The sequence below is a fragment of the Cryptomeria japonica genome, chromosome 10 (assembly GCF_030272615.1).
Source record: "Cryptomeria japonica chromosome 10, Sugi_1.0, whole genome shotgun sequence".
NCBI classification, from domain to species: domain Eukaryota; kingdom Viridiplantae; phylum Streptophyta; class Pinopsida; order Cupressales; family Cupressaceae; genus Cryptomeria; species Cryptomeria japonica.
In genome coordinates, this window is record NC_081414.1 from 735,397,397 (window position 1) to 735,541,575 (window position 144,179).

The following is a 144,179-nucleotide window of genomic DNA, read 5'->3' on the forward strand; positions in this document are numbered from 1 at the left end:
GTGTGCCAAACTCTTTGAGAATCTAGTATTTTATATTACATCCAAGCACATAGAGACCATAGATCAATTCATTAAAGATAAGGTTCAATAGGGAGCAATGAAGCTTTAATACATGTTCACCAATTAACAAGTTGCTAGCATTTTGACCAAGCTCTTAGCAAAAGGGAAGTTTGAAGTCTTCAAAGATAAATTTGGATTAGTGTAAAATTCTAATTATTGCTAAGAGGGACTGGAATTTTTAGCTCAAACGTGGACTTCCACCCAAATTCCATGTAGACATGTGATAAATTTTAATGGTTTCAATTAGTCTATTTGCATTTCAGTTTAGTGATTAAAGTGAAAATCTTTTATTTGGTTGTCTTAACAAAATGTAGATAAACATTTCAAGTTAACTTACATCTTGTCCTTGAAAGTAATAAGGATGCTTTTGTAATTAAAGTTATTTTTGGAAAATTAAACTTTTACCTAAATTAGTATAAAATTAGGAGCAAGATAGAAGATTGTAAGCAATCCATTTAAATTGTCTTTTGAAGGAATAAAAGACTAGGTTTTCCAAAGGACTATAATACTAAATGTAAGACATTTGATTTCCATGAAACTGAGTTATATAAATTATGGAGGTTTCCTAGTATATTTGATAAGGTGTAATTACCTATGTGTGTTTTCATTTATCATTTCTATAGTTTGAATTTCAATTATTTGTATGATAAACTTAATGTTCTTTAGGCATTAGATAACTAGTCATTGTGATTAGAATTTCAACACCTCATATCCCAAATACAAGTTGTTGAACATTCTACAAGTTTAAGGGCATGTTCTTCAACTTTACCTCACACCCTTAACTCTTGTGTGTGACTAGAAGATAAGTCTCAGAAGAGCTTTCTTTTGCCTTTAAACAAATGCCCAAGAAATGTTGCCTTCTCATTCCTCAAACCTAGGAGAGATGGGGGGACACCCCCTTAAAGGATCCATTCATGGGCACAACACAAACAAAGGAATGCCTAATAGAAGATGCCAACTAACAATCGATTAACTCAAGAGTTGATAGATGTCACATTGAAGCTGAGAGAGTAATGGGAACAATGAAAATAAGAATTTAGGCAATAGGATCAAAAGCTATGTAGGAGTCACCAATAGGAGTTGAGGGATCTGTAGGAGAAATACTCGCTAAAGTCAAGCCAACCACATGAGAAATCCCCTTGGGAGCATGACACACTACAAGAGGAATGGGAAGAGAAAACCCAACACCCTAAGAAGACATGTCATCCTAAAAGGAATTGTCAACCAAAGAGTCAAACACATTAATAGTCAAGTGAATGTTGTGGGCATTCCCCCACCATAGTTGTGCCCTTACACCTACAAGTTGGACAATATGAAACCAAGTGATTGATGGCAAAGCATTGTCTACATCTAAGGAGATACCCTCATAGTCTAATAGTTGAATCCAAGGCCTATCCCCCCCCGACAAAACAATATCCATAAGAAGAGCCTTAGAGATATCTACATCCACTAGAATATAGCAAACATAAAATAATCCACAAAGGAATTAGTAGAGTCAACCTTCAAAAAGCATCCAATTGCATATTTTAATCGTTTATTTACTATATGTTTGTATTTCATGTGGTCTTCTTGATTTTGTTGTACAATAATTTACTCTACAACATGGAATATTCTAGACATGTAATTATAAAGGGCACAATTACAACTTAGCGATTACTAAAACATTTGTAATAGTGACCTAATTTAATTTTTTCTTAATCTAAAATGTCAAACTTTAAACCAAATACACATATTTTGACCTCCCAAATTATTAAGCATCTCTTAATTTAGTAAATTAGTTTGTGTACCCTATCAATATAACAAGTTAAATTAGCTTGTTTTTTGAGTTAATAATAATATTGTCTAAATGAACATAATGTTATCTTAGATGAAATACATTTAGATAAGACAACACACATTGCTTATTATTATAGGCTTATCTTACGCATACAATACATGTTATACATACATTACATGTTACACATACATATAAATGCACGGCAACATCTACCACATCCTATGCATACAATACATGTTACCCATACATTACATGTTACATATATATATAACTGCATGCCGGCATGCCGGTGCATCGTAAGGGCTGGGTAGACATTGCCGTTTCCGTTGTTCCCTTGTTTCCTACGTTAGTGAATCGGTAGAAAATCAGGATGATTCCAAGTACAAAACAACCTAAAATTGAATTTTGAAATAATGTACTCGAGGGTTCAAGCAGAGTTCACAAATTTCCCTACGGAGTCAGTTCAAAACGACAACTAACAAATCTAAGGTCTTCAATCTCTGACATGGTGATACCATTACGTTTGTGTCGTGTTTGCAGAGGTTGCCATGAATTTAAATGGGATTTTTTACCACCACAAAACCCTAAACCACACCATTTCATTCATTTTGGAAGTTTTAATTCACAACCAACAGCAAACAACAAGAATGAATAGGATTCAAAACGGTGGTCAATTAACATTTTCGACAAATTTCCTTTAATTCACAACCAACAGCAAACAACAAAGGAGTAACCTACAAGTAGCAAAGGAGTCGCAGCAAACAAAGATTTGCTGCTCAAACCAAACTTATACATATCTGCTGGTCAAATCACCCACCGTTTGAATTATCAGCTACTTACCTTATAAATTGTTTGTCTTAGGGTTGCATTATACACTTGTTCAAATTCTACGAAATATATTTGTATTCCTTTTTGCTTAATATGAATATTACAATGCCCTCTATAACATTCATTATTTTGTAGCTTACAAAAAACATGGGTGTCCTCACGAGGCATTAAATCTGTTTCACCAAATGCAGTGAATAGGTGTCCAACCTAATCAGTTCACCTTTGCCAACAAATTAAGACCTTTGGAAGAGGGTATGGACATCCATGAAAGCATAACGAAAAGGTGTCTTCTGTAAGATGTCGTGGTTGTAAATGCTCTGATAGATACCTATGCAAAATGTGGAAAAATAGACAACGCATGTGAATTGTTTAACAAAATGCAAAAAAATGTGATCTCATGGATTGCAACGGTTGCAGGATATGCACAAAATGGTGTTCTTGGGGAGGCTTTAAATCTTTTCAAAGAAATGTCTCAAATAAATGTTGTGTCTTGGATTGCAATGATTGCAGGGTGTACACAAAATGGTTTTCTTGACAAGGCTTTACGATTTTTCAATGAAATGCCTGAAAGAAACATGGCCTCATGGAATGCCATGATACTGGGATCTGTGCAAACGAGATTTGCTAAGGAGGCCTTGAAACTTTACAACAAATAAAATTGGCAAGTACAAAGCCAGACTCCGCCACCTTTGCTAGCATCCTTCCAGCCTGTGCCAAAATGGGCATATTAAAATAGGGTATGGCTATCCATCAGAGTGTAATTGAATGTGGATATCAATCATATGTATTAGTTATAAATGCCCTAATAGACATGCATGCAAAATGTAGATGCATACACAAGGCACGTGCATCGTTTGACAAAATGCCTAAAAGAGATATTTATATCATGCAATGGAATAATTGCAGGATACGCACAAAATGGTTGTGTTGAAAAGTCCTTCCAAAATTTTGAGCGAATGCAATTGGCAGGTGTAAGACCAGTCTCCCCAACCTTCTCCAGTATCCTTCCATCCCGTGCAAAATGGATGCCTTAGAACTAGGAATGGATATCCATAAACCATAATCCAATGTGGACTTTCATCAGATGTCATCCTTGCAAATACCCTAGTAGACATACGTAAAATGTGGAAGCATGCAAAAGGTGCTTAAATTGTTTGACAAAATGCCTCAAAAAGAAGCAATCCCATGGAATGCAGTGATTTCAAGATGTTTACAAAATGGATTCTTTGGAAACACCTTAGAATTTTGTAAGCAATTGGCAGGTGTAAAGATAGACACTTCAACTTTTGTCACTGTGCTCCCATCCCGTGCCAAAAATGGGAGCTTTAGAACAAGGTATAGACATCCATCAAAGCATAAATGGAAGTCGATTTTTCTTGGAAGTTATTGTGGCAAATTGCAAGTCCCTTGGTGGACATGTATGCAAAATGCGAAAACATAGAAAAGGCATGTGAACTGTTAACCAAATTCCTCAAAAAGATTAGGTCTGATGGACTACAATGATTGCAGGCTATGCACTGAATGGTTTCGTTGAAAAGGCCCTAGGAACTTTTAAGCAAATGCAATTGGCAGGCATAAAGCTAAACTCCTCCCAACCTGTGCCAAAATGGGAGCTTTAGAACAAAGCATGAACATCCATCAAAGCATAATAGAAAATGGAATTTCATCAGATGCAGGGCCCTGGTATTTTTAATATACATATAATAATTTATCTATATCAAATATATAATTAAATGTCCTCATATTTAATTAAATCAATTTGTACATTTATTACTGGTAGATGAGGATTGTAAGTGCTTCAATGACATGAAATAAATGATGGTATAAACTACAATATCATTTGACCTCAAAATTACCCTATCTTTCATGTACAGTTTCTTTAAAGAATGTTGTTTAGAATTAACAATTTTCTTCCAAAGTATGAATGTGTTTTAATCAAACAAGATATAGAAAAAATATTTAATAAGTTTGAATTCCTTGAAAAAATATGGTCCTACTATTGGTTAGATAGGATATATTAATATGGGACACCAATTCTATATTCAATCAAAAATCAATGTTCAACATGTCAACAGGCATGACATCCAAGATTGCTACAATGACACACTTTTAATGTTGTAATAATTATGCCCTTTTGACAAAAAGGAGTGTGCAAGATTAGTGCAATTGAATCATAGATGAACCTCAAAGAAGAATTTGAGATATATTTTATACTCAAACAAAATAGATTCCAATGACCTGCAATGCACACGGTCCAAGTAATCATATCTTCAATCATATGGAAGGAATTTTAATAAATGCCCACTTACATAATTGTTTCCTTATATTGTAAAAAAGCTACAGTATACAATGAAGAATCCTAGGGGACTTATTAAGAGGATCTCAACTACTGATTTATGTTTCCTATGCCATATTATAAATTATTATCTCTCTTTCTTGAATTTATACCTTCCAATAAATTAATTGATGTATAGCTTGCTATTGGCGTACCCATTACACCTCCTTTTTGGTGCAAGTACTAGTTATGGTATGCTTATCTACCAAGTTTATTAATGTGCTAGCTAGTTTCTTACCCATCTTTAGTGGTTAAGCTCATATATTTGTTATCACTTCAGTACAAACTTTGTGGGCCATTCGTTCGGCAGTGCCATCCTCTGGAACTTCAAGTCAACGACCTCCGCATCAACTGCTAAGCCACTACAATTTGAAGCCATTAAATAGATAAAACTACTGTACGACAAATACAACCAAAACGTTTTTGAAAAACACCATTTAACAAAAGCTAGCGAAAATCCCATAAAATCAAAAGAATAAACCAAAAACATCAAGACTGAACCAAGCTTAGCTTCACTGCCAGAGAAGTCCTATTATTAAACTTTTTCACGGCCAAACATGGCAAGTCTTTTTTTTTTCTTATTTTGAAGGGTTTTTGATTTTCCGCTAAGGCAGTCTTGGTTTCACCAAATAAAGTGCATGTCAGAATTACATTAAAAACGTTAAAATTTAGGAATATGAACAAGTTCCACATACATTGTAAGATAAATCCCCGAGGGTCGTGAAGAATATAATGTGAGAAATCTTGGATCATGTTCAATTTAAAATTCTGTTCGAATATCTGAGCTTTGAAATACCTGGCTGGATACTTCACTGATCCTTCTCAAAAGGCAATTTAGTTCCCACGTTCTATAATTGGTTTATCCCAAATTGCATGCCATTTCTAAATGCATCTCATTGAACACTGCCAATAAAAATCTCATGTCACTTGTCAGTTTTCTTTACGTTCTGCTTCATCGAGGATCAAACCCAGCCCTTACTGTGCCTTATGACTCTATAGGGTTGTAGAGCAATTGATGAGAAAGCTGTTGCTTTCTCATCAATTGCTCTTCAACCCATAGTAGCTTTCTCATCAATTGCTCTTCAACCCTATAGAGTCATAAGCATATGTCACAGTTTTGATACTCCGTAAGTCTTGGGAAACCTTGAAACGTCCAAAGCCTACTGGGCCCTGCATATCAGAGTGACTTAAAAAATCTGCACTCAAAGATGCTCATTAAAAAAAAGGAGCACAAAATTCAGAAAAATGCACATCCCTCACTCTGACCATATATCTTCTTTTCAGCATTTATGCGAGTAGAACATGATTTAGAACATGAACTGAGTTTTTGTGCCGCCAAGTGATCATAGTCATCTTATGGGTTATTTTGACTAAATAAAATTTTCCACTTGTTTTGGCTTAAGCCTTGCCAGGTTTTTACCCTTTTTTCACTCTGTCAAATCCCAAGCCCAAAATGTACCTCCAACAGTGTTTATCAACACCAAAGTTTGCACAAATCAAACTAGTATAACAAAAAACTCGGTAGCTTCAAATTGGACTATTATTTACCTTCTTTTCAAGTCTATATATTTTCTTAATCTCTAAGCTACATCATGCCTCTACAACTATCTGCCCGCTTATATCATAGAAGATGTATCAGAAAACAACAATTTGGATAATCTTCACAATTGAAAATTTGATGCTCCAACTAAACAGTAAAAATCTCATTGTGTCCAGTAATGTCCACATTACAAGATGAAACTCAAATATTTTTTATCACACATTTCATGTGCTGTAGCCTCCCATAATTAAGGCTGACTTAAAAGCCAGAGAGGATCTGTCTTGCTCCTGGATAGTGTTTCCTGCAATGAACTATCCACTGTTCCTAAATTTTCATTTGGGACCCTTTTCTACATATTAATTATCAACTAGCACTCCTCATAAGGAAAATAAAATTTGCTCATAGTCGGAAACTCTTAAATTTAACAAATTTGAGATGGAGAAGGTTCAATTAAAAATTGTATTTTCCAGGGACACAACCCCAATCAGCAAGAGAGAGATTCTCAGTAACATCTTGCAAGATAGCTTATGCTATCAAATAGCTGTAGAGGTGTCTTGCATAAAAATTATCCTTTAATAAGGATTTAAGAATTGAATGTTTAGTAAAAATCTTTTGTATGATGTCTCCTACAAAATAATCATCCAGAGACAAACTGATTCTGGGAATATAAACACAGCTGATGCAACAAGCGGTTTGTTATATACATGGTTGACCCTTGAAGTTGAATTCCATACCTATCAAGCATAATAAGACATTTATATTGAAGGAGTGCTTTACTAATAGGAATTAAAAAATTTACAGCATTTCCAAAAATTTATCTTACAACCTCCATCTTCTCAGTTATGTACATTTATGGAAGATGTTATGTACTGTTATCACCGCCAACCAGAGTAGAAAATGGCAGATACTACCATGGTTCAGAACTTGAACCCCATTGATGCTTGCCAATAGAAGGCCTGCTCCAACCTTCCTCCATCAGAATAAGCTTTAGACGTGCCATGAACTTCTCTACTGCAGTGTTCTCTTGATCTTCAAATGGATTAGAAGATGAAACTGTTGTTTGGGAAGTGTTCTGCATTTGCCAGTAATCACACGTATGAATGTCAAGTTTAATTTAATGTGAAGAAATATCAGAATATGTACAATAAGTGCAGAATTTTTGGGAAAGCCTTATTTTGGATGTGATGAAGAGAAATCCTACACTGTTGATTTATTTTTAATCGTTGCTTCTCTCACCATTCCTTAACCTTTTAAATTTCATTTAAATTATTAAGATAATAAATTGAAGGCAACCAACAGTTTGACCAGCCCAGAATTCTCTAAAGAATGAATTCATTATGAATAAAAGTACCTTAGACCTGCAGTACAGCTTTAGGTATTCAAATGATTGCTCATACAGACCACAATGGTAGAGGAGGATACTGTAGTCCCTTAATTCTTTGGCATCTACTCCCAATAGAACAAGTCGTTCACAAGCTGCCCATAAAGAAATTTCATTCAAATTTCCTTTTCCAGTGAAGATTTAGCATATTATAGGCAAAATCCAAAATGTATAAAAACCGCAAGTTTATTTTCACCTACATGCTACAAATTACACACTTTACTGTCATCAAAATAAGTATTAAATCATCGCTGAACCAACAGTGAAAATACAAACCCATTAAGAAGATCCCCACGGACCAACCATCAGTGCAGAATCAGAAAATTAAATTGGCCGATCTTGATCAGAAGCTCAACACTTCGCAAATCAAATGAGGAAAAATAACAAGCTTCTCATGGGATAAAAAGGATGTATTTTTTTACTCAATATATTACTTGAATATCAAGAGCCAATAAAAATAGCAGTATCACATTTTTAACACTAATACTCTAGTCCCATTGATTTCAAAAAAGAGTTTGGTTTCATTTGTTCCCAATCTATTAGGCAATATGTGCTAAATGAACACTCATTAATCAAAGATTCAGAAGGTAGCATTCATTAGCAACCCATCTATGGTGTCAACTGTCAAACAACAACTCTGCTCAAATTCATTCATAGCCTACAGGAAAGAATATGTTTCACTGAGTGGCATCTCTCTTCTCAATGTTGACTTTAAATGAGCACTTTAATTTAGTGGTAACAGAAACAGAACATGCACAATAAACGAATAAACCAGATACATGACTCCTCATTCCTGATCGGGACAGAAATGGCCCAAATGCTCCCTTAGCCAGCTAGTATTGAAATATCTTGTCAAAATACAATCAACAATTGCAGTCCTGATATGGTTTAGGCCACTTTTGTACACAGGACAGAACACTACTTGCAAGTTACATCATTTCTATAGGCATAAGGAAATCCCTGGTATATAAAGATTAGAGAGAATAGAAAGTATCTAGATAGATTAAACCAAATGAGTATTCATCAGTAGTAAATCTTTTCACATGTAAGAGATGCTGTCAATGAATCCTATACCAATGAATGTCGATTGATTCAATATCCAGCTATAATTCTACTGCACTGGAATATCATGCATTGACTATTTACGAGTATTAAAGTTTGTACAAATGGCTATAGTCATAATTGTTAGTGATGCACAATACTAGAGGTGCTAAAATGACACTAATAGGCAGAGGTAGATCTTCAACCTCAAGCTCTAATCAGGTGAGAACAATGTAATCCAGAGATGCTATAAAAGAGAAACCATTGAAGACAATCACGTTGAGCTTCAAACCCCACATGATAACTTTCCAAAATGTACTTAGAACACTTATGTTGATATAAATTTGAATGTGTTGGTCTAGATGTGAGTATCTATGACTTGCTTATGTGCATTATCAACATTGACAAGCATCAAACTTGACAAAATAGTAGATATTATTCCAATAAGGTTGATCCTAGAAAAAAAATGGCTAAACCTAGATGCTAACATCAACTCCTATAAGTCATTATATTCTTGTTCAAGTTCTAACATGTTCCACTTTTTGTTATGAAACTGTGTGTTGAAATGTGATAGCTAGATCGGATTATGTTGATTAAATTTTAATGTTGCCTAAGTGGCAATTAAAATTTAATGTATATTGTAATAACAACAATATCATGAGCAATTACTTGTAAAGTATTGGGCTGGGCCCAATTAGAGAAAATAATGTAACTTGTAGTTCAATTATAATCCCAAATTTGGGTGCCAATGTAAAGGAATAAAATATGAAATCAAGTCGGCCAAATAGGTTAGCCAACTTGGGAAAGAAGATGATTGAATCATGTATATAACAAGACTCAATCTACACATTCAAATATAAGCATTCCATCATTAGCGAATATTTGCTCTGCTATCCGTGGTCTTCTACTAGCAAATTTGTCATCCTAATTAATGCGAATCTGTTCTTGTGGCTGGGCGAATTAGTGTGGAATCTGAGCTGTGAATCTACCTTATATTTGGGCGAACTATTGATCATTCTGAGCTCCATTCCAGACCCAAATCTGATCACCCTTGTGGAGCAGATTTGTGCAAATTATGGGCGACTATGCTAGGTGATATTGAGTTGTCTAACTCACTAATTTAGAGTAGCAATCATCCTCTTCTGTGTTGCTGAAACCCTACTTGTGGGATCAGCGAATTAGGGCCTGCACATCAGTGATTTAGATTGGGCAAACCTCTGCCCTAGGTTGGTGACTTAATCAGATAAGTGATCTGATCTTCATTGTACTTGTAATTTGCTCATGATTAAAGGATTTTGATCTGGATTTGATGCAGGGTTTTTCCTCCAAGAGGGAGGTTTTCCTAGGGTATTCTTGGTGTCTTGTCTCTTTTATGTGATTGCTTTGTGTTATTTCTAAGTTATATCTAAATCTGATCACTAAAATTAACATGGTATCAGAGCTTGGTTCATAAATAGTTGTGATCAGATTTATCATTTTTCAGTCTAACCTATTGTTCAAAGTTCAGTTTTTATGGCTTCTTATCTTAGGACTGAAGATAGGTTGGAAGGTTCTGTCAACTACACTTCTTGGAAGGTCAGAATAATGGTGGCCTTGAATGACCTTGCTGAATATGTCAGTAAGGATGTTGCTGAACCTAGTGGCGAAGAAGAAAAGGAAGCTTGGAAGAAGGACTACCAAGCATGAAGGATAATAATAGACTCCGTCAAAGATCATATTGTGTCAAGCATCTCCAAAATGAAGACTACAAAAGAATTGTTTAGCACTTTGGAAAAGATGTATGTGATCAACAACACCAGTCATATACTATCATTAAGGCAGCAGCTTAATCACATCAAATTAGAGAAGGAAGAACCTGTAGCTGCTTACTTCATGAGGATCTCTGAGCTAAAGCATCAACTCTCTATAGTTGGAAAGACTGTTGAAGATAGTGACCTAACTATGATGGCTCTAAATGGTCTTCCTCCATCATGGGAACCTTTTGTTCAAGGAATCAGTGCAAGAGTTGAGCTTCCTCAATTTGATCGATTGAGGGGAGATTGAATTCAAGAAGAATCACGCTTGGCTGCTAAAGGAAAAATCAGAAGCCCTCGTGACAATGTTCATCATGTCCTCTCAACTAAGGAGGAAGGTGGCCATTGGAAGAAGAATATCTTCAAGAGAAATAGAGATTTCAGACCCTCTACTCCTGATTCAAGGAAGAAGTCAAGGGACTTGTCTCACATCCGATTTTTCCAATGTAACAAGTTTGGTCACTTTGCAAAGGACTGTCAATCTCAGCTCAAGAAAGGAGAAGCAAACCTAAATGAAGTCTCAGAACAACAATATAATGAAGATTTCCTCTTTGTCTCAGCCTTGTCAAGCAATATTCAGTCAGATAGTAACACGCGGTTGATTGACGGTGGTGCATCTAGACACATCACAGGCTATCGAGAACATCTCTTAGATTTGGTGGAGAACGAGTCCAACCTTCATATCACTATTGGTGACAATGCTCGTTATGCAGTAGAAGGTTTTGGCTCTACTTCATTAAAATTAGATTCTGGTATTTCCCTTCATCTCGGTAATGTTTTGTTTGTACCTGGAATAAAAAGGAATCTAATCTCTATATCTGCTCTAGAAGATAAAGGTTATCAAGTTGTATTTTCTAAAGGAAGAGTTCTTGCATGGCCTAAAGAGTCCAACCTCAAATCAACTCATGCCATCGGGATTAGATGTGAAAGCCTATACAAGCTTTCAACTCTCACTTTCAATTAAGGATATAGTTGATAGATTTTTTAAACTATGCTATGGGTCCATTTCGTAAGTAAGAGTAAATCAACAAGTTTTGTGAATTTATCACTTAGATAGGGATTAAGAGGGAGTTACATATTCCCCATAATCCTTAGTGAATGCATTATATTTAGTAAAGCTTAAACATATTGTTGTTTTCTAACCATTGATATTGAAATCTGATTTACATCTCTAGTGTTGGATTTGAGAGAGTATGGCTAAACATTTGAATTCAAATTAGTTCTGAATTTATAATTGCTATATGATTATTACAAGGATGTTCTTGATCATGATTCTATGTTTTATGATAGAACTAATATGTGTTCCTTGTTTCTTTGGAATATACTTTGGCTAAGAGGGAGTTTTCAGCTCCTATGATACATTGTGTATATCATCCACCATCTACAGAGTGCAAGGTGGTAGTTTCTTTGAGGTATAATACCTCTTCCACCCTCTACGGAGTGCAAGGTGGGACCACCCTCTGTGGAGTGCAAGGTGGTAGTTTCTTTGAGGTATAATACCTCTTCCACCCTCTGCGGAGTGTAAGGTGGGTCCATCCTTTGTAGGTGTGCATGATGGATATCATGGAAGGAATCCATGACCGTATTCTTTGAATCCATCCTCTGTGGATGTGTATGATGGATATCTATGGTTGTATCTCAGATCCATCCTTTGTGGATGTGCATGATGGATATCATGAAAGAAGTTCATGATGTGTATTTATATATATATTTGTGTATTCATTTCTTGCAGGTGTGCATAATGAAAGTTTTTGGATCCATCCTCCGTAGAAGTGCATGATGGAGCATGGTCATGATGTGACTCAATTTTTTATAGAATCCTCTCTAGCTAAGAGGGAGTGTTGAAATGTGATAGCTAGATCGGATTATGTTGATTAAATTTTTATGTTGCGTAAGTGGCAATTAAAATTTAATGTATATTGTAATAACAACAATATCATGAGCAATTACTTGTAAAGTATTGGGCTGGGCCCAATTAGAGAAAATAATGTAACTTGTAGTTCAATTATAATCCCAAATTTGGGTGCCAATGTAAAGGAACAAAATATGAAATCAAGTCGGCCAAATAGGTCAGCCGACTTGGGAAAGAAGATGATTGAATCTTGTATATAACAAGACTCAATCTACACATTCAAATATAAGCATTCCATCATCAGCGAATATTTTCTCTGCTATCCGTGGTCTTCTAGTAGCAAATTTGTCATCCTAATTAATGCGAATCTGTTCTTGTGGCTGGGCGAATTAGTGTGGAGTCCGAGCTGTGAATCTACCTTATATCTGGGCGAACTATTGATCATTCTGAGCTCCATTCCAGACCCAAATCTGATCACCCGTGTGGAGCAGACTTGTGCAAATTATGGGCGACTATGCTGGGCGATATTGAGTTGTCTAACTCACTAATTTAGAGCAGCAATCATCCTCTTCTGTGGTGCCGAAACCCTACTTGTGGGATCAGCGAATTAGAGCCTGCACATCAGTGATTTAGATTGGGCAAACCTCTGCCCAAGGTTGGTGACTTAATCAGATAAGTGATCCGATCTTCATTGTACTTGTAATTTGCTCATGATTAAAGGATTTTGAGCTGGACTTGAAGCTGGGTTTTTCCTCCAAGAGGGAGGTTTTCCCAGGGTATTCTTGGTGTCTTGTCCGTTTTGTGTGATTGCTTTGTGTTATTTCTAAGTTATATCTAAATCTGATCACTAAAATTAACACTGTGGAGGAAACAAAGCCTCTTAGGGGATGCACAAATAATCGTACATCTTTTGGCTTGGAGTCTAATGTCTGAGGGGAACTATCCCTAAATCTGTTGGGGACTCACACTTATTCCCATCCCTTAACACATATTGTGGGGCCTTTCTGGCAAAACACATAATAAGTATCCATGTTTTTTGTAGTAAATAAGAAGTTTTAGTGTCAACATTTTAGATCAGACTTTGTGTTGAAATTGGGAGCTTTGAATAGATTTGTTTATGATTCATTTGGGGATCCAAAGATCCTTTAAATAGGTAAAATATATAGACAGTTGGGTCTCTATGTTATCTCTACATGACAGATGCTTAGGGATTGTGATGAATAGAGTTTACAATTTCCAACACTCCCCAATAAACTTTATCACAAAAACAAATAACTTATCAGCTACCCATCTACAAGTGAAGAACATTTAACTCTAATGCCTTCTCAAAAATATACAAACTTATCTCTACTCAAAGGCTTGGTGAAGTGCAAAGACCCTTATTGATTTCTCTGTGTGCATGTAATGTTTGCTTGCTTGATTTGCAAATTTTCTCAGGAAGGATGCATAAGCATTTGACAAAATACCACATATATTGAAATACATATGACAATGCTAACTATTGCAAATTGAAATATAGCTGTTCACATATACAATTTCTGCATAAACTTCTGATTTTCAATGCTTACAAATAACAGATATTTTAATACAAAAAATCAGAGTTCAGTAACAATCTCTGACCTCATATAATTTTCCTGTTACAAAGAGGCTATGATCAGGTGGCTAAAACAAAATTTCCCAAAAGCTGTTCTAAGATTCTTCAAGTCCACCTCAAAATGGTTTTCAGCACCCCATAAAATAAATACTGAGATATTTATGAATGACCGTGTCCTCCTTGACCAAGCACAGAAAGAGAAGTAAGGTGGTGATGGCAACTTAGAAACATCAGCAATAGGTCCTGTTGAAGTGTATTTTGTACACAATCATACACAGAATAAAATACCCAAAGGCATCTTATCCTCTCTTGAATAAAGTCGCTAACTGCTGAAGATTCGTAAGAAGGATCAGTTAGGATGACTCCAATGTTCTTTTTGGTAGGGTCTCTACGTGTGGATAAGCACCAGTGGTCGTTGTGATTGCTGTGTCATCAAGGGGCCTTACGTTGCCAAAGATTTTGCTAAACGAAACAAGCTTTTTCAAAAAATAACAAAAGGATAGGGTTTGCAAGAGGTCTAATCTAGTCTAACCCTAAGAATGACTTAATGTGGACAAGGCTTGGTGAGATTCTACCAACTTCAATTTCGCCATAAATTAACAACTCAATTGAAATTGATGCGATCTTCTAAGGTAACAAATGATTTTCAATACATCAAAGATCAAAGACACTACCACGAAGGTACATATCCAAGATACAACAACGATTGAAGGTTTAAGTGATTCAAGTATATCCAGTCGACCACGCAAGGCATTCCTACAATCAGCAAGAAGCTAGTGGTTTGGAAAGCGAATCCTACCAAAGATCAAGTCCAACACTTTATCATTCGAATTAACACACTACTTTGATTGAGAATGATTCGAGAAAATCGAACAACCATGAAGATAACCAAGAGAATTGTAACAAAACACCATAACTTCAATATTTCATTGATCTCAAAGCCATCATATACAACAATTGTTTGAATTCTTTCTTCAAAGCTCAATCTTGCTACAAAAATAACTTATTTCTAAACTCTAATTTCTCTAATACATCAATAATTTCTAGCTCTCTGATATCTAATTCCTAATCTTCTAATTTCTAATCTTCTAATGACAAAATGAAATGAAATGAGGGTATAAATAGCATCCTCAATTACAATGAATGGTCCAGATCAAAAGCAGATCAACGGTCAAGATCATGACACCTAAACCCTAATTAGGGTTTGTTACAAATAGCCTCCTTTTTACTGAACAATATTAAATGCATAGCCAAATATTAAATTTGGCACAAAAATCTAGGAGACATAGACCAATGACAATTAAGATGCCATGTCATCTATAACAACCTTTCATCTAGAATCTTATTCCCTTTCCAATGCTCCTTTTTAGCATATGCAATGAATCTTGATACAATTCCTTCGATCTCAGCAATTGGAATCTCGGGAAGATTCTTCATTCTTTCTTCTAAGTGGATGCCCTGATCAAATGCCTCGAGAAGAGCAGCGTCCCATTCAGGTTCGAGTTCCTTAGTCTTTTCAATCAGGAGCATGGTAGCAAACATCTGGTCATGGTAGCAAACATCTGGTCCTGTTGCTCATCTGTGATATTAGCGTCCTTGCAAAAGATGACCTTGATTCTATCCTCCAATTCCTGCAAATCCACATCTGTCTCAACTTCGATCCTCCTGCCAAGAATGGTACGAAGTACCTCAAATACTCTGTCCTGGATCGGGTTGATCACCTCCTCAACATGGCCACATCTAGTACTAATGTCCTCAAAGAGCACCTCCTTCATCTGGAGTAAGGTTGACCACTGAAGTAAACTGTGAGGTCCTCCATCCATGATCTTTTCCTGCGCTAAGACCTTCCTAGATGTCTGTCTGATTACTCGCAAGACAGGAATGATAACATCTTTGGTATGAGCAAAAGCAGCTACTATTATCATCAAGTTGTGGATGATCTCAAGAACCTGGATAGCCCTATGAATAGTCTTCATCATCCTTGTTGCAAATTCTACGACAACTGTATGAGATTTGTCCATCCAAGTACTCATACGCTGGACCATACTCCTGAATCTCTCTGCCTCATTAATTGATTGAAGGGGAAGTGCCTGCACAGGTGATCTTGCTGGATCCTGACATCCCAAAGGCTCATTGAGATGGCTAAAATATGTTCTCCATGCACCGACCTCTCTCTCAAGCTTTCTATTCTTCTCCATTTCTTCTCTAAGCTTGTCTTTCAAGGCCTCAAATGAATCGGTGGCATCGTCCATCGTCTGTTCGGCTGTGGATGGACCTAGCTCAAATGTCTCTATATCATATTCCTCTGCTAGGATCTCCCCTTCATACTTGTCCACTGCCGGTGTAGCTATCTGTAATTTTCTGGATCCAGTCTCATCTCTAATCATCTTGGACATCTTGGTAGCCTTCCTCTTCTCTGTCACTTCCTGAGAACATCCAACAAGGCTCTCCAAATCAATTATATTGTCTTCGTCTTCGATCACAATCACCTTCGTTAATCTTTCCTTCAACCAATCTGGGATGGCAGATCTTGTCTCTTTAACTTGTATCTCCTTATGCAATGTTTCTTCTTCTCTGGGAGGAGATGTTACCTCGTCATTGTTCTTGTCTTCATGTAACTCATAATCTTGGAGAGATCCACTTGGTGACCCTTGAGGTCCCTGTCCTTCTTTATCATTCTGTACCATTGACTCCATGGACTCTTCCACTTCAAGTGTCCTCTTCTCTAGTCGAGAAGATGTGCCGGATGAACGATCTCAGTTGGCCCCTTGCTTCTTCTTGGAAGATTCTCTCTTTTCAGGTCTTTCTTTCCTCTTCGAACCTCTTGGATGGAGATTGCCTTCACTTGCACTTCGAAGGTTGCCTTCACTTGTATTACTGGGATTGGGATTGCCTTCGCTTACACTAGCTCCACCTTCGACTGGTTTCTCTTCCAAAGTGAAAGTCATAGCTATGCCTTGCTCTCTCAACTTCTGATGCTGCACATCGACCCATCTGCGAGTACAAGACAAGATTGGAGCCATCAAAGCATCTAGATCCACAACTTCGGGCTCATTCCAATCTAACCTTACTGATTTGCTTTCTCGATCATAGGATGACTGGAGATGTCTGCCACTGTCCTGAGCTTGGTCGGCCACTCTATAAATCTTGCATTTCCTGATGAAATCCAAAGGCAATCTAGAATGCATCTTTCTTTTCACTTCAAGATCATCTAAGAGATTCATCATAAAATCTTCTATCTGAAACTCATGCTTAAACTTCCTACCAACTGTCTCTTCTATATATCCATGTGGATCAAAGCTTTCTCTCAAAGCAAAGAATGAAAAAGAATACAAAGCTAACTCCTTCTCTGCGTCATCCATGGCTAAAGCATTAGGACATACCTAAACTGAATTGCCCAATATGATAGGTACAGGAACTCCATTTCCATGTCTGTGTCTGAATGCCTTCGCATATGCTGCCAACTGTCTTGTTACTTCAAGTAACACAATTCTGTCTGTCGGATATCTCGGCAACATGTATGGAGGTGAAGGACATCCATGAACTCTGATATAAGTAAAATTCGGAAATTGGATAAACCAAGCACCGTACCTCTTTACTAGTTCCTACGCATCCTGAGATAATCTGTTGTGAATCCCGCCTTGCAATGTCCTTGTGATGTTCATCGTGAAGGTATCATTAACTAACTTGTAGTTGCTTCCTGGCGGATGATGCAAGTGGACATAAGAATCACAAACTCTGACCTCGTCGGGTCCTCTTCCAATCACTCCTCTGTGAGGTAGTCCTGCGTACTCAAAGCTCCTGATCAAGGCATATATGACGTATGAACTCATGTGGAAGGACTTGGTAGCCTTGAGTCTCCTCAACTGTACGTCCAAGCAATGGCTAATCATCCTAGCCCAATGAATTGTTCCTTTTCCCTGAACTATCACCTGGATAAAGTAGAACATCCACTTCTCAAAGTAGAAGGCCTGAGGGGCTCCTGTGACTCGGTTGAGCATTGTAATCAAATCTCTGTACTCCTCCTAGAAATCGATCCTATGTGGTGTGTTCGGGATCTTGCTCAGGCGAGGACGACTCTTGAGTAACCAGTTCTTGTTAATGATGCTTAGGCAAGCATCTGGATCATCTTCGTACATGGACCTGGCTCCTTCTATGCTCTTATAGACCATATCTCTGTGCTCTGGAAGATGGAAAGCCTCGCTTATAGCCTCTTCTGAAAGATAAGCTAAAGTGTTTCCCTCATTGGACACGATCGTTCTGGACTGAGGATCATAATGACGAGCACACTCGATCATCAACTCATGGCACTGTACTGCTGGAGGGAAGCCGGCTGCCTTAATGATGCCACTTTCAATTATCCTCCGGGCGACAGGTGATGGCTTGCCAATGTAAGGGACCTCTCGAAACTTCTTCGTACTGAAGTTGCCCAAGTTGGTATCTCCAATGTTGCTCCACTTCGACACGATCTTGGTCTCCACTTCTTCAATCTTTTGATCTTCCTTCATGAGAGCTGGACGACTGGTGGATGCTCCCGCCTTCGGGGTCGCCATACCTACATAACATTTCATAATAAGTAACAGATTTCGCAATGTATAACTAGATTAGATTAATTTTAGGAAACTTCATGATAAGTCCTTGAGTTATCATTTCCTAAAAACGATTGAGCTATTGAAATTCAAAATTTCAAAATTCACAATTCAAGGCCATGACGATCAAAATTCAAAATTAAAACAAGGGATCTTGCCATACCTTATTTGAGAGCTAACTCTAAAATGCAAAATAAAGAGAATCGCCGAGGCAAAAATCGATGCTTGAAGCTTTTCCACGCGATCTTCTTCAAACAAACGTCCACCTTAGCAATTTTGCCACCTTTGGAGGGGGGTCTTCAACGTAGTCCTTGGCAAGTTCGCTCAACTCAAACTCGCACTCCTTTGGATGATGTTCGCACCTAGCTTGAAATGGAAATTCGCTCCACTTGAACACAAATCGCACTTCTCCTTTAATGATAATTTCGCACCACTTCCTTTGCTAAATTCGCACCTTGATTCGCACTTCTCCAAAATCGCATATGAATGAAGGTTTAAATGATAATTTGAAAATGAAATAAACCACCCTCCCTTTATAGGCACTTACCCCCTCCATTACCTTAGGCCGACTTGGTAAAAATGAGATAATTAAAAGCAATTTTAATAAAAACCAATGGCCGACTTTGCAAATAAAAGAATTTAAATCAAGCGCTCAATTTGATTTTATTCAAAATAATAATTTAATTAATTAAATGCCTTCGTTTTTTATTAGTTCGATTTTTTAAATAGGCAAAATTAATTAATAAATATCCATGCGCAATTTTTAAATGCTATTAGTTGAATATTCAAATTTATCGATTTTTTTAGCATTTAATAAAAATTCAAAAAATGTTTTAGCGCCAAAATTTGAAGTTGAGAAATACGAACCATATCGCTTTGGTCCCTGGGAGAGGGACAGGAGCGAATTGTCATTTTAGCCTTGATTCTCGCCTTTGACGTTCAAAATCTCCATCTCCACATTGAAACTGGCATTTTTGCTAGGGATCTCGAGCTTGAGTGACTTGATTTCGTAGACGAATGCCTCCTAAGGTTGATATCGCCCTGGTCCCTTGGTGAGGGACAGGAGCGAACTTCTATTTTTAGCTCAAATTTGTGACCTTTTGACGTTCACTTTTTGCTTGTCACCTTCCAAATGACGTTTTTAACCTTATGCAACTTTGTTTTGATGTGATCTTTGGAAGAAAATGAGTGATGTAGTTAATATCGCCCTGGTCCCTGGCTGAGGGACAGGAGCGATTTTTGGTATCCTGGGCTCATCTTTGTTTCCATCAATTTGCAATTGCCTTCACAATGTAAAACGATGTCCTTTGATCCCTTTTGAACATACGAAATGTGATAATCATTCAAAACTTAAGCCTCCATAAAAATTTCGCTCTGGTCCCTGACTGAGGGACAGGAGCGATCTTGGACATATAGTGTAAATCTTTCATCATATTAACTTGTAATTATCTTCAAGGCTCAAAATGATGTTTTTTACTCCTTTTCGAACATTTGAAATGTGAGTGGCAACTTGAATTTGGACACATTTGAACATTTCGCTCTGGTCCCTTGGAGAGGGACAAGAGCGAACTTGGGCATTTAGTGCACACCCTTCATCTTTGGCAGTCTTTGATACTTCATCCTTCGTCGAGACACCTCAAAACGTCCTTGCCACCTTACACCCTGACTTGGAGTGACTTGAACTTGAGTGGAAGGCAATATAAACAATATTTCGCCCTGGTCCCAAGCTGAGGGACAAGGGCGAACTTGCATTTTCAAGCTCAATCACACTTTGCTAACCTCCAAAATTATCTTCAATGGACTCGTAGTGCCCCATTTCATTCATCCTTGGCCTGGAGTTCGTTCTAACTTGGTGGGAAATTCGTCTACGGCAAAAATCGCTCTGGTCCCTGACTGAGGGACAGGAGCGCCTAGGCCAACATGGAGTTCATCAGGCGTCTTGCAATCTTCAATTTGTCTTCAACCGGTTCATTACACCTCCTTTACTTGCTTCAAACTCAAAACTTGCTTGCTTTTTGCCCAAAACATGCCTCATGAGGAATTTCGCTCTGAACCCTGGCTGAGGGACGGGAGCTATCATAAATTTCGCCCTGGTCCCTGACTGAGGGACAGGAGTGATTTAGCTTCTAGGTCCAATTTTCTTCACGAAGGCACTTCCAAATTATATTCAACTGATGAAACATATCTCCTTTGATCTCCTCAAATCATCAAATTGTTCAAATCCTGCAAGGACAAGGCAATGTTTGATTTTGAGCTCTGGTCCTTGACTGAGGGACAGGAGCGATTTTTGCTCCTGGCACATTTCCGTGTTTGTGAAATTCTTCAAATTATATTCAACGGAAAGAACATGCCTCCCTTTATCACTTTCAATCCGAAATTCGTCTTGATCCTGCAGAGACAGTAAAATTTTGAAAAACAAGCTCCGGTCCTTCACTGAGGGATAGGAGCGATTCTGCTTCTACAAGCCAAAATATCAAGATTTCAAAGGTCCAATCACTTCACAAGGCAAAAACAAGTCATTTCCAATGCCCGGGATCAATTATCAAAATTCTCAAAATTTGGTCAAAATTACTCAATCGGACAAAAATCAAAAATCTCATCATCAACACTTAGACAAATTTGGACTTTCATTCAAAATTCTGACTGAAACTAGACCAACTCACTTAGCCTCTGGCGAATTCACTTTATTCAAAAATTGCATCCTACGAGAGGAAGCTCAAAAAACTCTCAAGATTGACTGGACTTTGGCCTGAAAAACGTCAAAATGAAAACCCTAAGGCTTGACCCTAATCCAGACAACTGACATACTAAACCAAAACCCTAAAAAGCGGAGAGAAAGGCGAGCAAAAATGAGCAAAAAGAGGGGGTCCCCATTTTAATGGGGCGATGTGTGAAATGGTCACAACAGGTCCATGTCACCATAAACACTTGCGCCTCCCCTGTTCCTTTATCTTCACAGCTCCTCATAGTCTGGTGGCAAGACTTTGATTTCCCATGACTCTCTTCAGGCTACACATCACTTAAAAAGGACCCATGAATCCTCATAGTGGAGCTGTGATACCCCTTTTACCCAGCAGCTACAGCTTGGCGGAAATAAAGAGAAGCCTCCTCCCCATGCTAGGACTCCACCAGATCACTTGTTCAGCAGTCTCCATTCAACAGCAATCTTCTTCAAATCTATTATTTGTCAACAATCTCAATAAGTTTGACTTGTAGCACAATTATGACTTTGCATTGAATATTGCAATCCAGCCCAAACACTAAATCTTTGATTTTACACAAATGTAAATTCTGAACAAATCCACCTTCAATTTGGCTAGGGAGAAATCACTTCCACGAAACGAAATACCCTTATGGTTTTCGTCCTAGGGTTTAAGTTGAAAACGCAATCCAAACTTAACAAAGAAAATATGAAAGTGACCAAAGGAAATCTAATTTCCTTTCTGCACTCCCTCTTATACTCCACATGTAAAAATTAGAGAACTTTTATTTTTAAATTGTATGAAGTGACCCTTTTTAATATTTAATTCAATTTCTCCCTGAAACAGTGAAAAGTCACTTTAATGCACATGGTCATCTTTTATGTAAAATAATTAATTAAACTAAAGTTGTCCCAAAAAAATAGTAATATAAGACGACTTAAATTTAATTAATTAGAAATATTCCCTCCCCAAGCCCCGAAATTCACCTACAGGAATGAAATAAGCAAGGGGTCCTTCCCGAACAGCTATGTTGAAGAAGGGGACATTGCATAAAGACATCTGCAAGCTGTTCATTGGTTGGTGTATAAACTGACTCAATTTCTTTGTTGACGACATCCTCACGAATGAAGTAATGGCATACTTCAATATGCTTTGTGCAAGTATGGAACAATGGATTCTTGGACATCTTCAACACACTTTGATTATCAAAATCCATAATCATGGGATTAAATTGTGGATGTTGAAAATCCTAAAAAAGTTGTCTTCATATTGCTGCAACAACTGCCTTGTAACCGGCTTCAATGGATGAGAATGCAACATTAGGTTGCTTCTTCACAAAACAATGGCAGATCCAAGATTGAAGTAGTAACCAGAGGTTAATTTCCTAGAGTCTGTGCAACCTGCCCAATCTAAATCTAGAAAAGCACCAAGTTTGAAACCTTCGTTCATGAATAATCCAATCTGAAGATCTGTGTACTGCTCCTTGAACATATCCCAAAATTTGTGAATCGACAGTTGATTCCAACGGCATAAGATATGTCTAAATGAGTAATGGTCAAGTAAATCATATTTCCTTCCAAACTCCTATACAGTGTTCCATTGACTAGTTTACCATCTAGGTCTTCGGCCCACTTATTTCCTATGTCCACTAGTGTTAGTGATGAACCAAGTGAGAATTTCTTTGGTGTACTTCATTTAGAGGAATATTTTTTGCCACACTTCAACTCTAAGAAAGCAATGAAGTAGTCCAAGATCAAACATTTCGAAGTTGGCCTTAATATTTTCTTCACTTCAGATCAAGTTGTCAACATGCAACACCACGAGTAGTTTCTGATTAAAAATCTTAATATACAAATTTGGATCAGCATCAAATTTCTGAAACATGAAATCCCCTTTGACAAAAGTACTTGTCAATTTTTGAATATCAAATTTGTGGAGCTTTTTTCAAACCATATAGTGCCTTTTTTAGGAAACATACCATATGTTCCTCTCTTTTTTAACAAATCTAAGAGGTTGTCACATATACCTCATCTGTCAAATCTTCATTCAAGAATGCACTTTTCGCATCCATTTGTTGGATTTTTCAACTACGCTAGGAAGCAAGTGCTATCAGCATTTTGATTATGATCGTCTTTGTGGCTGGAGCAAAGGTTTCCTCACATCAACACCTTCAATTTGTTTGTAGCCTTTAGCTACCAGTCTTGCTTTGTGCTTGTAAATTGAACAATCAAATTTGAACTTGGTTTTGAACACCCATTTACAATCAGTGGCCACTTTACCTATAGGTAAAGGTACCAACTCCCATTTCTAGTTCCAACAAATTGAATCCATCTCTTGATTTATAGCACTTTGCCATTTTCTTTCTTTTATTGCATCCTCAAAAATACTTGGTTCATGTGTACTTGGAAAAAAATTGTCAACAATGCATAACTGATATATGTTGAGAAACAAGGTGAAGAAAGCATGCAAAGATTACTTGAACTTAGTGTTTGCAAATCTGAAACTTAGAGATTAACCCTGTAAACGTGTGATTCCACAATCAAAATAAGAACGAAAGAACTATAACACCAAAATAACATGGAGAAACCCCTAAGGGAAAAACCTCCACCAGAGAAAGGGAGGCAAATATATTATTAATCCAAGAAGATTATGCAACAATACACTTCTCTTGAAACCTCTGTAGAATCTGACGTCACCTAGATACCTGCACTTCAAAAGGCTGAACAAAACTTGATGAAGACCCTTTCCGAACCACTTGTTATATACACAAAATGAGTCTTTAATGTGATATGAAGCTCATAAGAAAAACCCAATGCTCCCACCTAAAAACCATCATCATGCAGCCCAAAATAGCCACCTATAGATGCTCTTACAGCTGTCATAAAGCATCTCTCATGCATGAGTGCCTACGGACCAAAATAGTAATACTTTGTCATAGATGCTGTCATAGAATCTTATGGCATCTGTCATAATTGTCATAAATGCTCTTACAGCATCTTACATGTGTCCAAACAACCCAAAATGGAAGATTCCAAAGGGGAAGCCCAAGTATTTTGTCCTTTCTCTAAGGTCCAAATATTGAAAGGAACTCTGTATTTACATGAGCTCTTTTACCATTGTTGATAAATCAATATAATCCCTTACGAGTAAATTACAATAACATTAGAGGAATAAATGATACAAGGATTTAAAAGGTTGATGGCACCTAACTCCTAACAATATCATAGTCCTCCAAACTAACAAGCATTCTCCTACCTCTTTCTGATCTCCTTAGAGGAACACTAGATTGTGGAGAGGAAATGAGCTTGAATTTGGCTTATCAATACATTCTCTTTCTTCTATTGATCCAATAATGCTTTTCGATTTGGGCTAAACCTTTGTTGGTGAATATGATGATGTATCATTATCACCTTTCTCTTTTGACAAATCAGCATGGTGAATACTCAGAAGGTGACACTCTTCCTCAAGACTAATGTTTCTAGAGATGTGAATTTTGTTCGCCTTGGGATCATACAATCTAAAGGCTTTACTAGAGTCATCATTTCCAACAAGGATACATTTTGTATCCTTGTCATCAAACTTTCTTCTCCACTTTTGGAATATGTCTATAGGGAATGCTACAAAAGATTCTCAAATGCCTAGATGATTTCCTATCTAGCCATGCTTCTTTCAAAGAGTTGCTTTCCAAGCGTTTAGTCAAACTTCAATCGATCAAATAAGCCAATGTATGAATTGCTTCTCCCCGTTATTTATCTTCAAGGTGACAAACCATGAGAATTGATTTAGCTTTTCCTTTATGTGTCATTTTCATTCTTTCAACTACTAAATTTTGTTGTGCTGTATAAGGAGCTGAGAGTTTCCTCGATTCCCCTTTGTTTGCAAAAGTTGACAAATTTGTCTTAGCTATACTCCCCCCCATCATTTATCTTAGCATTTTTATATCAAACTTAACAATTATAAAAACAAACATATTCTAAGAGCATTTAATCAAGCCAAGTTGCAATCTAAATCCATGTCCAAGGATTCTAACTACTTCTCTTTGCCCATTACCACCCTCTCGTATCAAAGGTCTTTCATAAAAAATCTCCAATATTTTAGTTAACAAAGGCATCAAATGTGCATTCAAACCGGTTGCCCCCCTCCACAACCATATCTTGTCCATCAAAGACCCCATAGACCCCTTCCTAAACTCGAGTCTATAAGATTAGGTGCTTCTATGGCCTTCCTTATATCATAGAAACTACTTCTTCTTTCATTACTAGACTCAAGGAACATGGTGTTGACATCAAACATGATAGTGACACCAAGACAACTCCTATAGAGCACTCCTAATTGAAACATCGTTTTTGTTTAGAATATTCTTAGATCCAGGCTAAGGAGGCTAACCTTTTCAAAAGAAAACTCCTAGAAGCCATCAAAATCAATAACCACCACTTAATCTCAATTGTGATGATGGCTGGAATCTAAGTCTCTCTTGGAAACCTTTGCTTGCTAATCTCAAAACTTAGCCTCCTCCCCCTCCTGATGGTTCTCTGAAAGATCCCCAACCAATTTTGATATATTTTTTTCTGAATTTTAATGCTGCCGGTTTGAGGTTTTAGTAGTTTTCAAGTGGTTTTGATGCATTTTAGGATGCCAATGATGGAACAACCCTTGGAATTGAGTTATACACCAGATATATAATACTTTGAAACTCAATTTGTGGAAATATAAAATTCTGATTTTTATTTTCTGAATTCTGATTTCTAAAACAGCAAGGTAGCAACTTGCTAGAATTAATTTGAAACAAGACAAGATCGCATACCAGGAGTCTGTTGTGACCTTTTTCACACATCACCCCATTGCAAATGGGGACCCTCCCTTTTTCCTACTTTCTAGGGTTTTTGTTAGTGTCCCGTGGCCTTCCGCTTCAGTTTTGCCAAATGTGTCAGCTTTGAACGGTTTGAGTCTTAAGGATTGAAAGTCAATTTTTGCAAACCAATTGATAATAGAGTCTAGATGTCGTCAAAGTGCCCAGAAATGCCAAAGGACGAAGAATGCAATTGATTTGAGCAAATTCGGACAACTTTCTATTTTTGTAAAGTTCTATTTTTTTGCTTTTTCCTATTTTTTAGGAAGTTTCGTTTTTGGCATTTTTGGCTCGATCCCCGGGATGGCTATTTTTAGAAAGTTTTCCCTATTTTTTAGGGATGTCTACTTTTTGCTTTTTCAGAGTGGGGACCTAGGGTTTGTACAAATTTTCAAGTTTTGACCCAAAAAGCTAAGTTCCTACATTTTAGGGGTCATGGCGCTTCGGATGGTTTACTTGAGTATGGATTTCAAATATTATGTTAATCTGGCTAAAATTGAAGAAGTTATCAAATTTTGAAGTTTTCCAAGTATTTCTCTAAGTCTAGCTAATCATGATTGGTGGTGAATGTTATGTTAGGAACTCCAAAAGTCTGCCCTCATGGAAGGGAAGCATGGTCATGACCTTCTCAAAGTCCGCCCTAGGAAGGGTTGCAAAGTTAACATAGAAGTCCGCCCAATCTGCAAGGTGAAGTAAAGTATCATGTTCCTCTTAAAGTCCGCCCATGATGAAAAGGAGATTCTTAAAGTCTGCCATATTCAAGAAGGAGACTCTCAAAGTCCGCCCAAGGTGAGGTATAGATGTTATGAACTCCAAAAAGTCTGCCCAAGGTGCGAGTGCAATGGTACCTCAAGCTTCAAAAAGTCCGCCCTACTCTTGATTGTATTGGAGCATGTTTCAAAAAGTCCGCCCTACTCTTGATTGCACTGGAGCATGTTTCAAAAAGTCCGCCCTCCAAAGTGCACATGTTTGAAAAAGTCCGCCCAAGCAAAGTGGTGTGTGAACATGAAAAAGTCCACCCAAGCAACTCCGCCCATGAAGAAGGTCCAAGGAGGCAAGGAAGTTCGCCCAAGATGATAAGAAGATGGTGCCTAACTCCAAAAAAGTCCGCCTTCCTAAGATCATGGATCAAAGGTCCGCTTTGCAATGAGGTTTATGGTTCCTAAGTACTATGAAGTCCGCCTTATGCTCCTAAGTGTGAAAAATGTTGCCGGGAATAATCATTATGTTATGTTGTCATATTATGTTTATGCTGTCGTCAGTAATAATGAGTTACGACAGTCAGTTAGTTAGTCGTCCCAAAGGGCAGTTGGACGCAACTGTTGGTCGCACCCCTTCGGGTATTATATATTGCATACCGTTCCTTCTTAGTATCATCATGATAGTCGTGTCTGATGTAATGTTATAAGCACTTGATGTACATGGACTGCTGAAATAATACAGAAACTGGTTATTTAATATATTTCCATTATGTTCTGTGCATTTACTTTATGCATTTAATCGTTTAACGTATGAGGCAAACAAAGAACTCCGCCCAAGGTGATTAATGATGGATCACAACCTAAGTAAGGTCCGCTCAAGAAGATAGCATTTGGTGACTAAGTATCTTAAAACTCCACCCAAGAAGTGAGGGAAATAACAAGGTTAAAAGATTCTCAAGTCAAACAAAGTCCGCCTAGGCTGCAAGAAACAAGCTTCCTAAAGTCCGCCCTGCTGCAAATGGTTCTCAAACATCACAAAGTCCGCCATGTGCAAGGAGAAGAGGGAGAGAAACGATGAGGTCCGCCCTTGATTAAGTGAATGGTGCACAACCTTGGTGAAGTCAGCCCAAGAGAATAATCAAGGTGCACATCCCTCACCAAGTCCGCCTAGAGCACATTAAATGGTGCATCAAATCAGTGAAGTCTGCCCAATCTGCAAGGTAATGTGGTGCATGAAATCTGTAAAGTCCGCCCTGCTGCAAGTAAAGCTCACAGAGATAAACAAAGTCTGCCATATGGTTAAGACCTCAAGCATAAGAAGATGGTGCCTAACTCTCAAAAAGTCTGCCCTCCATCAACATTTGATGGTTCCCAACTCTCAAAAAGTCCGCCCTCAAAAGGATCATACATCAAACAAAGTCCACCTAACTATCAAGTATTGAAGTTCGAACAAAGAATCAATTTTAGAAAGTTTTGAGATTTTGAAAAGTTTTCAAAATTCGAAACAGGAAAGGAATGAGTTAGATTCATAGAAACTTTCTTATTGAACTAAACTCAAACTCGATTCAAAATCAGAACTTTCCTAAGGGCTAAACTCAACTGAAAATCAAAAATAGAAACTTTCTCAATGAACTGAAATTGACAAGGAAACAAGATCATTTATCGAATGTCTAAGTTCGATGTATGGGATGAAAATAGAAACAAGATAAGTTCGATCTAGGATGGATGAACTGTGTTTCTAAATGCAGAATTTGAAATTACTTTGGAGTTTATACTTATAATGAATTGGTCATTCATTTCATTCATCTCAAAGGTTCTAACTTGGAGAACAAAATACTTTTGGAGAGAAAGATTTCAAGAGTTTTCAAAAGATTTCAAGGGTCTTAGAGAGTGACTCAAGGCTTTTCAAAGACATTTCAAGAGCAGATTCGAAATTTTCTGAGACAAGATTTCCAGACAAAGCAGCATCCTTTCTCCTCATTTCTTGTCTAGATTTTGAAAGTGACAAGGGTATTCAAGGCAAATTCATAGAGTTTTCAGAGACTTGGTCTGATTTTCACACATTTTCTAGGATTCATATCTGATTTCAACATTCATTTCACAGATTTTGGGACTAAGTTGTTCGTTTTCAGAGTAATCAAAGACAAATTTAACTCCCAAACTTTCAAATCAGAATGAGTTTTCAAGGATTTCTAAGTGTTTGCAGCTTGTTGAAAGATAAAATTGTTGAGGAAGTGGAGAATCAAAGCACACTCTGCCGTCAAACCTTCAAAATTTACACTAAAGTATGGAACCTTAACTTAATTTTCTTTTGGTTTTTGCAGGTTTTGGATGATGGCTGAACGAGATGAATGTCTGAAAAGCTGAACTTTAGATCGCATCAATTCATATTTGTGAGGAGTTATCCAGAGATTTTTACCCTCCTCTCGCACAACATAAATTGGCAGTTGAAGGCGGTGTTGACATGTTTTTATGACTGCGTCTAACACAGAATAAAGTCACCAACGGTCACCTTATTCTCTCTTGATCAAGATTAGTCCATATGCTAGGATTGCTTAAAGTTCAAACAGCTAATTCCAAGGTTCTTTCAGTGCATGGATGTGACTCAGTTGTTTGATGGGTTTGCTGATAACCCAAGGGGGCCTTACATATGTTGAAGAAACTGATGCAAGCTCAAGGATTTTTTGTACGGATGATTTGCAATGAAAGCTCTAGTTTTGGATCTTTTGGATTTTGAATTATGCGGAAAGTAAATAGGAATAGGGTAGAGAAAAACTAGACTAAAAGTAATCTAATCCTATGAACAAGGAAACGGGATAACTTGCGCAAAATCCAACCACGCTTCGCTTTGCCAGCAACACACAACTACGTGAAGGCGGTGCAATCTTCAGAGCGTGTGTTAAAGATTTTCAAATCATCAAGAGAAACCATCAAATCGAACAATCTCTTCTAATAATCAAAGTTAAACATACACATATAATGGAGGCTCAAGCTAACTTTGCACGGTATGCAACAATCAACTACACACCAAAAGTATGAGCACGAATTTTGCAACAAGCAATCCTATCAAATCCAATTCGTCTAACGGCATGAAAGCAAATCTAATCTATGAAGAGAATGAGACCATGCAAGCTCCGAAACAACACAAGAACACACCAACAATTGAACAATGTATTAAGTGTTTGCTTCAAAAACTCTTAGCAACAATCTCTGACAATAGTCTCTCCTCCTTACAAATGAGGGGGTCACCCCCTTATATAGGCCTCAAGCCATTATTACATACAAAACCCTAATTAGGGTTTGCCCTAAAGATTCCTCACTCAAGGTGCAACAAGGTGGGAATCTCAAATCAATAACCCATCATGTCCATATACAATTAATTCAAAAGTACTAAAATAGCGCCCACTAGCACATTAAATGTGCCCCATGATGTTGATTATGCTCAGAATATAACCGACACCATCATAAATGCCCATCATTCTCCTAGTGACGGCGACATGCACGGAGAATCTGTCATAATGCCATAAATGTGACGGCTGCATGCAAAGAGATGCTTCATTAATTTAGCGTTTGTTGACTCGGCTGCCACTTGGTGGAAAAAACCCTGGAGAGAGAAAACTCGAAGAGGGAGAATCTCTGACTCTGGAAGTATTTTCTTGAAGTTTTTGAACTTGCCTTGCTCTGGAAAAGATTTTCAATGAGTTTTCAACATCTCCTATTTTTTAGGAATTTTGCACAAATTAAAGTTTCAAGTCCAGGAGGAAGAGAATTCTCCTACGAATCCAAATCTGTAAAACTTTTGAAATTTGGATGTGATTTGATGCCCGAGAATGGATTTTTCAAATTTTTCCCTAGGGGGAAATTTCTTGTTATGGAGGAATTCTCCTTTGGAAAGAAATTTTTTCCTTAACCTGAGGAAGGAAATTCTTCATACCTTAGCCAATTTTCATGATTTCCAAGAACTATGTCCTTAAGGAAGAAATTTCAAACACTTAGTCAATTTTTCACCTTTCCTGGAATTTCTTCTTCTTGGGTGCAATTCTTCCCCGATGAAAGAATTCATCTCTTTGTGCACTGTTCATTCTGGCGCCCTCCACAAGGTCGGGGCGGAAATTCCTCCTAAGGAAGGAATTCATTATTTTGTGAATTGTCCATGTGTTCTTTTCAACATCCCTATTTTTTAGGGATCCTCCTCAAATTTAGGAGCCAGGGTCATTGGATGGAGAATTTCATCCCAGTTCCGGATCTATAAAATTTTCCATACTCCGTCGAGATTTGGTGTCTAAAAAATAGCAAATTCAAAAATTTGCCCGAGGGGAATTTTGCTTTTTATTCCTCCTTGACTCCTTGGATTCCATGCCTCAGGCAAAATTTCAACTTTTAGCTTGGGTGGAATTTTGCTAATGCCAGGGATTCATGGATTTTTCCCTCTGTCCTTGCCTTCTTCATTTTGGCCCCTAACTGCAGACTTGGGCGGAATTTTGCTAATGCCAGGGATTCATGGATTTTTCCCTTTGTCCTTGCCTTCTTCATTTTGGTGCATGACTGCAGACTTTGGCGGAATTTTGCTAATGCCAGGGATTCATGGATTTTTCCCTCTGTCCTTGCCTTCTTCATTTTGGCGCCTAACCGCAGACTTGGGCGGAATTTTGCTAATGCCAGGGATTCATGGATTTTTCCCTCTGTCCTTGCCTTCTTCATTTTGCTGCCTGACTGCAAACTTGGGCGGAATTTTGCTAATGCCAGGGATTCGTGGATTTTTCCCTCTGTCCTTGCCTTCTTCATTTTGGGCCTGGCTGCAGACTTGGGCGCAATTTTGCTCTGGCCAAGGATTCACAGATTTTCCTTCTATCCATGGGAATCCCATTTTGGCGCCTGACTCCACATTTGGGCGGATTTTTGCTTTGGCCATGGATTCACGGATTTTTCATCATTTAATCTCCCAGACTTGGAATATTTTGACCTCCTGTGACTTTGAAGTGTCTTCCCGAGCTTTCCATTTTAGGAATGGATTTCCAGCACTTGACCCATTTCTGGCTCTCTTTGTCTACTGTTTGACTTTCCGGAATTAGAAATGTCTGCGAACGTCTAATCCTCGTCGCCTTGTCTGACTGACCCTGCCAGTAATGACTTTCAAAAAATAGAAACCTTCAAGGTGTCAACATTAGATCCCTAGACAGGGTGCAGGAATGACTTACTATAAATAGAAACTTACTAAAAATAGTAAGTTTGATTTTTGGCAAAATGACGTCATTCCAGGACTCGGAAAAATCCCTAAAAAATAGGGACTTTCTAAAAATAGAAAGTTGCTCCGTTTGGGCTCAAATTTTACTGGGAGGTCCCTTGAAGGGTCCTGATTCCAGTCGTATGCTCAATTTTCTCAAAACCCTAACAGGAACCCCTAAAATCTAGGACAAAAGGCAGAAACCCTAAAAAAGGACAAAACAGGCCCTAGACTTCACAAAATTCGCTCGACAAAGAAGCAGATTAACTCTAACTAACCCCTGAACATCCGCAAAGCAAAGAGATTGAAGAGATTGCTACCAACACACAAAAAAAAACCAAGACCAAACAACCAAAAGGGCCTAAAAGCTAGGGGTCCCTATCTCGGATGGGGTGATGTATGATTAGGTCACAATAGGCGGGATCATCGCAGAAAACACATATGGTGTTTCAAGCCAAATTCAGACAAGTCTACAAGCAAGGTTCGTCCAAGCATCACGATGGCCAAAATTTGGCTAAGTATGGGAAGAGCTATTATGACGAAAGCCTAGAGGAATTCTTCTCCGAATTCAAGGCACTTGAAAGAATCTCAAGGCATCAAGAAAGAAAAGTTCTCAGACTTGGTGAAGATATGGAAAAGTTGAATAAATTTGCAACTTCTTGAAGGGTTTCATCTCCTGAAGAAATTTAAAAAACAAGCTCCCAATCAAAATCAGATGGTGACAAGAATTATCGAATTTCCATACTTAGACAATTTCTTCACACAAATTGGAGAATTCAGAGAAGACATCCAACACGCTGAGGTGGCACCTCGTCATCTTCCAGCCAATCAGATTGTTCCAAGTCAGCATGTCCAAGTTCAATGAACCTGACTTATCCAAAAGCTTTTAGAAGGGCACACTTCACAATGCAACAACCTTCTATTTTCATTGTTGGTTCATATTTAGCAAGAAGGACAAGTGTCCCCAAATGTATTGTTCTCATTGGTCAAGGGGTAGTTAGTTTTGGGAAACCCTAATTAGGGTTTTATCTTTCAATCTGGGCCCTTGATCACTGTTTGATCTCGGTCATTCATTGTTTTTTGGAAAACTATATAAGGCTACCTCCTCTCATTTGGAGAGTGTGTGAGGTTTTTGATATATTGTTGCATGAAGGTCATTTTTTTGAATAATACATTGCATGTGCGCTTTCTCTTAAGGCTTTGTAATCTATGTTATTTGAGTGATTAGCATGGTTTCAATTTCCTCAACACATTAATTAGAAGTTAATTTAGATTTGCTTTCAAAGTTGTTAGAGTTGAATGAAGGATTTGATAAGTATTAATTAACAGTGCATCTCCGCTCATACTTTTGGTGAATGGATGATTTCCATTTCACTGTGCAAAGTTAGTCTGAGCCTATCCCATGTGTATGCCAAAACTTCGATCATAAACACAACCCATTGAAGATTGCACCCGCTTTGTGTAGTTGTCCTTAGTGTGGCGAAGCAAAGTGCGGTTTCTCGAGAACACCCAGTTAATACCATCTCCAGAATTTGTAGGTTTAGATCAGTTTTCTTAACCCTATCCCCTTTTCCCCTTTTTGAAAGTCTAAATCCCGAAAAATCCAAAAAAAGAGAGAGCCTGAAATTGACAAATTTATCTAAGTCCAAAAGCTTGAAAGACATTTGTAAACGTAAGTACTCCTTGAGATTTTCAGCATACACTACCCAAGTAGCTATCCCACTAAAGTCGCTTGTTCGCACATATAGACCTTGGAATTAGCAGTGATTTTTCAGGAGAGGATAGAATACCTTTGGGTATCTTATTCTAATGTTTGGTAGATGATAAAACGTACACCAACAGAGTCCAACGCTCACCGAGGGTAGTGCTATTAAAATTCTCAAATAGATCACAGTACATGAACATCCAAGGAAGTTCAACGACTCCAAACAAGTTTATTGACATCAACCATAATTAAATAAAACAAATATACTAAAACTGCTAAGAATTGTGCCTGGCCTGCAGGAAAGATTATTGAATTAACCAAGTTTTCCTCAATGAATCACTAATCTGATCCACATATGCCTCTTGTAGCCTATGTAATTATCAGATCTTTGCTGATAGGTGTGGACAATGGAGATTGGAGTAAATTCAAACCCTTTCCTCAAAGCTGCTATGCTGTTGAAATGTGTTGGAGAGCACAATTGCCAAAAAGCTGATTGTAAAAATGATTGAAAGATGGTCAAAACGAATCCACCTTTGTTCTTTTAATGGCCTCCAACCCTAGTCGTACCAAATAGGGTTTCTTTTATTAAATTTCATTGAGTTTATTAAAATAAACTCTCCTTTAGAGAGTTCAACCCTTTGAGGGTCTTATTCCTCATAACAATCATAGCCACTTTTTAAAAAACAACTTAAAGTGACTAGGTGGGCGCCAAGGGGGTGCTTTATGACTTATTAAGTTTATAACTCTTTATTATAAAGTCACTTTATTAGTGTGTCTAATTTTAGCATAAAAGTGACTTTATGAAAATATAACATAAAGTACTTATAAAATAAGCCATCCAAACCTCGAAAATGGCTAAGTGTGAACCCCTTGCTATCACTGACATCTCCTGTTCACTGAATTCGCCTACAGAGATGAGTAACAGACAAATCTCTGCTACTAAGTGATCAACTAAGAAAGAGGGGACATTACATTTTCTGACCTCTTGTCCACTTTTCTTCCTCCTTTATACCTCCTTAACTCGTTGTCCATGCACCCTTTGTGTGCTAATTCCTCTTCTTACATTGCCCTTTCATTGTTTCATCTATTTCCAATCTTAGTATTGGTTCTCTCTCTCTCTCTCTCTCTCTCTCTCTCTCTCTCTCTCTCTCTCTCTCTCTCTCTCTCTCTCTCTCTCTCACACACACACACACACATAGAGCTCATATTCTAAGTTACACGTTTGCTCCGGGTTCAATGTTTGGGTTTGGGTTCAAGAGTTCAATTTGTGGGTTCGGGTTTGATAGTTCAGTTTGCAAGATCGGGTTCGAGAGTTCAATTCTCAAGTTCGGGTTCAAGTGATCAGATCATGGGCTATTTTTTTTTTTTATCAGTACACACTTTTGAACTAGAGTTATGAATCAGTGAGGCCACAATTGGGGGACCTCATCCCTAGCATGAACACATAACAACCCAAGCCCGCGAGCACACCAACTCAACAAGGACCTAGGCATAGGACCTAGACCCACAAGCATGGTAGCCTAGTAGGGCCACAAAGCCCACAAGCACCCCAACCCAGCAAAGGCCTGGTACAACCATGATTGCCTATGAAATCACTAGATGAACACCTCAACGATTCACAATCTGTGAATACTTGATCAGTGAAGGCACAAGCCTACAATCATAGTAGCCCAGCAAAGATTCGAATCTTGGTGGCAATATCAACAATGCCCCAACTTAATCATCACCTATGCTTGTCGTTAGAGTCCAATTCATGCAACACATTGGTACTTACCTTCAACATGATGCTCAAGCGATGGTAGTCAAGTGATTCCACCCCATCCTATGAGATTGATGATTTCCCAAGCAACTTTCCAATCACTCTAATTAGGGAGGAGCTAAGGAAACACAAACTTCAACAAGGGAGCAGAAAATTGGTCAATGAGCGCCTAAAACGAACCCAAGGATTATGAAAAACTATTGAAATCCTTTGTGGGTTCTACCAAATTCACCTAGGATGAACCCATAGGCTAAATCTCGGACCCTAGTCGTACCCTCGTTGCATCGGACCAATATTTGAACTTGAGTCAGATTGCACCCGAATTGGCAAGGTAACAAGGACAAACCAGTAACTTAGTTCATATTATACACATTTGTTTTATTATATACTTAATTATATTATAATTATTTGATTATCATTTTTAACTCTATAGTATATTTTTATTTTTATTGTTATGTATTTCTGCTTGATTTTTTTTCAATTTTATATTCAGTTATGTAATTACAATTTTACTTATTTTTAGTATTATCTTTTATTATTATTTATTATTTATTATTTTTTAATTATTTATTTTTGTTATTTATATTTATATATTTCTTTACTTTGTTTGCATTATAATTTCCTATTCTTTGGATCTTTTCATTTGCTATTTAATCCTTAATTATCTATGTTATTTATTTTGTTTTTATTATGGCATATTTACTTGTCGGCCTTCCCTACTCCATAGTTTTTTGGTCTCCCTATCTCTATTTATACTAGCTTGCTCCTACAATTTTCTACCTTATTCTTCTCATCCTAACGATGTGTCATGACATATGATCCAAAACATCAATTTTCAAAATATTTCACCATAGTTTAATCCAAAAAATGGTAACAAACTATTATGGACTGGAAACATAATATTTCTGATTTTAATTTTTTTCACACATCCATTCTTAAAACTAACCAAGTTTTGGCAATTATATGGTTTATTGAGACAATATTTTTCATTAGTCCTAGAACAAGTAAAACATTACCAACACCTATTTTACCCTAAGTTGGCACATCTCGAGGAGTCCTATCAACTCCTGCAACATGTTGTGAATCATCTCCAAATGTAGCGTCCCTTGAATGTTTTGTTACATTTGTCAATCTGTCAACATCACCAATCATGTGGTGTGCACAACCTAAATTGATGATCTAAACATCATCATCATTTTGACATATTTAGAAGCATTTGTTGGAAAAGTCATCTTCAATATCCAAATTAACCATCATACTTCCTTGTTTCACTTTTCTCATATCTTTCTTCTTGTTGAAACAATGGCACTCAAAATAGCTAGGATGATTGCAATAATAGCAAACCTTTCCTTTCTTCTACTCACCATTATCCACAACAAGATGCCTTTGCCACTGCAATAAAAAGCATTAATTTAATAATCAGATCTGCACTTTTGATTTCCAAATTATCCCACCTTCAAATGAGTTCTCTTCTCCCTTTCATAACTCATATTTGGGGGAGTCACAACTTATAATTACATGCCTTTTGACCATTCATTAACTTTAATCAGATTTTGATTATATTTTTTTATATTTTTATTTTATTTTTATTTTTTGTTCTTTTATATTTTAGTTTTATTATTATTATTTATTATTAAATTATATTTCAAAGTGGGGACATTACATTCCGCCCCACCCAAGATTGTTTGTCCTCAAGCAATGATCATGGAGTGTTCAAAATGACTTGCAATATGAAATGGCTTTGGAAATACACATGGAATAAACATGCTGAAAACATATCAAGCATGAACAAAACATGGAGCATACACATGGATATATGCAAACACAGAGCATGCACACAAATACATGCATTGTTAGATTCCTTCTTATTGACTAGGATGATTCATTGATTTGTGTTTACCCAGCAGGATGGCAAGAGCAAAGCTCTAATACCAATTGTAGTGTCCCCTATTAGGACACTGCCAATTTCCCAATAAACAATACCCATTACTCAATATTATCATACCTTAAACTAATTTATTAAGCTAATGACCATATTTATCCATAATACGATTGATCGTGGCTATATTCAAGCCCCAATTCTTACTCCCTTCCTAATCCTCAACCCTAGATGGGGAAAACTTGTCTAGGGCGCGCTGACACCACCTCAATAATTGGGCCTAGGTTTTAGGTGTTAATTTTAGGATAAAAAATGTAAGCAGTTAGAAAATGCAACACATAAGACAATGAACACGATGTTTACCTTGGGAAAACCCTCCTACTCGAGGGAGAAAAACCCAGCAAATAATCTCTTATATATCATATAAAGAAGTGCAGAATTCTGCATACAACAATCAGGCCTTATACAGGGCCAAGTCTCATACAACGATATATATGTCTCTTCTCTTGAATGAATGATTATACTTCTTGAAGAATTCGATCTGCTGCTAGAAGGATGTGAACTTCTGCTGCTGCTTAGGAGAGGTGAACTTGAGAGAATGAATTGATGCACAAATGAGAGGACTTGATCTTCCTTAAATACATAACTAGGCAAGGATGCGAACTTGAGTGGACTCAATCTGCTGCTAGAAGGATGCGAACTTCTGCTGCTGCTTAGGAGAGGTGAACTTGAGAGAATGAATTGATGCACAAATGAGAGGACTTGATCTTCCTTAAATACATAACTAGGCAACCTCTTCTCTAGGTTGGCCCCCTAGAGAAAATACAAGATATAAAATATTAATTGCCCATCAAGGCCAACCTTCCTTGAAAAACATTTCATTTAATTTTATTTAGAACGTGAAGGCCAACTTGCCTTTAATTAAGAGAGAATAGCTCCCGAAGCTATAAAACACTAACACTCCCTCTTAGCTAGGGAGGTATTTTCCAGATATCCTCGTCATGGAGTCTCTCAACATGATGCCCATAATGGCTACACCCATTTGTCAAAAAAACACATCTCAATCTTAGAGATGTACAAGAGTTCATCACGGAGTCTCTCAACGTGATGTCGTCATGGAGTCTCTCAACATGACATCCACAATGGCTACTGCCATGTGTGGAAGGAAACACATGTACAAGTGTCCATCACGAAGTCTCTCAACGTGATGTCATCATGGAGTCTCTCAACATGACGTCCACCATGGCTACTCCCATGTGTGGAAAGAAACACAAGTAAAAGGGTTCATGACGGAGTCTCTCAACGTGATGTCGTCATGGAGTCTCTCAACATGACGTCTTATCTCAGTCTCAGAGATGAACAAAGGCTTGCACCTCATATTTCTCCATCTTAGAGAAATATACACTGCAAGGGCTTTCACCTCATATTTCTCCGTCTCAGAGAAATATACACTACAAGGAATCTTCATGATGAATTAATCAACAAAACAAAAGTATAAGATTTTTTGAAAAAACCGGGAAAAAATCGGCAAAAAATTAGATATACAAAAAAATGTAGAAAATTGTACAAAAACAATCAAAAACTACTTGATTAATATATTTAAGGGTATTTCCATAGCATAGACATATTGTAAGCAAATAAAACAGAGACTTCAACACATGAATTGTTGAAAATAAATTTTTGTTGTTTTTATTCATATCGCTGATTACATTGAGACAACATACCACAACATAAATAATAAGTAGATCGTGTCAAAGTATCAATTACAAAATAGTTTGTGACATTGTACAAAGTGAACCTTCCAAAAAATCAAATGTAGCCAATGACATGCTATAGGGTAGGAAGCCTGGTGAGAGCATGTCCTAGTTGGTTTAATAATATTTATTTATTTTAAGATATATTATTGTAATATATCTTAAATTTAAAAAAAAATTGTAATTTATCTAATATTATAGTAATATTACAAATCAAAGAAGCGTTAATCTTTTCGGAAAAAATCGACAAACCAAAAGTACAAGAATCCGATTTTTAAAAAAAATTATAATAATTTATTATTATTATTATATTATTAATGATATAATTATAATACTATAGTATAACGTTTTTAAATATATTGTAAAAATTATATATTATTAATAAAATATATCAAGTGGCATTGCCACCTTGCCAAAGAAAAAAATACTATAGTATAATTATAATATTATATGAATATATTATTATAATATAATTATATTATATATTATATTATATTATTATATTAATATATTAATAAATTATAATTACTATATAATAATATATAGTATTATTATAATAGTATATATAATATTATATTAAAACATTTATTATAATGATATATTATAGTCTATGTTACAGAAAAAAAATTCAAAAAAAAAGTGATTAAATTTGTCAATATAAATTTGATTTTTTAAATATAAGTAATAAATCAAAATAAATAAAATAATTTAATGTAAAATCTGAATATATTGTAATAAATTTAGTAACATTGTAATATAAATATGTTTAAAATTTTAATTTAGATATTATTAATATATTAAATTTTATGTATTAAATGATAAATATATTATAATTAAATATTTAATTTAAATATTTTATCTTGTTAAATAACGTATTCATTAAAATATAAATATATAAATGACGTATTGAAATTTATAGTTTAAATAAGAAATAAATTGTTTGAAACAAAATATAAATTAAATTTTAAATAAAAATAGATTTGATTCATGTTAAGATACATTTGTCTCCTAATCAATTTAGTTTAAGTCATAAGTATATTGAAATAGATTAATTATGGTTAAAACAGACCTAAACCTCGTAGGAGACATTACAATTGCTATCAGAGCTTTGATCTTGCCATCCTGCAGAGTAAAGATGAATCAATGAATTATTCTAGTCAATAACAAGGAATCTAATAATACATGTATTTGGGTGTACACTCCATGTTTGGTTCATGTCTGATATGTTTCCAGCATGTTTATTCTATGTGTGTTTCCAAAGCCATTTCATAGTGGAAGCCATTTTGAACACTCCATGATCATTGCTTGAGGACAAGCAATCTTGGATGGAGCGGACTTTAGTGTCCCCACTTTGAAATCTAATTTAATACTAAATAATAATAATAAAATTAAAATACGAAAGAATAAAAAATTAAAAAAATTAAAATATAAAAGAAAATAATTAAATATAATTAAAATTTGATTAAACTTAATGACTGTCAAAAGGCATGAAATGATAAGTTGTGACTCCCCCAAATATGAGGTATAAAAGGGAGAAGAGAACTCATTTGAAGAGAGGATAATTGGGAATCAGAAGTGCAGATCTGATTGTGAAAGGCTGTGTCCCTTTCAAAGGGCAGAAATAATGAAGAGTTGCACTCTTTCAAAGGGTGCTAATGGTGAAAGGGTGCGTCTCTTGCCAAAGGGCATACATGATTAAGAGTTGTAACCTCTCCCTAACATTGAGAGATATAAAGGAAAGGAATCAAAAGCATCCAATGACACCACCATCGATCAGATCAGATCAAAACTGTTATTAAATTACAGGCAGTAACATCCTCGTTCTTGGTGGTATGCATGGTGATGTGTTTAATATGTATGCTTAATAGAAGCCTGATAATGTTCTTATGCAGAATTTAATAGTAATATTAATATATAATGTTTGATCAGACAAATAACAATATTAGAATGTAAATCAGAAAGAACTCTTAAGTTAATAATAGTAAGAAGAATATGTTTATATATAATTTATGTTACTACTGTCAGTATTTAAGAAGTTGAGGATTGAGTTGTTTCCAAAGAGGGGCAGTCTAAATCCAATCAATAGGATGTTTCCCAAGATAGGGTAACAATCAGTGTCCCGTAAACTTTGAGGGCATGGTCCCAAGATAGGGTAAAGGCTTGGATCAGTAAACTTTGAGGGAGCCCAATTGTATTTTGGTCTTAAGCACTTTGGTAACATAGACATCCTCTTCTTCCTTAGAACTGAAGTAGTAACAAAGGTTGACACTTGCATTAAGAATTATGGATGATAAAATTAATTATTTAGTATGATAGAATTAATTATCTAGTATGGTAGATGAACAATTTACTTATTAATAATTGATAAATTAATTGAACTATGGAATATCACCGATTTGATTCATGTTAAGATAGATTTGTTTCCTAATCAATTTAATTTAAGTCATAAGTATATTGAAAGAGATTAGTTATGGTTAAAACAGACCTAAACCTAGTAGGGAACATTACATCATCCAAGAATGCATCATATTCTTTAGAGGAAATCAAAATTAGCAAATGTAGTCAAATCGCATGTATTTAAAAGCCAAATTGTTGGTGAACAAGTAACTCACAGATTGGAAGAAGACATAGAGCCTACCTTGACAAGGTCAATAATTGAGTCTTTCTTCAATGTTACAACCCTCTACTTATCCTATCGTAACAGTGACTTATGTTACTTATTGTAACTAAGGTTAGGAAATAAGCCTTATTCACGCAAAAATGATGAAAATTCTAACCAAATATGGTTTATTGTTTTCAAAACCATTGTATTTCAAGAAGGTGGTCAGGGGGTAGTTATCAAGTTAGTTACTAGGTAGTTATCCTGTGAAGCCTATAAATGCAAGGCAATTTGTAATGTAAAAGGAGACTTTTACTAAAGGGAAACTCTGGAGAAATTCTTAAAGAAACACATTGAAAACCCCTTTGTAATTGTTATCAATCATGAAATCCTCTTTGGTATTCGTAGGTTTGCCAATAGAATTTTTGTTATTCATCTTCCTTTAGTTTTGTCTTGTTCCCTTTTGTACTTTTAGGTTATAAGTACACAAAAATCCTTAAAAACCCCATCATATGAGAGAGCTGCCCCTCTCAAACGAAGAGGAAGATTGTAGTTTCATAGCAATCTCTCCAACCGTTGAAACGGTTGTCACAGCTCTTTGGGCAAATAGGGTCAGTTTTGGAGAAACAATCGCAGCGACAAATCTATTTAGCAACAGTGGGATATCTTATTGTAGTTACATTGTTTTTATCTGATGATGTCATTCTCCAAAGCTGTTAACGCAAATCAGCTTTATTAGATGACACCCAATATATTATTTGCCATTCTACAGAACTTTTAAAAAAATGCTAGCCCACCAGATATTATTCCTAAATCCATATTATATTAAAGAAAAAACATAATAATAATCTTTGTATGAGCTTTCCATTTCTTTAAGATGGCAAAGCCTTTAGTTTTCACAGGCAAGCATTATTTTAACATGTATCCATTAATGCATTCTGTAGAATATTTTCATATATTGAGTTTCATCAACCCACTTTCCCCGCATACATATTCAATTCATGGGCCTTGTATTTTTTTGTTCTCGTGGCTACTTTGCTTTAATATTAATTAATGCCAAAGCTTTATATGTCAATCGATGGCCTCTATTTAGAATCATGAATTTATTGCCTTCAATTACAAGCTCACAGTAATGTTGCTTGCTTCAAAACAGATTTGTTGTAGAAAAGAAATTCTCACATCCTTTTAGATATAGCAATGATCCCTAAGATCAACATACAACCTTTCTCTAGAAACAATTTTAAAAATTGGAGAGCTTTAAATAGATTTACTCCATATATTATTTAGGGGTCCAAATATCATTTAATTAGGCGAAATATATAGACAAATGTGCCTCTTCATTACAAATACATCTCTATGTGACAAATGATTAGGAATTTGATGAATAGAATTACATTTCCAGTACTGTGATCCATCATCAAGATTCTATGTTACCAAGTTTGCCCCCTAAGACCCCCATTACTTAGTTCAAACACGAACAAGTCCACGTCTAAGGACGGGTTCCCTGCAGTCTGCCTTGGGCACGGCATGGCCCAAGTATGCTATAGATGTAGCCAAGTGATACTCGGGTTGCTTGAGCAGTACCCTAGGAGATCCATAGCTGCAAAAAATTGATAAATACAAAAAAATTTAAGCTATAGAATTATTTTTCCCTAATTAATATAGAGTTTCTTTCTCATGAATAAATGAGCATGATTTATTTTTCCCATCTCACTTCATCTTCATATTTTAGCATCAAAGTCACTTAAATGTCCTTTTTATTCTTAACCATCTCCTTCATACGAACCTTTGTTTGACATTTTTCTATGTCTATCAAGCTCAAGGGAGAAATTTCTCTTTCAATGTCAATAATTACAAATAACATTTATTCAATTGAATTTAGTTTTCCCAATATTCCCACCTAACATTAGGTAACTCTACATGTTTGAGAGGCAAGAGGAGTGGGGGGGCTTAGTATGACTAACTAAACCTAGTTCTTTGAAGTATGTTATTTTGGAGAAAGATTTGATCAAGTAGCCCCATAAAAAGAAATAATCAAGGAAAGATGCCAAAGACAGAAAATGCCACCTGCTTGCTTTTATTCATAATTTTATATCATATATAACATATTTATGTTTTATTTTCCATTAAGGACAAAATATATTGGTTGAGAGAAATGGTTGTTTGGCTGACCACCAAGGCTAAAGTACTTTCTTGGCCAAGATTTCTCATAGACCTTGTGCCTATGCTAAGCATATATATGGGGATTTGGGCCTTGAAGTGCATGCTATGCAAGTTTGAGGACAGAACCCTTGTTTGTGGCTTGGATTTGGGTGAGATCCTTACTTAAATCCCTCTATAATTCTTGAAAAAAATTACATTTATTTTTATTTCTATATAATTTTTATTTTTAATTAACAATGGGAGCCCCACCCAAGAAAAGAAATGTTTTTAAAAGTATAACTACCCTTAGCAATCAACAATGAAAGAATAATTCAAAAAAGCCAACTAGTTGCAATCATTACAATCACAATGCTACCACCATCAAACGAACATGAACCAACAAAAAGACACAAAACATATATAGCCGCAGCCTGCAAGAACTAGCAACACCCTAAAAAGCAAAAACGAAACAAAACACGATACTACTTAACAGACACCTACCTACCAATATTTCCTTCAAGCATGCTCCAACCCTCTAGTTCCTATATAGGAGTAGAATCAAAACCTTTCCCACTTGAAGCAGAAGTAACAAGAGTCAAGACATTCAGGGAGAGAAATTTAAGGCCATAGAAACTTTAATAGCACTTTTGTGCTCTAATCACCTTCCCTACATCAAAGGACAGAAGAGTAAAGGTGCTTGAGACTTCCAAGTGCACTTAGTGACTGTTACCATGACAAATTCTACAACCTTCTCCTTGTCCACACAATAAATTTTGATCTCCTACAACTCTACTAAACGTGAGATAGCTCCTTGTCACCAATTGGCACATCATTAAAAGGAGTACTCAAAGCCACCACATTTCCCACACCCTTAGATGCCTTTGGAAAATAATACAACATTTCAAATCCTTGTAATGGATAGGCAATAGAAGATACATCAACCATAGACTGTGCATTGTATTAGCAATCACTTCCACCAACTCCATAAGAAAGTCCTCTTAGATGATAGTCTTTGAAAAGTCCCTGCAACACCCATCCTAGGCTCTTAAGGCATTATCTTGATAGAAGATAATGCCACTAGCTCTTGTTAATTAAAAATAGAACAAAGGAATTTGTTTGAAACATGACTACATGGATAAGAATCACACAGCTTCAGTGTCTTCATCGAGTCATCATAAGACACATTAAACCAAATATAAAAAACCAACAACAAACACCTAGCAGACCAAATCCATGCACCAAAGGGTGAACAAGTCAATGGAACATACACTAATAACCATCAAAGTATCATTATAACAAAAGCTAACAAATTAACACACAACCTGCACAAAAGAACAATTAAATCCTCCTTAGTGTCACCCTTCGAAAACAAGTTCACCACAAACCATAATAAAAACACACTTGAGCTTGGTAATAGAGGCATGTGCCCAAACAAAATAAATGTCCAAAAGGATTAAGGGGGCTTAAAAAAAATTAAAAATCAAATCCCCACTAAGAATTTGTGTGCTTTCTATAAAGAAGGGGGTTTAAGATTCTTGATCCACCCCACAATTAGCCAAAACGCCAGCTGGAAAATTGGAAGCCTAACAACAATGAGAGAAAACAACTTATTTAAAACCAAGACATAAAGTTTGGGCTTCCTTCAAAAATCTCCTTTGTTGCCAGCTTGGATAAGTCTTTTCTAAGACTATTAATCACCACCAAGGAAATGCCTTCAACCACTAAACACTAGATTCCTAGAGAGGAAAAATGCAATCCCAGCAACAAGACCTTCCCATTCAACATCATAAATAGTTCGATGTTCCAAAAAAAGAGAGCCACTTTCCAAGATCATATCTATTTGCCTAATGTGTTACAATTGTATCTTAAATTACTTTGTTTTGTCAGGTAGGAGCACTAGTTTCTTACATGAGATGCACTTTAATTCATCCTTTACATGCAAAGCATCTCTAAGTAAAACATGTACTTCTTAGGCTTGAACAAATGTTTCTCACCCATCCCAACTTGTTTAAGATTCTGAGCAGCTGATCAACAGTAGTCCTAGCAATTTTATTATCTCCAAATATTTAAATACATATGACTAGAACAAAGTTTATAGGAATGTTAAGCTCTTAAAATTTACTATTATCACAATTCCAAGGACTTATGTACATTATGTGCACCCTTTCATGAACACAAAGAATTAGGTATACTGAAAAGAAAATTAAATTATTCATTCATTAGTGCATACATGAACAAATTGCAAGGTCTGCAAATGTACATCTTACCAGCCATTGCACGTCGTAAATCCCCATATCGTGTACTTGTCCAAACTCCACGACGTAATCGATGTTCTGCAGCCTTTGCATTGGCAAGCTCAACCCCACTAAATAACCATGCAACCAAATGTAAATCATGAGACAAAAATATCAATAAGATAAATAATATGTCAAGTAGAAAAAAAGATTGGAAAAGTCGCAAGAAAATTTGTATTACAACTTTTCTAAAGCATGATCTAGAAATTTTACCTCAAACTAGATTCAAATGCACTTTCTGAATTCAGAATGCTTGGACCAACCCCACAATTTGCAGCATATACAGCCCTCAAGAATAAACTTCCACTAACATTTGGTTCATATTGAAATGGCCAGAAAAATTCTTTAAGATTTCCTAGAATCTGCAATGGTCAAAGATTTTAATCTCAATTCCCTCTTTTCTTTCTTGTAAAATTTTGGGAAAAATTCTATTATAAGTTTCAAGTCCTAGAATTAAAAAGAATCCTTCACACTAGGAAATAAACTGTCTGACTCTAAACCATTGTGGCTTCCACTTCTAATAAAGATATGCATAATATTATACATATCATAGAGGCAAAAATCTTTTGTAAACAAAAGCAGGGAAGGATAAAGACTAGTAACAAGCAGGTCTTACATGGGAAAATAAATACAATATTTATCATGGAAAATGCAAATATTTATCATCGATCTTTTTCTTGTTATGCCATGGAAGTCTCGTCACTTTTCATTGTGCCCTCAAAACAATTCAACAAGCATACATCACAAGGGTAATGAATGACTTCCAAATGATACTAGTAATGGTGCCAGAAACTTGATCCAGAAGCAATAAGTTGGTCTGCAACATTTTGCATGCTCATTTTCAATACTGGTGGATATGCATTTATAAATCTTTATTATTGTCAGGACTGGAGTATTGTTTGGAATTTAATGAAATGAAATGTGCTGATAAATTGATAGAAGTACACAGGAACTCACACAGATATCCATTTTCATATCATTTGACAGTTTACAGTTTTTTGATTAAGGATTTAGTTGAGTTTGTTGGACAACATCATCTCTATCTTCAAGAACTAATCAAATTTTCCAGTCTGATAGTAATAAAATTTCAAAAGTACAAATATTTTGAAATTTTCTACAAAAATGATCTTTAAATACATAGAGATGTTTTTCCACTATTTAAAATTAATCTTGGATTCTCAAAATCTTTATCATCTAACAGATATTTTATAGATAATATGAATTAGACAATCTTTTGATCAAACAGTTAGCATAAAGTGTACTTTTTCTGTCTCTAAGGAAAACATCCTCTGCAGTTTTTGAGCATGCTCATTTTCAATACTGGTGGATATGCATTTATAAATCTTTTTTATTGTCAGGACTGAAGTATTGTTTGGAATTTAATGAAATGAAATGTGCTGAAAAATTGATAGAAGTACACAGGAACTCACACAGATATCCATTTTCATATCATTTGACGGTTTACAGTTTTTTGATTAAGGATTTAGTTGAGCTTGTTGGACGACGTCATCTCTATCTTCAAGAACTAATCAAATTTTCCAGTCTGATAGTAATAAAATTTCAAAAGTACAAATATTTTGAAATTTTCTACAAAAATGATCTTTAAATACATAGAGATGTTTTTCCACTACTTAAAATTAATCTTGGCTTCTCAAAATCTTTATCATCTAACAGATATTTTATAGATAATACGAACTAGATGATCTTTTGATCAAAAAGTTAGCATAAAGTGTACTTTTGCTGTCTGTAAGGAAAACATACTCTGCAGTTTTTGAGCATGTTTTTATATTTAATTCTTAATTGCTGCCTCAGAAATTAAATATTCATCCTTCGCTTTGATTTAAAATTAAATTTAAATTTCTGAAGCTTTATGGAAAGGAAAAGTCATCCTTCTTTAGGTTTATCACCCTCGTGATAGATCCAGCAATATGCTCAGCATCAGCATTAAACATACATTCATAATCATCAAAGGTGCCATCCTCTGCACCACCTTTTGAGATGGCACTAGGTGAAGCCAGCCTTGGGACACTCAAACGTCAACTCATGCAGATATGCCAAAGCACGACAGAGGTGAACTAACAATGAATTATTGGACTATAAACTGTCTCGGTTCGTCCAAAATTTTCTGTCTTTCTTGACAGGAAATGTATAAATCTGTAATATCTTTGAGGGGTTGACTTCCTATTCAAGCAGTTCTATCATAGCAATTTATGTCTGCTCTCATGGAGTTTCATACAGAAATTGAATGACAGTATTTTGCTTCAAAATTGAAGTACAGAAGCAGAATATGTTGCATTAACAGGTATACAATAGTTTGGCTAAGAAGAATTTTGGAGGATCTAGAAGAAGAACAAATAAATCCCACAGTGATATTTTGAAATCCAATATTTCATGCAAGGAAAAAAGACATTCAAGTTGAAGCACAATTATGTACGAGTGTACAAGAGAAGAAAATAGAAATTTTGATGTCAAATAGCAAAATGCTGCTGAATTTTAAAAATGTCAACGAAGACGAACTACTAATGCTGACAAAGTCAAATTGTTACTGCTGAAGATAACAAAAAGTTGTTGCTGAAGATGACAGACAATTGTTGGTAAAGATAATAGATTGTTGTTGACAAAGAGGACAAACAGTCACTGGCAAAGATAACAACAAATGCTACTGAAGACATTTTTATGCATTCTATAGTTGACTAGAATATTGGTGCAGTTGAGAAAGGCAAATTCTGTTTTAAGCTAAGTTGCCAGTTGTGGTATGGGATCGGGTGCAGGTACGGAATATGGGTATGCCGGTACAGAAAAAAAAATTCCTTGGGTATGGTACATTTAGGTACGGCTGTATTATACATATACATACAAAAAATTTACAAAATATACTACAATTCGTTGGTTGTGCATAGATTATGGTCGAGGCATCTATAAGCCTCTTATCTCTGCTGATAAATACGGAATCTCGATCCAGCATCACAAGAATTCATTATCTAGAATCAAAAAAGCTCAGCTGCTATCACCCTGCAGAAGTGGCAAAAGATGTAACCAATCTGTTTCAGGAACAGTTACAACTCAATCTCATTAAAAAAATCTGTCAAAGAGGGCTGAAATCTCAATCCAACATCAATGGTAGTTTTTTTTATTGTTTTTGGTGTCTACAAGGTGTTGGTGCCTGTAAAAGCGCCTGGGAATGCCCACATGAGCGTCCAGGGAACACCTGGGGCACTCCCATGAGCATTCCAAAACCCGATCATTCCCAGAGCGGGTACGGGACCCAGATTCAAAGAACCCAGTGACTTATGTTTTAGGCAATATTTTCCAGCAATCCATGTTTATGTTTATAATAAGTTTTTTTTTTTTTTGAAGATATTTTTAATGGGTCAATATGTTGTTTTATTCACCCAAATCTTGGTTTTATTTTTAGTTTAATCACCCAATTGTAAAACTATATGTAAGGCAACTTATTTTTAAGATTGTTTTGATTCTTTTTGTCAATTGTTTTTAGGAGACCAAATTATATATTAGACACATTGTTTCAGTTGTTTGTAAGAAGTTTTGGAATAAAAAATCAAGACTCAAGGATATCAATTTCAGAATAAAAGAACTTTCTTTGGTGTGATAATTTCTAAGCAGCCTGTCCCATAGGAAATTTTCTAACAAGAAGTACCCAGAAAATCCTTAGAGCAATATGTGAACAGGAAAATACCATGGGATTGGGTACAGAGGGAAGGCAAAGCAAAGAGGAAGATGGAGGATCCAGGGGCAGAGAAACATGCCCAGGGATCATAGTTTGCAGACTATTCGATATCCATCTAACACATTATCAACAATTAGCAGTAGTTACTTGTATATTAGATTTTTGTGGACTGTATGCCCCATACAAGCATCAAAAGGCTCTGCAAAAATTGGAATACTTCTATGTAAATTCCAGGTCAATGCAATATCAACAAACTTTACGTCAATATAGCAAACCCCACGCATCAACATGATCCTAAATGCCATTGACAAAGATCACAACCAACAAGAAAAGGAGAGATTAATGAGATGCAATGGTTTTGAATCAACCTTTTGAAGAATCTATGTAATTCTAAAAAACAAGTATTGCCTTCGATCGTGTTGTGTATTTCAATAGAACATGTTAGTTATTACTATTAGCAATGTCTTTTATGGACTATTCTGGCCCCCATCCAATAATCTTAAGACAAGTCTTAGGATATACTGATCTTACATTTGAATAACCACAATCCAAGTAGAGACGAGAATTTGCTGGTAAGTGTCTGTTGAGCTGCTGTTCACTTGGACCAGCTAGGGCTTGAACCTAGGACCATTCAATTGCTGCTGGAGTGCTCTACCAACTGAGCTACTGGCCCGTCTATGGCCAGCCCATCATCAGACCAGGTGTGGCTTATTTCGAAAAACCCCCCCTTAAGCCACACTGCAGGTTCTTAGGGCTCTTAGCCTGGCTCTGATACCACTTGTTGAGCTTACAGCTCATATGGACCAGCTAGGACTTGAACCTAGGACCTTCCATTTGCTGCTGGAGTGCTCTACCAACTGAGCTACTGGCCCATCTATGGCCAGCCCATCATCAGTCCAGATGTGGCTTATTTCCAACAGTGTCAACATCCTATGTGTCAGGTAATTACATTCTGAAAGACTGCCACTGGTCATAATAAGTATTCCTGCTAGATGTGAGATGACACCAAATTAAAAAACCTAAAACATTAGCCCTTCATTTATGGGGCCAGCCCATCATCAGACCGGGTGTGGCTTATTTCCAACACCCCCACTTAAGCCACACTACAGGTTCTTAGGGCTCTTAGCCTGGCTCTGATACCACTTGTTGAGCTTACAGCTCATATGGACCAGCTAGGACTTGAACCTAGGACCTTCCATTTGCTGCTGGAGTGCTCTACCAACTGAGCTACTGGCCCATCTATGGCCAGCCCATCATCAGTCCAGATGTGGCTTATTTCCAACAGTGTCAACATCCTATGTGTCAGGTAATTACATTCTGAAAGACTGTCACTGGTCATAATAAGTATTCCTGCTAGATGTGAGATGACACCAAATTAAAAAACCTAAAACATTAGCCCTTCATTTATGGACAAGTGAAAATAGCTAATAAGGAATCATAGTGGTGTAATTTAAGAGCCGAGCTGAACATAACTTATTACAAGTACCAAAAAAGGAATTGGGACAGAAAGAGTACAAGATCTTGTGGCACATTTCTTGGCTGCTAATTGTAGCTATGGTACCAGAAAATTGTTATCTGAAATTGATCTTGGAAGGAAATTAATTTTAAGATATTTCAACAGGGTTAGCTTCTCAATCCAAATTAAATTTTGGATGATTAAGTAGATGTGATTGATACTATTGTTTCTCCATAGAAAAACTCCTTGATACTATAAAGTGATCTTGCTGATGTTAATGAGAAAGGTGTTAATATCCTGCCTAACACTGATTAGGATGAAGGAATCAAAGTTAGGCTTGCAAAGGAAAATTTAATCGTCAGTAATATTTTGAGCAGGGATGAAATTGTAATTAACTCAGATGACGAATTATGCCCAATAGTGACACTGTAGTTTTGATAGGTCTGGTCGTATGTGCTTATGATTTCAGTAGGCCTGCTGTAGTTTAGAATTAAACTGAATTTAATAAATTAACTTCTGGATTAGACCATGTAGATTTTTATTGCCAATGTTTCGGATCAAACTCTATGATCCATCATCAGGTCATAAAGCAAATAGCTAGAGAAGAGAAATGTAAGGATGTTAGCAGACCCAACAGAATAAATAGAGAAAGGTCAAAGAACAATGGCACAGAAACGTAAGAGGTAGGGTTTAGAAGGGAAGGAAAACTAAGAAAAGCAAAGACCAATGGATAAAAGGGAAGGGGGAAACCAAAAAAGAGGAAGAGAGAATAAAAATGAAATAAAAAGCACAAAAAGAAAAGAGCTAAAGTCCCATAAAAAATCTACACGGTCTGCTAACATCCTTACATTTCTCTTCTCTAGCTATTTGCTTTATTCCCTGATGATGGATCCTAGAGTTTGATCCAAAACGTTGGCAATAAAAATCTAAACGGTCTAATCCAGAATTAAATTTATTGAATCATTATGGACTGTGGAAACTTCATGAATTTAAACTGAGTTTTTTTATCTTGATAAAGCAGCAGCATTAGGGACAATGTTGGAATACACTTACAAACAGGTGTTTCAGATGGGCCTAGTAGTTGATTTATATAGTCATACAATCTTAAAATTTATTGAAAAAAGAAGCAAAATCCATTTGGGTTCACTTCAAAGTTCAAACTGTGGTTCCTCATGGAAGCAACCCCTGAAAACAATTGCCGTCTCTGGAGATAAGGAAATTTCTGAGAAACTAGAATGGCAGGGAAATTTCCCTCCATTGTGCCCCCACTGCAGCTAACAAGTGGGAGATGTCTACAGGACATCTCCCTCAAAAAGGAGACATTTATGGGGTACCCACCTTTCTTCAGATGAACTTCTTGTCTGGAGAATTTTCTTGCTTTTTCATCTTGGAGATACAAACTTTTCATTTTGAAAACAAGAACCTCATTGTCATGACCTGACTGACCTAATCCTAGATCAACTTTCCAGAAAAGCCTAAAAAAGCAAAAAAGCAAAAAGCAGGTGAAAAAGTTACTTCCCCGATTTGTCCCAAAGTGCCAAAAATGAAAAAAGCAAAAAGCAGATTTCCACAAAAATAGGAAGTTGTCAGAATTGACCTCAAGCAGTTGCGATTTTCATCCTTTGGCTTTGCCTTAGCACTTTTGTGATGTCAAAAAAGCCCATTTGATCAAGATTGGTCCAATTGACCCGAGGACTTAGAAAAAACTCTTGAAAACCCCTAACTCTAGACTTGCAAAGATTGATGACTCAAAAACCCTAAAAAGTGAAAAAAAATTGGTGGTCCCCATTTGCAACGGGGCGATGTGTGAAAAAAGGTCACAACACCTCCCAAATTGGGGCAGTGAGGGGATACTGCGATGTCCCCAAGACCCTCAAGAAACTCAACCAGGTACCTTGAACATCCCAGAAATTTGCAACCATCCTCCACATATGGCATTTAAAAAGTACTTTAAAAAAAAACATTTTTAAAAAATTTGGGCCACTAACCCTAATCCTAATAGTCTAATAGGCCCCACTCACACCCTAAACACTCAAAAAATCTATTAAAATTGCATAGCCCTCATCATTTATACCAGTTAGATTTTTCAACTTTATTGTTAGTTTTTTGAGAAGTAAACATTTGATTTGATATACTGAAATAGTGAGGACTTCATGCTGGAGAAAACATAATGATAAAATTATGAAAATGGCATGCACCATGAAGGTCAGTGTGGTGTCCAAGCTAGTACCCCCAAACCCTATGAGAGCACTACCCCTTGACCTCCTAGGGTTTCCACACCTAGATCCTGGACAAATGCCATCCCCCCAACATCCCCAAATCAAGATCCTTGGTCCCTTCATTCACCCATTGTAAGACTCCATGGAACATAGCTTCAAACATGCACTCAAAGACAATTAGATTACCAATATTCTTTTCTATTCCTAGCAATAGCTAATCATGCAAGGCCTCTCCTTTATATGGAAACTCTTAAATATCAAAGACAAGAAATTCTTACATCATGCATACCTCAGTGAGAAACATCTGAGTTGTCAAGATATGAGGTGCATCATCATCTCCATCCTTTACTTTGAGATAGCCTTTATCTCCTGGAAGATTTGATAATATATAACCTCTAGGAAGATGAGTTGGATGATGAGGTACATCAATTTCTATGTCATGATCTAAAAGACCATAAATCTTCACCATCTTAATAATCTCAGAATAGATTAGTGCCAGCATAATAACCGATCCTGTATGACGGGTCAAAACCTGTCAAATTGTAACACACTTCAGAATCAAGAAAATTAATTTATACCCATGTAGATGGACAAGAAAATGTTGGCATCCATTTTCTTTAAATATTCACAAGAAACTGCATCACAAAAAAGCTAATGGACGTGGACCCTACAAAATTACAAGTTGAACTTACCATGTTAAGGTATAAACCCCTTACATCTCCTGCATTTGAGACTGGTGTTCTTTTATAACCCTGATCATAACACAAGAAACTATCTTAAGCTTCAAGAAAACAACTTGAAATCCTTTCAAATTTACTATACAATCATTCTTTGGTGTATCTTGCCCATATAATGGTCACAACTTGACAAGTTTTTTTCACAATGTTAAAACAAACTCGGGCAAAGCCTCCAGCTCCATGGGAACTTTCACTGTTTACATTAAATTAAAAAACACAGATAAAGAACAAGATTATTTGCTGCTTCATATTGTGTTCTGTCAATGTTTCTCATGATAATAAGCTAGCCCAAATGTTTCAAAACAATTAAAATTTTACATATTTTTCATAATTTTGATTTTCTCTCAAATATATATGCAATTAGAGCTATTCAAGGCCCAAACTACATAGAGGGGCAATCAAGACTAGTCGTGCTAAAAGTAATTCATGACACGTTAAACTAGAAGGAATCTTTTGTCTTTCTTACAAAAGCATAGGATTTTTTTCCCCAAGAATCAAGTTCGATATATGCTGAAAGCCTAAAACTAAGATCATTTATAATACTGTAGCTAGATAAACTTTATACCACATATTGTATTAACTTTGAAATACCTGGTTTTCTTTTTGCTTTGAACTAGAATTTCTCAAGCAAACTTGTTGAAAGAAATCGAGCATTTTTTAGGGTTGCAAGGAGTGCTATTTTTAGTACCCAATATGGCAGTTAGTTGAGCTGGCATTTATCCAAATTATGAATCTTATGCTCATGCAAATGATAAGCTATTAAGGAAAGCAGTACAGCATCAAGAGGCCAACAAGATGATCTGATCCAGGGATGTCATAAAGGTTATAGCAACTGATGCTTTCACCATGCATGTTATTTTGTGTTTTAGTTTTTCCCTAGCTATTGATGAAATAATTGGACTTTATTTGGTTGATTAGAAGATTTTGTAATATCCCCTTCTAAGGCTGACAATTTCCCAATAATCAATGCCCATTACTTAAGCCTTAAATTAATTTATTAAACTAGATAACCATATTTATTCATAGTACGATGATAGCGGCTATATTCAAGCCCCAATTCTTACTTCCTTTCTAATCCTCAACCCTGAATAGGGATTTACTTGTCTAGGCCGTGATGACACCACCTCCATAATTGGGCCCAGGTTCCAGGAACATCCATCCAGACCACCCTTGGGGCTCACCTAATTTGGGATGTATTTACTCCGCCTTTCCTTATTGGGGGAGCAATAGAAATGATTAAGTAATTGGGCTGTGAGTACACTAACTTCTAATGTATATGAAATTAAGTAAGACTGTCATACCTATTGCAATCTATATTAATATTACTATTAAAATCTGCATACGAACATTATCAGGCTTCCTATATTAAGCATACATATTAAGCACATCCCCATGCATACCACCAAGAACAAGGATGTTACTGCCTGTAACTTAACAACAGTTCTGACCTGATCTGATATATGGTGATCTCCCTGGATGCTTTTGATTCCTTTCCTTTATATCTCTCAATGTGAGGGAGAGGTCACACCTCTTCATCATGCATGCCCTTTGGCAAGAGACACACCCTTTCACTATTAGAACCCTTTGAAAGAGTGCAACTCTTCATTATTTCAGCCCTTTGAAAGGGACACAACCTTTCACAATCAGATCTGAACTTCTGATTTCCAAATTATCCCCCTGGCCCCCATTCAAATGAGTTCTCTTCTCCCTTTTATACCTCATATTTGGGGGTGTCGCAACTTATCATTTCATGCCTTTTGACCATTCATTAACTTTAATCAAATTTTAATTATATTTTTTTATATTTTTGTATTTAATTTTTATTATTATTATTTATTATTAAATTATATTTCAAAGTGGGGACATTACAGATTTCAATGTTTTTCTGGTAGTTGAGGTTCTGCCCCTGCTAGGATAACCGTAATTGTAGGTTCTATAGGTTTGAGGATCTTACAGATGGTTACTCTAATTTAATCTGTCAAACTAAATTAAAGATAACTTACCTTCCTGTGCCAAATGAGATGGGATTGGATGAATTTTACAGTTTTCAGATTCTAATCTACTTAATTGTCTTAAGCAAGATTGTATACATTACCAGAAGTTAGAACTATTTCTCTGATTGTGCCTAATATCATTCTAAAACTCAGTTTAAAAGTAAATGTGCTTTATCCTCTGTTTATGTCAAACCTAGCAATTTTAAAAGTCAGAGTATTTTGTCATCTGATATGTTTAATCACCAACTCACAGAAATCACAGTAAATATTTATGCAAAGAGAAAGAAATCTATCAAATATCTTATTTCGTTTCTAATCATTTTGAACAACTGAAATAAGAAAATATGCATACATACCTTGTGGATGTACATAAACCTTTCTAAGTTCGTGGGAAAAACATGTGGGGGATCTCCCCTTTGTGGCAAGAAATGCCTGCAGAATTCCATGCTCAAGTCATCTAATCTTGAAATATAAGCTTCCACTGGCAGAGCAACTGAAGAATGTGAAACCAGGGCATCGTCCTCTGCTGCTATTTCCAGTGCCACTCTGCCCAAATCAATACTCACACATTTGCTTATGCTCATCTCTCTCTCTGAATTGCGCATCCCTTTCACCTCTTTGACAAACTTTTTCCTTGCAACCTGTCCTACCAGACATTAAAAAGTTATTAAACAAAGCTAATAATTAAATATTTTAAATTTTTGCAGTACATAAATTGTTAAAAGAGAGGGTTTCCGGATTAAAAATCAGTACAAATTACTTAAAGAATCAACCTTTCACAATCACAAGTTTTGATCCTCGTCAGAATGACTCATATTTTCTACTATATACTAGCTTTTAAAACAAAACTGGAAATTTAAGGAGATGCGTCTTCATTCACCTGTGTTTAATCCTCCTGTATTTCCAAAATGAATGCATGTAGAACTAACAATGCTATAAAACGTAATAACTGCTTTGTACAAACAATGTAAGAGGCCATAGCTAAAGTTCATTATCGGATGAAGAGGCTAAAGCTTAAATTGCTAATCTCTGACTATAGCAATTACTTGCAGCAATTTCTTTCTCTTGGATTCCATGCCATTAAACTTCTCAAAGCTTTCACTAGGTTTGGCTGCTTTATTCAGAAAATTGACAATATTGAATCAACAAGAATAGACTTTTCTTAACCTTTTATTGCCTGGCCAGATTTTTCCATGGAAGGGGGACAAATTTTTTAGATTAAATTTTTTTTTAATCATTGCCCTATATCAATCCTAACTTATCTGCATGCATTGACAGGTGGCTAACAGATGGCTGGCCAACATCCTCCACAAAACCCTGAAAAATGATCAAAAACGCATCCACCTTTTTTCCTTTGTCATCCACAGCTCCAGATTCAGTGACTTAATAAGTTGCAATTAAATGTAAACTTTGTGGGACTTGAACTACTCACGAGGCATTTTCATTGGCTCATTTCTAAAAATCTCACGAGTGTAACTGCAATTGTAAACAACATGACTTAAATCAGCAAACTCTTTGATACCCTTTCCTGAATCAGGGTTTGTGTTTCACTAAATGTCATAAGCACACCCCAGTAACTATCACAAATCTCTTATCCTCAACTACAAAATGTTTGGTTTATTACTGCAATTAAGTTTTCTTCCTCTCTTCATAGCATGCATTCAAATATCTAACAACTACTTGATTTGGGTTTATGTTAGTAAATAGTGTATTTTTTGACTTAGTTCCATTATTTATCAGTCCTATGTTACCCGGGGACGCGTCCCCGGTTTATTTTTCAGGGGTCCCCGTCCCGGGGACAGGGGACTCCTAAGGGACGTCCCCATAATTTCTGCATATAGACAGTGAATTTTGACAATGAATTCTATAAGCAATTTGACTTTTACTCTCAATTTAACACAAATTTGCAATAAGAACTCTGCTAGTTCTTATATGTTAAGGTTCTATAATATATATGTGCATGTTTTATCCATGTTTTCATATGAATATTTTAAATTTCCCTATGTATTTTAATTTTCCCTATTTTTATATAGCCGTCCCCTAGCCGTCCCCAAAATTGGCAAAAAAAATCAGTCCTAGAAACACGTACCACCATCCCCTGCCGTCCCCGTCCCAGAAACTCGGGGTAACATAGTTTATCACCTTTCACATAGGTTGCAATCTATGCATAACAAAAAATAATAATAACTCCATAAGTTTTCAAACAAATCTGTTCTATATTTTTCTGCTTATTTGTGCCCTGTGTTTAAGATCTAAGGTTTTCCTGTGTTTGATGTTGTCAAAAATCAGAGGAGTTCTCTGGATTTGATGATCAGTTGAAGATATCCAATATGGCATAAGTGCCTCATCATGTAGAAGGGTAGAAATACCATATTGAAGTTGTCTCCCTATTCAGCAATTAGAATTTGAGCTGATTTTTGTTTGTTATGATATGGCTTTAAGAAAAACTGGGCATGTTGCAGTAGGGATGAACTTTAGACCTGAAGCAGATTAACTTATTTTTGTTTATCGATACATAAATGTGACCATCATGACCACTCCCTTTTGTATAGGTGATCAAAATGATTACAAAACCTTTATTGCTAGATTTGGAGAAATGGCAAACAAAGCATGAGATACATAGAATATACATACCTGCCCTATTCAAGATTCACTATTACATGTATATATAACGCCTATACATAAAAAGTTCCCAGTTGCTGTCAACTGATATCAAGTTCTTTGTTCTCTTCTCTTTCTCCTCCATTTTCTCTTCTTCCTTGCACTGGGTACCTGCATTGCATAGCAAGAATGAAATGGCATTGATCCCACAACACCCCTCCAAGAACTTTTCCTTGGTTGTCCAGAAAATCTTTGAAATCTGGCAATGAGCCAGCAACAAGGTCAACCCTGGCTGCACACATAACAGACTTGGCTTCCCCAGATGAGGCATGTAGGTCCAGAGAAAACAAGCCACCAACTTGTGCCATCCTGGTTAATCTGTCACAGGCACCAATTGTGTTGGGCAGCTTGGGATCCAGGATATAAATATCCTGTATTTATGCTTGTGCCAGAGCCAGCACCATCCCTTCCTCTCTCAAGATGTCCATGAGGTTAGACAAGAAGATCGAGGTCACAATATTGTTTAGATACTAATGGTGCACTTGACCAACATCAAGAAGCGGAGTATTGCTTCAGCAAACTTTTGAGTGAAGTATTGCACACTATTTCCCTCCCTTATGACATCTGAGCTAAAAGTTACTTTGCAATAATATTTTTTTGAATTCTAAGCTAAAAACATTTGACTGAAGTATTGTACATTTAATTTTCTGACTTAAGTCCTACATCTAAGCCAGTCCAACATTTGCAACTAATTTTTACAATAGATGATTACACTTGTGCAACTAATTTTTCTAACGTTGCAAAGTATTTCTAGTTTATTGCCTTCCTTGAAACAGAGTTTGTGAGCCAATCATGGCTTGTAATGTCCCCTTCTCAGTGATGTTCATTCAGTGATCCGGTGGCCTATTCCAGAGACCCGTAGGCTATTTGGAAAGGAGAATTAGGGTTTCCTACTTTTGTGGAGTTCTGCACGAGCTTTTTAGGGTTTGTCAAGAGGGAATTCTTCAATTCTGTTTATGGTTTCCTTCTCGGTTTTTCATGAACTTCAGGGTGGCATAGCATGCATTTGATTCTACGATGAAGTGTGAACTTACTATTTTAGTAAGTTAGGGTTTGGCTGACTGGCTGGTACAGTTTTACCGAGCTTTTCAAGCTCTTTCTCTGGGTGCGAAGATCATGTTTTTTAGAGCAGTATTTCATGACTTACTATTTTTAGTAAGTGGTAGTTTGAGCATTGCTATTTTTGCCAGTCTTGGCCAGGGCTCTGATCCAGTTCAGTTTAGTGGTTCTCATTGCTCAGTTTCATCCTTGATTTTGATAACAATCAGTATTGGATTTATAAGATATTTAATTAAATATTATTTCCTTATCCTAAGGTTTAATATTTAATTATTTTATTACTGATTAATTTTATTATGGGCGACTTAGGGAAAAAGATGTATATTTGCTGTCAATATTATTATTTCCCAAGTCTAATGGCGTTGAGAATATTATAACACTTCATGTTTGCATTATTTTTTATGTTGCAAGTGTTCACCTAGGAAAAGTTCGAACTTTTTGTCTAGGAAGACTGGGTGAAGTGGACACCATGTCTTGAGGGGACATGAAAATGAAATGAAGTGAGTTTCAAACAGATTTGGGCGCCATTTGCATTGGAATTTCAAAGGGGAAAATCTATAAATACAGGTGCTTGGCCTCTCATTTGGGTATCTTGGAGAAAATACACCGTTATGCTCCCGGTTTGGTGATTGAAATCTAAGCTTCGAAGTGTGCCTTCCTAGCTAAGTAGCAATTTCGTACTTGACAGACAGTACCTAGCTGTTTTCATGTATTCTCAGTATTGTTAGTGAGTGTTTTGGAATGTGGTTTTGCTGGTCTGCTTTAGTTCAAGTTTTCTTGGGTGTGATTGGGTTGCTGCTGTGGCGTACAGGCTGAAACAATCTTCTACTCGTTGCTCCCTGCTGTTGGAATAACTTTTTGTGGGTATCGATGCAATCTCTGAGTATACCTTGGGCAATGAATTCCTCCAAAGGGCAGGTGATATTGTTTTGAAATGAAATTTTCCTTGTTGGTCAAAATTTTCTGCTGGGACGTCTTTCCTTGCTGCCTTGGGATGTGTGCCTTGGTCTCCGGACTTGGAAGATTGCAGGTTTGAGCTTCTAAGTGTTCACCTTTGCCATATATTTCATTTGCTTTTGCTTTGGTGTGATTCTGTGTGGATTTGAGTGAGTTGTGAGATTTTTGGTGTTGTTGGGTGTGGCTGGTTCTGCGTGTTATCAATTTTCAGATTCAGAACAGCAAGTAGTGTTTTATGTAATGTGCTTTTGATAGCTGATTATCATTGTAATCTGCATTGGAACATCATTCATAATCTTCTGATTCTATATTGTAAGGTTAAGTAGTAGTACTACTAACCTTCTCTTGAGAGTTGCCTACCCACTACATAAGTGGAAGAGGCTGGCTTAGCCGCCTTCTTGTTGGTTGTTCAGTTTTTGTAATTATTGTCCTCCCACTGAAATATGCAGTAGAGTGATAGTTTTATGTATTGTCCTCCTGCTGAAATATGCGGTAGAGTGATAGTTTTTGTATAAGTCCTCCCGCTGCATAAGCTGTAGAGTGATTGTGTTGAAATTCCTTGTTGTTTCCTTGGTTGGTTCATCGCCAAGTAGTTTAGTTTCTATCCTGCTGGATAAGTAGAAGGGGTTGGCTTGCCGCCCGTGCATTGTAATTTCAGTTCAGTTTATGGTGCTAACGATCCCCGAACACCGTATGCTCTCACCCTCCCAGATTGGGCTCTCGGTGAACAAAAGGTGGAAGGGTTCCCTTTCAGTTGTTTTGGCTTATTTCTCTAACCTTAACGGGTTATTGTGTTTGCATTGTAATCTTATTGAAAAAAAAAAAAAAAAAATTGTCGGGTTTATTACATGGCTAAACTCAACTTATTCAAAAGAGGTTGATGGAGAAAAGACCACAAAAATAGTATTTGATGATGTTTTTGCAACTAAAGGTATAGAGATTGTCAAGATAGCTCAAACTTAATTTTATTTTCAAATTGAATCCATTATTTGTAAACCTCAAATTGCATTTTGTTTCATTGTAATTTGTAACTTAAATTTCCTTGTACTTTGTAACTTTGTAGGTAACAAATCCTCTGGTGAGGGTTCTATACTTAGTTGATGGGGAGAAAAATTCAATGGGATATATTTATGAGGCCATGAATAGGGCCAAAGAGGCCATTTAAAACTATTACAAGGGGACTCAAATAGATTTGTCCCTATATGGGAGATCATTGACTAAAGGTGGAACAATGAACTCCACCAACCCATTCATGCAACAAGGTACTACCTCAAACCCAAGTTTTTCTTCTCAAATAGCTTCACGGATGTTAATGGGGAGGTTATGGAAGACCTATCCACATGCATTGAGAGTGTAATGTCTCCTTGTATAAATGCCCTAGTTTTTGCCCTAAAATCACAATTGCAAGTAGCTTTCCTACTAGGGTTAGGAACATTAAATTAATCATGAGATTATCTCTAATTTATTTGGGGAAATTCAACCATTGGGAAGCTAGAATAAGGTGACTTGATAGAGTGCCCTAGTGATCCTCTACCCTAGGCTCAAGAGCGGATATGCCGTCCCTCTTGGCCTCATGTGGTCTTTGCCATCCATATGAGGTGGTGTACCTAGTGAGGTGTCCTATGACCGTTCCCCTTCATCATGACATCCTTTTCCACTTCCTATGATTGGATTCCTTTGGAATAGTGATCCACCATGATAGAGGGTTGGGGGTATAGGAGTTGAGAAAATACAACACCACAAGAGCCTGAAGATCTTCTGCAAGCCGAATAACCTGTTACAAGGAGAAGCAATGAAGCAAAATCTGAAGAACATACAAAACACAGAGAATATGCTCAAAAAAAGAGAGCTCAATATTCACAAAAATATGTAATGTGATTCTTACAATGAAAAGAAAGAACTCATCCTTTAATAGGTCAAGAAACCCTAAAAAGGGAAAACCTAGGTTTGCACATAATAATTAATTAAAATAATTAATTATATGCACCTAAAGTTAGCTTAAGTGTAAAAGAGATAAAGGGAACTTAAATAATTAACCAAAGAATGTTTAATTAATCAAGTAAATACCCAAATATTCTAACACCCCCCCTTAAGCTAGACTTAGGGAGAAGCTAAAACCTAGAACAGCTACTGAAAGCAATAAAGATGGGTCCCGGCAACAAGGCCTGATCAGGTACCCAAATACAATGAAATCTCTATGAACTGGAGAAATAGAAAAAACCACATGGGAACAAAACTCTACTCCAAAAAGAGATGGAAAAGAATATCACTGAAACATGAAGACCCTGCAAACTCTGTCGAAGAATAACTGCTGATCTGAAGAACATCCACTGAACTAGAACATGACCAGGTAGAGAAGACTGTAATCTGCATGAGTGCCCTCAAATGACACTACTCGAATCAGGAGGCAAACAAGGCAAAACAACTGAAATCGAAGATACAGATGGCATGAGAAACCAAAGCCTGAAAAGCTGATCAATCGAACCACGGAAGCTTTAGAACCAACAAGATAAAACTCCCCATAATGCGGAAGTGGGAGAGGGATAGGAACACTGAAAAGGACAGCCAAAAACAACTACATGACGAAGAACCAAGAACATCAAAGGTGCTGAGACACATCATCATGAGGTGAATGTCGTGGAAGGAACACTCACTTGACAAAGGAAGATGGCAAACAAAGGCAAACATCAACCCCCTCATAGCACTGGATCAACAGTGCATGTACAACCAGACACAAGATATGCAAGATTCCAAGTAAACAATGCATGATGGCACTTTATCTCAGTGCGTTTGCATAATTACAAGCTACAATGATAAGAAGACTGGAAATAGAAACGAGAATCAAAACAGAGACACCCTACTCAGAAAAGAGATCCCAGGACCTGAAACAACCACGATATCCACCAGAGTGCTGAAAAGCAAAAAACTGAATAAAATATGCATGGAGAAGAATCTGGAAAAAAAACTCATATTTCTGGAAAGTACACAGAACACGCTTTCCGAAAATATAAAGTTTTCGAAAAACGGAGGTCGGATGCTCATTCTACGTCTCCCGGAGTGCAAAAAAGAGACCTCACTTTGACTGCAAAAAAACACAGTCAAACAGCAAAATTGGAAAAAATTTCCAACACCATGAGGTCAGCCTCGGAACCAGCTTTCCGACGCCTATTCATTCGCCAAAATCTGACTCCGTATGCCCAAGATAGGGCCAAAAAACCAAACCCCCCCTGAAAAAGCCAAAAATGGGTCTGGTGGCCAATGGGTGGTCCGGTGGCCAGGGAGCGAAGCTCCGGTGGCACACCGATGGCGGCCGGGTGGCGCACCAGTGGCGGCCGAGTGGCCGACGGGCCGGGCTGAGATCCGGTGGCACACCGGTGGCGGTCGGGTGGCAGGGCGGCGGGCACAAGGCAGCCGGCAGCGCAGGAAGGGAAGCGGCGGTCGGGCGGAGACTGGCCGGCGGTGACAGGCGACGGCGGGCCGAGGCTGAGCGCGGAGCGGGCGGAGCCGGGCAGGGAGCCCTGCGGCGGCAGGCGGAAACACGCTGTGGCCAGGCGGAGACAGGCCGGCGGCGAGAGCTGGCCAGCGGGGCCAGAGCGAGGATAGCTGCGGCCGGCGGAAGTGCCGGAAAGTGCAGCAGCGGGGGCCGGAAAGGCCAGAGACCGACGGCGACAGCGGACCCAGTCTGACAGCTGCAGGGGTCCCACGGTACCCTACGTACCGTGGGAACCCCAAAAATTTTTGTTTTTCCAAAAAATTTTAAATAAAAAACTATTTGCCCCTTTTTTTTTCAAAGATTTTTTTTAAAAGAAAATTTTGGCCTGCATGCCGTAAAAAGGCAAATTTTTTATTTTTTATTTTTGAAATTTTTTTTCAATCTGCGTGCCAGGGTCGTACGGCCTGGATCTGAGAAAAAATTGCTCTCAGAGGCTCAGGAACCAAAATAGGTCAAATTTTATATGACCATAGGGGTTTTCGGGCCTTCTGAGCACGATGGTGAGGTCCGTTTAGGCCCAAAGTGCTCAGAAAAAAAGGTCAAACCCTAGGTACATAAAAAAAATTCCTGAAACCCCAAATCTGCTTCCAAAGCCAAAAATCTCAAAACAAGAACAGGCAGCTGCAGATCCACGCTTTGATACCATATAGGAGTTGAGAAAATACAACACCACAGGAGCCTGAAGATCTTCTGCAAGCCGAATAACCTGTTACAAGGAGAAGCAATGAAACAAAATCTGAAGAACATACAAAACACAGAGAATATGCTCAAAAAGAGAGAGCTCAATATTCACAAAAATATGTAATGTAATTCTTACAATGAAAAGAAAGAACTCAACCTTTAATAGGTCAAGAAACCCTAAAAAGGGAAAACCTAGGTTTGCACATAATAATTAATTAAAATAATTAATTATATGCACCTAAAGTTAGCTTAACTGTAAAAGAGATAAAGGGAACTTAAATAATTAAACAAAGAATGTTTAATTAATCAAGTAAATACCCAAATACTCTAACAGGGGGTGTCTCGGAAATCCCTCCCTTCTAAGCCCAAGGGCAGCACTCCTTGTACCCCCTTGGCCTCATGGGACCCCCAGTTACCACCATGAGGTGGCGTACTTAGAAATGGATCCCAACGTTGTTTCCCCTTCTTGTAAGCCCCTTAAACCCCTATCGTGGCTGATTTCAGCGTTTAAACAAACATATAAAGAATTACCGGGAAACGGGGTACTTTGAGATGCCAATTTTTTAAAATATAATTTAATAACTTCTAGAAAATATCATGAAATAGAACTTTGAAAACAAGAACAGCGGTAAAGTTTAACGTTAAATTTAAAATTGAACAAAATTTGAAATTAAAATTGCTTCTACTGCTGGTACCATAGCCAATCTAAATGGCCTATGCATCAGGAAGTTTCTGGAGATGTTTCACATACTGGAGACACGTCTCCATCTCCGCTTTGCATCTCAGGGGGTACGAGACAGGTCTCCTGGTAACATAGAGAATTACACATTGTTGCCAAATATTCTATAAACCAGACTGTATAATAATATGATATTCTCAGACTGTATATACATTGTTCATAAGTGAACAATTATATCTTCTACTCTGCTCATAAAATCTGATTTCAATAATTTCAGATCTTCTTATAAGTCGTCTGCAATAATTTGCCTTAAATTCTGATCATAAATCCACCTTAGCCCTGTGCTATGGTCTGCTCTAGATCTGCCCTCTTCTTTTATTTTCTCTTCTTATTTTCTGATGTCCTTGATGATCCTCAAGACCTCTCCTTCATACCCTTCAAGTGCCCTTTCACCTAATGGCCACTTTGCTTCAAGTGCAAGCTGACCAAGCATAAAGAGTTATTAATTTATTATTAATTTCTTTCTTCCTGGCCAGGTCGGCTCCTTAGGATAATCCGCCAATAATTTTCATCTTTCTGGACTGGGCCAGCCTTATTTGTATGGTGATCGTCCTTTCACTTGTTTTGTCAAAACCCTAGGTTGGCCCTCTTCATCTATTTTCCATCGCCCAAGCTTTAATCAATATTTCAGGCTGCAATTTAGTTTTAACTAGATTACAATTTATATGTATTTTGCCCTAGTTGCAGGCGGGGAATAACAGTCCGCCCTCCCTAAAATTGCTTGTCCTCAAGCAATGATATTTTTAACCAAGTCCTTTTAATGGGAGGATTCCTAAACTAACCCTTAGATCCTCGAGGCATATATCACTGTCTTTATTTCAATGTGAGTGATCTCGACCAATAATTGCAAGGTTTGTAATTTTAAGACAAGTTTTCTCTCATCAATTGTAATCGTAAGAAGTGTTTTGGTTGGTCCCATGGACATTTCTTCAAGATAAATCAAGGGTGAACTTCCCATATATTGAGGAGAGGATTAAAAGCATGACACACATCTATGACCTTAAATGCAACATTCTTTATTAAATAAATTCATCTCTTTTGTTCACTATTGTTATTCTCATACTCTAGATCAACCAAAAATAGAAATCCCATGATGATAGGAATATGTTTACACTAATCATAGATATTCATGGAGTAGACATGCTGAAAACTTATTAGGTATGAATCAAACATGGAGCATACACATGATTATATGCAAACACAAAGTATACACGTATATGTAGATCCCTTCTCATTGACTATGATGCATAATCAACTTATCTTTACCCTATAGGCTGGCAAGATCATGCTCTGATACCATTTGTAATGTCCCCTTCTATAAATGCCCTAGTGTTTCCCTAAAATAAAAAATCACAACTCCAAGTAGCTTTCCTACTAGGGTTAGGAACATTGACTTAATCATAAAATATCTCTAATTTATTTGGGGAAATTCAACCATAGGAAGATAGAATAAGGTGACCTGATAGGCTGTCCTAGAGATCCTCTACCTTAGGCCCAAGAGCATATATACCATCCCTATTGGCCTCATGTGGCCCTTGCCATCCATATAAGGTGGTGTACCTAGTGAGGTGTCCTATAACCATTCCCCTTCATTATGACATCCTTTTCCACTTCCCATGATTGGATTCCTTAGCATAGTGATCCACCATGATAGAGGGTTGGGGTGCATTTACAATAGGGTGTCACACAAATCCTTCCCTTCTAAGCCCAAGGGCAGCACTCCTTTTACCCCCTTGGCCTCATGGGACCCCCAGTCACCACCACGAGGTGGCATACTTAGAAGAGGACCCCAATGCTGTTTCCCCTCCTTGTAAGCCCTTAAAACCCCTATCACGGCTGATTTCAGCATTTAAACAAACATATAAAGAATTACACATTATTGCCAATATTCCATAAAACAAAAGTCATATAATAATATCATATTTCCCAGACTCCATATACATTGTTCATAAGTGAGCAATTACTTCTTCTGGTCTGCTCATAAAATCTGATTTCACTAATTTCAGATTTGCTTATAAGTCTGCTAACAGATCTGCAATAATTCGCCTTAAATTCTGATCATAAATCCACCTCAGACCTGCCCTAAGGTCTGCTCTAGATCTGCCCTCTTCTTTTATTTTGTTTTCCTATTTTCTGATGTCCTTAATGATCCTCAAGACCTCTCCTTTATACCCCTCAAGTGTCCTTTCACCTAATGGTCGCCTTGCTTCAAGTGCAAGTCGGCCAAGTATAAAGAGTTATTAATTTATTATTAATTTCTTTCTTCCTGGATAGGTCATCCCCTTAGGATAATCCGCCAATAATTTTTATCTTCCTGGGCTGGGTCAGCCTTATTTGTATGGTGATTGCCCTTGCACTTGTTTTGTCAAAACCCTAGGTTGGCACTCTTCATTTATTTTCCATCACCCAGGCTTTAATCACTATTTAAGGCTACAATTTAGTTTTGAGAAGGCTCCAATTTATATGTATTTTGCCCTAGTTTCATGCGGGGCATGACAGAGAGGATGGCAACCAAGGTTGGCATGAGAGACCTCATCATATCTAAGTTGCAAAATTATAAGCAAACTAGGGGGAAGCTATTTTCTTCACCATTAGCTATATGAGGAAAAACCACACAAACACCAAGTAAGGAAAACTGAAGTCTTATATCTTGCAAGTTATAAATTACAATTATTAATAGAATACTGTTTATTTGCAAAATTTTGAATATCTTATTTGCAGGTTTTTTATGGGAAGATTGTGGTGGAAATATCCCAAATCTGCAAACACTTGCCCTCTAAATTTTGTTTCAACCTTGTAGTGCTTCTAGCTATGACAGCAACAGGAGTTTGCTTGATGTCATTCACACAAAGAAGCATAATAAGTTGACTCAACAACACCTCATTGATCTTGTTTTTCGGCTTTGCACAAAAAAGGTGGAGGACCAACCAAAGGGCTTACTGATTTCGATAAGATTGATCCCTAAAGTGATCAGTCAATGAAAGATGATGAGCCCTCTTTGGTTATGGAGGATGACATGGTCGATTTCAAGAGGCAGGCTATGGAGGATGTGGCTACAGCAAAAGAAGGGAAGAATGGATTGAATGACATTGATATAATAGAGGAGTCATTGCCATCTGGCAGCAGGGTGAAGCCACAGGCACATCTTCTAGGACAAGCAAGGAGCCTCAATCAAGTGCAAGGACCATACCCTCTACCCCCCAATTTTTCACTACAAAAGGGAAGAGGAATTGTAAAAACTTGTAATTTTTTACTTGCTTAGTTATGAAATTTATGATGATGATCTTCAAAGACAATTATCATAAATTCATAATAGTTAGCAGTTCGCAAATAACCATTGTGTCCACTATTTGGCTTCACATGATGATGTACCTTTGCAATCCATATGTATTCAAGAATCAAATTTAATAGAAAACACTACCTCATGATTTTTAAAAACTTATTTCATGTATTTTGTAATTGAATTTTACAAAAGAAAAATGTTTTCTTAAGAAATTTAAGAATTTTTTAAGTTGCCAGTCAAAAAAATTGAGCTTGCTGAGTACTCTTTGAATCTGAGTTTGCATACTATGGTACATTATATCCTCTGCTTTGTGAGATCTAAGTCAAAATTTGCCTTGCAATAATAAATGTTAGAGAACTAGACAAACAAACAAAAAATTGAGGGAGTATTGTACATTATATCCCCTACTTTGTGATATCTAAACCAAAAGTTGCCTTGCAATAAGTGATGAGGGTTAAGTCGCAAAACTTACTTACAATAGAGATTTAACATATATATGAATTTCATTGATTCAAATGGTCTCTTATTACATACAAGAAAACTAAAAAATAGACGATTTAATCCTCAAGTTCAACAATATAACACCTTACAGCTTCAATTCTCTCCCTTCTGGACCCTTTTGCCTCTTTTGGAGCTTCAAGATATTATCTTTTTGCCTCCCTCCTTGCTCACAATTTTCCACTCTCCACTATCTTTCCCTTTCCTTGGAATTGCCAGAAATATGCCATCAATGCCCTTAGGCGCCTCCTTGCATGTTTTGGAAATTGTAACTCCCATCAAAAATAGTTCAACTTCCAAGAGTCATAACTTTTGATAAAGACACCCAATTAAGCCCCTTTTTTTAAATTGTAGTGCTCGGAGTGCTTTAAGCCCTTGAAATTTAACTCATTCGATTTTTCCAAATTTCAAGGCATCTTTCCATCAATTAAAGCTTCAAAACTCAATTTGAAAGTTTCTTTAGATTTTTGAAAACTTTATTCTTTAATAACTTCACATCCAAATCTAACTTTGGCTTGAAATTCACTCACAATGTTCATTTTGCATTTTTCGAACTTTGGGTAAAATTTCAAGTCCATACACAAAAATAAAAAATTTCTAAAAATAGAAGCCCTGCTATTTTTAGCCCTTTTAGAAACTTTTGATGTTCCAGATAATTCTTTAGGACTTTTTAGTTTTTATAGGAAATAAGCTTCATGAGTATTTGCAAAATCAAACTAAAAATAAAACTAACCATTTTTTTGGGTGATGAAAGATTGCTCTTAGACCTCTAGAGGCTCCTGCATTAGACACCCAATGTAGTTTGAGAAGTGACCTTGACAGCTCTTTAATCTTTGAGGAAGATCAATACAGTCAATATCTACTTTGGATAACCATGATGAACCTTCAACAAATCTTCCTTTCCATTTGACCAAATATTCTTCATATGTTGCTTGTGCTCCTTCCCACACAACTATCTAAGATCTCTTCAATTTCTTCCCTCTTTGAAATAGGTGCTAGGATATGCCACTACCCTTCTACTTGTCCATCATTTATATTCTAAGTTACCGGGTTCCTGCGTTTAGGGGCGGAATCACAACCAAAGAACCTCGTCCTAAATTTAAACACGGTACCTTAAATGCCCAAACTAAGTCAACTTCCCTCACGCCACACTATCATGCACGATGAAAAAGAATTGAACTTTTTCAGTTAGACAAAAAATCCTTTAGGCACTATTTTGACATCAAGAAATCAGAAGACTCTGAACAATAACAAATCACTCCATTTTAACAGAGCTGTGTAAGCGTTATCAAACGACAGCTAAACCAAATCATCTATAAAAGCTATGATTAGATGGAAATCTCGTTAAGAACTGAAATTATCTTAAGAAGGTTGCTATATGCAGGCACTCTTATAGATGACACTTAAAGGTTTCTGCAAAATGGGTATTTGTTATATTACAATATGTTCTTTGCAAGTGGTTTTATGGAGAGGCTTTACGATATATTGTTACAGAATGAAAGGTCTCATGAGGAAAAGAAAAAATTGTTACAGCTGTTTCTAGTTTTTATTTTAAATCTCCCGTAGGTGCTAATTGGTTCAATTGATTTGGTTAAATATCCCATAGGTGCTAATTGTTTTAATTGAATTCGGCTGGAAATTTTTCCAGCCATGTGAGAGATTTTCTTCCCCCCAAGTCATATATCTAGATGTTTAACATTAACTATTATTAAAAGACAATTCAACTAATGTATTTAACATTAACTGTTGCTAAAACAAAATTAAACAAAATTACAAGATCACCAGCTTTTTAAAATTTCTGAACACAAAATTTCAAACTTATCTATTGTTAAAATTTGAGTAAATACCCTGGCATGTGTGGTATCAATTCCAGCAGATTCCAAACTGTTGTGTAGAAAAGAGTCTGCTTGATGTTCGAGGTGCTGTAGGCTTGTGTCTGAGTAACACATTCTGATTGATCTAAACCCTGAATTTCGCACCTTAATAGGCTTGTACAATCGCTGCACAGCATTATGCGCATCGAATTCCCAAGATGCTGGAGGATGAACGCACGACGCCTGCATTTTTTTCCTCTATTTTTCTCTAAATTTCCTCCCCTTTCCTTCGAAAGTGTAGGGGGTGAATGAGTGGTGGTCCATCGTTGAAACTGGTACTCCCTTAAAGTACGGATATTGGTGGATATTCATTTGTTTAACGTTTAATGCTCTTCTGCTGCGTCACAATCATAGCACCAAAATCAAACCTGAACACACGGGTTTTGTAAAATGTGAAAGTTATGAAAGATAAGTATAATTAAATTTTTTCAAATGTTAAATTATGAAGAGATATCTGTTTATGTAATTTAATTGGTTTTCTATAATTAAAAAAAATAAATAGGATTCATTAATATTTAATATATGAGAATTTAAAATATTAATTAATATTTAACATATAAAAATTTAAAATACAGTTAAAATTGAATGTATTATAGATTTTTAACAAAAGTTTGAAAGAAGTTATATAAATTATTGAAAGAAGTTACATAAATTTTATAATTTACAATAAAAAAGTGAAGTGTTTTATGTTGAGGGTACTTTTACAATAAATAAGTTAGATGTTTCATGTTGTGAAGATGAAAAGTATTTTAAATTTTTTTTCTTATTCATTGTGGACTTTACTTTGATTCTTTAGTGTAGTGTTACAACCGTAAAGCACTAAAATCATGTTGTAACACAAAATTTTGTAAAATGTAAAAATTATGAAAAGATAAAGATTGGTTTACATGTTTTTTAAATGTTAAATTATAAAGAGATATGTTGTCTATGTTATTTAATTGGTTTTATACAATCTAAAACAAAAAGAATTTATTATTGATTAATATTTAATATATGAAAATTTAAAATATAGATTATATTGAATGTGTTTTAGATTTCACAAAAGTTTCAAAGAAGTTTTTTTTTTTTAATTAATAAGTTAGGTGTTTGATGTTGTTGTAAAGGTGAAAAGTGTATTTCTTAACTACATTTTTCTTATTCATTATGGGTTTATGTCATTCTTTATTTCTAGTGTAAGAATCTACGGTTTGTATTTTATAATTTTACATGAGAGTTGGTATTTAGTGTATATTTTATATGAATCTAATTTAGTTGTTATTTAGTGTATATTTTATATGGATCTAAGTTTTCATTATTCATTTATATATATTTAACCCTCAAAACAAGTATTCATTAATCCAAGTTCAAGACCACAAATGTTGCTTTGAACATAAATTAAAACTACACATGTAAGAACTTTAACATCCTAATTTATATTTCATTATAGCCTCAAATTGGTTTGTCTTCAACTAGTGTAAGTCATGATTCACTAACTCAAGAATGAAATATTCAAATTTGCATGCTTGGTATTGTATAAAAGAATAAAGCACTAGGGGAGAGGACCTAGTAGTCGTGCACCCTAACTTCGCGCTTCTCAAAATCCTACGTGGAAATTTCAAATCACTCCCAATTTTTTTTACAATAGCTTACTTGGCAAATCCCATGCTTATAACTAAGGTTTCAATGCCACATCATCAAGTATGGTGCCACATCATCAAGTATGGTGCCACATCAACATGCTTTTTGCCAAGGTGTCCAAAACAGCGCCCCCAAAAAATGAGACCAATAGGTATGCAAAAGAGGCCCAAATACTTGTGTAGCTGATGTGGCATCACATGACTGGGTACTTTTCTCAACTATTGGTACATTTCCTAACAATAACAACTTTAAAGCCACGACTATTGGTGCATATTTACACACAAAAATTGATATTTTATGTTTCAAACAATAGTTTTTATTTGTATTATTATTAGAGCAAAAAGTATCAACAACCCTCACAACAATTGGTACATGCTCAACTGCTGGTACTCTTCCCCTAGTTCATTTTATACTTGATTCATTGCTATTTAATAAATGAGAATTTTATAGGGTGGCCACAAACAATGCAGTAGAATTCATTGATTCATTGATTTTATGTGACTGCAGGTGACAAAGGAGCTTAATGTGAGGTGTCTTCATTGTGAGGGAGACTCACTTATGACACTCAATGCACCATGCCCAATTTGAAGCTCAATTGATGGTTGAAGTCAATTCAAAATTTGATTCAAATGCTTGATGATTTCAAGATGACTTGTGTCTACAGAGAGGACAATGAGAAAGCATATGAGCTAGTAAGATTGCCATGGTGGATGCATATCTCGTGTGTGGTCCATGATGTTGTCACACGGATTCCATGTAGGATGGTACTACCCTTGGGCGATTTTGTGGGTGGAGTCCTTTGGCATGATGACTGCCATTACATCTCATTTATGGTAGAACAATAATGAAATATTGTGTCAACAAGATTGCAAGCATGATGGGACAGATTTGGTCATCCTTTGCATACTTCTCAATGAGTGAATATGCAAGCCAAGGACACTCAGTAGGATTGTTGGTATGGTCAAGTTGTTAGGTCCCGGGGACAACTGAGAGGGGGGGTGAATCAATTGACTGATAAATTTATACCAAAAGCAATTTAAACAACTTTAATACCTAATACCGGTAAACCAGTCTAATATGTCGGTAGATAGTTTTACCAGTTAATAGCAATACCAGTAAGAGTTAATGCATAAAATAAAAGAACAAAGTCATCCACAACACGTAACACCAGAAATTATACGTGGAAACCCTGTAAAGGGAAAAACCACGGTGGGAAACCTTACCCACAATCAGATGATACTACTGCAGATAGTAAGTGTATACAAATGGGGTCTGCACATGTAGAAAGGCCAAGCACCTAGAGCTCATTGCTCAATGGGAGTCACACTGACTATAGTTGGATGGTTAAATCCAATAAAAATGTACTGCTTGAAATAGCATCTTCATATGTTGGATTCAGTACCAGTGTAGTTCTGATTGTCTTCACAAAAACCTAGCTTCACCTTCAAATGATGTCTATGTGTAAAGCTCTGCTTAATCTCACATATACCTTCTTACAATTCCTTTTCGCATTCCACATCCGATCTTACAATTAAGATCTTACATTTATACCATAACCTAAGACCAATTTTAGTAGGTTGGCTCTACAAGATATTTACAATAAAAGCATTTTACAAACAAAACAATATCTGATGCAATAACCGATTGAACATGTCAGCTTAATGCATGTGCAACAATAATTAATCATCTCCATAGCATGTCATGTTGATCTGGAAAGGATAATCATGTCAGTGTATACCCTGGACCTATTTGCCGGTAATAGCAAATATGCAAATACAATTATTCTAATAAACCAATCTTCAAGACAAGGTGTCAAAAAGATGTCTTCGACATAATCATGTGTTTTCCATGCCATCCAAGTGTCGGTGATCATTATATCCTGCCAATGTACCATATACTGGTGACTGTGCAAAAGTCACTTGCTTGCCGGTGAATGTTGTTGGATCTCCAAAGTGCTAGAGTTTCAGTAGGTGTTAACATCAATGACAAAACCATACCAAAATACCAACATGAGCAACAAAAGCATTAACTAACTAATGGAACCAAGATTTTTTTATGATCCTTTCCTTTGGGGGTGGACTTTAATCATACCACTTTAATTCTTTAAAATGGAAATAAATTGTCAATGGTTTACATTCTCATCATGCCTTCCTCATATATTTTATCTTGTTACTGGCATAGTCGGCAAAGTTGGTGGCAGTTCTCATGGACACCCCTATCAAGCTAATCTCAGATAAAAGGAAAATGTCTTTTCTCAGAGAAGTTAAGGATAAGCGCCTCAAGATAGTGTCCAATTACTCCCATGGGCTTATCATTCATGTTGTGAGGAAGGTTTTTTTTTGTTTTTGTTTTTGTTTTTTTTTGGGGGGGGAGGAATTCATATTCACCACTCACTGCTATTGGGTGAACATGGACATTATTGTCATGTTCTTGGTGGTCAATTTGATGATGGGTGAGTCCAAAGTGGGTACAAAGCAGTGAAAGATCTTCAAGGAGCCCTTCCTAGGAGAATTGGACCTAGTGGTGGCAAATATGGATGAGGAAATGTGAATCCCTAACCCACGGGACTATTTTGTGGTTTGGTGCTAAGGGAGGGGGGTTATAACGTTACTAGTGCTCTCCTTTCTGGAATCAGTGGTTTTTGAGAGCCGAAAGCCCATCATCTCAAGGAATATCACCTTCCTAAAGAAACTACTAGGGTTGATGTTGAACGAGGGTGGTGAGTGGATTAGGAATTACAAGTGCGAGGAAGGTCTGGTAAGTGATAGAAAAGAGGAGGAGAATGAGTCCCATTTGATCATCAGAGAAGTAGTTCCTAACATGGTCATGGTTGAGGTGCCTAATCTGAGGCATGCAACTAGCGATATAGCATGCAGGGAGTTGTGTATGTGGATAGGTTTATGATAGGGGACTAAATATATTAGTTGTAGAGTATTCCTTCACCCTAGTTTTATTTTTTTCTATCTAAATATTAATATGTGATCTAAGTCGATAAACCAGGTAGGATTTTGAAGTGTTGATTACTCCATTTTGTCTGTTTGGTGCTTAAGTCTGTGTTTTGTCTTCTTCTAGTATGAGTGGGTTGACTAGTTGTTCTACAATCATGCGTGTGCACATGTGTGTGTGTGTGTGAATTTAGAATATTAATTAATATTAAAACATATAAAAATTTAAAGTATAGTTAAAATTGAATGTTATAGATTTTACAAAAGTTTGAAAGAAGTCAATATAAATTTTATAATAAATAATTTTTTTTGTACTAAACAAAGTAAGTATAGATACAAAGAAAATTAAGTCTGAATAAATAAGTTAGGTATGTTATTTTGAGGGTACTTATACAATAAATAAGTTAGATGTTTCACGTTTTAAGGATGAAAAGTGTATTCGTAACACAAAAAGTTCTATAAAATGAAAAAATTATAAAAAGATAAAGATTGGTTTACATGGTTCTAAATGATTAATTATGAAGAGATATCATGTCTATGTAATTTAATTAATTTTATAAAATATAGAACAAAAAATAATTTATGATTGATTAATATTTAATATATAGAAATCTAAAATATAGATTATATTAAATGTGTTTTAGATTTTACAAAAATTTTAAAGACGATATAATTTTATAATAAATAAGTTAGGTGTTTTATGTTGAGGGTACCTTTATAATAAACAAGAGACGCAAAGCGTCAAGTTCCTGCCTATAGTTATTATAGGGTAGAGTAGTTGTTAGTAGGTAACGTAGTTACTTATGGATATGAATATTACAATTGTATTAGCTATAACCATCTAGATTGGAGACAAAAATTATGTTATCGTTGAAAAGGTTTAATGATAAGATAATAATTGCTTATTAAGTTAAATCAACAGTGTGCATAAATAGAGAGTAATGGCCTAGAAAGTAAAAAGTCTACAAATGTATTAGTTACCCGTTGGTCTATAAATTTTGTGAATTTTTCAAATTATTATTTATACACAAGAATTGAATATTTTCATATTTATAGTGGATAGATAAGATTTATGTAGATTATTTATAAAAAATTTTATTTTTATATCTTGTAATTTTTTCCTATACAGAATTGTGGGAACTTTTATTAGCATCTGCTAGAAAACTAAGAAGGTAAGAAAAACACTACAATCATGATGAGTACATTGAATTATTCGGTAATAAGATAATCATTGCATTTTAAGTGTTGTGAAATTTTAACATTTTGAAGATTACAATACAAAACATTATAATGGTTTGATGAACAGATGTAGATCTTCTTGCGCCTATAAAAAAATACAAACTCTTTAGAATAAAAATGAAAATTGGAAGATAAAAACTAGAGGCTGAATTCTACTACACCATTGTCAACAAAGGAAACACAAATGACAGTCTACAAATAAAATCATAGCTTGTGAAAATTTCTCATCTTTTTATTATTTTTATTTAGTACCTACATACACTTTGTCAAATGTCATGTATCGGAGCTCTGTATTGAATTAGTTGTTAATTGATTTCAGTTGGCTACAAAGAATTTGGTTGTGTTTCTGTAAATTTTTATAACAAAAGACAAACAATTAGACAAATATATAGATAAAGTCGGCAAATTAAGTATGAGGGTTAAAAGAAAAAAACTTACCTTTCTTGCAATCCAGACAATTAAAGTAAAAAGTTGTAGATGGCTTTTTTTTTTGCAATGTCAAAGTTAAGAAGAGAGCTGGTTGAAGAATTTGTCCATGAAAAGGCTGCTATTTCTGCTCGAAAATTGGTGTCAAGATAGTTGAATGCTTACCATCTATTTTGTTACGAGGGTTATATAACTAAAAATTAGTAACTATTTTTTCTATTGAAATAAAAAAATAATTACAGATTCCAAGAGCCTAGAAGATCATTAGCAGTAGACAGTGTTGTCATCTCAAGGATCTTTCAAACTTACGATTAAGGATCTTACACAAACCCTATTATTGCATAACAATAATCCAATAAGTCCAGCATTAAGAAAAAAATTACAACTCGAATATGATCAGAAACACACCCGTGCAAGCACAAGGTGATATCAAACGCTCCTATGCCAATAAACTAACTTCACCTAACACAAAAATTAGAGTTGATTCCAACCAAATTCTGCAGATTGGATCAAATTGCTCACCCCTTGTACCCATGCATATTTTGGCAGTCTAAAACTGAAATCATTTTGACTTGATACTAATATTTCTCATCAGGGGTAATAAGTAGCTTTAGTTGGATTTCTACTTGCTCAGGATATGCATAATCCTCACTGCCAATTTAGGAAGCAGTGACAATTGGTCACCATAACCTTCATAGTTTGCCTCAACTTGTACTTACCATTTCCTTTCACATTAAACATAAGACATATCCTAAACACGGCTTATCTTACAATTATGACGTTACCACAACACTATTGAAATAAAAGATTCACAATCCAACTATTCCTAACATAACTACCAAAGCAAATAACTACAAACTTCTTCTGGTCATTTAGGGAAATCACCGTGACTTTTAGTAGTGGCTTCAACATATAAGCTAACTTACAAATTTAACAAATATCACATATCAAATGTTATATTAAAATCCAAAACTACTTATGCTATAGCTGAAAAAAGATGAACAGATTGATGGTGTTCTCAACCATATAGTTACTAACTCGAACTTTCATTTTAGTCTAATCCTGAAGAATACATATAATCTTTTATTACATTGTTTGTAGTTCACAAAACATAAGAAAAACAGTATGGTTGACATTACCTTGATCACAATATCGTGCATTCTCAATTTATAAGAAAGGTTGTCATTCATAAATAATTAACTGTATACAAATCCACACAAAGGTTACTGATATGCTACCAAACCAAAATATTCCAATTTGAAATTGAACTGTACTTCACATGCAACGCAAAGATCAGTTGAAAAAAAATTTGATTTCATACTAATAATGAACACAACAACAAAACATAAGTCAAACCAATAGAAATTTAAATCAAATTTCTCTAACAATGCTCATCTAGAAAGGTTAACCAAAAAATTACTTTACATGATTTTCATTACGAATAAGCAAAAATGAACAGATAGTTCAAAATTTCTATGCAAGTAGCTAACAAGGACATTTAACTATGAGATATACAAAATTTTAACAAACAAGCTAACCACCACGAGTTTTTGTAATACAATCACTCAGGTGCAAATTTATCATGCACAATAAATGATATATTTCCATAAGCAAGCAAACAATAGATTGTATTTAAGCCCATACCACAGGTTTTTTGGGGAAACTTATGCTTAAGGAAAATTATGCAGCGATAATATTTTGAAAAAATCTTGGACCCTTTCTTCCACAAGAAGCTGCTCCAATTGTGTCATGGGTATAAGTGTTTGACGATTACCATTAGCCATGGATTTGATTTAATATAAAGAAGTCTACTGAAAACATGTTAATTTCATTGAATTCCAGCAACATAAATGTTTTAACAATAGACAAAGGAATGGATTTCAGACCACACAAAAACAGTACTCATGTATGCAAACAAAAATCTGCACATTTACCTGGAAGAAGAGAGATGAGGAGATCTGAAATTTCAAAGCAAGTAATACATATTCTTTTGTTCGTGGACAATGTAAAATGACAATAAAATAGATGACCACTACTAAATTTCTTTGTGTGCACCAATCAATCAAAATTAATGCGTAGTTTTCAACCCCCAAAAAATCAAGCTTATCAAGAGAGGATGTTTCTAGACAAAATTAAATGTGACAAGTCCACATACAGTAAAATGTACAATACAAATAGTTCTTTGTATTCAATAAACATACAATTGTCAAAAAGTATAATAAATATACATTAAATGAGATGACATTTGTCACAAAAATACATGCTACCAAACAATATTTTATTCTGATTTTGTTGTGTTTCACTAAATGAGATAAGATTTTGGCAGATTTTTGTGGATTTGAAGGGCCATTTATCATTATGAAGGAGACCAAAAAATTTATTGACATTTTGGATGGTTGTTAAATTTTTTGACTAAAAATTTAATAAAATACATTTTTTGCAATGACTGTTTGCAGAATACACCAATAAGAAAGGAGATAAATAGTATTATTTGAATTCTAAGGAAATATGCAAAAATTGGAACTATAGAAATATAAACAAACTTAAAAAAATAGTCTCAAATGATTGGCTACCTTAAAAAATAAAATGCACCATATGAATGCATTAGTATTCCTGCCTATCGGCAGGAACTAATAAGTTAGGTGTTTGACGTTGTAAGTTTGAAAAGTGCACTCTTAAATAATTTTTCCTTATTCATTATGGCTTTGCTTCGATTCTTTATTTCTAGTGTAAGAGTCTAACATTTGAATTTAATATTTTTACATGAGAGTTGATATTTAGTGTATATTTTATACGAGTCTAAGTTTTCATTTCTCACTAGTCTAGATTTAACCCTTAAATCAATTATTCATCAATCCAAGTTCAAGATCACAATTGTGGCTTTGAACATAAATCAAAACTACACATGTAAGACTTTCATCATCCTAAATTATGCTTCATTATAGCCCCATATTGGTTTGTCTTCAACTAGTGTATGTCATTATTGATTAATTCAAGAATGAAATATTTAAATTTTCATGCTCTAGTGTTGTATAAAAGAATAAAGCACTAGTTCATTTTATACTCGATTAGTTTATCCTTTTCGCTATCCTTTTCGCTAATCATTGCAACAATCATTATAAATGATATCATATCAACATTTACAATCATAGAGATGGACACAAGCATTTGTATTTTTGTTTTATCTATCCACAAATTTGTTTCAAATTATTAAATCAATCAAGAGACTTTACTAAGATGAGAGATGGAAAGTTAGTTAGGTTCTATTCCTTGGCATAACAAATTCTTATAGTGATTGTAAACATCATATCCATATGGAAAAGGCAAGTATGAACCTAAGGACTTAAGTAGTGATGACTTTAAAATAACTTCCTAAAAATTTATATAGAATCCTATTGAATCCCAGCCAAGTATAGTAATTTTTTTAAGCAAATATATACTTATTTTAAGGAAAAAATTAATTGCCAAGGTAAATTTGTGCACTTTATCCAACAAAGTTATTTTTTTATTGGTGAAATATATTAGATAGATAAATGATTGGTTTTGAATTGTTCCATAATTTAAATGGTAAAAATAATTTAACGCAAAGGGATAAAGAATTGTTTATTTGTAAATATAAATTGTTCGATTACCATGGATCTAAAATTTGTTCTTTCATTTTGAGATATTAATTGTATAAATATAATTTTAGAGAAATAATTTAAAATCAACTAGCACCATCTAATTTGTTCAAATCAAAGAGTTGCACCAACTTGTGGTCAATATTGTATGATGTAAATAAGTGGGAAGAACAAATGTTTTCTTTGTATGGAAGAACACATGTTTTCTTTGTATAACGAAATGGTATAAATTGATTTGTTTGACAAAAGATGCATCATTTGATAAACAATGATGAATTTCTTATGGTGTATTTAAAAAGAAAAATCTAACATCCACTTTTTAGGTTAAAAGTTTTGGAATAGACCTACTGAATAGAAATGTGCTGATTGTTGATCTGTCATCTTGATATCTATTAATGGCAATGATACTTTAATTTAGACTATTAATATAGCTTTCATTCATGTTGCCACACAATATGCATAATCAACAATTACTAATAATACGCATCCCAATTAATAACAAGCATTATTGACAAGGATGGTGTGCCATGTCCCACTCATTTCAATTTAATTCTCTTACTATATGAAAATTATACTATATGTCAAATGGATCTAAATTTAGAAATTAGTTGTTAAAACATATTTTGTGGAAGCATAATCTAGTTCAAGTTTGTTAGTTTTCTCAAGTGGTCTCTAGTTTGTTTATTGGATTTCTATAATTTTCCAAAATATCAATTATGGGGCTTTATTATAAGCATGGAAGTGGGAAATAAAGGAATTAGGGAGTTATAATTTGGAGAAACTAAAGATTGTTAATTGATTTTTTAATTGTAGAAATTGTTATTGAAAGTGGCAGGGGACCATATTCTACTAAAGTTCTCCTAATTTTTTTTATTTTAGCACAATTGTTTTAATTTTCTTATCAAATATAACAGACTTGTTGGCTTTAAAAAAGCTCAAGAGGATAATATCCGAGTTCAAGTCAACATATGATAGGGTGGAGTCCCTCATCTATTTGCAAGCAAGACTAACATTATTGAAAATAGAAAAATAATTAGAAAATAAAAGTATATCATGCTTATAAACTGTTGGTTGAAAATTTTGCAAACTAGGTAAGTTTACAAAATTGTGGTTTCAAACATACTCTGTGAGATTAAATCTCTCCTAATTTTTAAGGGAAGGCTCCCCTTATAACTTACTACTCTATCTTCCTAAAACAAGATACAACTTTCGATTCCTAATCCATATTCCTAAATCAAATATATATGTCATAACCCTCTTTTTGGACCTTGCTATGACTTACTACTACAACTACTACTACTAACTACTACTACTACTACTACTACTATTGTACTACTATTATAATATTATGAGTAATGTTAGATAGAAAAGATAAATTGAAATGAGGTTGAAGTTTTTAAATAAAAAGGAATTTAAGTGGTGACACACAATTGAGGTCATAATTTGAAAATTACTTATTTTCTCAATATCCTAATTCAGTACATGGTGTAGGAGAAATAAGAAGATTATAGAAAAAAAAATTTAAATTCAAAATATAAAGTATAAATATTATATTTAGCAAATATATGACATGGGAGTTACAAATTATTCTATGACAAGAATAATTCTATTCATGATTTTTTTATGATAGAGGAGTTAGGAAATTTATTAAATGGAGGAAAATTCAAATTCAAATTTTGAGTGCATGGTCAAATGTAACCCTCACTATGACAGCAATCATTTTTGCATGAAATTAATTTAGAAATTGTTTATTTTCTCAATTTGTTATTTAGCACATGTTGTAGGAGAAAATGAGAAGGTTCTAGAAGAGAATTTCAAATTCAATTTTTGCATGTAACCCCCACTATGACAATTAATTATTTTGCATGAAGTTATTTTGGGAAAAGAATATGGAAATCAATTAATTTATTTTGTAGTGGTAAAATGACTCTCTTTTCTATATATTGAGTTCTAGATTTTCGAAAAAGGGGAGTTCATTGTTTTTGGATAATAAAGTAGTTTTGAAATTCTTATGAAATTAATTTCAATATCATGTTAGTTGTAGGAGAAAATTCATAGATGTGTTGCAGGATTTTGGAGAAGATCATTACTAGGCTTCAAGGAGGAATTGAAGGAGGACATCAAAGAAAACAAGGAGTGAATCAACAACAAGGTTTTTTTCAGTTAGTTTGCAGAATTCAGGTTCCCCTCTTCTATATTCACTTGCATGATTTCTTTCAAAAAGAGAAAAAAGGGGAAGGATTTTTATTTGCATAATATAGAGTTTTTGCATTCTTTGTTTTCAAATTTTGAAATCTATTTGCATGTGCCATTTTGTTTCATATTCTGACAGGAGTACGTGTTCATGGATAGTTTCTTTAGAAATTTTGGGGATTAAAGTATTTTAATAGAGATAACAATATCTCATTTAATGAGTTAAACAAAATAGTAGATTCATTTCTCATATAGAAAAATAGTATTTCCTTTTTGTTTTCTAAAAATATATTTATGTCTTATCAAAATACATGCATGTAACTTCTCCCCTTTAAATTTATAAATTCATAGTTACTTTCAAAATAAGGGTATTTTCAAAAATACATATTTCTCTTATTTACTTCCATTAATTAAGGACAAAAATAAATAAATAAAAATAATAATTTATTTTTATTATTTTGTTTTGTTAAATCAATTTATGTTCTAAATTTGTTTATATTGTTAAATTTTAATTTATTTATTTAATTTAAAATGATTTATTTAATTTATTTAAACATATATTAAAATGAAATCTAATAAATAAATTTTATTTTATTTAAAAATAATATATATATATAAAGCTTTTTTAGAAACTTAAAAAATTTGTGGGACATAGTGACTGCAGGGAGAAGAGGGGCCCGCACCGCCCTGCAGAGCTCCCTGCATGTGTAGGGCCCGCGAGACCCCTCTCCCTCTTATATATATATATATATATATATATATATATATATATATATATATATATATATATATATATATATATATAAGTCTGTTTAATTAAAAATGAAGTTACAAATAAAATTTGATAAAAATAAATTAAATTTATAGTTTTGAGTTTGTAAATTGTTTTATTTAAAATTAAAATCTAATTTAGATTTTATATTTAGAATTTATTTACTTCATTAAAAATTAAGTTGTTTAAATTGAAATATATTGGTATTATTAAAATTGAGTACACTTGATAATTAAGAAGTCATTTATGTCATTATAATTAATTTGTAATTTAAGTATTATAAATAAATTGAATAGTTGAAATTTATTACGAGATTATTGTAAATAAATGTTTTCCTTAATGTATGATAGAATGGATCATTTAAAATATTAAAGACGGTAGTAATTAGTCTCTTAAGTTAATGGTCTTCTCAATGGAGTTTAATATGAAAATTTAAGTTTTAAAATTTGGACTTTCTTTTCAACAAATATTGCAAAAGGCAAATGGATAATTAACACATAAGTGAGTTGGATGTATAATCAAACATTAAGAGAACCATTACCTTATATTAGTTTTCTTAGGATGTAGATATAATAGTTAAATCTCCTCATTAAATAAATTAGTTGAATTATGAAAATCAAAGAATGGGGAAATGATATTGCATCCATGATGCACATTGGGAAGCTTTTGCGCAAGTTAAAATAAATGAATTTATTTCAAGGTAAGGATTCTTTCACCAAGTATTACTATGTTAACCACAAATAATTCTAGTATTAAATAGACCCCTTCAAGATATTCAATACATTTCAAATATTTAAGTCCTTTATTCGTTGGATATCAGAAATACCCTTTCTTCAATTAGTGTAAAGTAATAAAGGATAAGGGGGTTTAGATTCATAAATACTTTTTTTATGTACTTCAAGTAATATGAACTAATTCAAAAGTTGAATATTAGATTGATCTTTAAGCAAAGTTAGATTTTAAGATATAGAGTATACACGACATTTGAATAGTCAAAACTATTAGTAAAAGGAGAAGTTTCATTTACCTTGCAAGTAATTAGTATAGATAATTTTAATTAACATCTAAAACTTAGAGGTAAATTTTTAGTTAAATCTTCATACAATCTAAATAGTGTTATCTATATTGGAAGAATATTAGTATTAATTAGGATGCAAAGAAATTTTATTGAAAACAGAAATAGTTTTAGCAAATGGAGATGAAACAAAAAAAAATTGAGATCTGTTTTCATAAGAATATTAAACTGACTTATTTGGCTAAATTTCAAATTAAATACTCATCCTTTGTTTGTAATGAAACTTAGTTTTGAAGGTGAAATAAAGTATGATTTCGTTGTTCTAGATTATTGGATCCTATTCTTATCAATCCAAAGAGTTCAAGGAAACCTTTCCCATGATCACTTAGAGAATTAAATAATAACTTTAATTGAAGTAAATTTTAGAAGGAAACATTAGCTCTCTTCTAAGAATTTAAAATTGATAAGGAAAGATATCTAAAGATAAAGTTAACACGGAGGAATAGTTATGAGCTCAACTAGAAATAGATTGATTATAAACTATTTATTAAGGAGCCTTATTATTATTTACCTTGGTTAACTAGCAAGTGTTTAGGCTCTTTTCTAATCATTAGTAATAAATTAATAAATAAATAAAAGAAATAAATTAATGTGATTATTTTAAAGCTTATTGTTGAATAGTTTCCCCTTCAAGCAAGTAAGTATTAAATCCATTTCCAAAACATTTTTATTTGATAACTTAATTTTAGGATTCATATTTAAGTAAGGGTATCATTTGTAGATTATAACTAAAGATAAAATCTATGCTACTTCGAATGGAAGAATTAGGGGGTTTATCAATAATGTGGTTATACTCAAGCTTATTATTAAAAGGTTTTTCCCTTAAACAAGTAAATATTAAATTATTTTTCAAAGTCTTGCTATAGACACATAAATTTGTCTATTAATTAAATAAATATTTAATAATTATTTTAATGTACTAATATTCCTCTATTAATTAAATTTATATTTAATTCATTCATTCAACCTCATTCTGTTATTTTAATTAAATAAATTACATATATTTATTTAAATTAAAAATCCTTATCTATAACCCCATTATTAAATAAATCTAATTTATTTAATTTCCCTCATTCAGGACTCTTTCAAACTGGAGATGCGAACTTTTGGGAGGAGATGCGAATTTGAAACCGGTTATGCGAATTAAATCACTGCGAAATTAAGCACTGACGTCACTGCTGGTGTGGACCCCTTTCATGCTGGCATGGCCGACATCTCGGTTGGGATTGTGTGGAGGAGAACCACTCCTCCACGTGGTGTGCATCCTCTAACCCTACACTCTGCAATGTTAGTGTAATAAAAATCTTCTTCTTTTTTTGTTTAAGTCTGGTCCTTCTCGTGCATGCGAGGTCTCCCTCGGCTCCTAAATGGAGCCTGAGGAATTTATTAAGCCCAAACCACCACCTCTTGGCCCGCAGCCTGAAACCCTCAAAAAAACCTTCACTGCGACCGTAACCAGCCCCAACCATGGCGTCACTCTGAGTGCTAAGTTTGTGGCTGGACCTCTAAGACCCAACGAAGAAGGTAAGGGATCTGATGTTACCATTGACCTCTCTGCAATTTCTCCGAATGATGTTATGGTTCAAGAAATCTCTAGTGAAAAAAATAGACTTAAAAATATGACTATTTTCTTTGTTGTCATTGATATAGATAAGTGCCCCCCTCAAAAATTTCTTGATGACTGGTTTTATAATTTCTGGAATATCAAACTGGGTTACAGGTTCTCCTTCTGTAGACAAATACAAAAGGGCCTATTTGTAATCTTCTTTAACTCTCCGGAAACAGAGTTAGAAGTCCTTAAAAGGCAATACTGGGTGGTTGGAAACACCTCCTTTCATGCCCTAGCATGGACACCTGAGGCCATAAATGAGGAAATCATGGCCCTCTCAAGCCCTAGGTGGCTCCTGCTGAAAAGCGTCCCCCCTTTCCTTTGGAAATTCCTCCCTCAGCTCATTGAACCTATCGACAAAATGATTAGAATGGATGATCCAAATAGGTTAATCCTGCATCTTAACGCCAAAATGTTGGTGTCAATAAAACCTGGGATAGACATTCCTGAGAATCTTAAAATTAAGATTGAGGAAGAAGTATATGTCTGCCCTATTGAACTCTTGGGTGGAATGAACGCATGTTTTTTATGCAAAAAAGAGGGGTATCAACAGAAAAACTGCCCAATTATTAAGAGACATAATCCGGGGAATGAAACTCATCCCCTAAAACCAGAGATTAGAAACCCTAAAATTCCTAATGATCCCAACCCCCCCTAAAACCTAACTCAGAGAACCCTAATACCACCCAGCCACATACCACTGTTGTAAAACCTACCTCGGCCTCACCTATGGAGTCTGCTTCCATAAACCCTAATTCGAACAGTGACAATATCAGCTCTGGTTATTTAAACTCTGAAATGATATTTGGCATGTCGAATATTGAAACCATGATATCCTCTACTCAGCCTCCGATCACCACTCCTCTCTTTACTGCTATGGACACGGAAGAAATACCTCAAGGTGACAGATTTCTACATGTCGTTAATAAAAAGCATCGTAGGAAAACAACCCAACAACTAGCGGCGGAAAAAATAAGGAATGATACCAAATTCACCACCCCAAAGACGAACAAGCTACTCTTGTCCAGTAACTCCTTTGTTTCTCATTCCAAAGTTAAATCAATGATCTTAAATATTAAGGGGGCCACTCATGATTGTAATGCTACAACTAGCCAAGGTGGTTTTGATAAATTGTTTTCTAGAGGCGAGGAACCCCCTACTTCTCCCTCTACAAATCTTACTTTATCCCACCCCGTGGCTAATTTTAGCACTACAGGAATGAGCTTCCCCCTCAAAATCTTTCATGAACTAGATGAAGAATGTACTATGCAGATCATCCCTACTAAAATCATGGTTGACAATAAAATTCCTAACATGCTTTGCATCACAAATGAGCCTTGCACTGAGATAGGTAACAATACCAGCCATGAGCAGGAGGGGATAGAGAACATCGACCCCAATGAGGATAATGATAGCTGAGACTTTGGTGCTAAAGCTAAAAAGAAGGGAAGGCCTCTTGAGGGTAAAAATAAAAAGAAGACTGTGGGCACCCCAGGTACCCCGGTTAGTAACCCAAACCCATGCAGCTCTTAGGTTGTCCACTGTGTCTTATCCTAATATTGTTCTCCATAAAGTGCATTTCGTGGAATGTTAGAGGGGTGGAATCACCCGATAGGAAGTTCATCATCAAGAGATTTCTTGATATGCATAGAGATGTTGACTTCCTGCTATTGCAAGAGCTTAAGGCCACTGGGTTCACTCTTGTCACCACCCTTGACTTTATCTGGAGAGATGAAGTTAAACTCTTCTCTAACCACCATAAAGGCAGAGGTGGTGTTGGAATCCTCATCAATCCTAAATGGACTAATCTAATTGCCAACAGAGGAGTATCCTCCTGCAATCGTGTTGTCTGGATCTCAATTAAGGTAAATGACATCCAATTTGGGGTATGTGCAATCTATGCTCCTAACGATTACAAAGACATAAGTATGCTTTGGGAATGGCTCAAATCTCTCTCAGAAATCCCGTGGATCCTTGTCAGAGACTTTAACATGATTGAAAATGAAGGGGATAAAATCGGTGGATTACCATTTGAATGGCATCAAACTGAAAGGACATACTGGAACAGGTTGAAAATAGCCAAGTCCCTATTTGATCCACTTGAAAGAGGCAGAATTCCCCCCATAAAATCTGGCACACTTGGTGCAACTACCAAAAAGATTCCAATAGGATATACTCAAGGCTTGACCGGTTTTATGCCAACAAGGATTGCTTTTCCTTCCTCCCTAATGACCAAGGAATTTTTATCACTGTCTGGCCGACAACACTATCTGACCATCACCTTATTATTTCTAATAGTAGTATTAGGAATGCGGTCTCTAGACAAACTGACAAGACTGAAAAATTTATGCTAAATACCTCCCTACTTAAAGATCAAGAGGTCTTGATGGCTGTGAATCTTATTAGAATTATTAATCTATAGAATAAACACCTCCCCTCACATATTGATAGATGGAGTTACAATATCAACTCCTAGCATAAACTACTCCAGACCATTGGCCAAAAAAATGCTAGAGACTTTCGATTTACTGAAAAAGCCCTCTCCAGTCGACTACATGTCCTTGAAGAGGACATCCAAAATAATCCCAGTAATACTCAAATTGCTAGCCAACTTGCACAAGCCAAGGAAGTCCTCAAGAAACATCAACAGGTTAAAATCCGCGGGGCCATGATCAGCGCACGATCACATTGGCTCCAGTTTGGGGAAAAAGGGTCGAAATTCTTTTTTAATCTGCTGAAACATAAACATGCCAAAGAGAAGATTGATAGGTTGTTTATTGATAATAAGGAAATCATAGACCTCCCTAGTATTAGAGATGCCTTTGAACTGTTCTATAAAATCCTTTTCACCTGGGAAGACACTGGCATGGCCAAGAACACTAGAGAACATTGCAGAACCCTCATCCCCACTAGGATATCTGATGAGGACTCCCTCCTACTCAATCAAATGATCACTGTTCAAGAAATCATAGATGCCATTAAGTCCCTTAATCCTAATAAAGCTCTTGGCCCAGATGGGCTCCCTGCTGAATTCTATAAAGCTAATATAGACTAGATTGCTATGGACCTTCATGAAATCTACTCTGAAGCATTCATCAACGGCTCCCTTGGAACTAACATCAACAAAGGAATCATCAAACTTATCCCCAAAGATGGGGATAAGGCCATGCTAAAAAATTGGAGGCCCATCACGCTTCTCAATGTCTCTTATAAAAATCTTGCTAAAGCCTTAGCCCTTCACCTTGTCAAGACCTTACCCAAATTCATTTGCTCCACACAAACCGGCTTCATCAAGGGGAGGTATATCTTAGAAAACCTCATTACTAGTTGGGAGACCATGGAGTGGGTTAAGACCTCCAACCAAGAGTCTGTCATGTTCTTACTTGATTTTGAGAAGGCTTATGACCGAGTGGAATGTGAATTTATCACTATGATTCTACAGGCCTTTGGATTCCCGGAAAAATTTCGTAGGTATGTTAATGTCCTTCTTCAAGATGCCTCAGCCCAGCTAGAGATTAATGGCTCCCTATCCAACAACATCAAACTTAGTAGATCAATTAGGCAAGGTTGTCCACTCACCCTTGCCCTGTTTGTCATTGCATCTGATGCCCTTTATTACCTTCTGAGGGATGACTCCCTCTCCCCTAGTGTCAAGGGTATTAAACTCCTAGATAACTCCACCCTCCTCAACATCTAGTTTGTGGATGACATGGCCTTGTTCCTTGAACTATCACCCCAAAATGTTGATGCACTTGTCCACAAGCTTAAGATCTTTGGCTCCATGTCGGGGGTTAGGATCTCACAGGCCAAATCTACCCTCCTTGAATAGAAAGATGAACCCCCCGAATGGCTTGCCTCCTATGAGTTTCAGTGGGGAGGCCCCAATAAGATCATCCATTACCTTTGAATCCCCTTTTCGGTCTCTCCCTCTCCTAAAGAAATGTGGCAATGGGTCAAGCGAAAAATTGATAAAAAACTAAACAAATGGGATAATCGATTCCTCTCCCTGGCTGGCAGAATTCAAGTATGCCAAAAAATTCTTTCATCATATACTTTGTACTACTCCTCTGCATGGCTATTTAATGACTATCAAATACTTGAGGTTCAAAAGACCATTAGACAGTACCTCTGGTCTGATGGTAAAGGTGCTAAGAAGATGCATGCTATAAACTAGAAATGGTATCACATTGCCAAAAAGGCTAGTGGCCTTGGACTAAAAGACCTAAAAACCCAAGGCATCACCCTCGCTGCAAAATGGATCTTCCATGCATTGGATGGGATGGAACCCTGGAAAGTCCTGATTAGAAAGAACATTGAAAGAGGCACTCCAAAAAATACCAAATCTTAGAAACATCTTCCTCTTGCTGAACTGGTTTCGGGTAAGTTTCATGTCTCAATGCAAGGCTCATGTGTGTTTAGATCGATTTGGAAAGCATGGGAGCATGTCAGACACCTTATTGACAACCCTAGTGTTAGTAGTAATGATGTCCTCCACGGGGAAAGATCCATATGGTGGAATGTTTACCATTCTAACAAGCCTCTTGCCCTTACACAAGGCTACTTGGCCAAATTATGGGATAAAGCTGGTATTAGATACTTCACAGACCTATTTGAGCATGACACACTTATCAGCTGGGAAGAATTGAGCTCTTCCCACAGCATACCACCTACCCAAAAAAGGACTTATCTGATGGTTAAAAGGGCATGGGAGGCCCTGGATCTGTCATCCACTATTGACCTTGACTCTCACATATTTTTAACATTCAAATGGAAAGACGGTTCCCAACTATCCAAAATTAAATGCTCTAGCATCTATGATACGATTGTAAATAATGGCTTTATTGTTTTACACACTAATAAGTTTTGGTATGCTGATCTATCTGATAAGCTTTGGCATAAATGTTTTATGTAGATCTCGAAAAGCCTGATCCCACCTAAAATACAATGTTTTAAATGGTAGATCATATTAGATAGACTTCCCCTGAGAAAGGGGCTGGCTAATGATGATTTATGTTCAGTTTGTAGAATTCCTGATACTTGCAGGCACATTTTTTTTTACTGCACTTTCGCTAGGGAGGTTTGGTTAATGTTTGGTTTTGTTATTCCTATGCATATAAATATCTTTAACATTATATCCGGACATATTGACGGCTTAAAAAAGGATGCTAATCTGTTTTGGTTTATACTATCTTCCTTTATTTTGTGGTTCATTTGGAAAATCAGAAATGAGGATAGGTTTAATGATAACAATAGATGTCTTACCGAGTCTTTTTTTAAACTCACTTTTTTTAAAATTGCTTCTCAGGTATGCTTTCTCATGAATCTAGAAAAACAAAAGTTCCTTCGCTTCCTTAGGGATGGGCATGCAATGATGTTTGTGTACGAGGTGAAGAATGGCTATGAGTGGAGGCAGCTTTCGAGTGACCTCTCTTCATTTGAGGAGGCATTGAAGGTGCTTCATAAGGAAATCTGCAACAACAAAGTACCTAATGCAGACCAGATAGCCATGCTCGCCCAGATTCAAGATAAAAAAAGGGTGGCTTGGATGGAGGGGGGCCAAGGATGGACCACCTGGATGGACACCTTTGATAATATTTTGCATTAGACACACCATTTTTGTATAAACAATTACTCTTTACTAGTAGTTAGTTTAGGCTATTAGCTCTCACAGTGATTTTGGTGGTTGAGGCGGTGCCTCCTTGTATAATTTTGTAAATCTGTTATCCTCGATTATCAATATAATTTTTTTTTCCCTCATTCCTCTCATTTAAATAAATTTAACATTTATTTAAAAATGCAAATCAAATTCCCCTTTTTAAATAAATCAATATTTATTTAAAATCCCACCCCACTTGCATTTTCTTACAAATGCAAGTTGTACAAATAAATAGATTTTATTTCTAAATAAAATCCTATTTTCTCTCACCCACCAAATCCACTTGCATATCTAACCCTTCTTCTAGACTCCTCTAACCCCTTCTCTAATCATTTGCATATCCCTTAAGAAATGTCACTTCTCAAAACAACTCAAAAGTCTTCTAAAACCATTAAAGGCTCTTACATGACCATAAATGGTTAACTCAAACTCAACCTTTGGTTAGAGACTTTCTCTCTAACTGAACCATCCTTTAACTCATGGGTCTCTTCAAGCATTCATTGCTTTGACCATGGTTATCCCTTTTACTCTTGCACAAGAGTTTATCTCTTGGATAATAGATTTATCCAATAACCCAACCCACATGAGGTTACCCTCATGTCTCCTTAGGCATTAAATGTTCCTTCCCTCTCCTCTCAAACCAACTCATGTTGACACTTGTCATCATGGGATTGGGTTGAAAGCCATCACATGGATCCTAAACCCATCAATCTTGACCCTTCACAAGCTCACTCAATCCTAGTCATTCAATCAACATTTTTCCCTATAAAAGGACCTCATTCCCCAAGCAAAAAAGAGGCATTAGAGAGCATTAGAGCATTGTTATTATAATGGAATTTACATAGACATTAGGAGCTTTTTCATAGAAACCCTTTTACACTTGCATAGAATTTGTTTATCATATACAACCATCTTGAATCTCCATATGACATCCATGGATAGTGCTAAAAGCTAAGAGCTACACTCATTTGGGACTTGGAGAGGGGATAAACAAGGAAGAAGAGTCAAAAGGCATCATGGAAGCATCTTAGGGAGATTTCTCTTCCTTCTCATCTTTTATCTTGCTTTACTTACATGCTTTTTAATCTTTCTTGATTGTTTGGAATGGTTTTAGTTCTTTGTCTTGGTTTTATGGTTGGAAACTAACTTATTAACATTTGAACTTTGTTTTTGCCTTGTCCCCGTTTCCACAACATTATTTGGTGAACCCGATGTGAATCAAAGACTAAGAAGTTAAAACTTTTTAACTAACCATTCTGAATTTGCAGATTTTCACACACAGGTCATGCTTTTGTCTCTGATTTTGTACCTGATTTTTATTTGCATAGTAGCGCTATTGTTCAGTTTAGCGCCTTAGTTGTCTATTATAGCACTTTTGATTTAATTTAGTGCTTTTGTTGTCTGTTGTAGCAATCTTGCACTGTTATTTGTGCTTTCACTGAAAGTTATAGGGCCTTTGTATAATGTTAGCGCTTTTATTTTCCCTCAGATTAGCACTTTTGTATTGGGCATAGAGCTAATTTTTGTAAGAAAAAATGAAGTTTTAGGCTTGTCAAGCCCACCATTTTGTTAGAGTAAAGTAATTAATTAACTTTGCTCTCCTCTTAAGATTTCTCTTTATGCATACATTAGTCATTTAATAATTAATATTTAATTATTAAATGCTCACACCTTAGGGTTAGGTTTTCCTTTTGGTGTTGATCTCCTTTATAAGGATTGATCTCTTGTATTATTCATATTCTTGATTCATTTTTTCTCTGATAATACATCTTTTCTCTTTGTCAGAGCCAAAACCCTTGTATTCGTTCTCTCTCTTTCTCTGTGACAGGTTTCTTGCATGCAGGTTTCTTTTGGGTTCTGTGGATTTGTATTTCTCAAATCCTACATGGTATCAGAGCTGGATCTGCTGTAGCTTGTTCAGACTTTTGAAAGATTTTGAGATCCAGGTTTTGGTTGCATCAGATCTGTGTTTGTCTTCTGTTTTTTATTTTGGAATAGGGGGTATTTTTTTTTTGGTGCACTTTGAGCCCAAACGGACCTCACTGTTGAGCTCGTAGCGCCCAAAAACCCCTATTTCCATATAAAATTCGCCCGATTTGGACACAGTTGCACCAGGGGGCAAATTTTTTTTGGCCCCAAGGCCGTACGGCCCTAGGGCACGATAACCGAGGCAAATTTTTCAAAAAAATAAAAAAAAATATAACAAAAAACCCCACGGTTTTTTAAAACCGGGCGCAGCCCTTTTTTAAGGCCAGCACCACCGGTGCACAGCCCGGCGGCCACCGCCGCCGGTGGTAACCACCGGCCGCGGCCCGGTCCCCACTGCCGCGCCACCGGCGAAAACCGCCGCCACCCGCGCCGCCCGCACCCCGCCGGATCCAGCTGCGCCGCCCCTGTGCCGCCTCTGCGCTGCCAGCCCCCCCTGCGCCAGCCCCTGGTCGCCCAGAGGACCAGGGGCTTTTTTTTTTAAGCCCTTGAGGGCTTAAAGGGCCTATTTGGGCTTTTTTGGAGCAGTTTTATTAAATCGGGTATAACTTGGGCATTTTAGCTCGGATTTTCGAATGAAAATAGGCGTTGGAAAGCTGGTTCCGAGCCCGATCTAAAAGATGAAGATCTTTTTTTCTGATTTTTCCGTTTTGTAGTGTTTTTTGCCAGTCGAAGTCAGAACAAGTTTTTTGCACTCCAGGAGCCATATCTTTTGAATACGGACTCCGTTTTTCGAAAGCGAATAGGCGTCGGAAAGGTGGTTCTGTGCTCTTTTCAGATATATAGTCTATTTCATCAGAAAAATCTTCAGGTGCTCCAAATTTTGTCTCAACCTGTTATTGCTTTTTATCATTTTCTGGCTTTCAGTTTGTACTGGGGATTAGTATTTTGCATTGTGGGGGGGTGTTTTTCTCTTGCTTTCTGTTATTTACATCAGAAAACTAGAATTTACAAACACCAATACAAAAAAAATCAAACCCCCTTCTGCATCTTCTGTCTAGTTCTGAAAGACCACTTAATAATAATTAAAAATTCAGAGCAGTTGAGGCACAGTTTACAGGATGGCAGACAGACCTATTGAATCTCTCACACCGCATAATTACCACACTTGGAAGGGTCGCATGATGACTCTTCTCCAGTCAAAAGGGTTATGGTCCTGTTTGGATGAGGTTCAGCCTCAGTTGACACGTCCTTTTGAGATTATGCAGCACAGGAACAATATGGATCAGGCTATGGGATTGATGGCTTTACACATTTCCGACAGTCTCCAGTTTCATCTTGAAGGTTGTATCACTCCTCGAGCCATTTGGACCAAGTTTGAGGGACTTTTTGGTACTGTCAACGAGTTCAGAGCTTTGCAGCTTGAGGCAGAGTTAACTTCCTTGGTACCTGATTCATTTCCTTCTATTGAGGACTTTCTGATGAAGTTCAAACAGCAAAGATCTATCTTGCAGGGTTGTGGTAAGACTAAGACTGATACAGAGTGCATTTTCCTGATTCTCTCCAAGCTTCGGGGTCCATTTCAGATCTTCTCTTCGACCTTCTATTCCACCATGGATGCCTTGGGTGCTCGACATGTCATGCCTTCTTTTGAGGTCTTTTGTGATCGTCTGACTCGTGAGCAAGCTAAGCTTAAGCAGTTGGATTCACTTTCAGGTTCACAGAACCAAGCATTGGTAGCCCAGTCCTCCAAAGGAAAATAGAAGCAGAAACCGAAGCCTAAGAAAGATTCAGAGGCTAGTGAGAATCCCTCCAAGCCACCACCTAAGTCTGATTCAAAAACACAATTTAATTCTAAACAGGGTAAATCTTCAAAGTCTGGTGAGTCTTCCTCCAAGACTAAGAAGAAATCAGGTGATCCTTGCAGTTTTTGTGGCAAGGAAGGACATCCCGTTTCCAGGTGTTGGAAACGTTTAGAGGCTTTGGAGGAAGCCATGCAGCAGCATAATATCAATGCACCACAGCCTCCTTCACAGCCCACAGGGAAAGGTCATGCTCTTTCTGCACGAGCATTGTCCTCAGCGTCCACTTGGATTCTAGATTCTGGTGCCTCTCACCATATGACACACACACAGGATTTGGTCACCGCTCTTGCTCCTACAGGCACTCGACATATTGCAGTTGGTGACTCAGCACAACTTTCCGTTCAGGGTTCTGGTACTATTTCATTGGATGGTGGTTGTCTTCAGGATGTGCTTTTGGTTCCTGACATTTCGACAAACCTTCTATCTGTTTATCAGATTTGCCACTTTGGCTCTGGTAAGACAGTTGAGTTCTCTCCACATGATGTGGTTATTCGAGATCTTCATGATCCTGACTTGGTTGTGGCTACTGGGAGTGTGGATTCTGCATCTCACTTATATAGTTTTGATGGCTTTGAGAGTTCAGACACTGTTGGTTCCTCTCTTATAGCACATGCAGATTCAGTGAGTAGGCTTTGGCATGAGCGTTTTGGTCATGTCAATTACAGATATCTACAGCAGATGAGTACACAGGCACTTGTGATTGGGCTTCCACAGATTTCTTGTACAGATGGTGTATGTCATGGTTGTGTCCTTGGCAAACATCATCGAGATCCTTTTCCTAAGGGTCGAGCCTCTCGTGCTAGGGCAGCCCTAGAGTTGGTACACAGTGATCTTATGTCCTTTCCGACTCCTTCTTTTTCAGGGGCCCGTTATGTACTCACTTTTATTGATGACTTCTCCAGACGTACATGGGTGTACTTTCTTAAGTACAAGTCTGATGTCTTTGACTCTTTCAGGAAGTTTAAGACATTTGTGGAGAAACAATCTGGACTTTCTATCAGGAGGATACGCACAGATAATGGGGGGGAGTATGTAAATCAGGCTTTCAGAGATTTTTGCACTGAGCATGGTTTACAGCATCAGTTTACAGTTCCTTATACCCCTCAACAGAATGGTGTTGCTGAGAGAAAGAACAGAACCTTACGGGAGATGGCAAATTGTATGATACAGTCTCGAGCTATGAGTTCTTCATTTTGGGCTGAGGCAGTCAATTGTGCCAATTATATTCAGAACCGGATGCCCCATAAGGCATTACGACATATGACTCCTGAGGAGGCTTGGACCCATGTCAAGCCTGATGTTTCTACATTCCGAGTTTTTGGTAGTGAGGCTTGGGCATTTATTCCTGATGCTCAGTGGATAGCCATGGAGAGGAAGAGCCGACCACTCATATTTGTTGGCTACTGTGAGGATGTTAAGGCATACAGGTTGTTTGATCCTGATTCCAGAGAGGTCTTGTTTCGGCGGGATGTCCAGTTTGATGAGTGCTATCCTCAGATGGATTCTCCATCACCAGCTTCTCCCTCATTGCCTACTCCTTCCTCTTCATCTCTTGAGGATTACTTATCTCTTGAGGATGATGTAGATCATGATCCACCATCTCCACCACCACCAGTTGCTCCGTCTTTGCCGAAGTGGGCCCGTGATACTGTTGATGCAGCTGGTTCTTTGGCAGGTGATCCTTCAGATACTCGTCGCACTCGTGCTGAGACATCTGGTTCTAGTCTTTTGAGTCATACCCTTTCAAATGATCCTCAAAAGTTTTCAGAGGCGACAGGACACCCAGAGTGGGATAGGGCCATGGATGAGGAGTATTCTTCTTTGATGAAGAATCATACTTGGGATCTTTGTCCTCTTCCTAAGGGAAGAAAGTTGGTTCGGTGCAAGTGGGTGTATCGTACCAAGTATGCTGCAGATGGTTCTATTGATAAGTATAAGGCCCGTCTTGTTGCGAAGGGGTTTTCTCAGGTAGAGGGTATTGACTACTCTGAGACCTTTGCTCCTGTCGCCAAGATGAATTCTATACGCCTGGTACTTTCACTTGCAGCTTCACAGGGATGGACAGTGTTTCAGATGGATGTGAAGAGTGCCTTCTTGCATGGAGACCTCCATGAGGAGATCTATATGGAGCAGCCTCAGGGTTTTGTGCAGGACACTTCTTTGGTTTGCAGACTTCGACGTTCATTATATGGTCTCAAACAAGCCCCCAGGGCTTGGTATGAGAAGATGGACTCCTTCTTGCTTTCCTCGCACTTCACACGCTGTCATTCCGATCACACAGTCTATATTCAGCGTCATGAGGGTGATCTTTTGATTCTAGTGCTATATGTAGATGATCTCATCATTACAGGTAGCTCATCCTCCATGATTCAGAGTGTTCAGAGAGCTTTGATGGAGTAGTTTGAGATGACCGATCTTGGTCTCTTGCACTTCTTTCTGGGTCTACAGGTTATTCAGTCTTCGGATGGGATTTCCATTTTTCAGGAGAAGTATGCTCTTGATATGCTTCATCGATTTGGCATGCTTGATTGCAAGTCTGCCCCCACTCCATTTCAGTCAGGTGTTGTTTTGTCTTCCACTTGCTCTACTCCTTCAGTAGACCCCACTTTATACAGGCAGTTGGTTGGCAGTCTGTTGTACCTGACACATTCTCGTCCTGATCTTTCCTTTGCGGTTGGCCTTGTCTCTCGGTTCTCCCATGATCCTCATGAGAGCCATTGGCAAGCAGCCAAACGTATTTTGAGATATATTCGGGGCACCACACATTATGGCATTCACTACTCTTCAGGATCCCCTCATATCATTGGCTTCACTGACTCCGATTGGGCTGGTGATGTCAATGATCGGAAGTCTACTTCTGGCTTCGTTTTTTGCCTTGGTTCTGGTCCTATCACATGGTCTTGCAAAAAGCAATCTGCTATTGCATTATCATCTACAGAGGCTGAGTACCGAGCAGCAGTGTTAGCCAGTCAGGAGGTTTTATGGCTTCGACAGTCGATGACAGAGTTTGGGTTTCCTCCAGATTGTCCCACTATTCTTTGGTGTGACAACCAGAGTGCCATTCACATTTCACGCAACCCAGTGGAGCATCAGCGAACAAAGCACATTGAAATCCACATGCACTTCATCAGACAGTTGATTCAGGATGGTTCTCTCATCTTGGAGTATATTCCTACAGAGGAGCAGGTTGCTGACATCTTCACTAAACCTTTGGCATCTCCGCGCTATCTTCAGTTGCGCTCAATGCTTGGGGTGAAGGAAGTTGTCCTTGGGGGGTCTCAGTGAGGCCTTCCTTCCTTCATGTTTTCTTTTCAGCATGATTCTTTATCTCTTTTTGGAGAGGAGTTTTTTCCCACTGGGTTTTCTCCTTTACTCCGCTTTATAGAGATTTTCTTGTATTCGGGTACCTCATCAGGCCTTGTTGCCGGGACCCTCTTTTGCATTGTAGTTCCTTTGCTTTCTTCTGCATTGTTTGTAGCTGCATTGTAGCTCATCTTAAGGGGGGGTGTTAGAGTAAAGTAATTAATTAACTTTGCTCTCCTCTTAAGATTTCTCTTTATGCATACATTAGTCATTTAATAATTAATATTTAATTATTAAATGCTCACACCTTAGGGTTAGGTTTTCCTTTTGGTGTTGATCTCCTTTATAAGGATTGATCTCTTGTATTATTCATATTCTTGATTCATTTTTTCTCTGATAATACATCTTTTCTCTTTGTCAGAGCCAAAACCCTTGTATTCGTTCTCTCTCTTTCTCTGTGACAGGTTTCTTGCATGCAGGTTTCTTTTGGGTTCTGTGGATTTGTATTTCTCAAATCCTACACATTTTCCCTAACTTTTTGAGTGGATTTTGTAGGTCTAATAGTTTGTTGTAGGTTTTGGAAGAAGTTAGTTTAAAAGCATTTTAATTTCTTTGGTTTAAAACAAATCTTTCTTGTTTTTCAACAAAGGGATAAAATGAACTTCATTGTCTTTTGGTGCACTTAAAACACAACTCAGCTTTTATTTGGTTCATAAAACAAAGAAAATCTTTTTGGTTTTTCAAACAAAGGGATAAAATGAACTTCATTGTCTTTTGGTGCACTTAAAACACAACTCAACTTTTATTTGGTGTATAAAACAAATCAAATCTTTCTTGTTTTTCAAACAAAGAGATAAAATGAACTTCATTGTTTTTTGGTGCACTTAAAACACAACTCAACTTTTCATTTGGTGCGTAAAAAGAACCTCACATTTACCTTTTTGCTACAAAGGCTACACAAATTTAGTTTTTTTGACCAGGTTTGCTTTCCAAAAGTTTGTCAAGTGTCAAAATCATTTGCTATCTTGGTTAAAAAACAGAACACCATGGTTGTTGGAGCAACATCTCCAAGTAGTAAAATAGATCATATTGCAATGAAAGGTTAAAAAGAACAAGTGTCTTTTGTGTTTGGCATGCTTGTACAAATTTGCAGAGTGGCCCGAATTCTAACACATACTATCCTCTCCCTTGGCTCTCGTGGTCCTAGGTGCAAGAGAAAAGTGTTAGTAATACTCTAAATTTTCTATTTTTAAGAGAGGCCTTCCAAGAGACACATCACTATTGGGATGACCTTGAGCGGTAAATTCTTCGAGCCGCTATAGAAATCAGGTGAGAGAGAAATTTGTAGCCTTGGGTGTAGTTGTTCCTACAATGTAACTTATCGAAAGGACATATGGGCCCCACCGTGAGTTACAAGGCTCTTAAGTGAGTCACCGCAGAATGAACTTACATCTAAAGACATCGAACATTACTAGACACCTCTTATTTTAGAAGCCCACCCATTCTATTGATTGAGGATATTTGTGAAAATTTTAGTGCAAGAGCATAGATGGTTTTGCTCCCAAGATACTCACCATACATATTTCCTTGAGTAGAAATAGGGCTTTTTGAAAGGCTACTTGTATCTTGATGAAATTGGTGAGTTCCCCATCATAGGGACCACCTATCTGTTATGCTCATTCAAGACTTAGTATATCACATCCTTACCTGCTACGATGAGATACATAAGGTATGTAGTACTAAAGTCTAAGAAATATGAAGTTGTGGGCTGAAAATATCACAACTAGCCATTACCTTAGGGATAAAAAGTGTTTGATTTGTCTTCATCTTGTTTCATACCAGTGAAAATTTGGGTCGACTTTAGGCCTATGAACATACACACAATATCAAGGTCATAAAGTTCATGATTGGGTTGATTTAGACCACCTTTTGTGCCATTTTTGAAAAGGGCAAGAATATGTGCTTATGTGCTTGACGTGTTTTCTTGTCCAAGGAATCAACCATTTAAACCAAGCTACACCCCAACAACAATCTCAACAAAACAACTTCACACATTCTTACAAAAAGCTACCCATGCTTCATGTTTGAAAATCTCTCAAATACATCAAAAAATCAATTTATAGAAAAACCAAAAAGAATAAAAGTGAAAAGAAAACCCAAAAGAGAATAAGTTTCTTATACAAAAACCATAAGTTTTTGAAACATCGCACTTTTATCCATCGATATCACAATTTTAGTCACAGTTTTACTGATGAATTTGAATTGGAACCACTTGCATCACAAGGTTTCTTTCAAAGAAGGGCTCTATCATATCGTCACAATCACGGTCAATGCATTCCTCCAACATACATTCCACAACCCACAATCACTTATTAGAGATTCCCAGGTGTTAGTAAGATGAGAGGGGGGGGGGTGGATCATATAAACTTACAATCCAATTAAAACTTCAGATTCAACCTCGGTAGCCTTTGCTGATATGTAACTATGACTGTAAATCATTCAAACTCATAAACAGATACACTTAAAACATTATAACACATTTAACACCAGATTTAACGTGGAAACCCAAATAGGGAAGAAAACCACTGTGGGATTTCGGACCCACTAAGAAATATACCCTTCTAGAGTATGCTCGGTTAAAAGCCAATTCTGTTACAAATTACATAAACACATTGCTAGATGTGACCCAGTTAAGGGATTTCCCTCAGACCTGTTAGAATCTTGCACTTTGTTAGAAGTGACCTTGTCAAAGGATTTCAAACACTCAACTAGAATGTTACCTTGCTAGAGGATTTACAAATAAGACTGTTAGGTCCACTCGGTTAAGAGATTTCCTATCACTTACAAAATAAATAATAGTAATAAAATATATCTGCAACTTCACATCTGAAATGCTAAAGCAAACTCTATGTGCTCAAAATAATCTTGTCATAAGACTTATCTTCATCCTTGTTGGGCTTCTCAATCTGTTCTCCAATCAAATCTTCAATCTTTTGTGCTCGGTGATCACTACTGTAGTATCATTATTCTTCTATTTGCCCGCATACATTGTTCATCAACAATTTCTAATTTATAAACAATTCTTAACCACTTAATCTCCTTGATCACATTTCCCATAATCAATCTTAGCCATCAGATCTTCAAACTTGACTAGGTTCATTGTATCCTTCGATCTGAAAATGTTTTATCTCGCCTTGGAACTTGTATTCCTCCCTTGGTACTTGTGCTAGGTTATGACCGTTTAATTTGTGTTGTAGATCTAACTCCTATGTTTTCAATGTCGTAGATCCTCAACAAACTTCTTGCACGACATGCCAATCAACTATACATCTCCAGCTCATTGGCATTCTTCATTTAATAATGCTTTTATCCATCCAATGCATTATGTTACTGCTCGGTTGTTACTCGATTAATACTGAACTTTACTCGGTAGACATTCTGCCTTCTTTAACCGATATTGATAACCTTAGTGTCTACCGACTAGCTTCTTGCTCGGTAACATAAAACAGTATCAAACCTTTACTCATCTATTGAATGAAATTTTTTCTCATTCTTAGAATACTCATATATAGGTTACCAAAACAATCAAAACAACAAGATCTCATCACTATCTAACTCGGTAATAGTTTCCCATTGAATAACTTATTACTCCCCTTCATTTTCAGTCTTTCCTATGTCACTTACCGACATCTTTATACTCATTAAAACATACTCTTTAAGATATGGCAACATCATACTGAATCAGAAAATCAATTGCTTGACATCAATGATAAAATAATATTATTAAGACAGTAATCATCATTTCTTAGTTATATCAATAATCTCCAACAACCTTCTCAATATCCTCATACCAACAAACTTACTGAAATGCCAACGCCACGTTCACATAATCTTCCTACATTTTCTTTCATCTTTCTCACTTCAAAATCATTTCCAAAATCAATCATCAAATTCATAGCCCCTTAGTAGAAATTCTAAGGTTCACAGTCTTTCCAAACACATCAAAAAATCCATTCAACTCTCAACACAAAGAGGTCTTGTCCTTAGTCCTTTCAGATATTGCTTATCATACCAACAAAATTACTTTCTAGTGTGCCTCTACATCTAGGATCAATCATCCTAAAAGGCATTACTAAACATCTAGATAGGTTAAAACTAGTCCATGAGTGCATCCTCTCATTATTAGATAACTTGTGCTCATAATAACACAAACCTTGCTACACCTCATCTCACAATTGTTAAGACATCAAACGAGCATTTATAAAGAGGACTTTGTTGATACCCAACCTTTAGTGTAGGAGATAAAACATCCACAAACACTTCAACTCATCATCATCATCATAAAATCTTGGAACTATAAGAAGGGATCACACATCCACTTTTTCATTCATCTCATTCTCAACCGCATATTTTTCCACCCACAAATGTGTGCTTCAAACATGGCTAGGAATAGGTCTCAGAGTCATCAACAAACTCAAAATGAAGTATGGGAAGAAGAAGAAGTGAACATTAACCCTTTTTCCAAAAGAGGAGACCCATATACCCCTACACAAGCACAAATAGAAGACACACTTAGCAACCCCAGATTTAACAGACTTTTTGAAGAAATTCTCAAGGGAAGTGTTGATGCTCATTTTCTAAAACTTGCTCAAGAGGGAGCCAAACTTCCCACCAACTTTGGCGTATCACAACTTAAGGATATACCAGAACAAGCCCAACATAGCCATTGACAAGAACAAAATCACAGTGAAAGGGAGGCAAGGAATACACATAACTATGATGATAACTATCAACATGACAACATCCCCCCTCATCTTACAGAAATGGACATGTTAAGACAACATATGCAAAACCTCACCCAACAAGTGCAATTAGAAAGGACACAAAAGTTATATGCTCTTGAAGATATCTGTCCATATCCATTTGATAGAAACATATACATGCCTCCTTTCCCACGCACCTTAGAAACCCCAAAGTTTGATAAATACAAAGGAAAGGGAGACCCTAGAGATAATGTGCGAGAATTTTTCTCTACCTGCTTAGAGGTTTCATACGAGGACACATATTAAATGTGTCTCTTTCCCCAAAGTTTGGGAGGCTCAGCCATGCGATGGTTCTCACGCCTACCTGGCGGGATTAGGACCTTTGAGGACCTCGTACAAAAATTATCACTCATCATGCGCATAACATAGAATGGGATGTCTCCATGGCTGATCTATGCAATACAAAACAAAAGAATGGTGAGTTATTCTCAACATTCTTACAAAGATGGAGACACCTTTCTAGTAGACATTCCTTTCCCATTCCCGAAGAGCAATTAGTTAAAAAAAATTATTTCAAACTTAAATGAGGAAATGGGATTTTACTTAGACATAAAATGTTCTAACAATTTCAAAGACGTCATAGCTCAATGAATTAAAATAGAGAAAGCCCTTATCAAAAAGGGACTTATCAAAATATACAATGACAACAAGGAGGGTCCAAGACCAGCCTACAACAGTGACAAACCAAATTTTTGGGCTAAAAAAAAAACATTGCTAACGATGGTGTTGTGGAAGCATGAACTGTCAAAATTGCCCAACCCATAGTCAAAATTTCAAGGGTTGCAAATAATCGCAACAACCCCACTACTAATCAAGGTAATCCTCAAACCAATCTGAGAAATCAACCTTCAAACACACAGAAAGAGGAACCTAAAAATAGATACCCGACCTATAAACCCAATCACACCTACACACCCTTGGGAGAATCTCTTGAAAATATTTTACACTATCTTATCTCTTTTGATCTTATCACATTACCTAAAACATCACACTATGAACCACAAGTCAAACCTTCCCAGTGGAGAGATAATGATTATTGTGAATTTCATAAAGGAAGAGGGCTCACAACAAACAACTGTCATCGATTAAAGGATACCGTTCAAGACCTCATTGATCGAGGTGACATAGAAGTGGATGGTCACAATGTAAAAACTTCCAATATTGATCATACCATGTTTAAAAATCCATTCCCATCATATGAGAAAGGAGGTCCCTCCCATCAAGGTAAGAATCAAGATAACACGACAAATTATACATGCACAACCTATACTTATACTATCAATAATATTTATGATGCCAATGAACAAGTTGCTACCATTACCATCAAAGGCATGGATCCTGCATGTAATCTTGTTATCCGTCATAGCAATCTTGTCTCACCAGGTGCACCATCAAGAGTGACATATGTGCCCAAACATTATAACCTTGTGGACCAATTAGATAATATGCCAACACTTATCTCCATACTAGAGCTTTTGTGTATATCACCCTCATATAAAACCATCTTAGATCAAGCTCTCCAAGAAGTGTCAGTCCCACCCGACCTCAATACAAATCAATTTCAAGCTAGGGTTGGTATTCTCAAATCATCACCATGTCTCACTTTTGTGGAGAATGATGATGCATCCTTTCAACAACAACATAACACCTCTCTCCACATTAAGGGATTTATACATAAACACAAAATCAAGCGAGTCTTGATTGACAATGGAGATGGCCTTAACATTTGCACATTATAGTTAATCACAACATTTAGATATGTAGAAGATGCAGTAGATGCTAGAAAGCGGATCACCATCAAGGCCTATGATGATGTAGCCCGCTCCTCTAAAGGGTGTGTTACTCTACTAGTCAGGGTAGGACCCATGGTGAAAAATGTGGTTTGTCAAGTCCTAGACCTCCCTCTTCCATACAATCTCCTATTAGGTAGACCATGGATTCATGCCATGCAAGCAGTACCATCTACTTACCATCAATGCATCAAGTTTCCATATAACGGAGTAGAGATTACTATCCTTGGTGATTCCAAACCATTCGCTTTTTGCAACCATATAAGGCATCAACCTGATATCACAGTCCCTCGCAATAGAGAAGCCACCGTCTCATCATCTTGCATTCACCCAACAAATCTCACCAATTCATCGATCCCTACACCCAAACAAGAAAAGTTGAAAATGAAATTACAATATGAAGGCCTAGGAGAGTATAATATTAGTTAGCTTTTCTATTTTGGCCAACTACCCCTCTCACCTAGGACTTATGGAAAACCACAATAGTCACTCAAACCACTTTTTGCATCCCATACTACTACACTTGATGGCTTCATCCCAGGCAGATCATAGGAACAAGGAACTATTGATGAATATTTGGCAAGATAGATCTATAAAGACCCTTCCGACACAGCTAGACAATGGGTCGAGATCCCGACAGAAAGTTATGGTAAAGGTTTTACCCTAATGCAAAAGATGGGCTATGATGGTCGTAGTGCATTGGGATTCCACAAGCATGGTGTACAAGAGCCATTGCAACCATTGTTACAACCATGAGATACAATTGGACTCAGATTCAACCCTGGTTTAGTCAACTCTTCTAAGCTCAAGATTCCAAGAAAACATAAGAGGACCATGAGGACCACTTCTAAGATCACCCCTTCTAGAAGCAGGACAATGTCTATTGCAAATCAACCTACCAGGTCTAAATTTTCAAGTTACGAAAACACTCCTCAATTTGTAGCAAGTAAGAAAAGGGTTTATGTTGCCCGCCAAACTATCACTCTTGGGATAAAACTCTTGTCTACTTCAGACACCCAAGCAACATCAACAACCCCATCAGATAAAACCCTTGCAACAACTATTGACAAACATTTCACATCAACAAACATCCCTATAACATATAGTGACAGATTTTTATAGAGTGATTCTGAGACGGATTCACATGAATACAAGTGGGATTCTTCATTTTCAAAATCATTTGACAGGGACACTTTTGAGGTTAAGAAAGCTGAAGGAGATACATTTATTAAAACCTTTTGGGACCTAGTTGATGAGGATACTTCAACAACAGATATGTCACCTCTCGAGCCTGATTACGATGAGGATAGTACTAATGATGACCTTGGTTCCTCCATACTCACCATAAGCGATGCATCTTATGAACTTAACCTGATCGATGAAGCAATGTCAATTATTCACCCCAAACTCATTGAGTGGAACCAACAAGATCCTCCACACCTTGACACCTTCCAAAATGATGACGCAATCATAGACTTTCTTGAATTACAGGATGACATACCAAGCGGGGATCACAAAGTTGGGTATGCTATTGAACTTAATAGTGTGACTTAATTTGGAGAGAATGCGAAACCATTCAATCACAAAAATATTACAATCAAAACAAGATCCTTAAGTGAAAACCACATTGTGGCACTTGTGGAAACAAAAAGAGTAAAACAAAGGATGTATCCAATGGTGAAAACCTCTCCAAGGTGCTTGAGGATGGAAGGTTTGACATTCTCCCCTTTAGTACTAATCATGAGAGATAATCTATTCTCATAGAAGAAACAAAGGAATTCAATCTAGGGGCACCTGAAAAATTCCCACATACTACATCTAGTAGAATCACTGACTCAAACAAAAGTTCTTGATTTTACAAAGTTATTTCGCAAGAAACAAATCAATTTTGTGTGGTCCTACGTAGACATGGTAGGACTTGATCCAGAACTAGTAATGCATCACTTAATAGTAGCAGAAGGAGCCAAACTAGTAAATCAAAAGCTTAGAAAGATGCATCCTCAAATCGCACTATTAGTAAAAGTTGAACTCAAAAAGCTATTAGATGTGGGTTTCATAAGACCCATTGACTATGCAAAGTGGATCTCCAACCCGGTACTAGTGGCAAAACCAACTGGGGGCATCCGTATCTATATAGATTTCAGAGATCTAAACAAAGCATGTCCTAAGGATAACTTCCCTCTTCTGAACATTGATATGGTCGTGGACCTCACAGTAGGACATGCAATGCTATCACTAATGGATGGCTTTTTCAGGATACAACAAGATAAAGATTACTCCAGAGGATTAAAAAAGAAACTTTTACATGCCCATGGGGTACATATTGTTGGAATGTAATGCCATTCGCTCTCAAGAATGTTGGCGCCACATATCAAAGAGCAATGACTACTATCTTCCATGATATGATGTATACATTGATGGAAGACATTGTGGATGATTTACTAGCTAAATCATTAACCAGAGAGGATCACCTCATTGTACTGGACAAAATCATCAACAGACTGGAGCAATATAATGTACGCCTAAATCCAAAGAAGTGTGTCTTTGGGGTAACCTTCGAAAATATCCTAGGATACATTATCTCAAACAAAGGAATTGAGGTTGATCCCGCAAAGGTCAAAGCAATTATGGAAATGCCACCTCCTAGGAACGTCTGTCAATTAAGAACATTACAAGGAAGGCTACAATCAATTTGATGATTCATTGTATAATTGGCCGACAAATGTCATCCCTTCACACATTTGCTTCACAAGAATGTTCATTTCAAATGGGAAGAGAATTGCCAGCAAGCATTCCAGCAGCTAAAGGACTACCTAATGAATCGACCAATACTAACACCACCATCTCCAGACAGGCCCTTATTGTTATACATATCAGCTATAGCTAAGGCCTTGGGCATCTTACTTGCACAACATAATGCAGAAGGCAAAGAATGTGCAATATACTACATTTCCAGAACACTAGTAGGGTATGAACTCAATTATAACCCTATTGAACGAGCTTGTCTAGCAGTAATTTTGGCAGCCACCAAATTGAGGCACTACATGTTGACACACAAGATACAACTCATTACCAAGATAGATCCACTCAAGTATCTACTCAGTAAAGCAGCACTAATTGGCCGTTTGGCAAAGTGGGTTATGCTCCTTAATGAATTTGACATAGAATATGTGGAACGCAAAGCCATCAAAGGACAAGTTATTGCAAATTAGCTAGCTGAAGCACCGCTCATAGGTGACCATCCTCTCATTTCCAATTTTCCAAATGAGGACATTTTCACAATTATGCCAACACCACCATGAAAGCTATATTTCTATGGGTCTTACACTAGACATGGCTCGGGAGCAGGCATTATTTTTATCACTCCTCGAGGTGATAGCATACCCAAATCGTACAGGCTCACATCCCCATGCATTAACAACATAGCAAAGTATGAGGCTTTGATCACGGGACTATGCATGGTCATCCAATGGAATTTAAAAGAACTACAAGTATATGGTGATTACCAGTTAGTCATACGACAAGTCAAAGATGAATACCAGACTAAGGATGATAAGCTCGTGCCTTACAAGAAAATGGTTGATAATTCAAGGAATTATTTACATCTATCACTTTTGAGCAGATTCCTTGAGACCAGAACAGAGTTGCAGATGTAATGGTTGCAATAGCCTCTCTCCTTGATCTTCCATAGAAATTCACATGCTATGAGTTCTTAGTTGAACAACTTTGGATCCCTGCTTATGATATCCCAGAATCCGAGATGGTTTGTCAACTCATCGGTCCTGATTCCCCATGGTATGGTGAATTTTATGCCTATTTATGTGATCAAATCCTTCCCCCTAACCAATCAAACAACCAACGAAAAACCTTCATACGCCAATCCTCTCAATACACCATCATTGTTGAAACCCTATATCGATGAGGTCTCAATGGTACTCTCCTTCGATGTCTAGAGAAAGGTTAGGTGACCACAACTTTAGAAGAAGTGCATGAAGATATATGTGAAACTCATTCAAGTGGCCCTTCATTGGCTAAAAGGATCATGCAAGCAGGATGCTATTGTCCCTCTATGGAGAAAGACTCCTATTACTTTGTCAGAAAGTGCAAGAAGTGCCAAGTTCATGGAGATCTGATACATGCCCCAATGCAAGAATTGAAACCTATCAAAACACCATGGTCCTTTTGTCAATGGGGACTTGACCTTGTGGGTAAAATCCATCCATCTTTATCCAACAGTCATAAATTTATCATTATCGCTAAGGAGTACTTCACCAAGTGGATTGAAGTCGTTCCACTCACCCAAGTCACCGACAAGCAGATCACCTCATTCATCCTCAATTACATCATCTGCCAATATAGTGTACCCATGTCCATCATCACAGATAACGAGCTCCCTTTCAAAAATCAAGATGTCTGTGAACTCTATGAGAAGTTTCATATTCAACACCGTTTTTCCACCCCATATTACCCACAAGGCAATGGTCAAGCAGAAGCATCAAATAAGAATATATTGAGGATCCTCAAAAAGATAGTCAATGATGCTGGTCATGATTTGCACATTCATTTGAATTCGACACTATGGGCATATCAAACTAGCATCCAAACCCCTACAGGTGTAACCCCCTACTCACTTGTTTATGGAGCAGAAGCCATGTTGCCTATTGAGGTTGAATTACCATCTCTATAGGTCTCCTTGCACAATCTAATAAATGATGAAGAATACTGAGTCTCATGTCTTTAGGACTTGGAACTGCTTGATGAAAAGTGGCAAGCTGCCTACAATCACCTAAAAGCATATCAACGGTGCATGAGCAAAAGCTACAATCATAGGGTCAAACCTCACACATTTGAGGTAGGAGATCTTGTTCTCAGAGAGAATCCTCGCAATCAACCAAATCGAGAACATTGAGGCAAATTTGAATCCAATTGGTTGGGTCCATATGTTATCACTATCGTCTTTGGGTCTGGGGCATATCAGTTAGCAACTTTAGAAGGAGAACCACTGACAGATCCAATCAACAACATGCATCTCAAAAAGTTTCATACATAAGTTGTGCAAAGCATCAGACTCATCAAATATCAGAAAACACCAAAAACATTCAGAAAAAGTCCTGAAAAAGTACAAAAATAAACATAAAAAATCAAGAAAATAGTAAAGAAAAAAATCATTCATCCAAATGGTGAAAACCACTATGGTGGCGCCTTGGTTAAGTACGGTGGTGAAAACTTGGTAAACATGCACCATTCGTAAAGGCTACAACTCTATTGTCTCCCAGACTTGTTGCGATCACATCCATTGCATCCATTCATCCATCATTTATACCATGCCTTGTTATTGATCTATAATCAGGGTTATTACTTCATGTGTCCCACATCACGCTTTCATATTGATATCTAACTGGGGGCAATGTTCTTAAACCTATTGATGAGAGTGGATTCTCCATTCTCGTGATTCGTTGAGTTGCTCATTCAAAAATGTCCTAAAATAATACCAAAAACATTCGTAAAATCTTAGAAAATACCAAAAAATAGTTGCAAAATGTCCTGAAGAAAACACACAAACATTCACAACATTCAAAAAACCAAAAACATGACAAAAACATCAAAATCAATAAAAAACATTGCAAAATAAATTGTTCCTTGTCCATACACATCGCAACAAATGCAAAAACAACATTTTGAAACTCCTAAAATGATGACCACCTATCAAATCAGCCAACAAATCACACATCTGCGCACGACCGTTTTCACAAGGATGCATCTTTCCTTACAAACAAGTCATGGTTCCATTTTTCTTTGACAAGAAAATTATGTTTGGCTGATAAGCACTTGGTCGATTTTTTTGCCTTTATATCAGGTTCCTATGCTACTTCAGGATATCCACAAGTGATTAGAGTAGCCGGGATGGTTCCTGATATCTTTTTCTTTGTTTGTTGTCTATGGATCATTCCAATGAAGTTCTGGAGCCTGTACTAATGGTGTCTATGTGGGAAGTTCACTACGCTATGAGATCCTATGTAAAAAATACAGTCATGGATCACTATGTCTTACTAACTACAATGTATACCTCGACCATTTGTATATGAACCAAAATAGAGGGGAACTTTCCTTGTCTGCGATGTTTGCTTACAGGTGAAACGCTCTACCTTGGTTTCTGATACCTCAACCAAGATCGGTACTACTATGCTCAATGATGAAAATAAAGCATTATGAATAAGCCATGGATCACTATTTTATCTTATCTGTATATATTGCATTTTGTTGCATATCACCCATTCATTTGTTCATTCATCCATTGTACAAATATGTTGTCAGCATGCAATTAATTTAGGTTTCTATGAGAAAGCTTAGCATATAAGCCTTATCTTGGGTACAATCACAGTAGAGTTTTCTGATACATCATCTCACGTCTCCATTCCATATTTGCATTTTCCAAACAACTTGTCATTTATATATCATGTAGGAATGACATTGTCATTTAGTTGCATTTTATTCATTAAGTGCATTCATTCCTTCATTTGTTTGCATTTTATTCATTAAGTGCATTCATTCCTTCATTTAGTTGCATTTCATTCATTAAGTGCATTCATTCCTTCATTTAGTTGCATTTCATTCATTAAGTACATTCATTTATTCATTTAAGTGCATTCATGAATTTGTTTAGTTCATTAAAAAAAAAATGCCTTCATTCAGGTAATACATTTATCTCATCGATTTAGTGCATTCATTTAATTCATACATGACATTTTAATATCATTCCATTCATCAAGTGCATTCATTAGATTCATTAAGTACATTTCAAAACACATAGTTTACTCATGTCATCCATATCATTATTTCATCATTTCAACATATAAAGTATTATCTATCAAATATCATTATTCATTATCTCATCTCATCATTTAGCACAAACCACCATCATTTCATCACATAAACATCATACATCTATTAACCTGCATCCACATATTAGCAAATCATTAACATCATCACATAAACATTGTAGTCACATAAATCTGTCCATTTAATTAAATGAATATTTACTATTTATTTGATTAATAAATCCACTAGCCAACAGTTAATTAAATTAACATTTAATTAATTCATCTTCAATCATTTTCCTATTAATTAAATACATTATTTAATTTATTTTAATTAATTCATTAAACCAAATTCACAATCAATTAAATGAATAAATCATATTTATTTAATTTCAACCCCGAGGATGGCATCGTGCGTGTGGGGGTTTGCAGGCTGCCGAGCTAGGGCACCGATGCCCTAGCCCATGGGTGGATGCATGTGCAGGTGCATCAGGGGAGGGAAGTGGAAGACGGTGTAGGGCAGGGAGCAGACGAGGGGGTGGGGGGTGAAGCGGTGGTCAGCAGGTGGGGAGTTTGTTGTACGTGGGGGGGGGGGGGGGGTTCTAGTTTTGCTACATTTCGAGGGTTTCCAGTGGGGCAGGGGGCTTCAGCTGGTTCTTTCTCTTGGTGGTGTTTGGGAGGGGTGGGGTCTTGGGTGTCATACCTTCTCGTGTGCCCCTTTGGGGTGTGGGCTCCTTATATTTTATTATTTTTTTGAGATCCAATGTCGAGTAATGGTGGTGAGGCCTCGAAGGCACCTCCAGCCATGGATTTTCAAGTAGCGGTGGGCTCAAAGTCACCATCCCTTAGTATGAAGACTTTTAACAATAATCTTTTCTCCTCTGAATCTGGGTCTGGGAGTGTTGGTAGCTCTCGCATTATGAAGATTAATGGTTGTCTGGAGAGATGTAGTGAGAGGCCAAAGTTGGTTATTCCTCCTGAGATGATAGCTGAAGATGTTGAATACTTTTCAAAACACTCGCTATATTCCAAGTTTTAGGGAATGAGGGTTTCTTTGTAGTTTTTGGAAAATTGGGCGCAGAGGACTTGGGCTCTAGAAGGGGAAATGGAGATTATGTTGCTGGCAAACAACTAATTCATGGTTACTTTCAACTACATGGAGGATCACAATAGGATCTTTGAAGGATGCCTGTATTTTTACAACCAGGTGGGGTTGTTTATCAAACCTTGGCATGCGAGGTTTAACCCTTCGGAGGAGCTCCCGAATAGGGTTCTAGTGTGGGTTCATTTACCACGTTTTCCAGTGGAATGTTGTCGAGAAGATGTGCTATGCATGCTTGCCGCTCTGTTTGGGAAGCCAGTGGAATCTTCAACGCAAACCTTGGGGAGAAAGGTAATGACCTTTGCACGTGTTTGTATTGAAATTAATCTTAGTAAACCTTTGCCAGATGCTATAGATATGTGCATAGGATCTTATTCTTGGGTTCAACAGTTAGATTATGAGACTTTATCATTTTGTTGTCGTCTGTGTCATGAGTATGGTCATTTACAGTGCAAGTTCCCTAGATATAAACTGGTTGTGCACCAACCCAGCAGTTGGACCCGAGCCTAGATAGGGCTGATAAAGGAAAAGTTGCTATGTCGGTTGAGGTTGAGGGTGTTGATGGTTTTGTCTTAGTTAAGACAAAGAACAGGAACCGAGGACAAAAGAGGCCCTTATAGGAGAGATAGGAGGAGGATACCTTTAACATATTTGAGGCCTTGGATGACCTTAGCCATCAGGAAGTAAATATGGGGTTAACCCCTTTGGATCAAGGTGCATTAGGGGGGGCTCCAGAAAGAGTAATTGAGGACTCTACCAAGGCCCTGCAAGTGGTTGGAAGGCAGCAGATGGAAATGGATCAGCCAGTAGGGTCCAGTTGGGATTCACTCTTGGTTTGGAGGTGAATTTGGTTGAGGGGGAGGGTTCTCTGATAGCTCTGGAATTGGAACTGGTTGGAGTTAAAAGTAATAAGTCCTTCATTCACCTAGGTCTGCATCAGAAAGATATTAAGAAAAGTGCTTCAGAGAAGAGCTCAAAGGTTGGCAGAAAGAAGGATTTGGATAAGATCAAATTGATGGGGGAGAATTTGGTTGAGTCAAGGTCAATAAAGACTTTGGATTCTCACTTTTCCAATCCTCCAAAATGATTGTGCTTTCATGGAATGTGAGGGGCTTGAACAATGGCCCTAGACAAAAAGTTGTTCGGGATTTGATTAGGAATCATTCACCTGATGTCCTATTCTTGCAAGAAACTAAACTTTCAGTGAAGAGTATGATGGGTTTGGTGTTGAAGCTGTGGGGGTGAGGTGAGTGTCAGTGTATTGGGGCAGCTAGTTCCCCTGGAGGGGTGGTCTGTCATTGGAACCCTTTAAGGTTTCACCCTGTATGGTGGGTTGCCTCCATATCTTCATTATTCAGGATTGTCTCTAGTCTTGAGACTAGGGAATTCATCTTGTTTTCTAACTTCTATGCCCCTACTGATCTTCAGGGTAAGCAAAACTTATGGTCTTATATTTCTTGTATTCGAAGGCTGGCCCTTTTTCATCCTTGGATTATGGTAGGAGACTTCAATGCCATCCTTGAGTTGGGTGAAAATAAGGGGGGTGTTATGTGGTTGGAACCTTCTTCTTTCCTTTTTCAGGATAGTATATCTTTGTTGTAGCTTGTTGCAATTAAGCTTGGTAGTGGTTTATTCACTTGGAACAATAGGAGGGTGGGAGAGTATTGGATTGCAAAGAGGTTGGATCATTTTCTGGTTTCTAGTTTTTGGATTGGTGGGGGGTGGTCCACAAGTTCTGAGATTCTTGACTGGAGAGGGTCAGATCACTGGCCCATCAAGCTGGTTTCTTCTTCAACTCGGGTAGCTCACTCTCCTTCATTCAAATTCGAACTTATTTGGCTTTGGGATCCTACTTTGCAGGTTCTTGTAGCAAAGTGGTGGAGGAAAGGGAGGTCGGCCTTTGGCACTGCCATGTACACTTTTGCCAAACAACTGCAATTTGTTAAGTTTCAGCTTAAACAGTGGAACTTCCAGGGTTTCAAGAACATTTTTCATGCTAAGAAAGTTTCTCAAATTGTGTTGAATGGGATCACTAGTGAAATCAAAGAGCATGGTTTGTCTGAGGCCTTGCTTAGGGAGGAAGACAGGGTTGTCAAGGTGGTTGAGGAATGGGAGCTTAGGGAAGAAATATACTGGAAGCAGAGAGCTTGAATTGATTGGCTGCAGGTGGGGGACAAGAACATTGCTTTCTTCTTCAACTCAGTGAAAGCAAGAAGACATGGAAATTCCATCCCTATTCTGGTTAATGATAGAGGCGAGCAGTGTTTATCCTTGTAGGAGATATCGAGGGAGTCATTACAATTTTTCCGGTCCCTCTTCAGGAAGGACTCTCAGGGGGAAATGGTGGAGGAGAATCAGGTTCTTGCTTGCATTCCTTCTCTTGTCATGGGGGAGATGAATGAGCAGCTTTTGGGACCTATTTTGTTGGAATAACTTGAGAGGATTGTTTTTCACATGAGGAAAGGAAAAGCTCCTGGACCAGATGGGTTCCCGATAGAATTCTTTCAAGAGTTTTGGGATATTATCAAACTGGATTTACTGGAAGTAGTCCATGATTCCCAGACGAATAAGCAAATGCTTCAGGCTTTGAATGCAACTTTTATTGCTCTAATCCCCAAGTGTGATGGGGCCGACCAATTAGGCCAGTTCCGCCCTATCTCTCTCTGCAATGTGATTTATAAGATCATCTCTAAGATGATAGTGGATAGGTTGAAGAAGTGCCTGGGGAATGTTATCTCTGAGAAGCAGAGTGGGTTTGTGGAAGGGCACCAAATTTTGGATAGTGTGGTCATTGCTACAGAGACCATTCATTCTATGGCAACCTCCAAGGAAAAAGCTATGTTTATCAAGCTGGATATGGCTAAGGCTTACAATAGAGTTTGATGGTCCTTCCTTCAGAAGATCCTCAGGGATTTTGGTTTTGCTGATGATTGGATCCAATGGGTTATGAGTGGTGTTACGTTACTTCTTTCTCTATGCTTATCAATGGAGACCATACCGAGTTGTTTGGTGCTTCTAAGGGTCTCTGCCAGGGGGACCCCCTCTCCCCTTATTTATTCATTCTTTTGGATGAGGGTATGGGAAGGCTAATTAAGCATAATGTGGGTCTGGGTATTATTCAAGGTTGGAGATGGGGTAATGACTTACAGTCGCAGTCTCATTTGCAGTTTGTGGATGACATGACCCTTATGGGACTTGATCCAATCAGAGAAGCTACTAATTTGCATAAGGTTTTAGATGTTTATCTTGCGGCCTCAAGCCAATTGATCAATGAGTATAAATCTTCTATCCTCTTTTTCAACACTCCTGAAACTATTCAAAGGAGGATTGCTCTTATCTTGAGATTCCAAGTTGGCTCCCTGCCCTTGAATTATTTGGATATTCCTACTTCTCCTGGTAACCCTCCTAGGGAGTCATGGCAGGGTATCTTGGATACATTTTGCATGAAGGTTGAACACTGGACTCATAGATGGCTATGCTTTGTTGGGAGGGTTCAACTGATTTAGTCAGTGGTTCAGGCTCTTTCAATCTATCGATGTATGCTTCATGTGGCTCCTAAGTGGCTCTTGAAGGGTTTGGATTCTCTGGCTAGATGATTCTTATGGGCAAGCAATCTTTCCTCTTCCAAATGGATTCTTGTCAATTGGGACTTGGTGTGTAGCCCGAAGCAGTTGGTGGGCTTGATTTAAGGCAATCTATTCTATTTGGGGAAGCTCTGGTAGCTAAATTATATTGGAGGTGGTGTGTTGAGCAGGATCGAGGCTGGGTTAGGATTTTGGCCAACAAATATATGCAGAGGATCCCGATGGAGGAAATCCCTAGATACCCACATGAGGGAAAGGGCTCAACAATCTGGTATATGTTAGGCCCAATATGGAAAGCTAATGTACTGAGAGGGGAGGGGTGAATTAGTACTTCAAATCCTTTTATCAACAATATCTTTACTGTTATGCATAAACCAAAAACTACTATAACATAACATAAAGCTAAAACAAATGAGTAACAATCATACATGATTCACTCCATAACACATATATTTTGGTTACACAGAAACTCTTGGTTAGAGAGAAAAACTGCAGTGGGGATGGCACCCATAACTTCACTACTGCAATAATAAAGAGTGCCTAGTTAGAGCTACATATTTATCTATTTCTGATAGCTTACCCTGTTAGGAGTAACAAGATCTGCTAGATCTACCTTGCTAAAGGATTTTACAACACTTTATATAAATGTTGCACCTGGTTAGAGGATTTACAATTTATAGACTTGATTAGAGTCTTTTACCCTATTAAAGGTTTCTCTTACAACTTCAAAATATTACAATAAGACTTTACAAATATCTGCAACTTTACATCTGAAATGCTGTAGCAGATTCTATGTGCTCAGAATAAGATTACCTTGCCTATAGCATACCTCGGTAACTCATAAAGTAACTCGGTAAACCCTTTTGTTTACTCTGTTCTTTGACTGTTCTCTGATAACCTTCTCGGTGACCTCTGTGTCTCTGTAATAGTCATAATACTCTGTGATTTCTCATGTATCACATAAGTCTTGCTTCATATACATATGCACACACATTTCTCTCACTCACATATATCTCTCATTCACACATGTCTCTAACCCTAAATTCATGCTGTATAAATAGACTTCTTATGTCGGTGGTTTGATTCATTGCTTCGATCTTACAAACATGATTTCTCAAATAAATAACCATGCAAAATATTTCATTGGTTAGATGACCTCAAAATTATACAAAATCTATATGTGCAATTTCCAATGTGATAACGGTTCTATATGCCTCGATCTTGTAACACGTTTTCATATGTGTATCCAGGTTCAATGAATTTGGTAACACGTTTCACTCGGTGTATATCAACTCGGTGTATTATCTTTACTACTTCGTAGACATGAAATAACACTCGGTAGACAGCTCGGTGTATACTGTGTTATGTGACTGTTTTCCTTCTATAACCAACTAGACTATTCATATCGACTTCTCTGTGTGTATCCACTGCATGATTCAGTAATGCTAACCGACTAGAATATATAGAATGACTTTGGATATAAAACTAATGGCAATTTGATAAGTAGTAACAATCTCCCCTTTTGACATTAGTTGAAATGTTTGACAAAACTACTTTCAAAGTCATTACTCAAAAATCTGTATACTTTACAAAATTTGACTAAACATACAGTATATACATTAGTCAATGAAATAGTATAATCAAATATACTCCCCTTATCAATATGTTGTTCAAAACTTTGATTATGTGTGCTCGGTGATCAATACTCTATAATCACTATTCTTTCCTTTGTTCACTGCTCGATTCACTGCTCTTGGATACTCTGCATATTCTGCTTATTCTCTACTCGGTATACTCCCCCTGTATACTACACTCCAGTTGTTTGATACTTTGAATACTATACACTCTCGATGATATATACTCTGATATACTCTGATATACTGCCCCTTTTTGACAAACATCAAAATTTAATTACCATTTGGAGGTGGCAACTGATCAAAAATGGATTTGTACTTTTTCTTGGCTTCAGTGAGAGCGACAGAAAGTGCATCCTTTACACTGTCCATTAAAGAATTATGTGCATTAATATCAGCCAATAATGAAATTAAGCCATCTAAGGTGCTTCCCTCTTGTGTAGTAGAGAGGTAAGTGGCTCAGTTTAGCTGTTCCTGAACAGATGAAAGATGAGGAAGGAATAATGTTTGAAGTGTCATTATGTCCATCCTGATCTCGTGTTCTTCATTCCTCAATTCCAATTGTTGAGCCATGAGCTATTGTAGCTTAGTATAAATTTTTTGAATTGAATTGGACTTGGGGGTCAACTTATTTGAGAGATCATTGATCTCTTTCTCAATTGCTTCTGTTTTATTCTGAATGTCCTTAAGAAATAAAGAAAATGTGCAGAGTTTCTGAAATAATGAAAGAATGTGCTTGAGTTGAGGGGACAACTCAGTAATAAATTTGACAAGTTTTACCTTGCCAACAACAATGGATTTCTGTACTTCCTCTATCATTTTAGCAGTTAGCTCCTTGTCTTTTAGTTTGCTCAAGTATTCGGATGCATCTACTTTAAATGTCTCAATCTGATTTAGGAGTTCATCCAATTGAATATGGATGGCTGCATTGGTTGATACTGTAGCTGAAGGTAGCATATCTGATAGTAAGGTCTTTACCTTCTAAAGTACTTTATTCTTCTTTTGTATGGCCAGTTGCTTCTCCTGTTTGGCCTTTGCTTTGCACAGTTCACCAAATTCAGTGAGTGCTTTCCCTTTCAATTTGGAGATGTCTACATTGGGCAACACTATCGGTTTTGATAAATCAATTTTGAAACTATGCTTTGTCAACTTCTTTTCTTTACCTTTCACTGGGTGAACCACTACAATAGCTTGAGAGGCTTGAGGACCCTCGGTAGGTTGCTCAGTAGAGACAACACTTTTGTCAGTTTCTTTAGCCTCGATAGTGTGCTTCGGTGTCTCGATGCTTGGTGTCTCAGTTGTAACATTTTCTGTGCTAGAAGGTGCTTGAGAGGTTTGTTCTTGTGAAGTACCTTCTGCTGTAGACTTTTGACCTTCGGTGCCTTCACCTGTATCCTGAGGAGCTTCGGTTGTAGCAGGTTGATTGATCGGTGGGTAAGGCTGAACTTGTTCCAAAATAGATTCACTGGAGACAAGTTTTGCATAAGCATTGCCTTCTATCATTTCTTGTTCAGGTGCCTCTGCATCCATGACATCTTCAACTATTTGAATGGTGTCAACAGGGTCTTGCTCGGTGACATCAGGGTCTTGGTCGGTGACATCGACTATTTCCACTGTAGATTGTTCACCAGCATTCTTTCTTCGAAAGATGTCCTTCCATTGCTCTTTTGTTTCCTTCTCCACCTCTATATATAGGCCATTCATCAATTTCAAGGCCTTTTGTTTTACTGTAAATTGTGTTTGGTTGTTTGTCAGATGTTCTTTTATTTCATCAACCGACATATCAGGAAAGAGATGCACCAGACTTCTTTCTCTGATTTGTTTCTCCGAGTCTAGGGCATATTGCCATATGGTTTCAATATGTGCATATAATTCCTTAGGAATATAATTACATACTTCTAATGGGACCACTCAGAATTTTAGAAGTGTGCAAATGACAGCTTCTTCAATTTGCCTCTTTTCATTAGCAGATCTGGATTCATATTTGACAAATCTGAATCCACCAAATCCACCATATTCCTTTAGATTATTACAAAAATTTTCTACACTATGTACATCTACCTTCTTGCTTTTCATAATCTAAAATTTATTTGCATCTTCAGATTTGGTATCACTCGACTCTTTTGGCAAAATGAGTCTCTGAGTAGATTTCTTGTAAGTTCTAGTTACCTTAGGAACGACAACAGTCTTTTGTTTCTTACTTGGTGATGCAGTAGATGCCCTTGTGTTAGGTCTCTTTGTTGGAGGGGTCGGTAGGGCCATTGAAGTGTCCTGTTTCTTTCTCTTCAACACTTTTTCCTTAGGTAATTCAGTGTTGAGTGTTATGGCTACTTCTTGGGCTTCTGTCTCCTCTTCGGTGATGGCTAGAACTCCTTTGATAGGTGTGGAGGAAGACTCTTCTCCAAATTTCTTAGATAATGCCTTGATCATCTTTGTAGCTTTTCTTGTAGCCTTAGGTACTACAATGCTCATTTTTACTTTTTCCTTCACTTCTTCATAGGTTCCATACCTCAGCTCGGTAGTATGCCTTGGCAATGATAGATAGGCATCAATTTGTTGTTGTGTGATATCAAAATCAATCTCATAACCCATTTGTGGCAAAGATTGAGTCCTCAGTTCAACAACATTCATATAACAATAATCAGTGTCGACCTCAAAACATATTTCATCTTTGTATTTTTCTACCAGCTGTGGTGGAATCCGGTACCTGTTATGCATTTTCTCTTGGAACTTGCTGAAGTAATCATCCATTATATCATTAAAGTTATCACCTAACTTCTTGATGAAGTCATTGATCTGATGGGTGATTGGTCGGTGTAGTTCCCAAACAACTTTACCGACTGTTGGAAAAAACTTCTCAAAGTAGAAAAACATACATACAAGTAGTGATCCAAATTTCAGAGTATTTGCCTAGTTGTTCTTCTTCGGCTTCCTGATTGTGTTCAGATTTTCAAACAAGTTCTTCAACAATACTTCACACAAGTCAATTTTCGTGCCTTTCTTAACAATTTTGTATGCTAAGTCCACTGCTGCACAGGGTACATTGTTTTCCCTTGCCGATTGGAAGAAATAGTAACCAATTACTCTAATGGCAAATTTGAGTTCAGGATCAGTGACATTGTTCAACTTCAGACCTTTGCAATCAGATTCTACTCCAGTCAAACTGATCAATTCCTTCTATGATATCATTTTTTGTGCTCGGGCATGATCATAGATAGGATAACCAGTGATCAGATGAATGATTTCTTTAGTGATCTTAAACGGTTGCTCTTGTAGCCACATGAAATCATCATGCACTCGGCTTAGTACAAACTTGACCCTCTGGGGTTTGAACACATGGGGATAGGTTAGGGCTTTAGTCAATCCCTTGATTTTGATATGCTCATACTTGCTATCCATTTTACCATCTGTGCACAATTCATCATATGCATCTTTGATCTCAACATGACCGAGTTCTGCAACACGACATTTTGTGAAGAATCTCACATCCTTGACTAACAAGACTTGATCCGGGATGAGTGAAAATGCAGTTTTGTCATCCGGTTCAGATGCAAAAGTGGGAGTCAAAGAGTATTTTAGTGAGGGCTTCTCTACATTCTTGACAACAATGGGGTCTTGGATCTTAGGTGCCATTTTGATTTCAGATAAAAATTGACATAGGAACCTTAGGGTTTGAGAACTTAACAAACAACAGTCGCTTCACACTCAGCAGATAATAACAACTTAATGAGTTTGGTAAACTAGCTTAGCAATGCTATGAGATTCGATGTAAATACCTTAGATTTTGCTTTGAAGATGGTTTGATCACCTTGATTCGCTCTGCTCTGCTTCTCAAAAACTTGGTGAATGAAAATGACCGCGAAAATACCTTTAAGTACTCAAAAATACCTTATCGGGCTCCATGCAAGTTAGGTCAAAACATTAAATGCACTCGGTTCTTCTTAACTTTCTTTCCCTTTTTGTGCTTTAACCGAGTAACCAAATTTTCTTCATATACCGACTTGACAGGCTTCCTAAATTCACCGTCTTGACAGATTTCCTGTAAAGTGCTCCAAAAGACTTGATAGAATTTCAAACTTACTACTACATCTTACTATGCAGATTTTGAATTTAGTACATACTAAAATAGGAACCATTTAAGATTTAACCTTGTGAGAATGCAGTCCCTTCATACCTTTACCGATTAATTTAGAGTGGGAGCACCTAACTCGGTAGGTAAGGTGCTTTCTTTATTTGACACAATTTCTTTCTTTCTCCAAATCATCTTTAATTTCTCTTTTATTTCCTCAGTGTCTTCTCTAGGTTGATCTCTGCAATCTCCAGCCAAGTGTCCAACTTTGTGACAATGGAAACATGCCATACCAGGATTTCTCCATGATCTTTGGTTGTTCATTCCAAACCTTATAAAGCAGTTGGCACTTATATGTCCATATCTTCCACAACATTCACACCATATCCTTGTATTGTAATCCCATGGTACTGTAGAATATTGTCGGTAAGGATTTGTGTGAGTTCGGTAACCTCTAGTATTTGCTTGGTGTGCAGACCACATGTGGTTCTTTTGCTTAAACCAACACTTCTCGGTACTATGTCCATATCTATTGTAGTTTTTACAAAACCCTTTGAATTTTACCTTCTGATAATTGTTAACAGACTTTGTCCTACATTGATTAGATGTATGACCATATTTATTGCAATTGTAACAATAACCATTGGTCTTAGTGGTATTCGGTTGCTTACCTTTTCTAATTTGACACATGTTGGCAGTATGACCTTGATTTCCATAGTAGTAGCAAATAGGCTTCTTTCTTTTGATGTTCTTCTTGATTCCAGCTTGCTTTGATGATTCTCCTCTCTCGGTAGTGCAGATTCCCTTCTAGGTAGAGTCTTTTCCTTTGTAACTGAGTCCTCCTTCTTTGTAGGGTCATCTTGTGTTCAGTTGCTCATCCAACATCTTTGATGCTTCATAACTCTTCTTCAGTGTTTCCTTGGATTTCTTCTCTGTTTCAAGTTCATTGCTCAACCTTGATACTTCAAGTTTCAATGCTTGATTCTCATCATCTTTCATATTTGCTTCATGATGTGCATAACCTAGTTGATCTGTCATATTTTGTTGAATCCCAGTCAACCTTATGATTTTATCATCCTTATCAGATACTAAAGCTTCAAGTTGTTGTTTTTCTCTTACTAGATCTCTTACTTTGTCCTCAGTTGTCCTTAATGCATCAAGATTTTCAGTCATCTGTGTACTGAAATGTTCATGTTCTTTTTTCATTGCTCTTAGTTGATCAACCAGTGCTATGTTCTTTTCTTTCAATTGTCCAATCATTTCTTCAGTCTCTTCAGACATACTGTTCTCAGATGATGTCTCAATTTGTTCCACTAACTCTTGAGAGTCCTGCAAATCATCAGATAATCTTCTTCTCACTTTTAGAGATTTTTGCATTTGCCTTTGCATGTCTGCAATCACTTGATTAGCATGATCCAATTCTTCTTGCAGATACACAATCCTCCAAGATTGTTTGTAGCCTTCCATTGATAAGATCTTTCTCTTTAGGTAGTTAAACCCTTTTCCAAGATTCAAGCTCTGATACCAATTGTTAGGCCCAATATGGAAAGCTAATGTACTGAGAGGGGAGGGGTGAATCAGTACTTCAAATCCTTTTATCAACAATATCTTTACTGTTATGCATAAACCAAAAACTATTGTAACATAACATAAAGCTAAAACAAATGAGTAACAATCATACATGATTCACTCCATAACACATATATTTTGGTTACACAGAAACTCTTGGTTAGAGAGAAAAACTGCGGTGGGGATGGCACCCACAACTTCACTATTGCAATAATAAAGAGTGCTTGGTTAGAGCTACATATTTAGCTATTTCTGATAGCTTACCCTATTAGGAGTAACAAGATCTGTTAGATCTACCTTGCTAAAGGATTTTACAACACTTTATATAAATGTTGCACCTGGTTAGAGGATTTACAATTTATAGACTTGATTAGAGTCTTTTACCTTGTTAAAGGTTTCTCTTACAACTTCAAAATATTACAATAAGACTTTACAAATATTTGCAACTTTACATCTGAAATGTTGTAGCAGATTCTATGTGCTCAGAATAAGATTACCTTGCCTATAGCATACCTCGGTAACTCATAAAGTAACTCGGTAAACCCTTTTGTTTACTCTGTTCTTTGACTGTTCTCTGATAACCTTCTTGGTGACCTCTGTGTCTCTGTAACAGTCATAATACTCTGTGATTTCTCATGTATCACATAAGTCTTGCTTCATATACATATGCACACACATTTCTCTCACTCACATATATCTCTCATTCACACATGTCTCTAACCCTAAATTCATGCTATATAAATAGACTTCTTATGTCGGTGGTCTGATTCATTGCTTTGATCTTACAAACATGATTTATCGAATAAATAACCATGCAAAATATTGCATTGGTTAGATGACCTCAAAATTATACAAAATCTATATGTGCAATTTCCAATGTGATAACGATTCTATGTGCCTCAATCTTGTAACACGTTTTCATATGTGTATCTAGGTTCAATGAATCTGGTAACACGTTTCACTTAGTGTATATCAACTCGGTGTATTATCTTTACTACTCGGTAGACATGAAATAACACTCGGTAGACAGCTCAGTGTATACTGCGTTCTGTGACTATTTTCCTTTTGTAACCGACTAGACTGTTCATATCGGCTTCTCTGTGTGTACCGACTACATGATTCAATAATGCTAATTGACTAGAATATATAGAATGACTTTGGATATAAAACTAATGGCAATTTGATAAGTAGTAACAATACACTCTCAAGAGGGGGGCTTCTCTCATTAAGGCACGACTCTTTTGGATTTGCAGGAAGGGGGAAGAGGTCCTTTTCTGGAACGACTCTTGGGATGGATATCCTCCCATCCTTGGTCAGTTTCCTAATATTGGGAATATGTGCCAGAGGTTTTTGGAGGTGGGATGGTCAAGGGTGAGTGAGTTCAAGGTTGTTTATAGGTGTGGGCGGCTGGATTTGGAGCGGTGGAAGGCTCCTAATGAGTGGTCAGTTGCTGGGATGGAGGAAGAGTGTATTGAGTTGTATGGCATTTTGGCGAGTAGACACTGTAACTCCCTCAAGGGTAGGGATGGGCTTGCTTGGTCTCCAAATCCTAAGGGCATTTTTACTGTGGCTAGTGGATACCAGGAACTATTGAACTGAAGACTTGAGGGAAGAGAGGTGAACTGGTGGAAACAAGTGTGGAATAATGTTTCTTGGACGAAGTGTAACTGCTTTGCTTGGACTTTGGATTTGAATAGATACCTAACTTGGGAAAATATCCACAAGGGGGGATTGTTGGGGCCTTCTATTTGTGTTTTGTGTGGTAATGGGGAGGAAGATTCCTCGCACTTGTTCTTCAGATGCCCCTTCTCTATGCTTATTTAGAATTATTGGTGGGGGGTGTGGAAGCATCCTTTTGTTCATGCGGATTCTCTGATGGAGTTCTGGAGCAATTTGGGCAGACCTCCTATCTTGTCCTCCTTCCTCCAGACTGTCTGGTATATTGGGCTCATCTTCATTCTATGGCAGATCTAGCTCGAGAGGAACAAGAGGATCTTTCGTGAGGTCAGATTGTTTGTTCAACAAGTTTGGAATATGATCATTGCTATGATTCGGGAGACAGTGGAAGCTAAATGTGAGGTGAATTTTCCTTTGGGTAGAGATGAGGCAGATATTGTGAGTAGGTTTGGCCTGCAGGAGTTGTGTCCTGCCTCAGCTTGTGTCAGGAGAGGTAGATGGGATATGAAGAAGGTACAAAGGGTGGGAAGGTGGATACCCCTTCAGGATGAGTTTATCAAGATTAACACTGATGGCTCATCTAGGGGTAACCCAGGCCCTGCTAGAGTTGGTGGTGTTGGTAGGAATAGCATGAGGGAGGTAGTTTTCCTCTTTTTGGTGCATAAAGGGTGGGAGTCTAATAATTTTATGGAGGGATTTGCGATTCTCTATGCCCTAGAGAATGCTTGGGAGTTGGGACAAAGGAAGATAATTTGTGAATTGGATTCACAAATTGTTGTTAACTTGTTGACTAAGCAGAAGGTGAGTGGGATTCAGTGGCAGTTGGTAGGGATTGTTCAACATATTCTCCAAATTAGTTCTTTAATGGAGCAGGTGTCTTTCATCCACATCCCTCACAAATGGAATAGAGCAGCTGATTGTTTTCCCAAGTGGGCCTCAGAACATGGTAGTGATTGGAAAGTTGAAGGTTGGGAGCATCTCTCCGCGGATTACTGTCAGGACTTGCAGAAGATTTTTATTGAGGACATGGATGGTTATGAAGTTGGATGATCTGGGTCTGGTTTGGTGGTTCTTTTCTGGGGCCTCGGGGCTCTAGTTCTCTTTATAATTCTTGTGTCTTATTTTCAATAAAAATTTTACTCCTTTATTCAAAAAATAAAAAATAAAAAATTCAACCCTTTTCCTCTTTTAAATAAATAATTAAAACATTTATTTAAATCATTAACCCCCCCAACTTGCATTCTCTTACAAATGCAAGTTGCAACCATAATTGAAATATATTAATTTTATTTTAATGAAAATCCTATTTTCCCTCACCCACCAAACCCACTTGCAATCCTAAATTCCCTTCTAGACCCTTCTAACCATTTTCTAATCATTCCTAATTAGCCTAATCCATCTCCTAATTATTGTTACATTCCTAAGCAACTTGAAGTCACTTCTCAAAGTCTTCAAAGTCTTTGAAAAACATTTAATGCTTTATGAGTTCAACAAGCTAACCTCTAAAGTCTTCCAAACCACTAATGACTCTTACATGACTATTAATGACTCTTACATAACCATTTATGGTTAACTCAATTCACCCACATGGTTGGAGACTTTCCCTCTAACTCAACCCTCATTTGACTCATGGGTCTCTTCAAGCATTTATTGCTTTGACCATGGTTATCCTCACTAACTCTTGCACAAGAGTTTATCCATTTGATAAAGGCATTATTTACTGGATAATGGCTTTATTCTTTCAACTCAACATTAACCTTACCTCCCAATTTAACCTTCAAGTCATGTCAAACATTTAATGCTTATTCCCTCTCCTCTCAACCCATCTCTTGTTGACATTTGTCATCCTGGGATTAGATTGAAAGCCCTCACATGGATCATAAACCCATCAATCCTGGCCCTTGTTGAGATTACTCAATCTCAACCCTCCATTGCTCCAATTTACCTATAAATAGAGCTCATTTCTTCATAATCCAAATCCTAAAATCTTGTATGCATCTAATTTATAGTGAAATTTAGAGAGCATTTAGCATAATCATCTATATTTGTCTTTTTGGGATAAAATTAACATTAGATAATTAGATAATATTTTGTTTTAGCTTGTTCACATTTGCATTCTCATAAGCTTTCATTCTACAATCTTGAACCTCCATAAGATATCCAAAATAGTACAAAAAGCTACTAAGAGCTACACTCATTTGGGAACTTGGAAAAGAGAGGAACAAGGGAGGAATAGCTATAAACATGGTGGAGGGCATTTGGAGATGTCTTATTGTATTTCTTAGATTTGTTAAGCTTTTTATCTTATGTTTTGTGTCTCTCTTGATATGCTTGCTTAGGATAGTATTTGAATTGTGATTTCTAACACTAACACTTGGTTTGTTACTTGTTGATTGTGTTTGTCTTGACAATTATCCTAACCATCCTTTTTGCTGAGCATCATTTGGTGAACCCGACGTGAATCGAACACACAACCTTCTAATTATCAATATTTGAAAACTACTAACTTTTTCATGTTTTAATTGCCACACAAGTCGCGCTTTAGCGCCATTGTTCGTGCTCTAGTGCCTTCAAAAGTTGGTACTTTAGCGCTATTGTTCCTAATAATAGCGCTATTGTCTCCCAACTGGCACTATTGTCCTTTTTATAGCGCTATTGACCATTAAATAGCCCTATCGTGTCTAGTTTTAGCACTTTCAGCTCGTTGTTTGACATAATTAATTTTGTTTGACAGTTCTTTTAATGCTTATGTCTCTTTTTATAGCGCGTTTGCACTTCTTTTAGCACTTGTGTTTGTTATTTAGCACTTTCATGTTAAATAGCACTTATGTTTTCACACAGAGTAGCGCTATTGTAACAAAGAGTTGTACAAAAGCTTTTTGTAACTGAAAATCAGAATCTAGGCTTGTAGAAGCCCACCAAAATTTCATTTTTCATTTATTTACTAATTGTTTGTCTATTGTGCAGGTTTTAAATTATATTAGGAAGTAAATTTGTCTTTTTTACTAACTTTTTCAAAGTTGGATTAAAATGAATTCACTTCTTGTTTTAGCTTAAATAAACTTCACATTTCTTTTTGGGTATAAAAATGAATCACATATTTTATTTGGGCTTGTAAAAAGAATCTCACTTGTCAAGTTAAAAAGAACCACAAACTCCAAACCCAACAAAATTTATTTTTGCAAGTTAGGGACAATTTCTATTTGGTGCTTAAAATCAACAAGACAATTTTTATTTCTTGCATCCAATTAAAAATTACAATCAACACTTCATTTTGGGCAAGATTAAAAAGAACAAGCCATTTGTCCCTTCAAGTTCAAATCGATTTACTTCAAGCAAAACATGTTTTAAATTCAGTTGACCAGGATTTCAAGTTCCTAGATTACAAAACATTTTGCCTTGAAGTTAAAAAGAACATCATTTTTGTTGGAGAAACATCTCCAAATAGTTAGATCACATTGTTATAAACTTGGTTAAAAAGAACAAGTGTTTTTGGTGATTGGCACACTTGTGCAAAGTTTGTTGAGTGGTCCTACTTCTAACACACACTATCATCTCCCTTGGCTTTCGTGGTCCTAGGTGCAAGAGAAAAGTGTTAGTAACACTCAAAATTTTATCTTTTTAAGAGAGGCCTGCCAAGAGACACATCACTCTTGGGAACGACCTCGCGCGATAAATCCTTCGAGCCACTATAGAAATCAGGTGAGAGCAAAATTTGTAGCCTTGGGTATAGCTGTTCCTACAGTGTAACTTGCCGAAAGGACATATGGGGCCCACCACAAGTTACAAGGCTCTTAAGTGAGTCATTGTAAAATGAACTTATGTCCATAAACATTGAACATTACTAGACACCTTTTTATATAGAAATCCACCCGTTTTATTAATTGAGGATATTTGTGATAAGTTCAGTGCAAGAGCATATATGGTTTTGCTCCCATGATACTCATCATACATATTTCCTTGAGTAAAAATAGGGCTTTTTGAAAGGCTACTTGTAGCTTGATAAAAGTTGTGACTCCCCCATCATAGGGATCATCTATCTGTTATGCTTGTGCAAGACTTAGTATATCACATCCTTACTTGCTATGGTGAGATTCATAAGGTATGTAGTATCAAGGTTGAAGAAATATCAAGATGTGGGCTAAAATTATCGCAACTGGCCATTTGACCTTAGGGATAAAGTGTGTTTGAAGTGTCTTCATTTTGTGTCAGACCAGTGATAAATTGAGCCGACATCAGGATTTTAGAAAAACATACAAAAACATTTGAAAAGGGGTCAAAAGGTTCAAAGATTGGGTTGATTTAGACCCACACTTATTTGTGTCTTTTTGAGGCAACATTATTGTGTTTGTGTGCTTGCTCTGTTTTCTTGTCAGAGAAAGTCAAAACCAATTTAAAAACAAGTATTCATCCGACACAAATTTTCATCCAACATTTGACCAACAAACATCAAACAAAGTGCAAACAAGATATCAAGTTATATGACCATCCTTCACATTTTGAGAAAGAAGAATCTTCATCAACATATCAATTTGAAGAGAAGACCATTGATGTCAAAGGATTTCATCAGAAGAAGGAAATTTTCTATCTCAATAGACAAATTTTTGTCTCACAGAGAGCCTTCTTGTGTCATATGCGTCTATATCTTCTAGGAAAATCCAATGAGTTAGATAAAGAACCCTTGAACAACAGAGCTTTTACTCAGTATAGAGCTTTGAGTTATCATAAAAACAAAGGAGGAAAAATCAACCCTGCTTTCTTTCCAGACATTTGCATTACATATAACATAGCTTGGGAAGAACCACCAACCCCCAAGAGAGAAGAGCAAGAATTTGTCCCATATGTAACACAGTTTTTATTGAAGTTCCCCATCCACTCTCACATTCATACATCATCAATACATCATCAACTCTCAAAACATAAAAAGGTCTTGTCCTAAGTTCTTTTTAGATATTGCTTAAATCAAAACAACACATCACTTTTTAGAATGTCTCTACATCTAGGATAAACTCATCCTAAGAGGCATTTCTACACAGGTTAAAACTAGTCTATGAGTGCATCCTCTCATTACTAGGTAGCTTGGTTTGTAACACATCTCAAACCTTGCTATACCTTATCATATCAACATTGTTGACAACACAAAAAGCAATTCATAAAAGGACTTTGGTAACATCAAACCTTTAGTGTTAGAGATCCATATGCTAAACACTTCACAAAATATTTATCTTTCATTCCATCACCAACTCATAATCACTTTCACCAAACTTCAAAAACAACTTTCAAACGAAATGGCTCACACCAAATCAAGAATTAGACAACTAGAGATCGAAGAAGAGGGGGATGAAAATCTCAATGAATTTCAAGAAGCCATTGGAGGAAATGCAAATAATGAAAATCCTAGTACTCCCACTGCTGAAGCAATAGAAAGGGCACAACACAACCCCCTCTTCAATCAAATTTTTGATGAAATCCTCAAAAACAACGCAGATGCTCATTTTTTGAGACTTGCTCAAGAGGAAACTGAACTACCCTCTAATTTTGATACCACACAAATTCCGCAAACATCAGACCACCATAGCCGTAATGAGGGTGGAAGAGGTCGAGATAAGTTCAGATATGACCTTAATCAAAGAAATCCCTCACCTCCTCCTCCTAACGACATAGACATGTTGAGGCAACAAGTTTAGAATCTAGCCCAACAACTCCACAACAGTGTGAAGACTACCTGGTTTTCACTCAATGATATTTGTCCCTATCCCTTTGATAGGAATCTACATATACCACATTTTCTACGAGGGTTTGAAAAGTATTGGGGAAAAGGAGACCCTAGAGATCATGTCAGGTAATTTCACTCAGCTTGCCTAGAAGTGGCATATGAAGACACATATCTAATGCACCTCTTTCCTTAGAGTTTGGGAGGGACAACCACACAATGGTTTTCTCGGTTGCCAGGCGGCACTAGGAAATTCAAAGAACTAGTCCAAAAGTTCATCATACATTATTCACACAACATAGAACGCAATGTTACCATGGCAGATCTGTTTAATACCAAACAAAAGCCAGGGGAGCTATTTTTAGCTTTCCTGCAATGGTGGAGTTAACTATCTAGTAGACGTTCTCTTCATCTACCTGAACATGAGCTAGTGGAAATATTTATTTTCAACTTAAATGATGAAATGGAATTTCACCTAGACATGAAGGGCACAGAGTCCTTTGACGACATGATCACCCAGGGATTAAAATGTGAATGCGCCCTTATCAAGATATACAATGAACCAAAAGATGGTCCTCGCCCTCGTTTTAACAGTGATAAACCCAACTTCTAGAATAAGAACAAGAACATCATCAATGATGGGGTCGTAGATGCAAGGACCATAAAAAGTGCACAACTTGTGGTTCGATTTGCAGGGGAAATCTCCCTCCTAAAAAACAACACAGTTGCTCCTCCACAAAATCAAGGTCGCAATGCACCGCAAGAGGAACCAAGACAACGACAGTAAAATTATAAACCAAAACATACATACAGTCCCTTAGGGGAACCTATAGAAACAGTGTTGCATCAATTGGTCTCTTCAAATCTGGTGACCTTACCGAAGACATCTACCTACGAACCTCAAGTCAAACCTCCATGGTGGAGAGATAATGAAAATTATGAATTCCACCAAGGGAAAGGGCATAAAGCAAGCAACTATCATAGATTGAAAGATCTTGTTTAGGATCTTATTGATCGAGGAGAGATTGAAATCAAAGGACACGACCCAAAAACCTCAAATAATGATCATCTCATGTTTAAGAATCTGCTTCCATCACAAGATCAAAGGGGTCCTTCCACCTCAGGGCGAAACACATATACAACTAATTATATGTGAGGCGCCTATAATTAGACTATGAATCACCTATATGACATCGATGAACAAATTGCAACCCTCACCATCAAAGAGCCAAACCCTACCTGCAATGTTGTTACACGTCGTAGCAAGATTACTATTAAAGCAACTCCACAAGGCCCAACATCCATCCCAAAGAAGTATAACCTTGTGGAACAGTTAGATAAAATGCCCGCACTTATATCCATCTTAGAGATTTTGTGCCTATCTCCATATCATAAAACAATCTTGGATCAAGCTCTCCAAGAAGCGTCAGTCCCCGCCAAATCTTGTTCTTTTTCGAGAAATCGTTCGATTTTTCAAAAAATTTCAGCTTGTCTCTCAAGGGGGCATACCACCCACTAAATTAACATTTATGAGGCATATTTCTTCTCATCTATTTTTCTTTCTTTGAAACGATGTGATAAACTGCACCGTCTCAAAGAGTGGCGAATGTAGTCACATAAATCTATCTATTTAATTAAATGAATATTTAGTATTTATTTGATTAATAAATCCACTAGCCAACAGTTAATTAAATTAACATTTAATTAATTCATCTTCAATCATTCTCCTATTAATTAAATAAATTATTCAATTTATTTTAATTCATTTATTAAACCAAATTCACAATCAATTAAATGAATAAATCATATTTATTTAATTTCAACCCCTTTCCTCTTTTAAATAAATAATTGAAACATTTATTTAAATCATTAAACCCCCCGCCCCACTTCCATTCTCTTAAAAATGCAAGTTGCAACCATAATTGAAATAAATTAATTTTATTTTTATTAAAATCCTATTTTCCCTCACCCACCAAACCCACTTGCAATCCTAAATTCCCTTCTAGACCCTTCTAACCACTTTCTAATCATTCCTAATTAATCTAATCCATCTCCTAATTATTTTGACATTCCTAAGCAACTTGAAGTCACTTCTCAAAGTCTTCAAAGTCTTTGAAAAAAATTTAATGCTTTATGAGTTCAACAAGCTAACCTCTAAAGTCTTCCAAACCACTAATGGCTCTTACATGACCATTAATGGCTCTTACATAAACATTTATGGTTAACTCAACTCACCCACATGGTTACAGACATTCCCTCTAACTCAACCCTCATTTGACTCATGGGTCTCTTCAAGCATTTATTGCTTTGACCATGGTTATCCTCACTAACTCTTGCACAAGAGTTTATCCATTGGATAAAGGCATCATTTACTGGATAATGACTTTATTCTTTCAACTCAACATTAACCTTACCTCACAAGTTAACCTTCAAGTCATGTTAAGCATTTAATGCTTGTTCCCTCTCCTCTCAACCCATCTCTTGTTGACATTTGTCATCCTGAGATTGGATTGAAAGCCCTCACATGGCTCATAAACCCATCAATCATGGCCCTTGTTGAGATTACTCAATCTCAACCCTCCATTGCTCCATTTTACTTATAAATAGAGCTCATTTCTTCATAATCCAGATCCTGGAATCTTGCATGCATCTAATTTATAGTGAAATTTAGAGAGCATTTAGCATAATCATCTACATTTGACTTTTTGGGATAAAATTAACATTAGATAATTAGATAATATCTTGTTTTAGCTTGTTCACATTTGCATTCTCATAAGCTTTCATTCTACAATCTTGAACCTCTATAAGACATCCAGAATAGTGCAAAAAGCTATTGAGAGCTACACTCATTTGGGAACTTGAAGAGGAGAGGAACAAGGGAGGAATAGCTACAAACATGGTGGAGGGCATTTGGAAATGTTTTATTGCATTTCTTAGATTTGTTAAGATTTTTATCTTATGTTTTGTCTCTCTCTTGATTTTCTTGCTTAGGATAGTATTTGATTGTGATTTCTAACACTAACACTTGGTTTGTTGCTTGTTGTTTGTGTTTGTCTTGACAATTATCCTAACCATCCTTTTTGCAGAGCATCATTTTTGAAGGTTGTGTGTTCGATTCACGTCGGGTTCACGAAATGATACTCTGCAAAAAGGATTGTTAGGATATTGTCAAGACAAACACAAACAACAAGCAACAAACCAAGTGTTAGTGTTAGAAATTACAAATGAAATACTATCCTAAGCAAGCCTATCAAGAGAGACACAAAACATAAGATAGAAAGCTTAATAAATCTAAGAAATGCAGACATCTCCACATGCCCTCCACCATGTTTGTAGCTACTCCTCCCTCGTTCCTCTCCTCTCCAAGTTACCAAATGAGTGCAACTCTCAGTAGCTTTTTGCACTATTCTGGATGTCTTATGGAGGTTCAAGATTGTAGAATAAAAACTTATGAAAATGCAATTGTGAACAAGCTAAAACAAGATATTATCTAATTATCTAATGTTAATTTTATCCCAAAAAGATAAATGTAGATGATTATGCTAAATGTTATGCTAGATTTCACTATAAATTAAATGCATACAAGATTTTAGGATCTAGATTATGAAGAAATGATCTCTATTTATAGATAAAATGGAGCAATGAAGGGTTGAGATTGAGTAATCTCATCAAGGGTCAGGATTGAGGGGTTTATGATCCATGTGAAGGCTTTCAACCCAATCTCAGGATGAAAAATGTCAACATGAGATGGGTTGAGAGGAGAGGGAATAAACATTAAATGCTTGACATGACTTGAGGGTTAATTTGGGAGGTAAGGTTAATGTTGAGTTGAAAGAATAGAACCATTATCCAATAAATAATGTCTTTATCCAATGGATAAACTCTTGTGCAAGAGTTAGTGAGGATAACCATGGTCAAAGAAATAAATGTTTGAAGAGACCCATGAGTCAAATGAGGGTTGAGTTAGAGGTAAAGTCTCTAACCATGGGTGCAAGTGGATTTAACCATAAATGGTTATGTAAGAACCATTAATGGTCATGTAAGAGCCATTAGTGGTTTGGAAGACTTTAGGGGTTAGCTTGTTGAACACATAAAGCATTAAATGCTTTTCAAAGACTTTGAAGGCTTTGAAAAGTGACTTCAAGTTGCTTAGGAACGTGACAATATTTAGGAGGTGGATTAGACTAATTAGGAATGATTAGAAAGTGGTTAGAAGGGTTTAGAAGGTAATTTAGGATTGCAAGTGGGTTTGGTGGGTGAGTGAAAATAGGATTTTAATTAAAATAAAATTAATTTATTTCAATTATGGTTGTAACTTGCATTTGTAGGAGAATGCAAGTGGGGAGAGGGGGGGGGGAGGGGTTAATGATTTAAATAAATATTTTAAATATTTATTTAAAAGAGGAAAGAGGTTGAAATTAAATAAATATGATTTATTCATTTAATTGATTGTGAATTTGGTTTAATGAATTAATTAAAATAAATTGAATAATTTATTTAATTAATAGGAGAATGATTGAAGATGAATTAATTAAATGTTAATTTAATTAACTATTGGGTAGTGGACTTATTACTCAAATAAATAGTAAATATTCATTTAATTAAATGGACAGATTTATGTGACTACATTTGCCCCTCTTTGAGACGGTGCGGTTTATCGTGTCGTTTCAAATAAAGAAAAATAGGTGTGAAGAAATATGCCCCATAAATGTTAATTTAGTGGGTGGTATGCCCCCTCGAGAGATGGGCCAAAAAATTTCAAAAACTCGGGCGATCTCTCAAAAAAGAACGAGATTTGGCGGGGAGGTAGAAGAGAAGAAAATAACAATAACGGTGAAAGAATGGAAGAAATCGGAATTAAAATGGAGAAATGAGAGGCACTGGAAGTTCACGGGGACCACGGTGGTGAGTGGGGTAAAATTAGGTTTAGGGCTAAGGGTATGTATGGAGGGGAAGGGGTAAAAACAGGGTCATTTGCATCCATCTCCACTACGATTCAGAGCTCTGATAGTGACTTTGGTGAAAGAGTGAGTAGCAGTCAGCATGCTAGTACCTATAGCAGATCATCGGCTAGAGCGGATCCTTCGATTCCAGTGGCCAAATGACTATGGACCAATGATACACAAATTTGAATTTTTGCTTTTTATGCATTTTTGATATGTTTTTGCAAGCGTCCAAGTCCAACTAAGACAATAGCGGTAAAACCGTGTTTTAGCACGCTTGTCAGCTAAAATAGCACTTTTGTACCACTAAAGCACTATTGTATAGTGGTTTTAGCGCTATTGGTCTATTGTAGCGCAGTCGTGTAGTAGTATTAGCGCTAATGTATTTTTAGCGTGATTGAGTCAATGCTGTAGCTCTACCGTCTTGTTAATAGCGCGTTTGTGTAAGTCTTGTAGTGCTTTTGTTATTTTAGTGCTATTGTGTTGTTATTTTAGTGCGATTGTCCGTAGAATAGTGCTATTGTCTGAAAAAGAGATGCCCCTATGTTAGAAAAATAATCTCCTCATGTCGGTGTTGGGTGGATGGATGGATAAGTTGTTTTGAATCACAGCAGCCCTGTTGAGACTAGGTCATTATGATAAATGCCTATTGTAGTCTAGGTTTACCATGATTGCTTACCTGTTGAGACCCGAAGATACTTGATCAAAGTATCTATTGATAGTCTAGGTTTAAACTTCGATTTTTTTGAAACAAAACAACTGATGATGATGTTGATGTATGTGTAGGAAGATCTTTCTGTGCTTCAAATATGGGAGCGGCATCCGGCCACTCAGCAGCTGTGAGATCAGTTGACTAAGGCAGAGATTGATTATGTCACGGTGACTGGACTATATGACATGATGTACATGCCCATGATTCAGACAAATCACGAACTAGTGATGGCATTAACTGAGTGGTGGCACAGTGAGACCTACACATTCCATTTATCGATGGGAGAGATGACCGTTACACTGGAGGATGTGACGCAGATTTTGCATATCCCTATTTGGGGGGATCTAGTGATGTATGACCGAGGATTGGGTACAACAGTGGTAAAGTGGATATTTGATGAGGATGTCTACAATCATAATGGATCGATCACGTGAGAGGAGATAGCAGCGTTATATGAGCCATTACCAACGGTTTTATCAAGCATTATCAAGGGTTTGTTGTGCCCCGATCGACAATCGCATGGACTGGTCATGGGTTGGGGCCAGGTGATTGAGCGCATGGTGACAAATGGGACCTACTATGCATGGGGACCATGTGTGCTATCACACCTATACCAGGAGATGCATGAGGTGGTATACTGGGAGACAAGCTCTCTGGGATTCGACATTACTTTGTTACATATCTGGGCATGGGAGCACCTGCCAGTTACACGACCGGTGTGTCTGAGATTTAGGGTGGTAGATCAGCCCTATGTGTGTATGTATGAAGTTATGATGAGTCGACCCCACTTGGGGAAGTTGGAGTGGTGGCAGCGGGCATTGGATGATTTGGATTTAGTGATATCAAGGCCATATATTGAGTGTGAGCCTTGGGAGGATGATGTAGAGGCTTTGCCGTATGTATGCATGACACGGTTTTTGATTGGTAGGACATCCTACAATGTTGAGAGACAGGTACCGGGTAGAGTGATGAGGCAGTTCGGTTGGAGGCAGGGATTGTTGAGGGCATCAAGGGAGTATGCATGGGAGGTACGGGAGAGATTCCAGTGGGGGCCAGTGTTACTATATGATCAGGCCTTAGCCGAGTTTCAGACCTTATGGGCGAGACCATAGGATATGAGGCCGAGGATTGTGGATGCAGGAGTGACATATGAGTACACACAATATCGTACCACACATCATATGACACACATTTCAGATCCAGCTAAGCTAGTGCCATGAACTAGGGATGATAGGAGACAACCACAGAGGAGGAGAGGAGGCAAAGGAGTAGGAGGAGGAGGTAGAGGTGATGGAGGGGGAGGAGATCGAGGTGGGGGAGGTGGTGGTGGAGGTTTTGGAGGAGGAGGAGGAGGTGGAGCGGGTGGGGGTGGATTTGGGGGTGGAGGTGGTGGAGGAGGACAGTTATAGAGGAGAGGGAGAGGTGGGTAGCCGTTGCGACTGTCATAGGGTCCTTTGATTCAGGGAGGAGTTAGAGTAGGTGGCAGGGATATTGGGGAGGGAAAGGCACCTATGGATATGGGAGAGGAAGCTACCGGTGGAGGAGAGGATCCTATGGGGATGGGAGGAGGAGATCTACAGGAGCATATGCTAGTATATATGCAGACTCGACTTACAAAAGCCAAGGCATGGGTGGAGGATTGTGAGGCAAATATTGCAGCTAGAGATGTTCAACTATTTGCATAAGAGTCAGAGTTGACAGTAGTGAGGCGAGAGTGGGATGATGTTGTGGATAGGGTGATTCAGCTGTGGGAGAGAGTTCGGATCTTGGAGGGAACACAAGGACAGGATGCGTTATTGAGTACACTCTCGTGGGCAGGGGAAGAGATTGACTACTGGCGGGGTTTATATGAGCAGGTGGTGCCATCTAGTCAGCGGGCACTGAGTTATTCACAGATGTGTCGGGCGAGATCAAAGCAATCTCAAAGGATGCAGAGCAGTGGTAGTGTTATGGGTCCTCCCCGACGAGATAGTGCAGGTGGTGCAGGGGGTAGTGGTGGAGTAGGGGGTAGTGGTGGTGCAGGTGGTGTGGCATCTGGTCAGAGTGCCATTTGAGAGAGCTTTATGTATTTATTACATTTGTCATTTTGGACTGTGACTTGCATGGCTCTTGATAGCCGATATATTTTTGACATCACTGTACTCTGATACATGTATGCTTTTGTGAGATAATATATGATGTGATATATGAGGAGATCCCAAATTTTGTGATGATATGTATGGATTTATGCAGGATGATGATTATGATTTATGCTTAGATGGATGTTATAGATGATTTTACTTGCTAAATGTATATAATGATGATTGTATGATGTATAACATGTGGATGTAGGTTAATACATGCATGTAATGCGTTGTTGTAATGCTTTATGTATGTAATATCTTGATGACTATGTATGCAAAATGATGAATGAATGATGTTGCTTATGAGTTAGATAGTACTTGTGTTGATGATTTGATGATATGCAACTTTGTGTTTTGTAAGATGAAAATGTAATGAATCGAATGGTTTATGTAAATGTTCATAGATGGTAAAAAATGCATGACATATGGATAAACAAATGTAAATACAAATGTGTATGTGATGATTTATAAATGAATGGACTTTTAAAATGAATAAACAAATGTTGAGACAAATGTTTATGTTTATGATTCTAAATGACTTAAAATATGACTAAGTGATAAAATGAAAGTGAAATGATAATGCAAATAAATGCAACTAAGGGATAGTGAAAAACTTCACCTTAATGCAATTAAAAGGATAATTAATGCATCTTTAATGAATCCAGATGAATTTTTAAGATGAGAATGAAATGAATGAGTATAAGAATATACCAGATGGATAGATGAATGTACTTGACTTAATAGATAAATAAATGCAAATGAATGCAACTAAATGAATCTAAATGAATGTACTTTAAACAAACTTAAATGATGATGAATGATATTTAATGATTTAAGATACAACTAACTGTACCTAAAATGATGATGAATGATATTTAATGATTTAGGATACAACTAACTATACCTAGATGACTAAATGAATATACGTTAATGTCTAATAATGGAAGTAAATGGAATGAGTGGTTCTTTATCCAAATGAATCTAAATGCCCTTATTGCAACGATGAAATGATGGAATGATGATAATGTAAGTAAATGATAATGAATGAAACTAAATGATATTAGATGCACTTGGATGAATATCTAAAGTGGATGTAATGAACCTACATGCAAGTAAATGATAATGAACTAGATGTATTTATATGCAATTGAATGTAATAGAATGATAATGCCATGCATTTAGGATAGATGAATGCCAGTTGGTGAGAATTTGTTTGATGCACTGATGATGTATCAAAGAACTTCGTCATGATTGTATCCAAGACCAATTCATATTAAATAACTTCTCGTATTTTAACTTGTTCACATTTGCATACAAAACCATAAATATGAATAATGAATGATCAAATGGATGGGTGATATGCAATGGAATGCAATATAAACAGATGAGATGAAATGACAATCCCTAGTGCTTTATTTTTCATCATTGAGCATGGTAGTACCAATCTTGGATGAGGTAGTAGGAACCAAGTTTGGAGCATTGTACCTGTAAGAAAGCAACATAGATAAAAAGAAGATGGACCCTCCATTTTGGTTCATGTACAGATGGTTGAGGTATATGCTGTAGTCAACAGGCCATAGTGATCCATGACTAGATTTTTGCATATGATCACATAGCTTAGTAAACTTCCCACGTAGACACCATTAGTACAATCCCCAGAACTTCATTGGAACAATTCGCAGACAACAAACAAATGATACTCAGGAACCATCCCGACTACTCTAATCACTTGTGGATATCACGAAGTAGCGTAGGAACCTGATATAAATGAATAAATAACTTATCAAACTAACCAAGTACTTGATAGCTCAAACATAATTTTATTGTCAAAGAAAATGTTATCTTTGTCTTTGTTTTGGTGAGGAAAGATTCATCCTTGTTAAGACAGTTGTGTGTGGGGATGTGTTGATTGATTGATTGATTTGATAAGTGATCATCATTTAGTAGCTCAAAATGTTGGTTTGATGTTTGTTTGCGATGTGTATGTACACAGGATTTTATGCATTTGCCATGTTTTTGATCGATTTTTGTTTGTTTTATCACGTTTTTTTGATTTTTGTGAGCGTTTTTGAATGTTTTTGGATTTTGTGAGTGTTTTTGAATGTTTTTGAATTTTGTGAGATAGTTTTGAATGTTTTTGGATTTTGTGAGTCACTTTTTGAATGAAGAACTCAATGAATCACAAGTAATGTAGAATCCACTTCCATCAATAGGTTAAGAGCATTGCCCCCAGTTTAGATATTACTATGAAAAGCAGGATGCAGGACACATGAAGTACTAACCCTGATTGCAAATCAATAACAAGCCATGGTTTGAATGATGGATGAATGGATGCAATGAATGTGATGGAGCCATATCCTTTACGAGTGGTGCCTGTTTACCAGGTTTTCACCATCGCACTTACCCAATTTTCCACCGGAGTGGTTGCTCACCAGTTGGATGCATGATTTTTCTCTTTACTGCTTTTGATTTTTTTGTATTTTCTTCAGGATTTTTATCTGATTTTTTTTGTGTTTTCCTGGTATGCATCGGAGCTGGATGCTCTTGTACAACTTATGTATGAAACCATTTGAGGTGCATTTTGTTGATCGGATCTGCTAGCGGTTCTCCTTCTAAAGTAGCCAACTGAAATGCCCCGAACCCAAATACAACAGTGATAACATATGGACACAATCAGTTTGATTCAAACTTTCCTTGATGTTCTCTATTTGGTTGGTTACAAGGATTATCGCTAAGAATAAGATCACCTACCTCAAATTTATGTGGTCTAACTTGATGATTATAGGTTATGCTCATGCGCTGCTGATAGGCCTTGACGTGGTTGTATGCAACTTCTCGCCTTTCATCAAGTAGTTCCAAGTCTTGAAGACGGGAGACTCGATATGCTTCATCATCTATCAAATTATGCAAAGAAATCCGTAGAGATGGTATCTCAACCTCAATAGGAAGGATGGCTTTTACGCCATAGACCAATGAGTAGGGAGTTGTGCCTGTAGGGGTTTGAATGCTAGTTCGATACGCCCATAGTGTTGGATTTAATTGAACATGCCAATCATGACTAGCATCATTGACCGTCTTCTTGAGGATTCTCAATATGTTCTTGTTTGATGTTTTAGCATGACCATTGCCTTGTGGGTAATAAGGAGTGGAAAATCGGTGCTCGATGTCAAACTTCTCATAGAGCTCATGGACATCCTGATTTTTGAAAGGAAGCTCATTATCTATGATGATGGACATGGGTACACCATACTGGCAGATGATGTAATTAAGGATGAATGAAGCGATCTGCTTGCCGGTGACTTGGGTAAGTGGAACATCTTCGATCCACTTTGTGAAGTATTTGGTGGCGATAATGATGAATTTGTGGCTGTTGGATGAAGATGGATGGATTTTACCCACAAGGTCCAGTCCCCATTGACAAAAGGGTCATGGTGTTGTAATTGGTTGCAATTCCTGTGCTGGTGCATGTATCAGGTCACAAACCACTAGACTTAATGCCCGATACAACCACTAGACTTATAGAATCCACAAGAGGCAGTTAAGCCATGTCACAAACCCGAGCGTTGCGTTGCACAACACAATGAGACCAAGGGCGCACACCTTGCAATAGGGGGGGCCATGAGATATCCCCACACTCGT

At 36.7% G+C, this 144,179-nt stretch overlaps 1 protein-coding gene across 2 annotated transcripts; it reads right to left on the bottom strand.

The window, feature by feature from the left end:
* Positions 1-6,917: 6,917 nt before the first annotated feature.
* On the bottom strand, positions 6,918-72,022 carry LOC131032241 (uncharacterized). Of its 2 annotated transcripts, XM_057963192.1 has the most exons (8): positions 71,711-72,022; positions 56,849-57,133; positions 54,454-54,513; positions 54,051-54,293; positions 46,612-46,760; positions 46,372-46,469; positions 7,892-8,016; positions 6,918-7,612 (listed from the first exon to the last, which is right to left on the bottom strand). In XM_057963192.1, the coding sequence occupies exons 1-8, from the start codon at positions 71,924-71,926 to the stop codon at positions 7,448-7,450; spliced, it is 1,341 nt and encodes a 446-aa protein (XP_057819175.1). In that variant the 5' UTR covers positions 71,927-72,022; the 3' UTR covers positions 6,918-7,447. The 2 variants fall into 2 exon arrangements, with proteins under 2 accessions (XP_057819175.1, XP_057819176.1); XM_057963193.2 differs by lacking the exons at positions 6,918-7,612; positions 7,892-8,016 and adding an exon at positions 43,220-43,562 and having other exon boundaries at positions 71,711-72,018.
* Positions 72,023-144,179: the final 72,157 nt, after the last annotated feature.

What these genes read in the sequence shown, in the direction of transcription:
- LOC131032241 (XM_057963192.1), bottom strand. Translation starts at nt 71,926, where the DNA reads ATGCAGGCGTCGTGCGTTCATCCTCCAGCATCTTGGGAATTCGATGCG. An exon ending in TTTACGACGTGCAATGGCTG is followed by an intron (nt 8,017 to 46,371) that starts GTAAGATGTACA and finishes CTTTATGGGCAG; the next exon opens with CTTGTGAACGACTTGTTCTA. An exon ending in AGCTGTACTGCAGGTCTAAG is followed by an intron (nt 7,613 to 7,891) that starts GTACTTTTATTC and finishes TGGCAAATGCAG; the next exon opens with AACACTTCCCAAACAACAGT.